Below are 114,837 nucleotides of genomic sequence, written 5' to 3' on the forward strand. Positions count from 1 at the left end.
ACTACTGCTACTGCTACTGGCACCGACTTATGGAATGTATAAAACTCCAAAATGTGTAGAGATCTGATAAAAAAATTTATGCAATCATTCTTCCAAAATCCAATATTCTGTCTTTTCCCTCCCTCTCGCTCGCTCTCTCCCTCTCTCTCTGTGAGGCCCCAGTTCGTTCTACGTTGATATATTCATTAATTGGGCGGTAACGTTTGGTTTTGGGAGTATTTCGAAAACCCTAAGTGGGGATTAAGATGTAAACCCTCAGTTCCGGTTAAGATTGAAAACCCGTTTTCCTACATTTTCTTTATTAGAAAATTCCCCAGATAATTTTTATTGAGTAACTAGAGTTTTTAGATGATTTTTCTAGTATTAGTTAGTTTTTGAGAAATTAAGAACGTATATCGGACGTGGGACCCACTAGTGCGAAAAGTTCGGAAAAATTCGGCCGATTAGGTTAAGTTTCGGATACTGGGTTTAATTTACCGGGTGTTAAGAAATTAGTAGAGGTTGCAATTTGGGATTGATATGAGAGAGAAAAGTTAGGTAGATATTTAATAAAAGGTGACAAGTGTCACCATAAGATTTAATCTTACCATAAGACCACTATTCACCTTTTTCTATTTTGACCAAATAAATCACCAAAAATAACCAAAAAATTCCTCATTCTTTTCTCCCTCTTGGCCGACTCTCTCTCCAAGCAAAAGAAGAAAAACCTCTCTCAATTCCTTGCTCTAATCTTGCCCAAATCAACAACTTAACCGTTTAATCTTGAACTTACTCCATAAAACCTCTCCTATTAGTGTTAGTAAGTTGTTTAGTGAAGCTTTTTGGAAGAGCTAAGGTGACCAACATCTTCCTCTCTCTTGTTTCTTGGTAAGTGAGGCTTGAACCACCCTACTACACCTAATGATGCTTATGTTATGCTTATTGGTGATTCAAGTGCTGAAATTTCTGGTTTTTATCTTGGTTTGGAGTGATTTGGTGAAGTTTTCTATTTTATGATGATTTTTCTGGTTTAATTGGATTATGATGGTGTGGTTGTTTATGATGATTGGAAATGGTATATAATGATTCTAGAGGGTGGAAAAAGTGGAAGATTTCAAGTAATTTCTGTTTTGGAAGAAATCTGGAAAAATTGGGGTTTCTTGGTTCTTCATTCTGTCCGAATATTTTGGTCATAGATATAAGCCGAATTGGCCTTGGCTTAAAACATGAAAGTTGTAGGAAATGACATTTTATAGGTGCCTGTAAAATTTGAGGTCAATCGGAGTAGCGTAGAGTGAGAAAAGTCGAAAATACCCTTGCTGTTCTGGTTTTGTCCGAATGTAAGAACTGCACTTGTAATTGGTGATTTTGGATAGGATTACTTCAGAATTGGTTGTTCTAGTCTTCTGATGAAATCTATCCCTGTTTCTAAGCTTTCGTATGCCTTTGAAATTTCTGAATTTGAACTTAAGTAGGCTGAGTTATGCTGTTTGCACCAGGTTGCGGTTTGTTCACCTGTTTTACGATTCTGGTTTAGTATCTTACAGTTTTGACCTAGTTACACTCGAAACTGGGTTAAGTGGCCTTCTTCAACGTTGTAGCCTTTTAAGTGCTGAATCTACCTGTAAAATTTCAGGTCAAACGGATTAATGTATTCCGAGTTATAGACAAAACCATCAGGCCTGTTTTAGACGTTCGTTTGTGTACGTTTTGAATTTCAGTTTCTGACCGTGGGTTTTTCCGTATTGATCCCATTCGATCTGGGTGTCGACTCCTTCATAAGAAATTTAGATCTTGGTCTCAGCTTCGAAACGGTATAAAGTACGTCGGAATCCGAGTTCCGTAGCTTCTGTTATGACCCAAACAATATAGATCGTCAGAACTGCCTTGTATCTGGACAGTTCTGACGGGTATTTTGGCACTCGATTTTCGTTCTATTCTGAGTGGATTCAGATCTTGGCCAAAACATCAAAGTTTTAGCCTTATATTTCAGCTTTCTAACGCCTCTGGAATTTCTTGATTTCGATTTCTGAGCCGTGAGTTACGGCCTTGCAAACAGGGCCTGTTTGGTAAACCGCAATGAAACAGCTGGCACTGTTTCGTGCATTTTTGACCTATACCTATTGAGATCTGGGTTGAGATACCTAAATTAAAGTTGTAGCTCTTCCTTTTAGCTTCGAAACGGTGTCTCACCCACCTTGATCCGACACTCCTAGCCTAACTTTTGACCAAAACGGTTTGAGATGGCAGATCTAGCCGTCCCGTTTGCCGTTTCCGCACTGGCGCGTGCCAATTTTGCCGTTTTGCTTGTTTTAAGTACGTTAGTGGCCGTTTGTGATATATTATGACACAATCTTCTATTTCAGACAATGGTGAGCTAGGCGGAGCCGGTGGGGCCCACTACTAGCGAACACGAGCGAAGCGATTTTGCTTTAGTACTACTTTTGTATTTTGGGTAAGTATTCAGGCCAGTTTGGTGTGTTTTCTTTGCTATGTGTTTGAGATATGTGAAAAGGGCACTTAGGCGAGGGTGTACTTTATCGCACTCGACCTAAACCCTAATTTGAATGTATAATTGTACTTGGCATATGTATATGAACCTTTTGGAACCAAAACCCTTGATCTTGTGGCTCGGGGCGACTTTCGAATAAAGTTTGTGAAGTTTGCAAAGTTTGTGATTTTGAATAATTTTGTGAAGTTTGTGAGTTTGGGGCGAACTCTTGACCTGGTTGGACTATTCGAGCCGGTTAGGGCTTGGTCGAAGGCAGTCCAACTTAGTCTGAGGTCACCAAGTTTGTAGGTTCATGTTATGAACCAATTTTGTGAATCCGGTTCACCGAGAAGGTGACCAAGTTTGTGACCCGAGCTTGTGACTCAAGCTCAAGTTTGTGATTTCGTTCGCCCGGGCAAGTTTGTGAGGTGACTGGCCAGTGAGGGTGATAAGGTGTCGGTGGGTGTACAAGTGAAGTTCTACGGACCATTGAGTGTGGTCGACGGAGTGTCGGCAGGAGATCACGCATGGCATATGAATTGGCTTTGGAGCCACCTGTATCCTTATTATGTGATGTTACTTTTCTGCTTTTGCTTTACTCTTACTGTGTAACTGTTGTTACGTGAAATTTATGCTTTCGCCCCTGTTTACTTACTAAGCATATAGCTTACCCCATTCCTTTTGTTTTCCTTAGCAGGGGCCGACGCGGGGACTTTTGGCTCGTATACTAGTATAGTTAGTTTGGCTTGTAATAGTTGAACAGTTAGGATGTTTGTTTTTGTTTTGGTGGTTTGACTCGATACTTTTGGAGAATGTAATTATAACCTTTTTGGGATTTGTATATAGTATGTAAGGTACTCTTTTGGATTTTCTGGTTTTTATCGCTTTAAGGTTTGAGTCCTGGCGCGAGTTAGGCAGGCGGCCCGCCGATACCCTTGGGTTCGCCCTTGGGAGAAGTGGGGTCGTCACACTCTCTCTCTTCTTCTTCTTGGGTCATCTTCCTGCCAGCCATTTCTGTTAATTCTTTCTTAATTCCCAGGGGCCTGACAAACTCGACGTTAATTGAATCGATCGGATTGGTTCAACTCTAGTTTAATAAATTTTTTAAAAAATAATTTATATAAATATATATTAGTAGAAGATGTAGAAAGAGCAGAAGTAGGGTTTGAGATAATAGTAGCAGATGACGGTGAAGAGTGATTTGCTATTTTCATCTTTTAAAAATTAATCACATGCTGTATACGTGACTAACTCTGGCAAAAATTCAAACTAAAAAATGATTAGAGACTAAAATTAATTATTTTTTATTTGTTATGGATTAAAATTGCTTATTTTCATTCCAGGGGACTAAATTTTCTCATCAATAATTATGTGAGAGACAATTGGTGCTATTTTCCAAACTTATGATGGAAGAACTTGCGAATTTTGTATTTAATAGAGTTGTACATGTTAAGGATTCTCTTGGACTTGATCTTCTAGTTCCTTTGTGGGTCTGTGACACCAATAGTTATTTACATTTTATTGATGTGAAATTTTAGTCTCTTAAAATCGGCTAATTCCTTTGTTTATTACTGAAAAAAAAAATCACAAAAATGTTGACCTAACAAGGAAGTGGTATAATAATATGCTTGTCGGGCAAGGTATATCAACCACTTGAATTTTTCTTTTTAAGTAGTTGGGCTGCCAGACTCAGTGTGCCCGGTAGCCAATTAGAAACCTTTCTAACATTCTACTGCCCCCAAACCCCCAAACATATAATTAGCTTGCTTCCGATACCATGTGGGAATTTTTCAATACGCAAAAATATTTTCTTTGTAACTTGCAAAAACTTCAATAAAGTTTTAAATATATACTTCAATAAAGTTTTTCAATAAAAAAATTGGCTAATTGGTAGTGAAAGCAAGCTAATTGTACATTTGGGGGCTTGGGGGCAGCCCAACAATAAAAAAAAAAAAAATCAAGCAAGTTCTTGGCCTGACAGCCCGGCAACCCAACAGTTTAAAAAAAAAATTTTTTTTTTTTTTTTGCTTGGCAGGTATAGTTTTATACCATTTTCCTGTCAGGTCAATATTCTTGCAATTTTTTTCAGCAATAAACAAAGAAATTACTCCTTAAAATCAAAATGAGCGATTTTGTTCTCCAGCAGTTTCTGTAGAATCCATCATCTTTCCTATTGGGTTTTGCAGATTTTTCGACTTCACTTGTCGCGTAATTATTTCAGCAAAATTTATGACTTGATTTTATCATTAATCAAGTTTCCAAATCATTTCAAAGGTGTTGCAAACTTCAAATCAAATAGAAATCACCATATCAACACAAATCAAAGAATCAAATTAGAAATCCAAAACTTCAAATTTCTTACTTTATTTTCTCCATAAGACTCAAACAAAGTTACAATTAAATTAATGAAAACTATTTTGGGGTTTTCTAATTAGTGAGTTTCTAGTTATTTTGTGATGTAATGGGTTGGGATAAATGTACATCTTCGTGTTATGAAACTTTCTCTGTGATGAATTGGATTTTTAGTTGCAAGTTTTGCCTTTTTTTTTTTTTTTTGAGTTTTAGGTTTTAGTTGAAAAATGGCATTCCCTTGTTTGTGGAATGTTGGGTTCAAATTTCTCATGGGTTATGATCGTCAGGATCCTAGAAATCATTAGACCTAATTTGGTTGCAACTTTATTTGAGTCTTCTGAAGAAAATAGAGTAGGACATTTGAAGTTTTACTCGTTTGATCAGTTGATTTCTGTTTACAAGGTGATTTTTATTTGATTTGAAGTTTGGAACATGTTTGAAATGATTCCAAAACTTGATTGATGACAAACTCATGTTGTAAATATTTTGAAAATAACTTGTCTACAAGTTAGGCTGAAAAATATGCAAAATCAATCGGGGGAAGATGATGAATTCGATTGATTCCAGCCAAATTTCGATAGGAAAGTTGATCAAGTACCAAAAGGGAGTCTTTTTTTTTATTTGTAAGGGATCAAAATCGCTCATTTTGATTTTAATTAGTAATATGTGAGAGAGGATGGGTGCAAATTTTTCTTGTATTTTTGAATTTGGAAGTTAAAAACCTTATTAAATTTGATTTTTTATTCCTCCAATTTGTGTTTTGCATTTGGAAGTTGTAAATATGTCGAAACGACAATTTGTTGAAATTGTTTGCTGGAGAAAAAATCAAGTAGAAATGAAAGAAATTAACTTTATTACCAATTTTGAGCTAGTTTACAGTTTTAAACAAATATTTGTCTGTTCCTGAATTGTGGAAGTCAAAGCACGAAAACTTCCGCCCTCACCTGGCTTTCGGTTGACCAATGTTTTTTAAAACCGGACCGGACCGGGCGGTTCGACCGGTTGAACCGCAAATCGGCCATGACACCGGTCCGGTTCAATGACATTGTTGACTTTGCTAGAAAACCGGTCAAAGATCGGTTGAACCGTGAAAACCGCCGAACCGGATTGAACCGACGATTTTCCCCTTTTTCAGATTTCCCCTTTTTTTTTTTTTTTAAGTTTTGCAAAATGCAACAATCAAGATTCGAACCCAAGACCTTTGTAATAAAAGACCAATGTATTAATCGTTGCACCATCACATCTTATTAGTTTTTTTTGATAACTTATTTATATAAAACAAACACTCATATTTCTTTTTTCCATTTTTCTTACAAAATCTCATCCCCTCATGGCTCTTTCTTTTTAATTTTCAACTCTCTCTCTCTCTCTCTCTATCCTCTTTTCTTTTGTCACTCCTTTTTTTAATCAAACCTCTTTATTTTTAATTTATTGATGTTTTCTTCCATCTTTTAATTTTGTTTTTGTCCATTAAATTGAAAAAAGTTAAAAAAGAATTTTTTTTAACTCAAATTATTTAATGCCACAACCACTCACTTTTATCTTATTTTTTGTGTCTTATCAAGTTTACATTTCTATTTTCGATTTTCTTGATTTCCTTTGAACTTCAAATTTTCTTTTTTAAATTGCAATCTCTAAATCCCAAAACGTAAATTAAAATTTAAATTCATAATATCAAAATTCTCAGAGACATGAATTTTGTATAATTTCAAAATATTGTGATATTTTGGGGTTGGATTTAGATATAATTGAAATTGAGATGAAATTTATTTGTTTTAACTTATAATTTAAAAAATTTATTTTTAAAAATCCAAATTATTAAAAAATAGTAAACTTTTCATCATATAAAATATTAAATTAGTCCATTACATGTCTTATTTTGTACATATATATATTTATATAAATTATTTTAAAAAAAATTCATTGAACCGAGGTTGAACCGGTCCGATCGGTTGAATCTCGACCCTTTCACTTCACCGGTTCAATTAACGATCCGATTTTTAAAACATTGCGGTTGACAGGTCAGCAAGCAAATGTTATTCAACCCATGGTCAGTTAGCTGACTGTATAACATACGATAAAGAAACCGTGCCTGTTTAACAAGCCAAAAGGGTGACGTGGCTTTTCAAGAACCACACAACCCATGGTGGGGTCACCGACCGTGCTCAAGAGTTTGCCCAAAAAAAAAAACTAAATTTTAACATAACTTATTTACTGTAGTCATCTTATTGTAATCGTCTTAGAAATTATTGTAACCAATGAGAAAGCACACCTAAATTAAGAAAAAATTAAGCTATTTTTATTAAAATCAAGAGAAATTATTAGATCTTTTTATGCAAAAAAAAAAAAATACCATCTCTTCTCAACCCAAAAAAAAGTTATTAAAAATTTCTAAACACGAAATGTTATCTTTAATAAAATCTTTACATTTTTCAGGATAAAATTTAAAAACCACAAGATGACACAAAATTTTAACACTAAATCGCTCCTCATGTTTTATAGGAGTATATAAAAAGATTGTCTTAGGAAAAAATTTGGTGTATAAACTACATCCACTTTACATTTACCAACTTATATTACTTTCTTACTTTACATCTTTAATTTTGAATGATTTACACTCTAAATTCTCATTCTCGACATTTTGCACTTTAAACTCTCAAGTTTGTCCCATTTAAATCTAATTAATAACAACATTAAACCAATTAACGAAAACAAAAATTACACAAATTAATGACAATATGCTAAAAATTACTATTAATTATACTTACAATTTGGTTATACTTTTAGGGGAGAAATTTGAATCCAATATCAGTATATTGTCGTGGTATATATATAATTAAAATTTATTTATAATATCATTATGATGTCAGTATATAATTAAAATATATTGTATTTTATAACATCAGTATAAATTGTCATACTCCCGAACTAATCGATCGAACCATTAACCCCTGACAATTGAGCTCTATCGTGTTGTCATCCTATCCGCGTTTCATAAGACTGGTTTCCCTGCCTATCCTAGTAGACTGCAAGGTAACGCAAGAATAAAACACGCATGCAATAACAAGACACATTTGTCTCGTTTTACCGTCTAAATTTCCTGTCAAACATATTTGGGAAAATGAGCAAATTATCAGGATGATCACTAAACTTTTGCAATCGTGAAATTTTGGCTAATGAATTATTAAAAATCTGATTTTGACCATTCAAATATCAAAAATTAAAATTCGAGACCACTCCATTAGGTTTAATCGTTAAGTATGTCAGATCTAACTTTCCGTGCGATTCCTATGACAAAACAGATGGGCAATTTAGGAAGTTGCACAGACAATTTATTTTGTCCATTTTTTAAGCCAACACTGTACCCACACCTTCCACCGGACCTGGTGCACTCATTGCGTATACTAGTATCCGCCTTCCATCTGATGTCGAACCCTTGCCGAAGGACTTGATCCGAGCCAATAAAATTAACGGATCCTCCATTACCCATTTGAAGTACCGGATATACCACAACCGCCCTCAATTTCCAGGACCAACTTCTCCAGGCAAGACAGAGGCATTATTGCTTCCATTGCTCCCACAGGAAAGAACGTTGGGTAAATTGACTAGACAGCCATAGAGAGACGTGATGTTTATATAACTCGCGGAGTAATCAAACAAGGTGTAATCTAGAGTCATGTTTACTAAATCAGTAGGACAATTGTCCTTCATCACATCTTCTCTAGTAACTCTCAAAGTCTGGGTGGTTGGATGGATATCCAAGACCCACTATGTCATGTTCTTGATCTCAAGTCTTGTAACATTACTGCTCTAATCGCATCTTAACTCTAGCCCCGGATAGCCACGGTATATATGTTGGATATTGGTATCCCCGGAAAGGACATCCTATTCCAGCGATGCTGCCGCAGCTGAATACATTCCCACAGGTCTCATAAAACTCTGCCAGATTACTTGAAACAGGATGAAGTTGAAGAAGTATAGAGGCGAGAAAACAGAGAACAGTGGGGAACGACTGTAAAGGGCTATGGGATTTCATTTATTTCGGAGGAGAAGATATCATGAGAGAACAGATTTATTTTGTAAAGGAAATCGCTAGCCACCGATGTAGTTGTTGGAGGGAGTAAATTTAAGAGTAGTTAGATCTTGATAATCGCACGAGTAGTTAGAACTGTCATATAATTAACGATTAAATCTAACAGAATGGTCTCGAATATTAACTTTTGATATTTTAATAGTCAAAACCAAACTTTTAATAATTTAGTGGCCAAAACTCGATGATTATAAAAGTTTAATAGCCATCCGAATAATTTGCTCTTGAGAAAATGGCAAATTTAGTCTCTAATTTGTAGCCAATTTGATTCTTAAACTTATATTTTGGTTCCAATCAAGGAACTCAGCAGCAGCGCTACCGCATAATTTCCTTTAGGCTCCTAATCAAGCAATCTAGAAGAGGTATTTTAGGAACTTCAATGCTGGAATTGTAACAAAAATTAACCAACAGATTAGTCTTGTGAAAAATACCCGAAACCCAAAACAAAAACAGAAAATTTTCCAAGGCTACCAAATGGTGCTGGTGGGGTTGCTTCCATGCTCCATGGCACTACTTGCAAATTCTAGCAAATTCCCTGCTTCATGGCACTGCTTGCTTCCATCATTCTTGATGAACACATACCACTTTCCTGTAAGCCGTGAAGCAGCAATATTGCCAGCTTGTTTGGATAGAACAGGACGGATAGTCAAATTAAGAAAATTGGTATTAAGATCCAACCAAAGCAAGCCATGGCAATCCTCTAAATCTGCAGGAATATTTCGAGATAACGAGTTGTTTTCGAGCTTTAAAATCGCAAGATTTGACCACTAAACTGGTTATTTGAGAGTGAAATCCAATTCAAATTCGTACAATTGCTGAGACTAGCAGGGATTGATCCATTCAAATCATTGAAATCAAGAATCAGATTTTCTAACCTCTGCAAGTACATCAGCTCTTGTGGGATTTCTCCATAAAGCTGATTTAACCAAGCAATCAAATCACGAAGCTGAGATAATGATTCCAATCTAGATGGGATTGTCCCAGTCAAGTAGTTAAAACTGAGATCAAGGGATTCCAACATGGAACAATTACTCAAGACTCTCTGGTATTGAACTAGTGAACAAATTATTCTGAAGATACAACACTTTCAAATTGTTCCTGGGATCCTGACAAATCCCAGATGAAATCACCCCAGAGAGATTGTTAGAACTCACGTCCAAAGTCTCCAAACTGACCATCTTGGACAAAGATTCACGTAAAGAACCAATGAAATTATTGAATGGCAAAGACAAATTCTTCAAGTTACTCATCTTCACAAGGGTATCAACAGGTAATTCACTAGAAAATTTATCGTTTGAAATATCAAATAGTTTCAAAACAGAGCATGCACCAAAGCTCTCAGGGACGTTACCTGACAAATTAATGTAGGACAACACTAACTCCACCAAGCTTGGACATAAATCAGACAGGTAAGGTGGTAAAACACCCTGAAAATCATTTCCTCCGAGGTACAAAAACCGCATAACCCCTCCAGCACCACTTGACAGCTTTGAAAAATTTTTTATTTTTGTTTTGGATATTTCTCACAAGACTTATCTATCGATGAATTTTTGTTACAATCTCAACATCAAAATTTTTAAAATACCCCTTCTAGGTTGCTCAATTAGGAGCTTGAATGTGGCGTTGCCGAGTCCCTTGATTGGAACCAAAATATAAGTTTAAAAATCAATTTGGCTACAAACAATATATAAGGACGAAATCGACAGAAAAAAAAAAGTTTAAGGACTAAATTTGCTCTTTTCCCAACATATTTATAACCTTTTTCCATTTCCTTTTTTATTTTTAAAATTCAACTGGAAAAAGGTAGAGTTTAAATAGCAAAAAAGAACTTTAAATTTAAGATTTCTAAATTCTAGAGTCTCATACAGAATGCTTTGAGCATTACTTTCGATGGTTGACGGTGTAGCAGGCGCGACGGCCTTTGCGAACGCCCAAATAGGTGCAACTGCGAGAAAAGTTTTCCCTGCCTATTTTAGTAGACTACAGGGTGACGCACAAATGAAGCACGGCATGAAAAATACAAGACACATTTGTCTCATTTTACCGTCAAATTCCTTGTCAAACATATCTATGACCTTTTCGATTTAATTTTTTTTAAAGCAGAAAAAGGATAGAATTTAAGAAATATGGAGGAGAAAGGATGATTTGAACTCAAAATTTCTAAATCACGGGACCTCAATTTTAGTAACTATACCCAGATTTCCTCGAGAACCTGTTCCATTCACCTCTGGAAGCTTGAATAACAGCAATCTAACTTTAACACAAAGCATAAACTTGACAATAAAGAGTAACCCACAATTCATCTGAAGGTTAGTGTACAAGTATGCATGAGAGAGAGAGAGAGAGAGAGAGAGAAATCCACAATCCATCTTGTGTATAAGAGAGCACGGGCACAAACATACAATTGAAACTATTAGAAGCTAAGCACAAAAAATACTACAGGATTTAACCGTTAGCGACAGGAGTTTTCACAGGCATTCGATGATAGAATGAGCCAACATAGGCGAAAAGAGCTAGCTCGGAACCGTTAAAACACACATCCAGCAATCAACTTAGCCTGTAAAACAAAAGAAAAGTTGAAACAAAGAAAGCAAACAAGCGTCAGTCCCTCACAGAAGTACAGAATTGAAGGCTAACCATTCAGTCTACCAAGAATTCGCCAAGCATCTCGGATAGTTACTTTCTGGGTATGGGCATCTCATGGAAGTGAAGAACTAAGATAGAATAGGCTGGGGTCGGTGGACCATTTGTGATGCAGGAGCACGTTTTACATTGAATTTCTTTTTGCTCAGGATGTCGTTAATTATGCTTTATTGCTTATTGTTGCATTAGTTTTAGAAACTATCTAGTATAGCTGGTGTACATGTGCCAGTCACGTGCCCCACCACGGGCATTGTGGCGTTTTGACCTTTTGGGCAATTATGTGTTTGCAAACCTATGAGCACCCATCTTACACCACCACAAGAGTTATTAAGATCAGTTATTACCAAAAAGTTGTGCCACCTCTATCAGGCTGTTGTACTGCATAGAAGCAAAATCTACTGCGGCCAGCTAAATTTCCTCCTAGTTTGGCAGTTATAGCAGCAAAGTTTTGTTTGGGTAGAGACTACATGAAAGTACTCTTATGGTGTACAACAATATATAATCAACAAAAAAGTGAAGTTTGATTACAAGAAATATAAGAATTTATATGGAGATTTCAAACGATTTACAAACCAAAGAATAATATCTCTTCATCATGCAGATTGGAAGATTAAGCAAAAAAAATTTTGACATATTAGTTTCAAGATTCCACCGATTCATTAGTAAAAGAACCAGTAAGCTAAAAGAATACTTCCAAGTTTCAGGTACCAAAAGTGAATGCGGCGAGATGTATATCTTCATAATTAAATTAAGGGATTAACAAGACGAATTTAAATGGCAATTACCCAGTGCTCTTTAAGAGGATTGTGCAGGGATTCATTAATCTGATGGAACTTGATTAACTCATCCCTGTATTGGCCCACCTTAACTACAACATAGTAAAAGTTGAGCTCCTCATTTCGATCTAATGCCTCCAAGTACAAAACATAGTAGAGCCCATCATCATTATTGAATTTGCTTGCTAACAACACCTCCTCAAGACGAATTACATCACCCTGTCACAACCACAGCACCAAATTTATAGAAGTAGGTTGGGACATTAGTGGTCACTCAAGCTTACAAATTTAGCCGAGTTAAAATGACACACCCCATAGAGAGAGAGAGAGAGAGAGAGAGACCTCGTTCTCATTGTGAGTCCACACAGCGAATGTAGCATACTGATAGACCTGTTCATAAGCCTTAATGTCATGAACAGGGACGACCACATCACTTGCAGCAGTAGGAAGATCTAAAGCACCTTTGGGACAGATATCAGCATTCAGCAAAGATTTCTCCAAGTTAAGAATTTGCATGGGTGAAGGAGATATAGTGTTCTGACGAAATACTGATTTTCTGCGCAAATGTAACAATTTACAAATATGATCAGCCATACACACTGAAAGTGTGATGGTGCACACGGTAAAATCACACGTTCAATGAAAGAAACCATGCACGTAATAGCCTGCATTAAGCTAAAAACATTCATGTCAACAATGGGCAACTACAAAAACAGAATTTCATGTTCACAATGGCAAGAACACAAAAAATATATAATATAATCACAACAATCTAATAATATTTACCGCTATCATGCTGTATCTTTATAACTGAGGCTCTTCCTTGGAACTGTTCTAACTACTTGTTGCATGTGTAACTCATGCAATTCTAGTGCTTCTAACAAACGTTCATATTTAGGCTTCTATGGAAAGACAGGAACAATAGACCATTTACTGGAGACAGAAGAATACAGAACGGATGCACAAATAATCATGGGACACGATATTTCAGGATAACTACTCGAGGATTACATATCCTTTGCTCCTCCTGCATCATGGAATTAACCACATTCTGATATTTTGGCTGCACCACCTTGCCTCTTTATTAAACATTCTTCACCAAAATATCATCCAGAAAAGGCAAATAACAAGCACATACCCAAAGAGAGAACATACAAAGGAGGGTTTATAACATATGAAAGGAGATGACGAAAAGTACCATGAACAATAATAAATGAGAAGCACGAGCAACACTTACATCTTGTTCTTCTGGGCTTCGTCCAAGTCCTCATCCTCTCGTTGTATCTTTCTCAACAGAAGTGTACTAAATCTTCTAGCTGCTTCCTGTAGTTGTAGCTCACCCACATACTGCTTGCTGTATCTAAGGGCACAAAAGGGATGACATACAATAAACTTCAGTACTTTGCCCAAAAAAAAAAAAACCTTTCCATTTCTTTAATCGCCAACAATACAAACAGATTCTACGGAAAAAGGAAGCAAGCAAACATAGTCTTAAGTAGCAACAGTCTAATAACAAGATTCAAGCCGGCAACCAAAAATACCACTTATGGCAAGCATTCCATCTGGCCATGCTGTCAGGGTTGCTATAGATGAAGGGAAATGGAATTCAACAAAAAAGGAGAAGAACTGATAAAGAAAAGACAGAAGTAGAAAAATTGGATCAAGTTAGAGTCCATTGCTAGATATGAGCAAGCTGAACTCCAAATAATGTTGTAACCCCCTTTTGTTTTGTAGTAAACACGTTCAAAATCAATGAAATGGATACACCAGCAAATCAGTCCCAGTCCAAGACTAACTCCTAGCTACTAAACAACTGATTTCTTAATAAAATACACAAACCCTTTTGTGATTGGGTGGTGCATGGTAGAAAAGCAAAGGGTTTGTATGGATTCTTTTTTTTGGGGAAAAACATGTATTCTAAACACAAGTCTACAGCAACACCTTTCATAACACCCTAGAGACACCTAACACACACCAAAGGATAACCCAAAAACATATACCGACACATACACATCATCATCCCTTTTCCCTTTACAGCCCTCCCCCTTTGCCACCAGCAGCGCCCAACCCGCTTCAAAATCCCAGCAACCCCTTCCCCCCACCCTTCCTCCTCCTCCCCCTTCCCTTCATGACCAGATTGGGGACCCAACAGTAAGTCAAAAATTTTTATAAACACCCCAAAAAAGTTCAAAACTTTAAAAACACCCAAAATATACCACATCAAAAAGGTCTTCAACAAATACAAAGTTTTCAAAAACACACCCCAAAAACTATTCAAAACTTTGAAAACACCCAAATTTTTTTTTTTGAAAAAACACATGTAGGGTAACCTTACCAAAAACACCCAACATTTTATAAAAATACCCAAAAAATACAACAAAAAAAGCCTAAAATACCTAAAAACACCAAAAAAATACACTTACAAACACATCACCGCCCTTTCATCCCTTCCGCCACCTACCCTCCCTCATCCCCCTTCATCCTGGCTTCCCTCCTTCCTTCCCCGCGAGCACCCCCCCCCCTCAGCGCGCCTAACATTTTTATATAAATATAAACTTACAAACACACTTACCAAAAACACCCAACATTTTTATAAAATACCCAAAAAATCCTAAAATACCTAAAACCACCAAAAAAAAAACATACACTTACAAACACATCACCACCCTTTCATCCCTTCCACCACCTACCCTCCCTCATCCCCCTTCCTGCTGGCTTTCCTCCTCCTTCCTTCCTTCAGCACCCCTCCCCTCCCAGCCCTATTCCCTCGCCAATGTGGACAGAACATATCAGGACCACATCTGTCCAGATTAGGTGTGAAAAGGGAAGAGTGATGGAGAAGGGGCCTTTTTTTGGGGTTTTGGAGAAGGGACATTTTTTTGTGTTTTGGCTTTTTTTTTTTTGGGAGGGTGGGTGGGCACCATCTTTAAAGACATTCCCAGAACACCACATCTAATGATTTTATGAAACACACCTATATTTCAAGTTTTACATCTCAGAAAAACCCATCCAAACAGACCTTTATTTTTTCCCTTTTTGTGTTTCTAACACGCTAATACACCCTGAGATGCAGCTTACCTAGATTAGTAAAACATGGATGAGTCCCATAGTCCAAACTGATTGAACACATTTGTCTGGCCAATTAAAAGTTAAAAGATGCACAACTTTGACACTACTTATGCTTGACCAAGTACCTAATTAAGCTAACTTAATGCTATGAGAAAACCACTAGTTCGTAGAATCAGCAAAGTGAAAAAATGTAGTATCCCACTACAAGAAGGTAAAAGCAAACCAAGTACATAACAAGAAAAAAGATCAAAATTTGCTTGGAAAGCAAAAAAAGAAACAACTATGGAATATTGGCACCATAAACCCATTTAAGCAAGGATTTCAACTAATCAAGTCTACATGTTATGCAAAGTCTACATGTTATGCAAATGCACAATTCACTAGAATTTAGACATTGGCCAAGGAATCCTCTTTTTTTTTTTCACAGGAAACACCATAGTAAATGTAACAGGGACTTAAATGTCCATATTATTTGTCTCGACAATGCAAGAAAAGGATTGAAAAAAAAATACTTAGAAACACATTTATCAAATTTATACAGGAAAAACACTTTCCTTGGACCATTTTCAATCACAAATACCAAAAGGACAGAAGCCACTATCCAATTCTCTAGTTGTAGCTCTCGACTACAGAACATGAAAGTAGAGAATACTTTCTCAAAGTAGTAAATGGATAAATCTTCTCATAGACCACACACTAGTCCATGAACTGCATCTTAAAATGATTTATAGGCAAGTAAATGAAGCTAATGGTTGTTTTCACCTCTTTATACCTTCTCCTTAGAAATCAATTACAGCTCTCAAAACTCGATTAGCCTTAATCTCGCTAACACTGATATCTTTTGGTTGCATCAAAAACACAAAGTTTGCCATTTGACATAGCTGCTCAACCCGCATGCAATAACCAAGAAATGGAAGACATCCATAAGATGGCAGTATTATTGTTATATGAATTAGCCTCAAAATGATTATGTAAAATTGATGCTGCAAACATTGACTTCAAAGGAAATTACCTTTTTCTTTTATCAAGTCTCCTAAAACTCTGTTTTTGGGTACCATTTGCTCAGTAATTAAGTTTCACTAGTATATTTCTTATGAACGTAACACAAATCGGTGCCCATAGCACCGCCTAACACTAACAAAAGTTAAAGCATTTCTGTTAACTTGACTTCTAAAACACAAGCAGCATTTATAATTTTCTCTAAACAACATCTTCCAAGATTTCAGCCTATTATGTGTCAATCACATGCTGAAACGCTAGTCACGTGTAAGATTTTTCTGCAAATGTTTCAGATTTCCATGTTGTTCCTTCTTTCCCAGGCAATATACCTTTTGCTTGCATTTCTACCATAATGGGAGCAACCCTCATACCAAGGGCGGATTTTAGGTGGGGACACTGGGGGCACGGGCCCCCACTGTCCCCCTTAAATTCCTATAATACTTTTATAATTTTAATATAATTTTAAGTGTGCCCCCAGAGTTTTCTTAAAAAAGATGTGAAAGAATTACGTGATTTTTTAAGTTAGTTCATAAACTAAAATTCTAAAAAGATACGTAGGGCACAAATTCCATTTGAAATAAGTTACAAAAAATCTTTTCATTTCAACTAGCAAGTACCAATCATATCATTCACTTTCTTTGGGCTCCACTCTCCAATTTTCCTTCCCTCCTCTGGGCCCCCATTTTTCCCCCCACAACCGAGAGCCACTACCTTCCACTACCAAGCAGCTAGCTACTCTTTCTCTTGATCAATTCATCCAATCATATCATTCATTTCCTTTATCCCCACTTCCCAATTTCCCTTCCCTCCACTGGTCCCCCATTTTCCCTCCACAACCGAGAGCCATTCTTACTTCCACAACCAAATTAGTTATCAAAATATAAAAACTTCCAGTGAGCAATTGTAAATAGTTTAGTTTATTTTTGAAATAAAATTATTATTACATTAATAATTTTGAATTTATCTTTTTATGTTTTTCATGGAATATATGCATCATTTGTACTTGTTGGTGAAATTTTTTTTTTTTGCCTAAAAAACTAGAAAAAGAGTAGGTAAAAAATTTTAGGTGGCGTTTGATTCGCACATCGGATTTGGATTCGGAATCGTCCTTGGTTTGGAATGCTGTCATTCATTCCAATATATTTGTTTGGTTCAAGTACCTGGAATGTGTATCATTACTATAGTTGATGTTTGGTTCGTCGACTCTTTCGGAATGAATATAATAAATATATTATAAATCACATTGTAAATGATAGTTATTAGCTCTTTGTAAATGAGATATAAGAAATTTTCACTAATTAAATATATTAGTATAAATGTATTAGTAAATTTAGTCTAATTAATTAATAATTTCTATTAGTAAACATGTATAATTATTAGTATAATTGATAATATTAATTATATTACATAAATTAATATACATTATATAATACATATAACTAATAATATTATTATTATAAGTTTGTAACTAATTAAATTAAATATTATATATATAATTAAATATAAATATACAAATTTTATAATAAAAATATAATTATCTAATATATACAAATATTAATTATACTAATATTTTATATAAATATAATATATATTACATATTAAATATAGTTATTATTATATATTATTATATTTAAAATAATAATTATATAACTTATTAATACTACATACATGCATATATTATAATTATATGCACATATAATATACATTTATAAATATACATATATATCATAAATATAATATTATATAATATTAATAAACTTATAATATATATTATATAAGTATAATTATATTTAACTAAATAATTATAATATATAATTATATAATATAATAATATCATTATTATAAGTTTGTAACTAATTAAATTAAATATTATATATAATTAATTATAATTATACAACTGTTATAATATAAATATATAATTATAAATATATAATATATAAATATTAATTGTACTAATATTTTATATAAATATAATGCATATTAATACTAGATATAGTAATTATTACATATTATTATATTTAAAATAATAAATATAAATATAATTATATAATTTATTAATATTATATACATGTATATATTATAATCATATGCACATATAAAATGCATTTATAAATATACATATATATTATAGATATATTATTATATAATATTAATAAATTTATAATATATATGATATAAATATAATTATATTTAACTAAATAATTATAATATATATTTATATAATATACTAATATTATAATAAAATATTATAATTATAATATATTATAATATATATATAATATATATTACATATATATAAATATTAATTATACTAAATATTATGTAATCGGTAAAGATTTTGGAATCACACTTGGGTTTTGGACAAAACCCACCATTTTACTAAGGAATGGAAGGATGTCAAGTTTTTAGAAATCATTCCAAAATTTCAATTCCCATTCCAGTGAACCAAACACCAACTATAGAGTTTATTCTATTCCTTCATTCCGATACCCTTTTACCAAACGCCCCTTAGTGTTATTTTTGCCCCCACTAAGAATTTTTTCTGGCTCCCCCCCTGCCTCACACTTGTGTTTGATCACTGGTCAGACATACCCTCACACACACACGCACACACATGCACACACGGAGTTGAATTAAAAAGCAGCAAGGGAGAAAAAGAAGGTAGAGATTCCAGCTGAGAAAAATGTGGAGCAGCAAACTCTACACGTAGAATGCAATAAATTAACTCAGCAGCCAAGAGTCAAAACCAGAAGCAGCAAACTCTAGGATTTTCCAGCATTTTGCATTTTAGAAAAGTGACGATTTTGCAAAAAGTTTAAGCAATATGAGTAGACGCGTGTCTGCACAAGGAAAAGGCAAATTAGATGGTATCAATCAACGCTTAAGTGCAGCCCAACTCTTACTCAAATCCAAGAAAACAAGTTCTGTCGCACAAATCCTCTTAAAGGCTACCTGAGTTGGCATTTTCAACCCGAACTACAAAATGAAAACTGAAACAAACTCACTCTCAATTGCAAAAAGTTCATCAAAACCTCTCCATTAGTTTCGTGATGAGTATTCCCAATTTAAAGATTAAAAGAAAATGTCTTTATTTGGAGACTACAACCAAAAGCACTCCAGTATCGATTTCACCCTAAAAGTCGAGATGCATGCATACCTTATTTCTTGAAAACGGTAAGAGAAGGATTCATTGACGAGCTGCCACTCGACCAAACGCTTGATATTTTTCAAGTGGCTATTCTCCACTTCAGCATAGTACACATTCAGGTCACCTAGCTCGTCAACTGCCTCTAAGGTTATGTAATAAAATATGCTCATGCCAACCCTTCTGGAGCTTGCTCTGACAACCCTTACAAACCGAACAGTATCGCCACCTCCCTGACATGTCGGCGCATACATGCATTACAAAACCATTAAAGCGTGATAGTGCTAGGTGATTTGAGGGGTCCCAGAAAAGAGAACACCAAAATAAAATCTCTCTTTTTTTTTTTCCTTCAGTGACTTTAAAAAGGGCTAAAAAAAAACCTGGTCCTCATTGTGCTTCTTCACCGCAAACTGGGCAAATGGTGAGACCCGGTCGTTACTGACAGGAATAACACAATGAAACTGAAGGCAGTGCACCGTCTCTTCTGGCGGAGGGGGCGGTAGAAAGTAGTGACGGCAGGACTGTTTTGAGGACGGAAACCGACGGAGATGATTCTGGTCAAGGATGAAGCCGCCGGTCATACCACTGCCTATCGCACCCAAAAATCCTAATTTACATTTCAGTACAAGTTGATACCCCAATCCCCAAGGTTTAGCTCTCCCCAGAGCTACTCGAAGCGCCATTGATTTCACCCCCAATCTTGTATTCGTAGATCAAGAGCAACACCAATCCCTAGCAGCCGCCGCTCCTATGACTCCTTAGTCATTACTATGGTAGAGTCTACTGTCTAAGCAAACTAATTGGGCTGTAGTTGTGCGATGTTTGGGTTGGTTGTATATGAATGTGGATTGAAATGCTTTCGAATTATCATTTGCTAAACGGACGCCCGTAAATACATACAAGCGCCGTACCCCACAAAAAAAAAAAAAAAAAACTGCTATAACACGATACATACGTTACTTGTGAAATCCAAATTGACTGTTTGGATAAGAATTTATTTTGCATGATTTATTTGAGATTTGAGATAATTACTGTAGCACTTTTTATGATGTGATGTATGTGAGATAAAAAGATGGTTGGAAAGATAAAAAGGTAGTTGAAATTTGTGAAGTAAATTTTTTTATTTGAAATCAAGCCAATCCAAACAAACGCCCCGAGCTTCGTCCCCAAGTTGGCCTCAAGAGTTACCATCGTGGCTTTTGAGGTTAATTTGAGATTAGATTTAACTACTAATTCTTAAAATTTCTGATAAAAAGAAAAAAAAACGTAGAGGAAGTATTTGGGATTTTTGAGTGTTAATTAATATCTAGCAGCAGCTTCCCTACTAATTTTCCCGCATGCCCACATCGATGTAAGGGGGTTTGGGGATTGGGTAGATAAATCCCCAAGTTGACCTCAGGAGTTACCACCGTAGCTTTTGAGGTTAATATGAGATTAGGTTTAACTACTAATTCTTAAAATTTCTGAAAAAAAAAAAAAGAAAGATGTTGCCGAGCTTCCATGAGCGCTATTTGCATGATCGCATCCATTATTTGGAAATTGGAAAAGAACTTTTGTTTGGATTACTTCACGGCTACAACAAAATCGTTTGAGGCATGTGCAGGGGCATCATGTAGGCGTGTAGTTTGCCCCTTTACTCCTCAGAGAGGATGTACAGGGACAAATTCGACAGGATGTACAGGGACAAAACAAGCAATAACACAATACTGAAAACCGGATCTAGACTCTTAGGCCCTGTTTGGAAGCTTGGTTTTTTACCAAGTTTGTATAAAACTAATTTTTTTAATAACTTTTGCTATAGAAACCCCAAAAAATTTATCAAGATTTTTAACCTACACATTTAAAATATCCAAAACACAAAAAAAAAAAATTCCCTTTCCCTTTTCTTTTTCTTCCTCCACCACCACCACCTCCATTGCCGGCTCCGTCACCAATTTCCGGTGCCGGTCTTTTTTTTTCCCCCTTTTATTCCCTCTCCCCCTCTTCCTCCCCTGCCATCATCCTTTCTTGTCTTTTTTTTTTCTCTCTACGTCCGGTGCAGAGGGGGGTGGCGTAGAGGGGGGCGGCGAGGAGGGCAGAAGGAGGTAGGGGCGGCGGGGGGAAGGGGCAAAGGGGGACGGCGCAGAGGGGGACGGCGGGGGAGAGAGGGAAGGCGGGGGAAGGGGAAGGGGCAGAGGGGGGCGGCGGGAGGTGGAGTTGCTGCTTGGGGGTGGCGGAGGTAACGGGGAAGAAGAAGAAGAAGAAGGAAAAAAAAAAGAGAGGAAAGAAAAGAAAAAGGAAAGAAAGAAAAAGAAAAAGAAAAAGAAAAATAAAGGGAAAGAGAAAAAAAAAGAAAAGGAAAAAAAAAAGTTTTTCACCTTACAAAAACTTCTACAAAATTTTTTCAAAAACTTCTACAGTGCACTACAGTAAAATTTTAGACAAACTCCCAAAAACTCAGGTTCCAAACAGGCCCTTAATGAATACTATATGTTTTTAATCTCAAAATTGTGATGCTTACATCTCTCTTAAATATGCGCCTGAAACGGAGGATTTTAAGCAGGGATAATTTCATAAACCTCCCCTGAGGTTTTACAAAATATCACCTAGTTCCCTTGAAATTTTTAAAATCTCACTTAGCACTCCTTGAATTGATATTTTGGTAATATTGGAAGTCCTTCTAACCAAAAGTAATATTAAAAAATTCATGTTTGAGGAGAGAGATTATTTTAGTGCCTTTAATACCCTTAGGCTATAAAAAATGAACATTTTACAAATCAAGGAAAAAAAGTACTAAATTGGAACCACCTTAAAAGTGAGGAGATGAAAATTAGTAAGATTTTATGTTACAGTCAATAGTCACTTCTACAGTAGGAAGAGATAGTAAAAGTAAATACTATTTTTTGAACCATTTCTACAAATAGAACCTTTCATAGTGTTTAAGGTAATTAGCATGTAAATCATACATTTGAGCAAAAAAAACTTAGTAATAGATGAAATTCAACTTCAATATCATACAAAAAATTTACTCAAAATAGACAGTTTTTTTATGGGTATGAAATATGAAAATTTTATTATAGAAAAAGTCAGAATTTGAAAAACTATTTAGAGTTTCAATAACTTTATTTCTCTTGCGCTCTACATGAATATGAATAAATAAATAAATAAATAAAATTATGAAACACCGAAAAAGGGAAAAAATAAAAAGAACCTGCAGCTATTCTTCTTCAAATGCATTGAATATTTCATTGATTAAATCCTATATTTCATTGACACTTGCAATTCAATTATACACACACACACACATACACACACACACATATATATATATGTATGTATGAATGTTTGTATAGACATTGTTAAAGAAAAATAGGAAATTTAGAGAAAGAAAAACAAGTTCATAAAATTTAAATATATGAGGGTATTATTGACAATTCATCACTTTTGATATTAGTATATGACCCTACTATCACTTCACGGGTACTAAATGAGATTTTGAAAAGTTTAGGGGAGGTAGGTGATATTTTATAAAACCTCAAGTGAGGTTTCTAAACTTATCCCTTTTAAGCATTCTCAAGTGATAGAGCCAGCACATTCAGTCCAAATAACAAATCCAATAAACCAGAATTCAAGAATCCGACAAGAATATGTCAAAGACAAAGTTCCAGAAGTTATCTTCTTCGTAGCAATGAAAAAAAGTGTAAAAGAAACATTTGCTGGGTGGGGTGAATCCAGCTAGGCTTAACTGACACTTTGGGAACATCATCAAATGATTTTGCATACACCTTATAGCCTTCTTTCCAGTCAAATTTAACAAATCAAATTAGATAATCAACACACCAAAAAAATTCAAAGAAGACTTGCAAATATAAAATTCACCTACACGATCGGAAGCAATGACCGGTCCCAACTCCCAACCTACACACGGTTGATGAATATATCCGCATCCTCGAAAACCCCAATTCTTTTTTGAATGAGAAATGACACCTCCCCATTAGAAAAGTATCAGTCAATAGCAACCACAGCCTGGGCACTTCTTATTAATTTTCCCTTGAATCACGCTCAAATGGTCTAAAGCCATGTCATTCTTAAATATACCCTGATAAGATGCACGTGATACTTATATCTTAATCTGCCATTGAAATAATAATCAAATTGATACTTTTTTTTTTTACTTACCCGTGTATAACAGTAAAAGGAATCGGAAACTAATATTACAATTATAATTGGCTGGCAAAGAATGAAGGAAGCTAAATCATTTGGTTCCATGTCCGTCAGGTGATATGCTTGGACAATGCTAGCCCTTCTCCCATCCTATAATTATATCAATATCAATTTTATATGAAGAGTCCTACAATTATATCAATATCAATTATATATGAAGATAAGATGCAAAAAAATCATATATCTAAAACCAGATATCAGGATAAGAGATGATGTCAAGTACATGAAGCAACATGGTAAAGTAATTTTTGCCAGGAAGTATACTATACACCAAGTTTCAATCGAATTTCTGTTCTATAAGATATTCAATGATCATGGGTTGTGATTTTTGTATGATTAGAATAAAAATGACCTTTCTCCAATTGAAACAAAAATAAATGATTGAAATGAATTTTTGCGTGTGGCTGTCCAATAACTATAGCTCTTTAGATTGAAGTTTTGTTCATTTTATCCTATTTTGTGAAAATTATTCTCCAAATAATAATAATAATATTATAATAAACATACTAGTTTTCCCATCCTATAGTCATCCCACAACACCAACCCTCCATCCATCATAGCCCATGGCATTGCCTCGAAATGATTCATAAATAATCGAGTTTTACTCCCATCTTTAGTGTATTTTTTAGGGTTAATTTCACATATCTCACCAAGACGCTCACCAAAGTGAATTTGGCGAGCAAATTCGACTGCAGTAGTAATAACATTGGGATCACATGTTCTTATTTAAAAAACACAGCAAACACTATATGAGATTTACATTGTATTTTTTAGGGTTAATTTCACATACCTCCCCTGAGGTTTTTAACCATTGCAGAAAACTTCCCTCAATTTCTAAAAATTATACCTACCTCCCCTATTTTCACTATTTAAGTAACATTTTAGACCCAAAAGGTTATACTTTTTTCCAAAATTCCTATAATGCCCTTTAGTTATAATTCACAACAAAAATGTAAAGGAAAAAAAATAGTTTACAGTTTCTATCCATTTATATTTATTTTTTACCACTATTACCTACTTATCAACATCTAAATCACCACTAAATAAACACTTATTTTTGTTCTAATGTTCCGCTTTTACCTAAAAAATTCTGATGCAAACCATTGTATAAACTATAAACGCTACATCATATATCCAAAAATTTACCTACAATATCATATTTTACTTAATATACTACAATATTCATCAATATTTTAAAATTTCAATTCCATGGTTGCTACCTTTTTAATACAAAATAATCTAAACAATCACTACTAATATCAGTATCCAATATATTATATTGGCACAGAGTTCAAAATCTATCAAATTTTCTCTATAGGAATAATATCAATAATTGTAAATAAAAAAAATAGAAACACAATGCAGTTATAAATATATATCAAAAATATTTTTTTTCATTATAACCATAACAGTATAACCTATATTTAGTTTCTATTCCATTTCTTTCCTTAATTTTTATTCTTTATCACTGTCACTATCTTCATCTCCCTCTAATTTGATGATGAAATTAACACTCAATTTGTCATTTGACAATTTCAATTTGTTAATATCTATCAAAAATTGGAAACAAAAATGGGTGCAAGGAAATTATTTACTAATAATGGAAAATCAAGAATTGGGAATAGATACCAAGATATATAAATATTGGTGGTTTAATGTGTATGGCGATTTTATTATTAGCGACAATACATATTTGGTTGATAATAATAAATAAATGACTTTAAAAGAAAAATATATATATGAGGAAAAGAATAAATAGTTAAATAGAAAAAACAGTGGTTTGAATTATTGGTTAATAATAGATGAGAGAGTTTTAATATTTGATAGAGTTTTTCAATGAGTTGACAATTAATAAAAGGCATTATTGTCTCTTTATCACAACAAGGGAGGTCTCTGTAATTATGTAAACTTCAAGGGAGTCGAGTGAAATTGTCGAAAACTTCAGGGAGGTTTCTTAAATTATCCCTATTTTTTATATGAAAACCATTGCATAATAACCCATAGATTGTAAAAATTGTAAAATTCTCATGACGTGTATTGTTTAGACAATTGGCAAATTACACCTACATCTAACCTATTATATATAATTTTTATTGATACAAGAATTAATGACTAACCTATACTCACTGATTTATAACTTACCACCAATCTGCCGTCTAATTGGAGATGACACACCGTGATCATGCCATGAAAAGTGTTGGTCATCAGTAGGAATAAAATTGCCACGAATAAACTGAGAATAAGAAAAAAAAAATTACGTAATGTAAGATAGACTAAATGCAATATTGGAGAGCAAATCTAGTGTAAGTATTTACTTGTATCTTTATTGACTTTGTTCAGAAATTCCAGTGATTTATTTCCTAAGCACAGAATCTTCAACAATGTACATTTTTGAGTGATTATAATTGCAAAAACAATCTAAAAATGTTGACGATGATAGTAACTTGTTACATTAGAGTTTAAGTTATGACATACAAAGTATTATGCTGTGACACAAATTTTGACTGCAATCCAGCCATTTAGATGTCTTACCCCACTCGTGCTGTAGCAGCGGGAGCCAGTCCAACCATGGGAGTTTATCCTTTCAGCAGGCTTTGAAACCAGCTGTGCAGTCATCTAAACGAATAAAAGTAAAAGTATTATTAATTCAACAAGTTCATCCATGATAAATTAAAAGTACGAAACAAAGACAAAAGGTACAACTACTAAAAATCTGAAATTTTTAAAAATTGAAAACAAATGCATCAAATCAGAGGAGTTAATCCTTCTCGCAGGCTCTGAAGCCAATCGTGCAGACATCTATACGAATAAAAGTCAAAGAAAGTAAACAACTTGATTCATCATTCAAGGTGAACTTTAATACAACAGAAATAGTTCAACAAGTTCATTCATGATCAAGGTGAACTTTAATACAACAGAAATAGTTCAACAAGTTCATTCATGACAAACTAAAAGCATCAAACAATGTTAAAAAATGTACTACTACTGAGAATCTAAAGTTGGAAAAAAAAAGCATTAACTAAAAGTTTAAGAATATCATTTAAGAATACACATGAAAATTTGCAAAATTTACACGAATCAATTTTACTTCCAATCTATAATTAAAGTGCCCTCTAGTACACTCTAGAATGTGGAAAACAAGTAGTACAATCAATCATACTCCTTATAAAAAGTTTCTTAGAGAAGCTTGCCATTCAACAATTGATTGCATTAACAGCGCTATACCTAGAGAGACACTGCAAATGAACAGGATATACGAATGAATGTAGAAGATATATCTAGTAAAAGAAACAATCAGTGAACAATGTAGAACGATAAAGCCATAAATTGGTATCTAATGTATCATACTCAAACTCCAAGAAGAAGCTGTGAGGATGATAAAACTTCATTAATGGTAAATATCACAAAATCAATTGATTTAGGTAGGATTTGTAATACTATTAACCATATACCTAAGCAGATCTATGCACCAAACCAGGTAATTTCTTGAGAATGTAAGCCATCTTACCTACATGCAATAAATTAACACGGTTAACTTTTGCAATCAACTAAAGTTACAGTAGTCTCTTTTCATTTCTGTTTACAAGGAAGTTACAGTCTTTTCTGCTGACAATCTTTACTTTTCAGCTGTTAGTCATCTTACGATTCACAGGGGATGGATCCATAAGGATTAACTTATCCCAATCACAAAAAGACGGATTTATTGATCCTCAAAATTAAGCTATTTTCTATTGGATAGACCAATATAGAGCTTTGAACAAGATATCAACACATTCTAGCCACATTGACAAATTGAACAGAGCGTCCCTGCAAGCATCCAATTATGCACTCCATTACTTGCTCCTAACTTTGCTTTTGACCACCATGAACACGTAAATGCATGCATATTCACCAACATATAGAGAGAGAGAGAGAGCAAGGACACAACAATTGGCAATGACAAGCATAATCGAAGAACTCGCAGACAGCAATAATGACCATCACAAAGAAAAGGACTCATTCAAGAATCAAGAACAAAGAAAAGACCGACACTTGCAATGATGCGTTTGGAGGAGCCTGAATTCAAATTGAAGTATAATTAATTAGTACTACTTAGGAAATGGACTGGATAGAAATAAATAAATTTGTACCGGAGGGTTGACCAAAACCTATCCGCTATAGTGTAGAGGTTTTAATCCACAATTATTTAAGGGGAAACAAGTTAAGCGTTAAAATTGCATAATCTGGGGGTCGATAAAATTCCGAGAAGTTTGTTTTGCAAGTTTATCAAATTCAATCCAATCTTTTCCAGCTCAATTGCATTTCTAGGGTTCTTTCTTTCTTATTTGTCATTTTCCTTTTCTTTTGGGGAATCTAAAAGCCCAAAAAAAAAGAAGAGGGCACGAAAATAAGTACTATAACCACTGGGCCAATGGTTCAGTGCCCACCAGGGAGGGACTTAAGTCACTCCTTGGGCTGTAGGTTGAGGGTTCAAACCTCACCTGCAGCGAAAAAAATCTAAGAATTGTGCCATAACACTCCCTTGGTCTAGTTGGATCTGTATATCCACTAACCCCCATCACAGCCTCTTTAGGCTCCCCCTTCCCCTAGATTAGGATAGAGTAGGTTATACAAATGTATCGAAAAAAAAAAAAGAAAAGAAAATAAGTACTATATTGGACCCGACCCGTATTCAAATCTGCACCTCCCTAAACTCCGCGAGCAGAGCTCTGTCCCAGTTTACAACACAAGTCCCCAAAACCTAATCGTATCCACGAACTCTTCACTCTTTTACCCTGAATATCCCTGACCCATCCCTGCAGAAACGAATCAGGGAGAGAGTCGGCGGCCAGGACCCTAGAAGGCGATGGATCGGAGACGCCGGGATTCTGATCACGATCGAGACCCCCACAAACATCACCGAAGTTCTAAAGATAAGTCCAGAGACGCAGCCGATGACGACCGCCGCCACCACAGTCATCGTCGTTCAAAGCACCGCGATGAAGATGATGACCGGAATAGATCCGAACGGAGATCGTCGCGAGAGTATTCTTTGGATAGAGATAAGTCAGTTGAGCCGAGGAATGAGGAGAGGTCTGATGATCGCCGTAAGCGGGAGAAGTCCTATGAGAGGGAGGATTCAGTGGAGAGGAAGCACACTAAGAGGAAAGAGAGAGGGGAGAGTGAGGAGTATGGGGAGAGAGATTATGATGGAGGAACCAAAAGAACTAGGGTTTTGGAGGAGAGGAAGGAGAAGAGAAGGCTTGAGGACGATATGAATGGAAGAGAGAAAGAAGAGAAGAAAGAGCGGCGGAGATTCGAGGATGCTGTAGAAGGGAAGGAAGGTAGGGAGGAAAGGAGAGAGAGGAGGAGGTTTGAGGATAAGGTGAAGAAAGAGCAAGAAGGGATGGAAGTTGAAAGGATAGAAGGGAGGTTTGAAGAGAGAGTTGGAAAGAAAGAGCCGAAAGATGAGCTCCCCGATAATGGCGATCTCGGTGCTGGTGATTCTGTTGCTAACGTAAGTTCCCTCCCTTCTTTACACCTTATCTTGCACTGATGCGTTTGCTTTGTTACTACTGCCTGAGTGGTGTTGTTTTATGATTGTAGTCCCTGGTTTTATTTGGAACATGTATGCTGAATTGAGTTTCGAGTTTTTTGGACTTTTGGTGTTGAATATGTGAATCGTGATCTTCTATCTTATGGTTTTCAATGAAGATATGTTTGTTGCTCATCTTAAAATAGCTAAAAGAATTATAAAATTATTTATTGTAATTGGATATCACTGGTGCATGGGTATGGGTGTTTAATCTTATAGGCCTTCTGTTCTAGAAATCCATAGCAAGTTTGAGTAGCAAACTTTTTGAAACTTGATGAAATCCATAATTATGTGCTTAATGTGAATGTAAAGGTGTGCTCGTGGAGATGGACTTGTTTTATTTTGGGTATCTGGTTGATAATGTCTGCCTTTTCACTACATCTTCACGCTGTACTCTACTAATTACAAGTTTGGAAAGCCTCTTTGTGAGTGACGCCATCCATCTGAATTTTAGGCTTGATTTAGGAAATGACTTAGTGTTAACTCCTTCAATCAGAAAAGAGAGAAAATGGAAGAGATTTCCCATTTATTGACTGTTAAATTAGCCCAAAATGTGGTGGAGGAAATGATTGAGTTGCTGCTAGTGAATTTACTCCTGTGAATTTTGTTAATCTGATTTATGTCCGTTTCCCAACTCTCGTAGCATCTAGTCTTTCCTCTGCAACATCAGCTGCTTTCTCTTTCTTATTAAGATCTAGTGTATCCAACCTAATAAAAGTGAGGAGCGAGAGATGATCGGGTCTCCATAGATTGCTAGTAAAACAAAACTGATCCTGGAACATTTTTCGTTGGCTCTCAACCTGGACTTCTCGAAAAATAGCTAGTGTCATTAGCTAAGATTTATTACTGTGCTCACTTAGCAGAAAAGCAAAAGATTGTGATGGTGGTGTAAGAAGGTCTTTGTAATGACTGTGAAGGATGGTAGACAAGCTGAGGGTATCTACTTTGTGGCAACTTTTATTATTTTTATTTTTATTTTTTTGTGGTTTCATGAATTCTCTGCTTGCTAGTCGTACTACTTCGGCTTGTTTCTTCTGTTTTTGTCATTTTTATGAACTGTATTGTGTATTCACATCTTTTTTGCATACGAACTATGTATGTAGGATATTATTTTCTGTTTGCTAGTCGTACTACTTCGGCTTGTTTCTTCTGTTTTTGTCATTTTTATGAACTGTATTGTGTATTCACATCTTTTTTGCATACGAACTATGTATGTAGGATATTATTTTCTTAAGCAATTATTCCCTTGCCTACTGGGTGAAAAATATATATTGCGTTGGCTGTTGTTTGTAATGTCGTGGTTCGTACTTTAATTTCTGAATTGACTTTTTTTTATCGTACAGGGTGGTGCAATGGAATCATTTGAGATGACATCGACCACTTTGCCTGAATCCCATTTGTATCATAATCATTCTCCTGCTACCAAGGTATCTTCAATTTCTACCACAAATGAAAATAAGGGAGTTAATATTAACAGATCTCATGAGGTTCCTGGGAAATCCAGTACAGATGGAACAGCTTCAGACGCTGGAAAGCTTGGGGGCTTGTCTCGTGATGCTTTAGATAAAGCAAAAAGAGCTCTTAAGATGCAGAAGGAGCTTGCAGAAAAGCTTAGGAAGATCCCTTTGGTGAGTAGCTATGAATCTTGCCATGTGTTTAGTTTACGGTTTTCATAGAATATATCGTATTTTATGTTTTTCTGCACTGTCAAAGCATTCAACGACAATACATGTTTGGTGCATTTTGGAGACTTGTTCATTGAATAGGAATTGGTTGAATTAATAGATTAGTAATGAAAGGATTATGTGAGTCCTGAATTACATGACATTGTCAATTTTAATTAGGATGGTTTAAAAAGTGGACCACAGAAGTGAGTGCTGTTCTCTTGATAATTCAGAGGTTTCTCTCTCTCACACACACAGAGGCACACAAATATAATTTAAAAGGTTTACAAACAGTTGCGAGAGAGGGCAGGAAAGGTGTCATTCTTGGCTATAAAAGAATTCATATAATCTACTGATGTTTATTGGGTATCGGCTTTAAACAATTTCAATTTCTTTATGTAGTTAAACAAGGCTACTGGGGCAACTAGAGAGAGTACTCCGCAGTTGGGACCAAATGAGGGTCACATAGCTCCTTCTAGTAGTTCAGGAATACTTCCAACTCCTGCTGCATCGGTAAGATCTTCTAGCATGGTAACATCTGGAGCAACGCCGAATGCTTCAACTTTACCTGCTGCTGCAGCTGCTTCAATTGGTTTGCCTCATCTTCCTGGACTCAATCATGAGAGATTTGAAGCTGTTAAAAAAGCCCAAGAGCTTGCTGCTAAAATGGGATTTCGACAGGATCCAGAATTTGCTCCTCTTATTAATATGTTCCCTGGACAGATGCCACCAGAGGTTTCAATCCAGCCAAAGCCTGCCAAAGCACCCGTGCTACGTTTGGATGCTTTGGGAAGGGAAATAGATGAACATGGGAATGTAGTTAATGTGCCTAAAGTAAATAGTTTGAGTACACTGAAGGTATGTTATGTGCTCCGATCTTGGGTGATGATCACTTGTCAGTTCTTTTATTTTTGATTTAACACCGAATCCTTAAAAGGTTTCTGCATTTAATCTATGCAATTTGGGTCTTTCCAGGTCAACATCAACAAGCAGAAAAAAGAAGCTTTCCAGATTCTGAAACCTGAGTTGGAAGTTGATCCTGAGAAAAATCCTCATTTTGATCCAAGTATGGGTATTAACAAAAATAAGATTTTGAGGCCCAAGAGAATGACTTTCCAGTTTGTGGAGGAAGGCAAATGGTCGAAAGATGCAGAGATAATTAAGTTAAAGGTAATCCTTCTTAGCTGCCTGGCTTGTTTCTGTTGTTAATTTCCTCCATGAGTTTGAATCGAGTTCTCATTCTTTTTGTGATTTGATGTTGTAGAGTCAATTTGGAGAAGCTCGAGCAAAAGAGTTGAAGGCAAAGCAAGCACAGTTGGCTAAGGCCAAGGCTGAGCCTGATATAAATCCTAATCTGATTGAAGTGTCAGAGAGGGTGATAATCAAGGAGAAGCAGAAAGAAACTATTCCAGAAACTGAGTGGTGGTGAGTTGAAAGTTCTGACTGCATGACTTCGATACCTTCTAAAATCTTGTTTTTGTTGGTACCGTTTTTCCTAATTGGAAAAATAGGATTTGCTGGTATTTTTATTGTGGAGTTTGGTTATTTTGTACTCTGTTTTTTGACTTTGGGGCTTTTTTCTGCCTCACCATTTTTGTATCCAGCATGTATTAGTTGGTTCGAATTTTGAGGTACTTAATACGCCTAGAGGAGCTGAACTATGTGGAAATTTTACATTTTCTTTTTTAAAGTCATAAGCTTCAATGATGGTGGTGATGCAGAATAACTGTTCTATAAATTTCTTCATCTCTGCGTACAATTACCTAGAAAAGGAAAATCAGTAGTTGGAACCTCTTAAAGACATTGAATTTTTTTTTTGGGGTGGGAATCCGCTGGGGGAATAATGCTACCTTCCTTTTGTTTTATTTGCATATCTGAAGGTGGTTGGAAATGGGCATTCCAACTGTATCAATTCTGTATAAATATCAGAGAAAGAATTAATATACTGGGAAAAATTGCAACTTCAGGTTGTTTGCTTCTTTTTGTTCTGGTTTTGTTATGTTGTTAGAGTTCTTATCTTTCATCTTTGCCTCATGCTGAAATTGCTTGCTTAAATTGCTAGGGATGTGCCTATTCTACAGTCTGGTAGTTATGGCCACACCAGTGATGGTAACTTACCAATGGAGAAACTCAAAATGGAGAAAATCACCATCTACGTTGAACACCCTCGTCCAATTGAGCCTCCTGCTGAACCAACACCGCCCCCACCTCAACCTTTAAAGCTAACAAAGAAGGAGCAGAAGAAACTTCGCACCCAGCGGCGTCTGGCAAGGGAGAAAGATAAACAGGAGATGATTAGGCAAGGCCTCCTAGAGCCTCCAAAACCGAAAGTTAAAATGAGCAATCTCATGAAAGTTCTAGGATCGGAAGCTACCCAAGATCCTACCAAACTTGAAATGGAAATCAGAAGTGCTGCAGCTGAGCGCGAACAAGCTCATATCGACAGAAACATTGCACGTAAACTCACTCCTGCTGAGCGTCGTGAAAAGAAAGAGAGGAAGCTTTTTGATGACCCAGATAAGGCAGAGATAATAGTCTCTGTTTACAAAGTTAATTATCTGTCACATCCACAAGCTCGTTTTAAGGTTGATGCTAATGCTCATGAGAACCGATTGACTGGATGTGCTGTAATTTCTGATGGTATCAGTGTTGTGGTCGTGGAAGGTTGCCCCAAATCAATCAAGAGATATGGGAAGCTTATGCTAAGGCGCATAGATTGGGCAGCAGCGGTGAAAAATGAAGGGGAAGATGAAGATGAAGACGATGGTGAAACACCTGCTAACAAGTGCATGTTGGTGTGGCAAGGTAGTGTTGTTAAACCAAGTTTTAATAGGTTTTCTATTCATGAATGCCGGACTGAGGCTGCAGCTCGCAAGATTTTTTCTGATGCTGGGGTTTCTCACTATTGGGATCTCGCGGTGAACTTCACAGAGGATCAAATTTAATCTGAGGGTCTCTTTTTGGCTAGTTGATGGTTCCATTCTTGGTTCTCTCTTATTGTCTGAGTTGAGCTGTTTACTAGGATTGTGTCCTTTAATTGCACAGGATTGAGCTTAACTAGCGGTGACATGCAGAGTTATTATGCCAAGTTTAATGATGTTTGGTGACTTATAGACGATTAAGCCTTGCTGGTAGTTGTATTTCTCTTGCAATATCTTGTTTGTTCTATTATGGAAGTATCATTGTTGAAAATACATGATTTGGATGCATTATTTTTGGGGGGAAGGTTACATTAATGTTGCTTTTGGTTGCCTATCTGCCCACGTCCATTGAATGTACAATTTAATATTTGTGCGTTTTGTCAGTCTGATCTCTTCTAGCATTCAATTTTGCTTGTCACTGTTTCCCCCCCATTATTCCTGTGAATCTTTGAAACTTGTAAATAGGCAGAATTTCTTCAGTATTCCAGTCGGAGTAGGTGCCATTATACAGCGGGGAAGCCTTAATCAATAGGAGTGTTGTGCATGTGCATGCTTTCGTCCAAGCGCACGTCTTTTGCTGATTTTGGGAAAGGGCGTAGCAGTTACGCAAAATCTTCTGTTAGTATTTTGTAGTATCTTGTCTACTCGTTATTACTTAATGACAACTGCAATGTTACTGCTGGGAGAGAGGATGAAAATGAGGGAGTTCTTGTGCTTGGGTTTATCACGGTTTCTTGCTGGCAAGGTAAAAGGAGGAGCATGATTCATGTGGAATGAATTCCCTTGACGAATGTTGGTATGTTTGTATTGTATGGGCCAGTGAAGGACCTACCGGTGATCTTTCTAGGCCAAGGAGAAGTACCTTTGTGGCCGAGTGGAAGTTTTTTGTTGTGGTAGAGCAAGTGGTCCTTGAATGGGATTCAATTCTTTTGGTCGGTGTTGTTTTAACTTACGGGCTGTCCAAAAGCCTAAAATTACTGTTGTGAAAAGCTCCTTGGATCAACGACTGATTCCATTAGTTATTCGGGGAAAGGGGAAAAAGAAAGGTTTTATTTAGTCATTATCTTACAAATTGAATGAGGTATTTCACGAATTTCATTGTCAAAGTCCTATCATACGTAAAAGCTTCACATGATGTGAATAGACATTGCATCACAAGAAACAGCAATGGTTTTTTTGGAGCAAATGTTTTGGGCAAATGCACGGTCGTCGTTTAAAAATATTCACTGCAATATGCAGTTACGTTTCGAGTTAGGATGAAGGGTGTGTGTTTTGAGGCCCCCTTTTCCCTTTCACTGAAATCTGAATTCATATGGCATCGAGATGGTAGGCTCCAAGAGTTCCAATTCTGCCTGCATGTGCAACAAAGAATTCACCGGATAAACGAAAGTAGCTTCTCTCGGTCTGTTACATTCGAGGGAATCAACATTCCTTTCCTCTTGTCAGAGTTTGAGAAGACAAATTACTCCTGAACGAATGAAAAGGCAAACAGATGTTTCTATTGCATGGTGGGATTAATCTTATGCGACAATCAACTTTTAAACAGTAACGAGTTTAGGGTGAACTTTTTTACATATCAATAATCTTTGTCCAGTTAAAGTTTGTATAGTCGCAATTTATGCCGACCTGAGTTTTGCCATTAAGTCAAAATTTATGATTGCCTGGTGAATTAACGCACGGGCACTCAATACTCAAATTTTAGATAATTACAGATTGGCAAAAGGATAACATTTTGAGCTCCAAAAACTCGTCGTCAAAGTGAGAAACTCCCATATGGGTTTTGTTGGAGAAAGAAAAAACAAAGAAGCACCCCCAAGAAAATGGGAGACTTCGACCCAAGGAGTCGAATTTGTGATCAGGTACAGCCATTCCCACTTCCCAGTCCTTGATTGCTTATTTGCTCAAGGCTCAAGCAAGCACAATTCATGACCTTCAATTCTTCTAGATTGACTTGGGTTTTAGATGCCGTTTGCTTTGCAGGTGAGTTAGCTAGCAATTTGGTAGGACCTGACCAGGCCAGACCGCCCTGCAGTCTATAATATCTGCATTAACCGCCGACCTTTTACGTACCAAAAAGTGCAGAAGGAAGAAAATTCAATAACTTTGTAGTGCTGGCCTTTAGTTCTTCATGCTTCCTTAGTCATAATTAATCGTTATTCTGATTTCTTAGACTGTATTAAATGCAGACAATTAAATTAGCACCGTATAGCACGATGAACTCACCCCCAAAGTATAAAAACAGACTGATCCTAGTACTGCTCCCCAAAATGCTGGCAGATTGTGAAATGCCGGGTTAAGTTGATTTTTGTGTATCACTTGCTAAGTAATTTACTGGTCCTATTTGCGTTAAGGGATCAAAGAAAGAGTTTAATTTTAGTGTAAGCTCCTCGTAAGATTACCTATGAACTCTAGCGCGAGACTTTAGTTCCTGAAACTATTTTCGGGTATCGGAATTTTCAAGCTCAACTTGAGAGAGGGAGAGTTGGACTAACATTATCTTTTCACTAATCAAAAGCTCTCTTTTACTTCATTTAAATCAGAGGCAACTTTCAGTTCATACTTAATGTCGTTGATATTGAGTCAGGATGTATTTGAATGAGGTAGAAATACATGTCGATGTCTATACAGAAAATCTTGGTGTGGGCTTTACCACTTTCTGCATTTGATTGAAGTAGATTTTCCTGTTACTGTTATTTTCTTTAAACTTCTGGTCAGTTCATCTAATGCAAAATTTCTCAGATAGAGACAGTGTCAAAGTTTGTGCCTAATTGTTTGGATGATGTCAAAGTTTGTGTCCTAAAAGAACTCTTAACAACTAAAGCATAGTTCAGGCAGCACAGGCATTTGTCACGTAGCAGTGTAGAATTGGTAAAACTTAATTATATCCATAAGAGGGGTATTAAATGTATTAATTTGCAAAACAAAAGCAAGTAGGAAACTGCTAAATTTGGGCAACTGCTATTTTGGCAATGAAAGGGTGGGATACTTTGCAGTTTCTATGGGTAACTTGTAAGATACTAAAAAGCAACTTTTTGATGGATAAAGATATACTGTAACAAAGAAGTTAAATCAGATAATCTATGGTTTAGGTATTTGGTTATTCACAAAAGCCATTGACTTGCAGTTTGTTGATTACTTGCCGTTTTTAAGTTAGGCTAATTAAGTTAATTGGATCGGCTGTCAGATTATCAAAAGATGCCAAAAAAAAATCTGCAACTTGTAAGTGTATGATAAAAAAAATACAGAGATTCTATTTTTTAAAAAAAAAAATTTTCCAACAAGGAAAGAGAGATAGGATTTAAAAGTGGGAGGGGGAAGGAGATTGAAGTTCAGGACTTCTAAATTCTGAGGTTTCAACCTATATAGAGATTCTAACTATAAAAGATATATTCAAATTCTCTTTATTTTTTTTGGTAAAACTTCCAAATTCTACTTCTCAAGAGGTTCTTTTTATACGATAAGGGGTCTCATAAGTTGAATTTTGCTTAATTCGAATCAATTTCTGTAACTTTTATAACTTTTAGGGTCCGTTTGTTTCGGGTGAAAATGTTTTCCAGGAAAATATTTTCCTAATTTTCTATGTTTGGTTGCACAAAAGTTACTGAAAACATTTTCCTATGTAAAATATTTTCACTCATCTTATGGAAAACAACTTCCCTTCCAGACTTACTGAAGTTGTTTTCCGAAATGCATGCATCCCGCCTGTAGTATGTTCCAAACTTACTGAAAACATCTTGTAGTATGTTTTTTTTTTTTTTAGTGTAAACAGGAGAACTCGAACCCAAGACCTCTTTCTTACACTCCCTCCCCCGTACCACCCAACCCTCCCCCTAGTATATTCAAAATAAAAAAAAACCTCATCCTGCTCATCCTATGCTAGTAATTAATTATGTATAATAGGGACATTCTTTTCTAGAGAAACTTTCAGTAGTGAAAGTGCAAGATATATGTCACAATAAGCATTGCATGTGATTGATATTTGACACTAAATGGCCAGCAATTTGTTTATTACTTAAGGAGATATTTTTTATTCATATATACCTTTCTCCAAGATTTTTTAAAGTTAAACAATGAGATAAATTTTCTTATTTTGCATGGGAAGAAGTATGTAGTTATAATGTGTAGAAAGTAAAGATAGAGATAAAAGTGAAAATATTTCAAAAGTTAAACAAACACCAGAAAATGAAGTAAGAAAATATTTTCAATAAGCTAACCAAACACCTGAAAATGATGAAAGGGAAATGATTTTCATGGAAAATTACTTCCATGGAAAATATTTTCCCAAGGAAAACATTTTACTTCCAACCAAACAGACCCTTAATGTAAATTCGTATAATTTGAGATTAAATTTAAATTTATCAACTCATACAACTAAACTTATAATTACACTAAAACTCTACGCACTAAATATAATAAAAATTACATGATTTGGTTTGAATTGGATGGAATTCAACTTATGAGGCCTTTAATCCCCTTTTTATATTTCACCAAATGCCAACAGGGACTCGTAATATCCAGAAATGCCCCTAGTACTCAAGAACATTTCAAACTTTACAACTAATATCTTATGAAGTAATATCAATCTTACAATTTTTTTTAATTGCTTTTCTTTTCTAAATTTTTACTAGTTCAGATAGCAGAAAAGCGTGCGCGCGCACACATATATATATATATATATATATGTTTTGTTTGCGTAAATCCATTCTGATAGCACTTCAAAGAAAGGAAGGAGTAAGAACAAGATTCATCAAAGCTAGACATGATCAGGTAACCTTCATTCTAGAATCGAGCTTATCTTTAAGCCTTCACTTTAAAATCGAGCTTAACTTTAACCAAGCTTGGAGATTTTACTGGCTATGGCTATTACTTTTAGTTTAGGTAGAACTTTGTTAAACTCGCTTTGCAAGACACATTTGTTATGATTCTTGGCTTCTATGATACGGGACAAAAATGAAACTTTTAATACAATATGTACAGGGAAAAAAAGAAAATCGTTGGTCCCCGTAACCTTGTCCAATGGAAAACAAAAGAATTACCATATCATTGTTATCTCAAGTACATGTACATTTTTTTTCCCCTCTCTCTCTATCTTTTGAATAAATTAACAACTGCAAGTAGAGTTAGATTTCATGTTGAACGGATTTTGTTCCATATGATATAATCCACAAATTTGGGAAGATAAATATGATATTTCTAGTCTTTCATAAACTGAAACAAGAAAAATAAAAGACGTGCGAAAGAACTCTGAGCAGATAACAAAAATCAATTAGTGTTTTTTTTTTTGTTTGGAAAACTATAAACATCACTTAAATCGTTTTGTTTGTGAAGAGTTGTTACATTACGTGCTGAGAAAAGAAATAAATGGGAATTGAACTCTTGGACTGGTCGGACCATTAATTAATGGCTATATAACTTCAACCATAAGACTTTGACCTTGGTTTTTGTCCAAATGCATGGTTTTGGTTTCACTTCTAAAATATTTGCGTCCTTTTGATGAAAATGAAATCAGTCGCCCTCCTTCGTTGATTATTCCGGTTTAATACGGTCCAGAGTTCGCCAACAATTTTGATTAACCGATGCAACTGTTTCCAAACTTAAAAATTTTCAAAACATTTTGCGTTAAACTTCAAATCCTCCATACTTATCATTGCCTATTGACGTTCAAGAAAGCTCTTTTGAAAAATTTAGTTTTGGCAACTTTATTTATTGTAATTTCTAATCCACCGGATATGAGGGGAATGATATATAGGCGCTATTAAAGCTTCTTCCACATATCTATTATGTGTTTTTTTTTTGGGGCCGTATTTAAGCTTGTTATTTTTTACCTAAAAAACAGTTCCGAGTGTGTCGGAAGAAACCCTCTGAAGTGAACCAGTACCTTTTCCGTTAAATGCTAATTATATATATATATGTATTACCTTCTAATTATTGTATTTTTTTTTAAAATTTTTTTTCTAATTGGGAAAGGGTAGAATTTATAAAAATAAAATAAATATTACTTAACGTGTTTGGACTCCTGAATCCTTGTCAAAAAAGGAAAGTAAAAAAAAAAAAAAAGGTTCTGGATTGTTACCTCGTCTAGAAGAAATTGCATAGCACACAATAATATTAATATTAATATTAATTTTGTGAACATATATATGTTCATTGCTTGTAACTTGGAGACCAAACTCCTCAGTAAATCTATACATTTCTATAGCAAACTCCAAACAGTAGATTACCATCCACACCTACCTTCTATGACACCAAAGGCAGCATGGATGGCATCATAAACAAAGAAAACAATCCCCAAATCCCACGTGGCATCACCCCACCAAATAGTAACCCTCCACGTACCCCACCCCCAAACTCCCTCCCTCCTGTAAAACCAGACGTGTAGATGAAAGATTAGGAGATTTAGGTCACCTCACCCATCCCACCCTCCCTCTCCCCACCCACAAACCCCTAACCCTATCCACAAGAAACAATTGAATTCTACCTCCATTCCTCCTTCAAGTAAAGTAAACTAGTAATTTATTCTTCCAAATTTTCCTCAAATCCCAACTATAAATCCACAGCACACCTGTTGACACAAATCAAGTCTACTCTACTCTCCAAACGTACGTATAAGTAAGCAACCCCATAAATGCATTTCCTACGTACCCCAACGCAGCCATACAACTCATTAAGAAAAGTTGGCTAAACCTTCAAAAAAGAAGGAAAAAAAAAAACACGCAGTCACACACTAGCCATTTTCTTAGGACAGTTTCTTAGCAGTACTGCTCATTTTCCTTTCTCACTTGCCAGTTTGCCTACTTATACTCCATAATGACGACCACCCATCAATCTTAGACAGCTCAAACATTTCTTCTATTCATCCCATATGTTTTCGCCTTCTCTATAATTGCTTCCCCATATTTATATTTATATATATATATATAGCTCGCTCTCTTTTACTCTCAGCGAATACATATATATATATACAGGGGAACTCTATATCTATTGCTAAATGTTAAGAGAAAAAATGTCGAAAATAGTTGCGGAAAACATATCGCCCGTAAGAGACTGCATGCCGACGTTTGATCGGAGGCAGACCGTGCAGATGACCGCTGCGGGCGCGTCTCCTTCGCCTACGCTTGGACAACTTCTGAAGCGCGTCGGCGATGCTCGCAAGGAAGCCACCGGTGACGAGACGCCCGTGCACCAGGTTCTCGACCTCAGCGACCCGGGCATGGAGCCCCGATCACTTCCCTTCGTGCTCTCCTTCACTAACCTGACCTACAGCGTCAAAATCAGCCGGAAAATGGGCCTGCCTGCTATATTCAGCCGCAGCCGCCACCATCTTCCTGCCACCACGACTGCAACCGAGCCTACTGACGGAGAGACCCTCTTCACGAAGACCAAAGTGCTCCTGAACGACATCTCCGGCGAGGCGCGTGACGGCGAAATCATGGCGGTGCTCGGCGCGTCTGGATCTGGAAAATCAACTCTCATCGATGCATTGGCCAATCGCATAGCCAAGGAGAGTTTGAAAGGAACCATCACTCTCAACGGCGAGCAGTTGGAGTCGAGGCTGCTCAAGGTCATTTCTGCTTACGTCATGCAGGACGATCTCCTCTACCCCATGCTCACCGTCGAGGAAACCTTGATGTTCGCGGCCGAGTTTCGCCTCCCACGAACGCTCTCGAAATCCAAGAAGCAAATGAGAGTTCAGGCCTTAATTGATCAACTAGGCCTCCGAAACGCCGCCAAGACGGTGATCGGAGACGAAGGCCACCGCGGCGTTTCTGGCGGGGAGCGGAGGAGAGTCTCCATCGGAATAGACATCATTCATGATCCTATAATCCTCTTCCTGGACGAGCCGACCTCGGGGCTGGACTCCACCAGTGCATTCATGGTGGTGAAAGTTTTGCAGAGGATTGCTCAGAGCGGAAGTATCGTCATCATGTCTATTCATCAGCCGAGCTATCGAATTCTCGGCCTGTTGGACAGGCTGATCTTTCTGTCCCGCGGGCACACTGTTTACAGCGGTCCTCCAACTAATCTGCCGCAATTTTTTTCTGATTTCGGCCATCCGATTCCTGAAAATGAGAATCGGACTGAATTTGCACTTGATCTGATTCGCGAGCTCGAGGGCTCCCCAGGAGGGACTAGAAGTTTGGTTGAATTCAACAGAACGTGGCAAAATATGAAGAGAGGTACTAATACTGCTGGTACGGGAAATGTGGAATCATCTCCAACGCATGGATTGTCATTGAAGGAAGCTATAAGTGCCAGTATTTCGAGGGGAAAATTGGTGTCAGGTGCTACAAACACTGATGCTAGTCCAACTTCCATGGTTCCTAGATATGCAAATCCATTTTGGATTGAAATGGCAGTTTTATCAAAAAGATCATTCACCAACTCGCGGCGGATGCCGGAGCTCTTTGGCATTAGGTGCGGAGCAGTTATGGTGACGGGGTTCATTTTGGCTACCATGTTTTGGCGATTGGACAACTCTCCCAAAGGGATTCAAGAAAGGCTAGGGTTTTTCGCCTTCGCCATGTCTACGACCTTCTATACTTGCGCCGATGCACTGCCAGTTTTCCTTCAGGAGAGGTACATTTTCATGAGGGAAACTGCTCACAACGCTTATAGAAGGATCTCCTATTGTCTCTCTCACGCATTGGTTTCCTTGCCTGCCCTTATTTTCCTCTCATTTGCATTTGCTGCAATTACCTTTTGGTCGGTGGGGCTGGACGGAGGGACTTCGGGGTTCTTTTTCTACTTCGCTATAATCTTGGCTTCCTTCTGGGCCGGCAATTCCTTCGTCACATTCCTGTCCGGAGTGGTCCCTCATGTGATGCTTGGCTACACCATTGTGGTGGCAATATTAGCATATTTCCTCCTCTTCAGCGGCTTCTTCATTAACCGGGACAGAATCCCCCCTTACTGGATATGGTTCCACTACATTTCCCTGGTGAAATATCCATACGAAGCCGTTTTGCAGAACGAATTCGACGATCCGGCGAAATGTTTCGTGAGGGGGATCCAGATATTCGACAGCACCCCGCTGGGAGCCGTGCCGGATTCGCTGAAGATAAAGCTGCTGGCGAGCATGAGCAACACCCTTGGCGTGAAAATCACGAGCTCCACGTGCGTGACCACCGGCGTGGACATATTGAAGCAGCAAGGAGTCACTGATCTCACCAAGTGGGCTTGCCTTTGGATCACCATTGCATGGGGATTCTTCTTTAGGATTCTGTTTTTCTTCTCTTTGTTACTGGGAAGCAAGAACAAGAGGCGGTAAGTTCCAAAATCCAAACGGCTACTAACGATCCAAGAAAATTGTAAAACTTGGTATGGCGGGAAATTTGCTATCTTGTATTTTTGGATATTTTTTTTTGTTTTTGAAAATTTTTTTTTGGGGCTTTTTGTGGAATGCACTCTAGTGGGTTTTCTTACTTTTGGTAGTTCTTTTTTTTTTTTTTTTAACTCTAATCCATGGAACTTGTTAGCTGTAAAACAGTTGGAAGATGTTATAATATACACATACTAGAATAATTTCCTCAATTTGGACTTTGGATGGATGTTGGTCAGCCTACGTTTTTGGCTCAACAATGCATGTGTTGGTGACCTACATCTTCAACGGTATACTATTAGCACATAGCTTTTGGTTACGTTAGGTCTCAAAATTTTGTTGACCTAATGACTCTTTCAATAGATATGATGAATGAATGAATGATGGTAGGCAGGTGGATAGGAAACACACGTTCTGCATGAATGAATTTGGCATAGATCTTTTTTGGCTTTTTGGGTACAAAAGAAATTGATGGTTGCATTCATGCTTCATACACAACTGGTGTTGAAGAACCTACTTTCAACTCTTGAGTTTGCTGATCTCATAAATTGTTGAAGTGGTAGCTGCACTTTAACTGATGAGTTAGCTGGGGCAATGGCAGGCAGAGTAAATTCTCTTTGTACTTGTAAATGACACCATAACAAAAAAAAAAAAAAAAAAAAAACAAAAAGTAATCCTAGTTTCCTGTTCGAATTAAAGGAATTACAATACACACTTCATATCGTTTTGTGATCTGCTTCGGGTTGTCTAATTTGGAATTAATCTTTCACATGCGATAATTAAGGAATAATATTTCGTTTGACAGAAGAAATCAGTGCTGTGGGAAAATGAAACCATAACAGGTTGCTTATAATTGACGTCTAAATTATGTTTCTGTTATACCATTCCCCGATTTTGAGCTATTATGTGAACTAAATTACGTAACAAGCATATTCACGTAGGCTCGAGTACGCACAACGCATTTTTTTTTTTTTTTACAAGGAAGGGGTGGCATTTAAGACGCCGAGAAGAATAGGGGATTGGAATTTATAACCATTATGTTTGAGATTTCAATTTTAATCATTAGATCAAGACTTCCTCGTTATATGAACAATGCATATGTAGCAAACGAAGTTGATTTTCCATTTCTTGATTTTTTCCAAGGTAATGTGACTTTGGATTTTAGATGATTGGCATGTTTAGATTTGATCTCTAGTTTCAATTTAGACTATTTTAGATCCGTTTCCAGATAATTGAGGACTAAATATGTCGATGCTAAAAATTTGACTAAATCTTTGGCAATCCTGGCATTTTGAGAAATTTTATCTCCATTAGTTTAGCCTTTTGGCTTTGGATTTTCTATTATACACTTCTTATCCCACACCTTTAGTTTGACCCATATCCCTGCACTTGAGGTGAGTGAAGATTTATTTATGTAAGGGGAAAAGTACTCACCGGGATTGTGAAACTTCAGAGGTCCCTTGGATCACTTTAGAAACTAAACAAAAATAAAAAATCTCTTCCTAGCCTCATCAGCCAGTCACCCGAAATATAAAAACATAAAAATTAACTAAGAATGAAAAATTATGGTTGTAGAATAATATGAACATACTGATCCTAGTTATTGGGGAAGACAGGAATAGAAAATTAGATTTTGTAGTCCAAAATAAATATATATAAGAGATTCATATGATCATGAGTATATAATAAAAGAAAAACAGGATATTAAACTCCATATTATATGGATAACTAGGATCATAAATCTTCGATCAGAATATGTATAATGTACTAATCCTACAAGCAGATGAGATTAAGGAGGGTTGAATGTCATTGTAATTTTCGGATTGTAGCTATGCCTTGTTTGAATTGTAGAAAATTTTTTATGTTTTTCATTAATACATTTTTTAATAACCTTTTATTTTACATATATCAAATCATTACATATTTTTTTTAAAAACTCTTAAGAATAGCAATCCAAACGAAAATGAATCAGAGGTCACCTATAATTGCTTCATGTATCACCTCTAACAGTTTGGCACAATTAGAACAAAACATTTAATGACACTTATACAGAAGGTTACCAAACGCTAACACAACATTAAAGGAGAATGATTGCGTCAATCCAAATATAGATGAAGAAAATTAGGCTTCTGATTAATGCTTATGTTGAAACAAAGTCAAGACGTTCACGTTAATTCGAACAAACATTTAATGACACATTTTCGATAATTTGGCCAAAGACTTTAGACACGAGTGTGTAAGTAGCTAACACTAGTCATTTGATCAAAGGTTATCGAAAATTCTAAGTTCAAAATTTCTGGAAAAATCTTCAAGCTTGAGAATAGAACTTGACCAAATAATTGACAAATGAATTAGTAGTAAAAGCCCTTTCAAGGTAGCCGACCTGGTGGTGTAGTCTCTAGTTAGAGCATCCATTAGAGTTCGAACCCTGTAACAAAAATGGGGAATAACCCAACAACCCAAATAAGGGTTGGGGCCTGAAGTGGGGCCAGGCCCTTTTAATTGACAAAAAAAAAAAAAAAAATTAGTAGTAAAACACTGGCACAGGAGTGCTTGCTAGGTCAAAAATTTAGATGGCATACCAAGACATTGCATTGCAGCTGGTATCTAACACTGCATAGTTGTGATCCATGCCGTGCTTGGAATCTGTATTGCACATTCACAACAAGATCTTGGAGGGATTTTTTCATGTTTAATCGTATTTCATTTCTGCAAGTAATTGTTTTGAATATTCAAGAATAACTCACAACAAGTTGACTTGTGGATTAATTACCGCCTGTCATATATGACCGGACATAGAATGTTGTAAAGGGTTTTGTTTGATTACTGGATACTGTGGACTTATAGAGAATCCATTTTAGTTTCTTTGGAAAGCACTGTAATGGATTAAAATCAAGGGGTGGATTATGTACTGTTCCAAAGGACATGTTTCAATTGGCAGCAATTTGAATTTTTCCTTGTAGCATTAGGAAGACCAAAAGTTAATTTTGGTTATTTTATTTACAATACCCTCCTAGTCTACAAGTAACTGACGGAACACTGGTAACTGCTGACTTTGTTTCTGTAATTCAAAGCTTGAATTGCTACATCAAACCTTTCTTTTAGCTCTGGAATTGATTGGGGTAGGAACCGGACCCTAATTTGGACTTTTTTGATGCAAGTTTCAACTAAGCAAAACCCAACTTTATAAGCAACCAATTTAAATTTCTTGTAAAATCTAAAGCAAGCGCATCACGTCCAAAGTTTGGGTGCAATTTCGTGTAGGAATTAGCAAAATTTCTGCCAACCAAAGCGCTTTCCCTCTTCTTGTACTACCTCTTCTCGTACTACAACTCTTTATAGAATTGTAACCCGCAAAGAAAAACCAAAAATAGTGGAGCTACACTAACCTCCAATGAGGTTTCTTATGATAATTATAGGTACCCCATTTAGATTTTAGACTCGCTAATGCATACAATGTCATTGTAAAAAAAAATCAATTTATAAAACTCACACGCTAGAAAAACATTCATAAATTAGGATTGGTTAAGCTTTAACTCAACTGCTGACCAATCTAGATAATCAATCACATTTTACTGCAAAAGGAAAATGATTGAAAACAACAGTTGTACTGTATAATTGTAGCTTCTTGAGTGATTAATAATGCCAGTTTTATAAAGCTTTCTGGTGGATTTCATGCTGAAGATTAGGTGGTAAATATTTGCTGACCTATTGTTTAATTTGCATGTCATGGAAGCGCTGAATGTTTCTATAGCTGTTTCGTGAACAAGGGAAAAAATGGCCCGGGATGGTGATTTGAGGTTTTGGGAAAAGGACACCTCCGACGGTCCACACCCAGATTTCATTTCAGGGTTTGTTCAAGGCTTCAAGCCTCCCAAGTCTCTTCTTTAACCTCAGTTGTGAAGATTTTTTGTCAAACCCAAAAAGGGGTTAGCCGTGTCGGCCAAATTCTACAGCAAAATAAAAATTTTAAACAATTAACAAAGTTTCTTTGCATTTTGGAATAGATCCAAGTATTCATCCTTATCAGTAAGAAAAATCTTTATTAAATATGAAAACTACGAATGGATCGTTGACAAATTCTTTAGGTATTCATTTTTCTCGATCCTTTTGTTCTTGGGAAAACGAAGGGACGATCAGCTTTGAACCTTGACGTCTTGCCTTAGTGATTAGAGCAGTGGGGATTTGACTATAGTGCCGGTAGCTGTCATCTGAGTAATGACGAGTAGTAAAAGAGGTCAAGAGGTAGTTCGACTAAGACTAAATTCTTGCAACCCGTGCTTTTTGGTTGCTTCCTTCAATTCGGAAAATGATTGATTACCCATTCCATATATTTCAATCCGTCTTAAGTCCCAACTCTCAACTGCAATTAATGTAGTCCCATTCAGCAAAAGGGAAACAAAAACAGACCCAGCAGCAGCTCTACTTTTCTAAGCCGAAAATTCACCTCAAGTTGCTGATTGTTATGCCGCACGAATCGATGATACTTACAATTTCTCACTTCATTTATTAGCTTGATTGTACTGCCAACTGAACATATGGTACAGTTTGCCAACTATCCCTAAATATCATTAGCTCATAGCTTTATTACAATTTATACGACGGAATAAGGGATTCATGCAGTATATTTAGATTCACAATCTAAATGGATTATCGATAAATTTGGTACTAGGTCTAGGTATATGTACCTGTATTTGATTCACAATCTAACTTGCTAGAAATTTGGTGGTGTTCGAGACCTACTCTTACTCTGCACTGGGGGCCGGGGGAGAATCCAAAGGGTCAAGGGAAAAATTCGGAAACTAAACTACCACTGGTCCAGACAGCTGCATACTCATCCGTTGGCGAAATTATTGGTTGTTACGATACTTTGGTTTCGAAACATGTTACTAACGGATATTCTCCTCCTCCGGAACAAACATACCATATTTTTGCAGTCCATCTCTACCCATTCTTGCCAATTCACGAACCGAAAATTTCTCCATGTTTTCTATGTCAGCGAATTAGATACTTTGTGATAATCTAATGTATCATCATTCCTCACGTATGATTATTAGTATATGAAGGAGCAATTTGCAAACCATTAACCTAGGAGATGCCTAGATGGCACTGATTCACAAGTCATAGCCATATTAATCATTGTGTTTTTGCAAAATACAAGGTCCAAATTCCAACCATATAGGAAGGAATAAACTGCACAAGGTCCAAATTCTAACCATATAGGAAGGAATAAACTCCAACATCATGGCACCATAAAACTGCTTACGATTATTTTTTTTTTTTTTTGGATTCTTATCTGGAGATAATCTTCCACAAATAGTAGTATATTGGTTTGTTTGAACAGTGAGTTATTTGTCAAAATTTATTTGTTTTTGCTGCAAGTTCTTAGCTCTGTAGCATATGAATAAAATGCGAGAGCTAGAGTGAGTTCCATGGCACCGTAATTCTGTGAGTCCACAGCTAATGTATTGAAGACGATTCGAGATGAAATTATATCAAATAGGATTATGTCTGCGTCATGATATACAAGTTTAGATTGTGATTTTCTGCCAAAATTTTTTTTACATTTCCGTGAACACATTTTCCAATCACTTTTTTATCTCACATATATCAAATCAATCATTTTTTTTACCTCACATACATCAAATCGCTATAATACATTTTCCTACAAAATGTCGTAAAAATAGCAGTTCAAACAGGTTTTTAAAGTAAGTCGAGAACAATGATGAGCATACATATCCAGTGTGGAGATGCAGAACACACTGCGCTGCTGCCAACACAATTGCTTGAGCTTGAACACTAAAACACGAGACCATGAGGCATGATTACTCATAATACACCGATGTGAAGATCAATGACAAGGTAACAACGACATAATCAGGTCAGGAACCAGAAATTGTATTCATCAATCCCACACTGAACAAGATCGATCATTTTAAGCGAGGAATAACGTGCAGTTCATACTAATGAGTAATTGTTCTTTAAGGGTTCTAACATCAACGGTACACAAGATAGGCACCTATATTATTCAAGCTGGGTAATGAAAATCTCTTTCTTTCTTTCTTTCTTTTTTAAATACCACAGCCAATTCATATAAAAATATACAAGCAGGCGACAGAGATTTGAAAAAGGAGGCCAAAAACTTTTACTTTTAAGTCTATTAAAGAAATTACAAAAGAGGCATATCAAATCATCTCAGTTCAGCATGAGATGGTTTTGCAGGCTGTTTCTCCTCCGTTTGTTGATTTATGTCTGTAGTTTGACCAGGTGCAGTTTTTTCGGCTTCAGCCTTCTCTAGTAAAGCCTGCTGTTGCATGGCACGCATCATATCCTTCATTTTTCTCTCTTCTCCTTCGAGCTGCATTTTCATGATAATATCTGCCTGTTTGTCGATTGGCTTGAAATAATCTTCAATGGCAGCCTCCTGCAATAATCAAAAGATAATCAAGTAAAAAGATGTCACAAAACAAGGGGGGCATATAAAAATGTGGAGGAGAATAAACCAAGGGAAAAGGGTGCTGCCAATAATGTCGTTATAACCATGCTATTATTGTCATGGTTAAACTAAGTACAAAAAGGGTGTTGAGAAAAGAACTCACTGTTTCTTCAAGCTTCTTATTCAATGCCTGCATATCTTCCACCATTCGCTTGACTTCAGACAAAATTATTTGCTCAGGAACCTGTTTCAAAGCTTCCTTCCTTTCTTGGGCCTGCTCCAAATGCGACAAGGGACATATTAATTAAAGACTAAAGGAGGATTCCACAAACAACCATCCCTGAAGCAAAGGAAATTCTGAAAGCACATATACTGTAAACATGGAAAACGTATTTTGGGCACTCCATAAGCAAATTTGGCAGAGCTGAAAATCATATATTCAAAAAGTAACTTCATAGCAAAGGTTCTCACCACATGCTATTGCTACCTCATTTGCGCTGCCTATCAAAGTTTCCACCAAAATGGAACCGCTGAAGTATCCATCACTGACTATAAAACCAGGTACTACATGCTTAAGATCAAATAAACACAACCTCATGATTACTTGGATAAGGCACTAACCACACAGTAAAGTGATACCCATGATGACATATACATTTATATATCTATGAAAAACAACAATTGCATTCATCTTCAAGCTAGTAAATTTCACTGCATATCAAAACACAATTCCCTGGGCATGGATGTTGCATTTCCATTCTACTTTTTGATAAGAAGCTTTTCAACTTCTGTATCTTCCAATGCTCAAGTAGCTTATCAGCCACCACAATGCCCATTTCACTAAGCTTTCAAATAACCAATCGCCACATTAAATCAAAGTTTCTTACCTTTTTTGCTCTAGGAGAGCAAGGCAAGACAAAGAATGTAAAATTCGTGGCAGTATTTTGAGGCCGTGGTGCTTAGAAACTGCTTGTTCCACAACATGATTTGTCATGTTTGCTCTAGCTTACAATATCTTAACAAGCAGAGGATCCAACCAGCTACACTGAATCAAATTTTAATGTTTGTGGAGCTACTTATTCTAAAATCTGTTATAATCTTCACCCTCTGTGGTTTTTGAGCAATGAACTCTACCAGCCTCGTTAACGGAAATTTTCCAGTACATGGGAGTCACAAATTTTACAGATTGCTGATGCAGCAGCCTGCTGAGCACCAGGACATCCACATTTAAGCACATGAGCAGTGATGGGTCCATATTTAAGCACATTAATCATGTTCCTAAAGTGCTCCAACAGCACATTCTTGTAGCAGTGGACCATCAAATAAGCTAACAACTTTCGAATTTCCCTTTTAGACAACAGATTCGTAAAGAAGGTGACTACCAAAATGTCTGCACATTTCTAACAATTATCTACCACATTTTTCTTAATTAACAGCACCCGAAAAAAAAAAGGAAGAATCAAATCAAAACTGTAACAAGCTGGAGGGAGAGGAAAGGTACCTTTTGGAGGCGTTGTTGAAGCTGCAACCGGTAAGATCGAATTCGTCGCTCCTCGTAGCCCGAAAGGACCCTAACATAGAACATCGCTTTCCTCCCGAACTCTATTAGCTTATTCATTTCAATTACCTGTAAACTTCTTTTCCCCGCAAACTAAAAAGTCCAACCAAATCCACGATTACGACTTCCTTGAAAAATGAAACTGAAAATTTAGCTTTCCTCTACTCAGAAGAATACGCCGCACTTTTCCATTACCTCGTCAAAGACAATAACACAATTTTTCAACACCACCGGGAGCCGCCAGCAGCCAAAATCACGGGTCAAATGGTGGAGAAGGCGAAGCAGAAGGTTATCGCGGCGGGGAAGCCAGGGGGCCTGGTGGAGAGTGGAGGTGCCGTTGGGTTGGAGTGGTGTGTGGGTATTGTCATTGGGCTGGTGGGCTTAATCCGTTCAGTGACGATGGTCACAAATGCTTGGGGTTTTGACATTTGGGTGGGCTCAACAATTGATTAATACTAGTAGTCTCTTTTAGATTAGTTTTACTTTTTCCATTTTTCCTGTTCTGCCATCTTTTTTTTTTTTTCCCGATTTTCAGTAGATCTAGTCTAGAAATAAATGTATAGAAATCACTCCAATGTAGAGGTGTCAAAATGGGTGATTTGGACGGATTTGGGTTGATTAATATGGGTAATGGGTATAAGTGAGTCAACCCATTTATATCCATTTAATTAGATGGGTATAAATGGGTAAGTTAAAAAATGAATTGGGTAATCAAATCATCCATTTATAACCCATTTATTCTAACTTTTTGTAAACTCATATAAATTCATTTTTGTAAACTAAGTTATCAATTTATACCACCCTTTGCACCCATCATTAGTTTTAAATATTTACTTATAATGTACAATAAGCCTAATTACCAATTTTTTTCCCATCCGTACCATATGTCGCAAATTTACATACTATTTGATAATTGAACAATAAGAATATAAAAATTTGAACTAAGTATTATAAAAGTTAGCATAAAACTTAATCCAAAAATTTTGAACCCCTAGCATATTTTTGTATGTAAATTTAAAATTTTATTTTAAAAAGGTAGGAAAAAAAACTAAAACTTGTCATAAATTAGTAATGCTGAAAAATGAGTAAGTTAACAAACTAAGAGAAAATAAAATAATAAGATAAAACTAACAAATAATAATAATAATGAAACAAAAATAGTTAACATCATGACAAAATGAAGAATCTGACCAAAAAAAATGGGTGGGGGAAGAGAGGAGATTTGAGGGAAGATAATTCTAAATGAGTTAATTGGGTTACTTAATAATATCCATATGCAAAAGTTTAAGATATTCATATCTATCTATTTATGGGCGGATATGGGCAAATCTAGTTAAATAGGTTTGTTTACCGTGTATACTCCAATGTACTTGACCAATTCACTACATTAATTGCTTCCTTATGGTTTAAACTTTTATGATGGTGTAAGAACTACTATCAATAGTAACACTACTTGTCAAAAGAATTAGAAATAAATGGTACCACTTTACTAAATTAGGCAAGGAAAGCATTTCATACTCTGCCTCTCAATTTCCATAGCAGATGCAGCAAAGCCGCCGTTTCAACAATGACCTATATATCTTGTTCACATACTTCCATCTCGGTATCATAGTAGTATGATGACAAGATCATGGTGATGGAAGGGTTCAGTAGGCATTACACACATCACAGAGAAAGCAAGTAAGAAAGTAATTAAGGTGTTCCCCTGCAACATCAGGACGCCATATAATATAATGATCATGACATTGTGTTACATTTTCATAGGAGTCAATTAATTACTTTCTTTTATTCTTATTGCCAAACAACAAAGTAAAGTAGTAATACAACATCCTAAAGAAGAATCCCCAAGCAATGGTGATCCAAAAGCATTCCCACTTTCCAAGATCAGCCATCCCTCTGCTTCAGTAGGTCTGGTCCAGTCGCCATGCACGTCGAGCTTGTAATACTCATGCCCAAGGCTTCACCCATGCCGCTCAACAGCTGCTGTTTCAATCCAACCGGAAATGTGCCAAGGGGAGTTTCATCAAAAACTTCAATTGCTCTAACAATACATCTTCTGGGATCATCGAATTCATTATGCATTATTGCCTCATAAGTATACTTCTTGAGGGATTAGTGGAACCAAATCCAGTAGGATGGGATTTGATCGCGAGTTGCGTATATCCCACAGAAGAGAGCAAAGGAACCCAGAGTCGAGACGATAACAATGTATACACGGCTTATATCAGGAAGCAATCCTGACAGAAAAAGAACGAATGAATTCGCCCCCCAAAATGAAGCCAAGATGACTAGGAAATAGATGGAGAACCCCGTGAATCCACCTTGGAGACCGGGTCCCCAAAATGTAGTGATGGAAAATGTAATTGAGAGGAATAAGAGCGACGGAATCCAGGTTAATGCGTCAGAGAACCAATAGGAGCATAGTCTGTAGACGTTGTAATTTGTTTCCCTTAGCATTATGTTCCTCTCCTGGAGTATAACCGCCAATCCATCGGCACAAATGTAATAGACTGTAGTTGTCACAAATGACAAAAATGCTACTCTTTCTTGATATCCTCTGGGCGAATTATCAAGTTGCCAAAACAATGATGCCACAATAAATCCTGTAATCAGGTTTGCTCCGAATCGACTAGCAAAAACCTCTGGCATTCGACAGGAATTGAGGAATGATCGTTTTGATAACACAGACTGCAGTCCAAAAGGAATTAGCATATTTTGGGATCTCAACACGAGGAGTAATACCATCTTTGTTGGTTGTCCTGGACTCCAATTTGCCTCGTGAAATGCACGACTTGATTGCTTCCTTCAATGTCAATCCATGCGTGACACCAGATGGTTCCACTTCTGGTACTATTCCTATGCTCAGGTTTTGTTTTTGCCATATCTGATTGAATTGGACCATGTTGCTAATCCCATCAGCAGAATATTCAAGATCGCAAATGAGATCCAAAATAGCTTCTGAAGGGTTCTTATCCGCAGGTATTGGATGCCCAAAATTCTCCATAAACAAAGGCAAATTGGATGGAGAGCCACCGTAGACTACTTGTCCACGAGACAAGAATAACAAACGGTCCAATAGGCCAAGAATTCGAAAACTTGGCTGGTGTATAGACATGATTAGAATGCTTCCACTCTAAGCAATGCGCTGTAAAACCTTCACCACCATGAAAGCACTAGTTGAGTCAAGCCCTGTGGTGGGCTCATCAAGAAATAAAAGAATAGGATTGTGTATGATCTCGATTCCAATGGAAACTCGGCGACGTTCTCCACCAGATACTCCCCGATGCCCTTCATCTCCAGTAACGGTTCGAACTGCTTTCCGAAGGTCTAATTGATCGATCAAGTTGTGAACTCTTTTTATCTTTTTGGATTTGGAGAGATATTGAGGGAGCCTCAACTCAGCTGCAAACATCAAGGTTTCTTCAACAGTGAGCATTGGCAGAAGGAGGTCATCTTGCATAACGTAGGCAGAGATGGCTTTGAGTAATTTCGGATCCATTTGTTCGCCATTGAGAGTGATCTTTCCTTTTAAGCTTCCTACCGATATCCGATTAGCCAATGCATCAATCACGGTTGATTTTCCTGACCCCGAGGGACCTAGAACTGCCAAGATTTCACCATTATGTGCCTCACCAGAGATATCATTTAGCAGAACTTTTGTCACTGGCTCCTCAGAAGGGTGGTTGCTCTTATTGCTGCAGGGGATGATGCTCGACCAGTTGAGTTTATGGCTTATTTTGACACTGTAGGAGAGGTTACTGAAAGAGAGAGTGAGAGGATAAGCCTGATTTTGGATGTTGGGGTTCCTAATTTCGACGGCAAGGTGAGCTGCAATTGCCTGGCCGTTGTCCTCCCCCTCTGGATCACCAAAGCTCGCCAAAAGGGGAGTTGGTGATGCACAGGCAGTGGAGGTGGTAGCAGGTTCCATCTGCGCCATTGGTCAAGGCTAGCTACTAGTTGAGACTTGAGACTGAAGGGATACTCTTCTTCTACCACCTGCTGCAAGGCCTTGGTGCTTCTTTATTCTCTCAAATCTTAAGTTGTAGAAGTCAAAGGCATGGCAAAGTGAATCAGTGATTGATTGTGTATCAACTGTCCATAGCATGTGAAGCTTCTTTTCTGAGAACAGATGATCAGAGGATTCAAGTAGTATGAGCTGGAGTCTAGGTTGTGGACGATTATTTGTCTTTTGAAGGCTCATGCACAGGGAAGGAGCCACATATCAGCGGTCATGGTAAAATGTCAATGCGTGAGAGGGAATTAATCTAGCCTTTTCTGCTCGGGAAAGAGAATATAATTATCGACATGAAAGAGCTTATATATATGTATGAAAAAATGAGATTTCCAGAATTGGGATTCCGAAGGGACAGAAAATTCCCCCATGCATTCCCATCTGTATCATGAACCTGCAATTTTAAAACCTTCCAAACTCATTAAAAGCTGGATTTTCTAAGATGGGAAAATGAACTCTCACATATTCATATGTGATATTTTACACCTTTTGAAAGTTAAAACAGGGACTAAGCACCTCAACTGCTAGTATTTCAACCTAGTTTCCAAAAAGAAAAAGAAGAAAACTGTCTAATGAATGTGTTCGTGCCTTAAAGTTTATGCGTGCTTAGGATATCGTTTATTCGTATGTCATAGACCAGTTAATAGTAAATGATTCTCTAACAAATCACCCCAGAAGAGTTTTCTGTTTTCACAATCTTTGAAGAGAAAAATGATTTAGCTGCCTGTACTTGGTAAACAAATTTTACACTTCCGGGTTCTCTCCAAAAACATGCTTTGATTCTTTTTTTTTTTTTTTTTTTTAAAAAAAACTTTGACTTCTTTGATTGAATCATGCCAGCGACAGGTAATGTTATTAGTTGCATGGTATTTAGCATAAAACTAGAGATTAATTGGTGAATGGTCAGTAGCAAATTACATATTTTAAGCAGGGTGCACAAAATGCAACATCGTGTTAGCAAAAAATGTACCATAATTTGGTGAGGGAAACGAACCGTGCAAGGTTAGTGACAAGCTTAATAGGGCAAACTTTCCTGAAATTCGTATCTTCCACAATCTTTTCAGACTTTGTGTGTGTGTGTGTGTGTGTGTGTGTGTGTATATATATATATATATATATGTTTCTTAACAGACATCATGCAACAAAACTAATAGTAGTAACAGTTTCTTCTATCCACCACGACAGCTAGGAACAAGTATAAAAATTTTAGGGCTGGATGTAAAACATTACTCCTAACAGTTTGGAAGGGCTGGCTGAAAAATTGCAAATGGTTTTGCCTACTTAAAAGTTGTTCTTGAATGACAATAATTGTTCTTCGAATTTAATAATGTGCTATTTTTTTTTTCTGTATGCTAGCAATATTTAATAGGAATACCTGATTGTAGCTACAAAATATCACCCTCACAAGTAGCATGGAAAGAAAGGTCCGTAGTTAAAATTGTAAATGCAGAGTAGAAAAATATGAGAAGGAAAATGAGAGTTCAGGATAAGTCAAAGCCATTAGTATCATTTTAGAAATAAAATGCGAATTTCCTCAATTGTGACAAATTTTCGAAGAGTTTCAAAGCTATTTTTTTGTTTTGTCCAAAGGAAAAAATGGGTTTTCTTTTCCTCCTCCTATTTAAGGCTAACTTTTTTCTTTTTTTTTGTCAAACATTTAAGGCTAACTTATGGTTGATATTAGAACACATAATGCTGCCTACTGCCACGGTTGCACATTCCACCATAGTTTTTTTTTAAAATTTTTCCCTTTTCCAAGGGATTTATTTTTCAAAAGGGAAAAAATAAAAAAGAAAAAGTTTTCAAGGCAAAAATGCAAAAGAGAAGACTGAAAGAAGGATACTCCCCTTATCCAAGAAACCAAAGAAAGGGAAGCACAAATGGCGACATTGCCATCCTCTACTTTCCAACTCTCTAACCCAAATCCCTTATTTCAATCATCATCATCATCCCCACGCACTTGCTCTTTACTCAAACTCCACGCGCCTCCCAGCCATTCCTTCACCATCATCACTCGGGCCACTTCCGATGACTCCTCCTCCGACGAAACTGACCAGACCCAAACAGAATCTTCGGGCTCCGACTCAGACGTCTTCGAGAACCGCCTCTCCCAAGTCCGGCTCCGCTACAAAAGCGGAACCGGAAAGAAAGCGGAGGTCCGGAAGACCCGGAAGGGCAAAAAGGGAGCCTCAAGCTCAAGCTCCGGTTCCGGGATGTACCTCCCGCCGGTGCCCCTGAAGGAGGCGGTCTCAGAAGGGCTGAATGTGGAATTCGGGTTCAGCCCGTACTCGGAGCGGGTTAACGGGCGAATTGCTCTTATTGGTCTAACCGCCTTGATTCTGGTGGAGCTGGCAACGGGTCAGGGGGTGATAAAGTACCATTCGCCGGCTATAATTCTAATTCAGGTTTATTTCATGGCGGCGGCTTCGGCATTGTACGTTAAGCACGAGAAAGAGAAAGTAAGTGTTTGGCCTCAGACCCAGTCATCAGCTTCTTCCTCCTCCTCTTCTGCTGACAAATGAACACTGACAAAGTTAATATTCAGAAGGGTTGGTAATTGTAAGCATGTAAAATTCTGAATCTTTTTGCGTTCTTGAATTTATATGTGTTGGCTATTTTCAACTACTTCTACTGGGACTTCCTTTCTTTCACCATGCTTATTAGCATTCTTTTTATCCTTTTTTTTTTCCCCTTTCCCCGAGAAAGGAAAAGAAAAAAGGAAAGCTAACCGGCCAAAAAAAAAAAAAAAAATCTCAAAACGTCAATAAAAATGAAAAAACAATCCGATGACTTTGTGGGCTCCTAGGCCGGATAATAATTTGTTTTCTCCGGCCCACTAAAGTGGCATGGACGCATAGAGATTTTGAAGATTCAATAATCTTTTTCTCTCTTTACATTTGTAGCCTCGAATGATTGTTGAATTTGGACGTAAATATGGAATTAATTTATTGAGGGTAAAACTAGATGGTAAATGAATAAAATTTTAAGTTTTTAGGAAAGGGCATTTGGACATCTCAAACGGAGGCTATAATCAAGGTTTTAGATGATTACTTTCATCGAGCTTTTCCAAAATCACTTAGACCATGGGACTTCGCAAACATTCAAAGGCTAAAACCCATGAAAAAACATTTTAAATGAGATGACAAGGATAACTACAAGAGTCAAATTCAAATTGACGAAGTAAATAGGAGTAATGAAGAAGCTAATCTATCATTAGTAACAACCTACTGTCTGGTTAATTATTTACCGTGCGCAAGTAATTTTAGCACTTACTAAACGTCTGAAACGCAATAGCGAGATGCAAAAATCAGAGTGCAAGAAATCTTAGCATTTGCTGAGCACCTGCAACAACGCAATAATAAGATGCAAACAATCAGTTCCTCTGTGACTCTTAATAACCATCAGGTAATGCAAGCATGCACACGATGTAAAGGAGGAAAACAGTAGTAACAATAAGAGCATGCGCGGTAGCAAAGCACATCATTTGCTTCAAAGCAAAGAAAATAGCTACAACATGTTAAGCCACCAAACAATTAATAGACGGAGTTTTAACAAATATTTATATAAGAATCCTTGAAAGTGGAAGCTCAAGAGGCCGGAAAAATCAAGTCCAGTGGTGAACCGCCAAAATTGATGATATTCAATAGCCATCATACAAACAAGTCAGGCTCCTCATGCCATCTTCCTGACTCTAGGTCCAAACCTACAGTGTAAACGTTACTATTGCTTATTTCATTTTCCCTTCCAATATACATTTGTATAGTTCTCTATCATCCCTGGAAAGAATGGTAATTTCTTTCGAGACACTGATATCTATTAATGAGTTGGAAGTACAAGTGCATCCCATCAGTACACTGGGAGAAGCACTTCAATGGGAACTCACATTTCCTTTCCCTTTCAATTCATAATATCTCACAACATACAGTTGATATAACAGAAGTCCACATCCCCGCTAATTGAACAGCTGCCCTGCGCAAATCTCCAAGCAAAATTTCTTGGAACTGATCTCTGTGATGGCTTAATCAGATTCCCCCCAGACAGGACCTTCAGACGACTCTTTCACTTAACCATACCAACTTATACAGGATTCCGTGCCCAAAAATCGTCAACTGCAAGATTAGCATCTCCATGGCTCACGGCATCCTCAGGTTCTGGCATGTAGAGGCTTGACATAGATACCTGAACATTCAAAGACCAATTAAATAGTATAGCTTCAAACAGAAATGAACCAGAAAGGAGAAAAGCTGTCCAATTTAAAAACATAACCAGGACTCTTTTGGCTCGATTATTTCCCCCCTTCCCAGCCCATAACAGGTATCAAGTCTTTCATGCACTAGGAGAGGGAAAAGACATACCTTTGTGTCAAGAAGCATCTCCCCAGCATTATCATTAGATAGGCATGCACCATGAGCCTTCAACCATTCTGCACATTCTTCAACTCCATCTCTTTCCTTCTCATCACTTGCTTCAGTTGTGGGCGAGACATTACCGAAGCCCAGAACCTGAGAAATGTATGCGACGGGAATAGTAGGACGATATGAACGAGACATACACTTTACTGCTGCATATCGCATCTTTTCAACATAAAGATCTGCAGTTCACCAAGTATAATGAACTCATCGTGTTAGGTAATAAGAATGGACAATAAGGAGAAGTGAAATAAGCATGATGACTTGAATTCTACCCACCCATGAGAAGAGTACTAAGGTTGGGAGCTGTTTTGTATAGCCTGAAAAACAGAACATAATTCCCTGAAGTCACTGCTGAACGAACTGCAAGAGCGTGTTTCACAGCATCATTTTTCCTAGCATCAGCTGATAATCTGTGCAATCAATGTTACGTCAAAAACATTCAAAACTCATCTTGCAAAATAAAAATAAAACTAGTGATAAACTTCTCTAGGCACACTAATTATGAACACTTCAGTACAATTGTATCCACTGCATGAACATGATCTAATCTGGAAGCATACAGTCTAACATGATTTACAGTTGATAAAAGCTCATGCACAATGCGGATTCAATCCAGTTTCTACTGTCAAAATGAATATTTGACATGACTATACAGAATAGCTCCAGCAGGATGCAAGTACATAGCGAAAACGATATTGTTTAGAAGTATGTCGTACTTTGAAATTATGAAAGATTTACAATTCCAAAGTCTAAAATAAGCAACATCACCGACAGCTAAATTGACCTAAGTTAACAGAAACCAATAAGCCTTTCAGGCAATGCTACTAGAGGGAGACACAGTAAAATAAGAGCCAGCAAGATTCAGCAGATAGCTCCTCTCTGAGTAAGAATGTAAAAAAGGGAGGGCTGAGCACTGTTGGAAGTAGGTGGTGTGTCTCTTGATAAAGATCCTATGGGTACAGTTAATCTGAGAACAGTAATCGGAAAAAAGACAACTAATCTGTGAACGACTAATTCCAGATTTAGCTAACAACCTTGACATCACAGACAGGAGATCTCTGTTATTGTTAGAGTGCAGGATTACACAGAGTAAATTGTATGCAGCAAACTCCAAATGGCATCCACTGATTCCTTCAGCATAAAGCGTTTTCAACTGGGATTGGCACTGCATAACCAGATCAAGAATGTCAATCCATGCAACAAATAGTCACTCCAACAAAATGAAGAAACATGAAGTTTAATCCATGCTACACGAAGAATGCTGCTTGGGCAGAAATAGAAATTAAACACAACTAAAAGTGCATCTTAAACTCCACCACCGTGTCGTCTATGCATTATAAGAGAGCTACAAATGCAGACAATAAAACCCCTTTTTTTTGGAACAAAAAAATAAAACTATCTTTCAAAAAACTTAATTTAAAAAAATTGGATTGACAGATAATAACAAGTACGCATAATAAATTAGTACATATAAGCCATAGTACCACACTTATTTTTCCACATTAGGTTTCTCATGTTGATCAAGCAAGGCATCTCCAATTCTTGTTATCCCTTATTTATCAGAAACATAGCTTGTAACCCATAAATGTGATTATGCTGTGCATGTAAATTAGCATCACAACAGACACATCACTAATTCGTAGCAGAATAGGTTACACAACAAATTGAATGCCTACTGGTCTTAGGTAATAGCCACCATACATTAAACAACATACCAAAATCTCCAGATGCATAAAAGAATAACAGAATTAGACTAGAATAAACTATTTATGAAGCATTCCAAACTAGAAGTTCTCAAGCTGGGTTAATTCCAAATTAAAAACAGACCTGATTAAACTCTGGCAGATCCCCAACTTCAATTGCTAAACGAGCATGAGTTTCATAAACCTGAAAGAGGGGGTGATGCCATGAATATTGTAAAGAAAGTAGTCATACTCAACATCTCTACTCACCCAAAATGACCGACTAACAAGATTCCCAGCCAAGTTTGACATTGATATGTTTGTAAGAAATCCTGAGACACATTCTTAACAAAAAATTATATACCTTTACAGTTAACTCATTGCGTATATGCTGTACAGTCAAGTCTTGCCGAATGGATTTTAACTGATCGCACTTATAAAGGTAATTCTTTTCAGAATTTTGCACCATAAGCAGGGCTTTTTCCAAGACCTCTTCTGGTCTTACCTGCAAGATTTTATTATTCAAGACAAGCAGCTCAAGTTAGTCTAAGCCAACAATTCAATCGTAAACGACCACAGGCACAGACAAAACATTTACCGTGACAGGATCAGGAGCCGAAGTAAGGCGCAGATAACGTTTCTCAATTTCCTGAGAGGTCCCTTTGACAGTAAGAGCATCCCAGTCAATATCTTCAACAGCCTTGGTGCCACTGTCCTCAAAGTTTCTGCTATGCACCAATGCACTAGCTCGTCTAGTATATAGATTGCCAGCACCAGCACTTTTCTGCCTAAAATGATTAATTTCTGCTCGGTTTCCATGTCCCTTTTCAAAACGTTTTGATCGACTTTCACGTCTCTTTCTTTCCTCTGGTGAATCAGCAAGTGCTACAGCAGCAGAATAATATGCTGTTAAAGTTTGTTCCTTATCACTCTCACTTGATTCATCACCATTATCAGCTGCACTTAGACCATCAACAAGACGTTGCTTCTTAGCTGGCCTGAAAGAATTTTTGTTGGAGCTTTTCTGTTCTGGTAAAGAAAATTTGGTATTACTCCAGTTATCCACCTTGTTCTCTGTTTTTCCAACTGTATAGTGCTGTGCATGAACTTAAAAGTGAGAATCATAGAACAACTAACTCATAACAATACACTATTTTCTAGACCTACCAAAACTCCAATTCATTGAACACAAATTCTACTTATTTTCCGGCTGAAATAAGAAAAGAGACGTTAAACCCACATTCAATCACCTTGACTTGGTTTTTTGCCACCTATGTGAGAGAACGAAGGCTTGACAAGCTAGAAAATCAAATTCAATGGTAAAACTACCAAGGAAATTCTTGGTTTTCCACTGAAATTAGATTAAACCAGATACCTGTTTGTTCCAAAAACCATATTTTACAGGTTCACGGGCAGCAGCAGCAGGAGGCTTGTCAGCCACTTTCTCTTCTGATATAGGTTCCCACCTACTTTTGGATCGTCTACTAGGACTTCTGCTTTTTGGTAATGAAGAAATGGGAGTTGAGAACAGTATATGTCTGCATTCAACGAGACAAAATGAAGTCAATCTTTACTCCACAACTACACTCTTTTCATTCTTGTAATGCTAAAGGATAAAAATTGCATTAAATTATTTAGCATCTTTTAGAATCTAACATAAAGAAAAAGAGGGGGGGGGGGGGTTCCATTGACCAGTGCCAAGAACAAAAATACCAAAGGAATAACTTCACAAAATACGACATTTAAGACAGTTTTCCTCATATACGACTTATAGCCAAAAGAAAAAAGTATTGGGACCAAGGAAATTGAAGTATTGGGAGCTTCCACACTCAAAACACCTGAATCAAGATTTACATGTGGTAATTCTTGTTGATGAGTACTTATATTAATAACAATGTCAGCATTTACAAAAGAAAAGTATGTTGCCTTACATATCTCAACAAATTGTGTTGGGCATGTGACACTATTAACAAGATCATAAAATGTTGAATGTTTTCTTCTTATTTATCATGGATGCTCAAGGTAGAAAGCAGAAGGGAGGAAGGGGGCAGAGAGAGGAAGAGGGAGATACTCTTGATTAGCAGCATCTGCATTCGGCAGGGGGAAAAGAGGCTCTGTATCCCAATCTCTTGTATGTAGAGTACCATCAGCGGTTGCCTTCATGATAATCTAACAAGTGCAGTAACATATAAGAGATAAGTAAACAGCACAAGAGAAAAGTAGAAACAAAGAACTGCATTGTAACAAACAAAATGCATAACAAAAAATAAAACTTAAACAATTGGCAGCTGTAGTAAACTGTGAATGACATAGAACTAAGATTTCCATGAAAAGGTGAAAGCAGAAGTCTTCCCACATCATAAGTAAACTCTATAACCAGAAACCAGCATATACAGGAGTGCACATACTAACGCCAACAGCAACCCAACAGTATGTGCAATATGAACAAGTCAACTTTGCAAATGAACTCTAAACTTATACACACGCACGAGAGAGAGAGAGAGAGAGAGAGAGAGCAATCTATGGCATTTACCAAAGAAAACAAAAGAAGGAAAAGGATAAATTGAAGTTGGTAGTTGATCTCCATCTATCACATCTGACAAAAAAATATTAAAACAGAAATACAATTCACACAAAAGCACATACTTTCTTCACCAGATGACTATAATTTAGAACCTATGAAGATTGGCACAGAAAGATCAAAAACCACTGCTCCCTAATCCATTCGAGATGACTCGAGGATTTTTTGCAGTTTGTCTACTACCAAATATGGACATCCCTAATGACACAGCAAAAGCAACATCAGTACACTTTGCTTACCTCTTTCATGACAGCTTGAGAAGCCACCATTTGTGCATCACCTTTGCAGCGAGCCAAAGCCCTTTCGACATAACCACACAGTGACTTTGGAAACATGCCAGGCTACAAATAACAAAAATAGAGATCAATTTAAAAATAAAAAATAAAACATGGAGATCAGTTAATGCCACCCACAGATACTGTAAATATGAACATGCATTCAAAATGCAGAAACTGAATGCACATTCATAGAAAGTACAAAATAAGTCAAATTTGAACTCGTATGATGCTAGACGTTCAAGAGCCCAACAAATGGGTTCAGTAAGTTCGATGGCAACCTCAATACTACAACCATAAGGTGAACCAAAACTCATCTAAAAACGTTAAATACAAAATTTGACTAACTAGATATAGGAGGAAGAGGACTAGTAAGATGTCCACCTAAGAAATATGATATCAAAATTAACAAGTGCGTAACTAGAAGTACGCATCAACATTGCAGAGCAGAAGAAACAAGCCAAGACTGCCTACTGACATCCTTGCGTAAAATATGTCCAGTGGTATTTGCTCAAACAAGGGACACCTTTTGCCTTTTGCAACTAAAAAGTAAATCAGCTACAATTGAAATGGAAATTCAAAGTCCAACACCACTCCATAACTTTAGAAGGAGGTCAAGCAACAGTTGAATTCCAAACAAGTAAAAAAGACAAACACATAAACCTATGTACAGATAAAGCTAGTTCATAGGATGATCTTTAGATAGTTACAATATTTCAAGTGCCTAAAATGCAGCAGTAAAATATAAATCTGATTGAACATGAAACCATATATCAAGTGTACAGTTTAGAAATGTATTTATGCAACAGGAAATGAGAAATTATAAATGACCACCAGAGGGAAGCAAATTGTACCTTTAGTATAGACTCAGCAGCATCTTCAGATGGCACTTTCTCATTTGGCTTTGTCAGTGAAACACTAATGTAGGCAGGCTTTGAAGCTGCAGTGCTTGCAGAAATATCCTTCTCTACTTTTGGAAAACCCAAGCCCAAATTTGAAGCAATTCTAGGATTTGTAGGAATCTGCAATTTGCTGCTTGCCCTGCGCGAATCAAGCTGTGGAGCAATTTGTGAAACAGTTTGTAAAGATGACTGATAACTTTGGGGAACCTGATGCGTAGCTGTATACACTAAGTTATGCCCTTGAGAATGTGCGTGATTTTGCTGATTCTGGAAGCTTTCATATGTGGAACTTGTCTCTAAAGGCATTTGAACATGTTGCACTGAATTCAAATTTTGATTTTGAAAAACTGCAGGTGCAGGCTTCCAATGCCCATCATGAACACCACCATTCAGTGTACCAGACTGGAAAGGGAAAAGCAGTGCATAAGCAATCACGTTACTAATCAACCAAAACATGATGCTGGCATTGCTTCATTATATCACCAGTCAACATATGACACATATGACACAAGTAAACTGGTACCAAAACCATGAAGGACACATGAACAAGTAAAAATTCACACATAAAGAAGAAACAGATATTCTCTGAACATTCCAAGCACTGTCACAGAGATATGTGATTGCAGCAAATTTAAACCAGGAATGGTGAATTCTATCCACACCCCAGAACCAAATTCTAAAGAATATTGTTAGTAGAAACTTAGACAGGAAAGAATACCCCTAGATTAATAGGCCAAACCCAGTTCCTGAAAATGCACACTTCAACGTCCGTGATTCATGAAAGTTGCACATGAAAGTAAATGCTTAACCTTGTACTAAATGTGAATTCTATCATTGAACGTAAAAATATCAACTATCAGTGAACACATTAAATAGGAGGGACAAAAAACCTGTGCCGCAGGTAATTCAGAAGATGTAGATTCCGGCCTCCAGGACGTAATATAAGGTGCAGAGGCTTGACTATTTGCTGCTGGATACCCACAAGGGACAGAACTCAGACTAGGTGCACCAGAAACAGAAACATTTTCTGTCCCTGGAGCACAGCTGACTTCTGTTTGTGTTTGATTGTAATAGTCAGCCCATTGCTTATAATGATGTGCATACTGTGAAGATGCAGCACTAGGAGTGGAACTATACAATGTAGTCGAGTCTGGGGTGTAGTTGGGATATTGAGAAGAGTATGTTGCATACTGTCCTTCTTGCCAATAATTGGTCTGGTTGCTATAAACACCACTCTGATAACCTCCGGCTGTCTGATAATCAGCAGGATTGTAGTAAGTGCTTGAATAACTTGCAGACCCAGCATAAGACCCAGTATTCTGAAATGAGGAAAGAGGCTGATAAGGAGCACCTGAGTTTTGGTATGCTCCTACAGGAGGTTGATATGGTTGACTTGTTTGCTGCTGATAATTATTATAGTAAGATGCATATCCTGTATTTCCATATCCATACGGATCTGTATTCTGGTAGGTTGAATAACTATTGTAATCGTGTTGTACATTTACTGCCCCAGAAGTTGAAGTGGATACAACAGGTGCCCCATTTAATCCATCTTGGACACTCCTTGAGGTTAATTCTGCTTGTTGGTCATGATGATAAGTGGAAGTAGAAACGGTTCCATTCTCCCTAGGATAATTATTTGCCCCATGGGTGGTCCATGATATTGGTGCAGAGCTAGTTGAGGCATAGTAAGAGGATGCGTGTGCTTGACTTGGATCAATGACTGGATACTTCTGGAAAACAAGGATAAATTTGTTTTTAGATACAAGAAACACATTTTAAAAAAATTCTTTTTCCCAGTTTTCTTTTGATAAAAGTGCATCAATTACAAATATAATCTGCATTTACAACATGACACATAACAGGTAGAGGAAGAAAGCAAGAAAACAAAACAAAAAGGATACAACACAAGAAACCCAGAAGCCACCAAGAAAATCATAGATATAAATATAGAGGTAATCCACATCAACTTCCCAAAGAAGATTATAATGTAATATGTTTCATATACTGCAGTAGTAACAACCATATGAATAGTAATAAAATATAGACACTTTCCCATTCAACAAAGGCTGAAGCCTGTGAATAATAGTCTCACTGAATTGAATATGTACTATGGTTTATTTTTTACAAATGTAAATCCTGAATGGAACTTAGAAAGATAATTCTACTGTGGAAGATCTAAAACTACAGTGTAACATTTAACTTTAGATTTTGAGAGCCTAAAGATCATAAATTATGCATAGCAGGAGTCAACAATCCATGAGTTCAAATCTGCATTGTTTTCTTAGAGATATACAGGGTGAGAAACACTTCCATCATGAAGTTAGAGAAATTTTAACGAGAGAATATATCATATTCGAAAGTTGTGTTAGAGAGAGATCATAACTGTGCAACTTTCACAATTTCATGCTCTAGTTTCAACTTAGAAACTGTTTAATGGCCCATTTTCTTATTGTAGATGGTTTCAAGTAAGGGCTCTGCCTTTCAGTCCAATTCTTCCAAATTCTCAAATATAAAACAATGGGCTTCACAAACATCTAGAACCCATTTATTTCTCTCAAATGTCACACTAAAAAGCTCTACAACAAACTAACATAAAATTTTTCTCTCCATATCATTATCTGGTTCGCACTTAACTCAACCAAAATTAGGCCTTAGTACAGGTGATCGTTATGACAATTAAAAGAACCGCTTCAATCAATTTAAACAACAATGAGAAACAGCAACTAACTAGTGAAGAACAAGGCAACACAAAGCACAAAGAAAATCCTCTGCATATACAGAATAAGACAAGAACTTTTAGCCCACGCCAATCCACTTCGAATCTCATGTTAACACAACAAACACATCTATCACAAACTCGTAATGATGGACACTATGCTTATGAGTATGTTTTAGGGTTTGCAATCCTTATGCAACTAGCTAAGAAGAAAAATTAGCAGCTTCCATTTAGTTTACTCAAAAAAAAAAAAAGAAACGCTCTAGAACAATGACCAGAGAAAGCAGAAATGAAAGAGAAAGGGTGCTTTCTCACTCAAACTTACTGCCAGCAATACAAGTGATGACATAGTACTGAGTAACGATGCCAGCAAGCCAGGTTTTCATACATATTAGAACATAAATCCTGGATTTTACAGAAAAATCCAACTGGATAATTTATGGAATCTTAGTTCCCCAACCCCAGCACAAACAAAAAACTTTGAGGGCGTATTCTTAAAACTCGCATCAACGTTCGCCATTTTTACTCAAATGAAACTGACGAGAATCACGTCCAATGCCACTCAATAAACCCCAAAACCATTCCATAAGCTTGCTAGAACCAGATAGTTCCAGCTATTTGCACTTAAACAGCACAAATTAGTACCTAATTTCTTGTTTCCTAACTCAAGCTAGGAAGGAGAAGTTCATATCTCAAACAAAAGCAGCTAAATCCTGCCTAATCCAATGTTCAACCTTCAGAAACAACCCATCCTAATGCTCATTAAGCAGCTCTTTTTACAATTTTACCTTCTACCTGATAACACCGAGCAACATCTTCAACATAAAATGGTTTATATTATTCAACCATAAAATACAAAAGATTTGGTTAGTTACCTCGACGGAATTGGTGCCCAGTGTTGTTAGAGTATCAGTAGTCCCTCCTTGATTCATCCTCGTCAAACTAACATGCTGCAAATTTTACCTAACAACGGTTACTAAACAATTTATTATCAACAAATTCAAACAAATCGCAAAATCCTACCCGATTCAACGAACTCAAGGGCTCAAACTTTCAGAGGAGACGGTAAAAATAGCTCCAAAACCTAAATTGCGTCAAACGCAGAATCAAGAAAAGGACCAAAATTATCGACAGAAAAGCAGAAAACAATCAGCTGGGACAGAATTTAAAAAAAAAAAGTGCAAATAGGTTGGAAAACCAATTTGACTAGGTTGTCAAAATAACCCAGATAGGAACGACGTCGCGTAGGTAGTGCTTTATATAGTCTAAAACGGACCCACAACCTTGGACCGACCCAGTATCAAACTGGGCTAAGTTGGCCTTTTACCTTCACGATGTTCAAAATCTAGAAGGAATCCATCCAGTGCACGTTAAACAGCTATTTAATGTTTTAACACCGACCATATGATACAGGCATAATGGGTTAATTACCTCGACGGATTTGAAGCCGAGTGTTCCTAGAGTATCACAAGAGTAGTCTAGAGCTGTGGACAAACTGAGTATATCATGTTTGAATCTTATTCCTTAAGCTACTTGAATCAGACTCGTGTTCATTCGAAAATTTTTGATTCAGAATCTCTGTTCATGTACGTATTCGGCTAGTTAATTAAAATTTTAATTTAAGTTCGATCGTTTAACATAGACGAGCCAATTTTATATAGCCTCGACAAGTTTGAATTCAGGCTTGATGCTAAACTTACTATTTAATTCCAAATTTTGTGAAATGACAATCAAACACATGTTCGCAAACGAGCTAAAATGGATAGCACAAATATCTCAAATAATATTTCGCTTACATCATATACACATTTCCCAACTCACCTTTTTATATTCCCAATTACCTTTTTATCTCACATACATCACATCACAAAAAGTGTTACAGTAATTATTCCAAATAATATTTCAAATAATACTCTATCCAAACAAACCAATTGAAACCTTACCTTGATTATTGCACTATCGCTAGTCGAAAAGGTTTAAGAGGTAATAACAAATTGCTAGGTGGTTGTGAGCACTAAGTAATATTATGTACATTCTTAACTCACTAATACCTATCGTTATAAGAGGATGAGTATACACTGAAATTATACTTTTAATGAAGTGTAAATCATTGCATAATGTTTAATGCTGTAAATTTTGAAAGTGTCTTCACTTATATGATTCTAGAAGTCATGCCGCTTCTAACAAAAGTTGGATTTGCTTTTGTTTATGATCATGACTCTAGGATGGAGCATATGGCTGCTAAAGTTGGATGTGCGTAATATATCTAACCTAATTTTTAAATTATAGTTTAATGCTATATGCAACTTTAATTTGATTAGATTTGGTGATGTACTTACACTAAAAGAAAAGTTTAAATCTAACTATTCTTTTCTTTAAGGATTGTTTTTATGTGCTAGTTTGTTTATTTCGTTTAGTTTGTTTATTTCGTTTACAAAATAAGTGGGAAATTGTTGAGATAGTTCGTAAAATAAAATAGAAATAAACCTTGTCATAACAAAGAAACTAGAAAGTTTTTGAACCTTTTTGTCATAATCTTAAGGGTCTATTGGAAGTTAGAAAGTTTTTGAAACATTTTTTTTCATTTTCTATCAATTGAAGGAACTTAAGTGATGCTTCTTGATATACACAAATGTCATAAACGTATGAGAAAGTGGGTGATCAATTTATGACCTTTGTGTTGTCTTTTTAATATAAAAATGACAAGTTTCTAACAAATCAACTAACTATAATCATTATATTTTCTTTGTAGGAGGAAGTTTGACATTTGCTATTTTTTCTTTTAACATTTCACCTCTCAACCTGAAAGATATTTTCTCAAAATATTTGGTTTGCAATCTTATTAAAATATCTATTAATATTGTTAGTCACCTCATTCTTTTCAGACTAAGATGGTGAAAAATTCATATAAAAATAGTTGTTAAAATATTCAGTTCAAAAAACTTACCAACCTAATTTTAGAAGGTATCGGATTTGTAGATAAAAACAATAAGAATAATAGCTCATCTATTGTTGAGATCAAGAAAAATAGAAACAAACGAAATTGATAAAATAGGCGAAATTCTTGAAAATTTTTTTTTAAAAAAAAAGAAGGGAAAAAATTACTCTCTCTTTTTTCATTTGTTATAAATGCTCCATCTTTTTACATGTACACAATAGAACTAGACAAATTTTTTTGCATCAGTTAAAACAAAACTAGAGAATTTCTAAAATCTAAATTCCATTGAATAGAGAAAACAATGAAACCAAAATTTAAGCATGCTACAAAAACACTTTTGCTCAAAATCGAAGCACATAACCTGCTGTTAGGTTTTGCCGGTACTAGATTTTTGTACAACATATCTGCCAAGCTACTAGAGGGAGTGGAAACTAATCTACTAGAACATATCTCCTCCATCATTGGTAAATCAATCCATGTTATTTTGCTACTATTTTTGTTTGCATCTATGGTTTTAAGAGTAATCGCAACAACAATTCTATCGTTTATTTTGATTTTTTTTACCAGTAAATTTTTTGTGATTTATGGTACATTAGATACCAATTTATGGCTTTCTTGTTTTACATTGTTCACTGATTGTTTCTTTGACTAGATATATCTTCTACATTCATATATCCTATTCATTTGCAGTGTCTTTCTAGGTATAACGCTGTTAATGCAATTAATTGTTGAATGGCAAGCTTTTCTAAGAAACTTTTTATAAGGAGTATGATTGTACTACTTGTTTTCCACATTCTAGATGTACTGGAGGGCACTTTAATTATACATTTGGAAGTAAAATTGATTCTTGTAAATTTTGCAGTACCTATTCAAATTTTCGTGTGTATCCTTAAATGATATTCTTAAAATTTTAGTTAATGCTTTTTTTTCCCAATTTTAGATTCTCAGTGGTAGTACATTTTTAACTTTGTTTGATGCTTTTAGTTTGTCATGAATGAACTTGTTGAACTATTTCTGTTGTATTAAACTTCACCTTGAATCAAGTTGTTTACTTTCTTTGACTTTTATTCATATAGATGTCTGCACGATTGGCTTCAGAACCTGCGAGAAGGATTAACTCATTTGATTTGATGCATTTGTTTTCAATTTTTAAAAATTTCAGATTTTCAGTAGTTGTGCTTTTTGTCTTTGTTTCGTACTTTTAATTTATCATGGATGAACTTGATGAACTATTAATACTTTTATTCATATAGATGACTGCACAGCTGGTTTCAAAGCCTACTGGAAGGATAAACTCCCATGGTTGGACTGGCTCCTGCTGCTACAGCACGAGTGGGGTAAGACATCTAAATAGCTGGATTGCAGTCAAAATTTGTGTCACAACATAATACTTTATATCTCATAACTTAAACTCTAATGTAACAAGTTACTATCATCGTCAACATTTTTAGATTGCTTTTGCAATTATAATCACTCAAAAATGTACATTGTTGAAGAATCTGTGCTTAGGAAATAAATCATTGGAATTTCTGAACAAAGTCAATAAAGATACAAGTAAATACTTACACTAGATTTGCTCTCCAATATTGCATTTAGTCTATCTTACATTATCTCATTTTTTTTCTTATGCTCAGTTTATTTGTGGCAAATTCATTGCTGCTGATGGCCAACACTTTTCATGGCATAATAACGGTGTGTCATCTCCAATTAGACGGCAGATTGGTGGTAAGTTATAAATTACTGAGTTTAGGTTAGTCATTAATTCTTGTATCAATAAAAATTATATATAATAGGTTAGATGTATGTGTAATTTGCCAATTATCTAAACAATACACGTCATGAAAATTTTACAATTTTTACAATCAATGGGTTATTATGCAATGGTCTTTATATAAAAAATACAATGTAAAGCTCATATAGTGTTTGCTGTGTTTTTTGATAGGAACATGTGGTCCCAATACTATTACTACTGCAGTCGAATTTGCTCATCAAATTCACTTTGGTGAGCGTCTTGTGCTGTCGACTCAGTACCTTGTAGACCTTGGGTCTAAATATGGATCAAGTATCTTAGAAGCTAAAGATGGGAGTAAAACTCAATCATTTATGAATAATTTTGAGGCAATGCCATGGCTATGATGGATGGAGGGTTGGTGTTGCGAGATGACTATAGGATGAGAAAACTGGTATGTTTATTATATTATTATTATTATTATTTGGAGAATAATTTTCACAAAATAGGATAAAATGAACAAAACTTCAATCTAAAGAGCTATAGCTATTGGACAGCCACAATGCAAAAATTCATTTCAATCATTTATTTTTGTTTCAATTGGAGAAATGTCATTTTTATTCTAATCGTACAAAAATCACAACCCATGATCATTGAATATCTTATAGAACAGAAATTTGATTGAAACTTGGTATATAGTATATTTCCTGGCAAAAATTACTTTACCATATTGCTTCGTGTACTTAACATCATCTCTTATCCTGATATCTGGTTTTAGATATATGATTTTTTTGCATCTTATCTTCATATTTTGTTTCAATACTTTCTTTTTTCCTTTGATACTCCATCCAAAGACTTATTACAATCTTTTGTTAAAGCTTATTACTCCTCATACTATATCACAAAAATTAAGTAAGAAATTTCACCTCTCAACCTGAAAGATATTTTCTCAAAATATTTGGTTTGCAATCTTATTAAAATATCTATTAATATTATTAGTCACCTCATCCTTGTCAGATTAAGACGATGAAAAATTCATATAAAAATAGTTGTTAAAAGATTCAGTTCAAAAAACTTACCAACCTAATCTCAGAAGATATCGGATTTGTAGATAAAAACAATAAGAATAGTAGCTCATCTATTGCTGAGATCAAGAAAAATAGAAACAAACGAAATTGATAAAAGAGACGAAATTTTTGAATTTTTTTTTAAAAAAAGAGAAGGGAAAAAATTACTCTCTCTTTTTTCATTTGTTATAAATGCTCCATCTTTTTACATCTACACAATAGAACTAGACAAATTTTTTTGCATCAGTTAAAACCAAACTAGAGAATTTCTAAAATATAAATTCCATTGAATAGAGAAAACAATGAAACCAAAATTTAAGCATGCTACAAAAACACTTTTGCTCAAAATCGAAACACATTACCTGCTGATAGGTTTTGTTGGTGCTGGATTTTTGTACAAGATATCTACCAAGCTACTAGAGGGAGTGGGAACTAATCTACTAGAACATATCTCCTCCATCATTGGTGAATAAATCCAAAACACGTAAAAAGTCTCTGAAGGTGAAAACGTCAAAATAAAATAAAATATACTTATTAGAACGACGTCGTAGGTTGGCTCCCGACCTCACCCTTTCCCATCTAGCCATTTTTTATCTCAATTCCATCGTTTTAATTCCACTTCAATTGCGTCCCTATATATAGTCTCTGTTTTCATCTCCACAACAGAATCAAAGAATTTTTTCATCACACAATGTAAAACTATACACAACACAAAACTAAGAGACAATTTCCACAATCAAAACAATGAATCCTACCTTTTAAACACGCTGCAAAGTCATTTTTTCTCAGACTCGATACCTAATGTGGAGGTCAGCTCTGCCGGTGCTGGTCTTCTGTACAACTTGTCAAGCCGCCAGCTGGAGGCGACATAATCTAATCTACTCGAAGGTATCAGAAACTCTGAGTCTCCTCTAGCACCGGCAAAACAATGCACTTCAGTTTCTATTAGTTTCTAGTAATTTGCACTTTTACTTTATTTTTGTTTGCTGAAGGGAAAATGCCTAATTTAGTCATTCGACATTTTTGTTTAAGTCAATTTCAGTCCTCAAATCTTTTATTTTGGATGTTTTTAGTCTCTTAATTTAAATTTAGTGGCCATTTATATCCTTTCACGGTGGCGCCGCCAATTAGTTTGTTTCCGGCACAAAAATGACCACTAAGTTAAGGACAAAAGAGGAATTACAAGTTAGGATTATTCTTAAAACAAAATAAAAATTTTTCTATTAAACAGGGACATCTTCTTCAATGAAGTTTTTTGTTATTGCGTTTACTTATTCAATGTCACAACCCAAATATTACCCCAAACCAAAATTTTCTTCAATCATAGTCTAAATCATACTTCATCTTCTTCTTCAATTATTAGATTGCGTCTTCTTCATACTTACGAAATTTATGTTAACTGCTTATTCAACAATCTTACACAATCAAGAGGTTCCTTCCGACACACTCTCTTTCTCTCTTCTCCCTTCAAATTGTTTGAAAGCATTTTTACTTGGACAGAATAAACTTGAAATTTGGATGTTTTGTTGTGATGTTAGTAATTTTATTTGTCAATTTGGCTGTAACAAATGTAATTGAGGCAAAATTACTTTGATTGGAAATAATTTGCATTCGATAACATTATAATTTGACAAAAAAAATGGCTATTGTATGTTTTTATGATGTTTTGGAAGCAGAGAGTACTGCAACTCTTCCCCTTGAGAAAGAGAATCTCCCCCAAAGGTTCTATCTATATATACTTATTTTGTTCTCTCATTCTATTAAAAATTGTGTATTCCCTTGGATATCTATTGATGGAGAGCTGCACCAGGCAGTGGCCCCCTTTCTTCATACCTCGGGAGGAATCAATGAAGGGGGGTTCAGTCAACCGCCAACCCCTACCCCTCTACCAGAGAATTTCGGTTTGGGGCTCCTTCCCGGTGCGCAAAGCGAGGAGGATCGCCCAGACCCGAATCACTATGCTTCGGGGTCCTCACAAGAGGCTCGCATAGCCCTTTCTTTCAAGCTAGTGATAGAGTCAATTCGTCCCTCTGCTTTACCTTAATTGTTATTTGAACAAGTAAAAGTTCTGTCTTGGTCCGAGTGGGGATAGTATTTCTCTTCTGCATGTCCATGGAGTTTTGAAAAATCCAAACATCTCAGAGATAGATAGAGAGGTAGAAATTTCTCGAACGAACCGCACTCCTTCGTATACGTTAGGAGTCCATTGATGAGAAGGGCCTGGGGAAAGCTTGAACCCCCGATCAATCAACCAAAGTACTGATCACAACAAAGAGTAGGGAGTTCGGTCAGAGACTAGAAAAGTACGAGTGCCTTTGACACCCCAGTCTTTTTCTGAAGTTCCTGATAGATTACTGTCAAATAGCTTCTTCTGCCGCTTCATTGGTTGATCGGCATACTAAGGTGTCAGCACTAGGGGTGTATTCGAGCCGAGTCGAGCTCGAGTACCGCTATACTCGAGCTCGACTAGGCTATAATATAATTATACTCGAGCTCGAGCTCGAGCTCGATCGAGTCAGAGAATCACAGCTCGAGCTCGAGCTCGATCGAGTCCTTAAAAAGCTCGAGCTCGACTCGATAAGGGTACTCACCCGTAATTTCTCAGAATTTATTTACCTATATTAGTAATTTTATATATAATTTATTTTATATTTTTTTATGTGATACTCGATAGAGCTCGTCGAGCTCTCGAGTATCAAATTTCTGAGCTCGAGCTCGACTCGATAGCTCTAACGAGCAGCTCGAGATCGAGCTCGAGCTCGATGAAGCGAGTTCGAGCTCGAGCTTCTGATCGAGTATATATCGAGCTCGAGTCGAGTAGCTTGACTCAGCTCCACCCCTAGTCAGCACTAAGAAAGCAAATCGGACAATAACAAGAGATCAGTACTAAGTTAGAAGCAAACTAAGCATCATTGGATCCTTCAGTTTTTTTAAAAACTAATTTTTTAAATACTATAAAAAATTTTTAAAAGTACTTTGAAAGGTACTCTAAAAAGCAATCTAAAATTTTTTAATATTTAAAAAATATCCCAAAATATATTTTAAAAACTTTAATACTCTTAAATATTTCAAAATATTTTCTAAAAATATCCCAAAATATACTCTAAAAACTCTGTTACAGTAAAATTTCAAAAACACCTCCAAAAACAGCTAATCCAAATGGTTTTGCAACTAGAATGTAAACATCCATGGCCAGCTCTGCCATTAGCTAGCGAATAATAGCATTTTTCTATTTTATTAATTTGAGGACGAAATTAGTTTAAGTAAAAATATTGAAAGTCTAAGCCATTTTTCCATTTTATTAATTTGCTTATATTTGGTTGTGATTTTAGGGGTTAGACAGACTACTTGGAGGTTCACCCTCCGAATGGGTGCAAGAGCATTTTGGTAAGCGAAGAAATTGTTTTTATTTTTTTAGTAGTGGTTTCTTTTAGTTTTTTTTTTTAGCTTTTCATCTTAATATTAATATGGGATTTATTAATTTAATTTATTGTAGAAACCTGATGGCAATTTCATCCTTATTTTCCCTCCTGATACCGATGTGCACTCTGCACCCCCTGAGGCACGCAAAATGCTTTACTACGAATTTATAGGCTTGTACTTAGCCTAATTCATTGTGTATCATCGCAGATTGTCGTTTGCCGGCCATCAGCCTATACATTCCTAATTTCCGAACCTTTTGTATCATAATGCTGTCTCGTGACTCAGATTTACTAGTCATGTTCGGAATAGCCGAAACTTTTGTAACTAATATTGCAGATATTTGAACCTAAAGGCCCAATAAAGAGTTGCCAAACGGATATGGCTTTGTTGAAAATCCACATAGTTCCTTTTCACTTCAAAGATAGTAGTATTTTCGAAACTACTAGAAATCAAATTACTGGTAGACAATTTCGTGACTCGCACATTGGCATCCATAATTTTGTACAATTCAATGGGGCTTATAGTTTCGGTTTCAATTTCATAATACAAACCAAACACCCGATAAGCGTGATATTTGTCTTAAACCTTAATTTACCTAGTAATGACATTAGTCAAATAAAGAGGCAGGAAAACTCATTTAACTAAATAACCGGTTGGAACGACGTCGGGTAAGTGGTGCTTCATGTCATCGAGAACAGACCCAATTGGCCTTAGACGCTAGTCCTAGTCATTTGAATCTTTCATAGTATTCAGTATGTTTTATAAACAGTTTTGCATACAGAAAAACAGACCCATGTGGGCTCAAATCAATAATGAGCTCAAAATTCACCGTTGATCATTTGAGACTTCTTGGATCTGTGACTGCCAAACCTACTGAGCCTGTTACCCCCAATGACTCAGGCACAGAGCTTTCGAGTTTAGAACAACTTGTGGTTACCAGAATCAGCCTGTGCACCGGCCTTCATCATCAGCATGAGAATCCTTTCTGCCCTCTATGTTCATGTTCTTCTCATCGCACGGTTTAGGTGCATACTTTTTCTATTTAGGTGCATTACTCTGCAGTCTCTAGGTACACATTTATGCCGACTTTTCAATGTAAGCTTTCCAGTTGGGTGAAAAATTCTTCTTATACCCTTAACTTCCTAAAACCAGTAAGGTGTATTTGCCTATCACCACAGAAGTAAGGTGTGTTTGCCTATCACCACAGAGGACATCAGCCAAAACATTAGTGCTATTCTTTGAGCATTTCATGTTGTACGACATCCTGGAAACCACTTTCAATAATCTTGGCAATGTACTAAATTCTTAACTAAACCCCGCTGATAAAAAATGGACAATCTTCAGAACTTTGGCAAAGATCATGAAGAAATTTGAAGATCTTTCAGGTTTCTTCTCCGTGTTCATTTCTAATTTTTAACATGGGCGGTGGAGGGCTAAGAGTCATCAACATGCAAGAAAAAGTAGTTGAGAAAAATTATGCTCTCTCATTGAGTCCCCATCTTATTACTCTCTATCTAACCTTCCGTCATGGAATTTGAGAATTCAAACACGTTACTAGTGCAACTTAGAGGCGTCAACACCTTTTGCTGGGAAATCCAGCTCGTTGCCATAGCAAACCTTAGCTGTCTCCCGTGGCAAATCCCAAGATATGAACACAACGTTGTGTTGCCTTGAGAGAAAAGTCCAAGTGAAATGGCAAGAACCCGGATCAAAAATTAAATGCGCACGGAAAGCATCACAAGACAAAAAGACCAAAGTCCTTGAGCCTTGTCTCGCCCCACCCAAGCACCAGAAATTTACCTACCTTCTGTAAGGCTGAGAGAACGCTTCGGCCTCAGTAAAACTAGTTACAAGGGCTGAAAATTTCAGCTGACACATTCCTTGACCTGAAACCATAGGCAATTCTACCATCCACCAATAACTTAGATGATATTTTGCATAAAAAGCTGAGGGAAATGGTTGTTCGACATATTTACGTATCCGGTTTTAATAGCAACCAGCTAGCATTTTGCCCGAAATCGTTCAAGCTTGTAGAGTACTCCACTCTGTAACAGTGAAATTCTATGTCGAAGGGCCTGCAAAGTAAAACCTAAATAGCAACTATACATCCATAGCAGTACCTAAATCCGGCATTTAGTGTTCTCCATCTGCTCTCTTCCCCTTGACAGAAAAAATGAGCCATAGACTTTGATGAACACAAATGCTTAAAATAGCTATAGAGACAGTATAAAAGATTCAATATCATCTTATACCATCCTGCATCACCATCAACATGATAAGCATTCAACGATTCCGTTTGTATCCATTTCATGTCAGGACATGAAATGTCAATCTCTGCAGAGAAACACACAGCTCTAGTTATAACCTTGACACATATATCATAGTTGACAAAAGTGCCTTCCGCTGGTCGCATTCATCAGCATGAACTTTAAACATCTCAATCTAGCAATTCAACTAATGTAATGCTGGTAAACAATCCAAGTCCCTGCCCAGTGATAAAGCATAGGAGTTCATGCAATCAAATTTTCATGTCAAGCATTCTTGCGAATCCCCAAAGTCCATTACGCACCATGGTTTTCATGCCTGCCCTAAGTAGCAGGAATTCAGCCATGAAGATGCCTGTTTCCAGTACATTGAAGAACTGTGTCAAAATCTCCTCCTTTTATATCCGGACCCTTCATTGAACCCATCATCATGCCATACCTGCCCACTGTCCCTGTAATTTCCTTCTTGATCCTCGATAGTTCGAATTCGTCTAGGAGCAGCAACAGGTCGACCCTTCATCCGCCCATCAAACTCCCTTTCTCTGATGCCCCTTCCAACAAAATCTGCATCACCTTCAGAACAAAATCTGAAAGGCCTGGGACCATCGTCCAGTTGGAACCGAAGATTATCACTGTCACTAATGTATGGAGGTCTAAAAGAACGAATCAATCCCCGGCTTTCACCACACTTTCTTCTCTCCTCACTACTTCCTTCACCATGAAATTCCTGAAATCTGCCAGAAGGTACTGGCCTCCCAAAATACTCATCACCACTTGTCCTAATTCGAGGTTCCAAAACATCAACTCTCCTAGTGCTTCTGCTGAAAACCCGATCAGATGGGCTCCTCCTACTGGAGTTTATAGGCCTTGGATGACCATGCTCCCTTGCAGAGTCTACATCCCTAACGTCATCAGAAGGCCGAGCCAAGAAGGAGGGAGATCCACGCCTTCTAGCAACCATATCTTCAGGAAAACAAGAACGATCCGGAGATCTCATCCTTTCCACCCTATACATAGCTGGTGATCTATGCTGAGCCAATTGTTGAAGTCCACCAAATCCAGCAGGAGATCTCCTTCTAGGGGAAGTCCATGGACCAGGGGAGCGTGTTCGTGATCCAACTGGAGATTTTGACCGAACTTGAGGAAATCCCCTCCTCTGGAATGTAGAGAAGTTCCTGTTCCCTCGGACAAATTGAGTATTCCCACCTTCATACATTGAGTTCGGACGAGTATATGCAGGTTCTATAATACCATCTGGTAAATCCCTCGCATATTTTCCATCTTGACGAAGTCCAACCAAGTCAACCCCATTATCATCATTAAGTCTACCAGGGCTAATATTTCTTGGAATTCTGTGAACCATTTGGATTTCCCTGCTGCCAGGACCATCTCTACCTCCAGGAGACAACCTCCTTGAGGATGGACGTCGAAATGAAGGCAAATCGTCATTCAAAGATTTCCTTCCTCTACCGATACTCAAAGAAGCACCATCGGGTGGAATAACAAAGTCATTACATTCAAGCTCAGTATCAGCAATGGCAGCAGCATGTTTGTTCCTGGTAAACCGATAGTCATCATTGTAACTTCCAAAAGCGAAGTCACGGTTAGAACCCCACTCGCCTCGTGAAGTATCTAAGCGACCAGAAAACTTCCCTCTTCCCCTTGTATAATTCGATCTGGAGTTTCTAAAAGACTGATCTTGAATCCTTTCTCTAAGGAATCTATGGGGATTATCAGCGTCAATTTCATCTCTGCAAAATACAAGACAGATAAATCACAAAATAATTCCAGAACCATAAAAAAGTATAAAAAGAATGATTAATTAGCAATGGCAGAGAATAATCACCTCTTTCCTCGTGGAATAAATTTCTCCCCATCAAGATCTGAGTACCTTCCTCTTCCATTTCTTGATGACAGTAATCTATCCGGAATTGACCTTGTTTTAGAAGGAGATATTGCAGAAGCACGAGGTAAATTGATAATGCGGCTCTTGTTACCTCCACTCGTTGAATTTTTAGCAGCACTATTACCATTTAAAGAATCTTCTACCTTTGAAAGAGATGAATCAGGCTTCTCATCCGTGTTAACTGCTTTAGCAATTTGACCTTTGGGCTCACCTGCTGCTGGTACTGTCCTAATGCCTGAACTAGTTGTTCCATCACAGGACATATCTTTTTCAATACTCTCTTGGGAAGATTTCTTACCTGTTGGCTCAAGTAATTTCCTTTGGGAGGAACTACATGGCTCCTCTTCTGCATCAGTTGTAGCCATTCCATCCAATGGAAGTTTATCTGAATGACCATCTTTAGCCATAAGCTGTTCACAATTCTTGTTAGAAACTGTGCCAACACTCTCCTTGATGCAATCAACAGCTGTATTGTCATGAATTTTCAAGTCGTTTTCTTTATGCACAAGACAGGATTGGTCGGTGTAAGTATCACCACCTGGAAATCCAGAAGGACAATGTTTATTATCACAATCACCATGCTTAGCACTATCTGCACTTCCATCTGCAGTAAGCTCCTCTATTTTTGAATTCTCCAAGGGGTCCCGAACTTCACCATCTTCATAATCATCATCATCTCTCCCAACTCTACCATGCAAAAACTTGCTTACCACAACTTGCTTACCATCTGATTCACATTCAGAACCATAAGATTCATCTTCCATTGTTTCAGCTGATATATTTATCTTCTCCTCATCACTCACGGATCCCTCACCATGTGCACGTAAATCATGCACATGTTCCTTTGTCCTTTTCAGCTCAGGATGATCAACATTCATGTCCTCTGCCTCATTATTATCCATCTTATGAGCAGCCATATTTTCTTCTCTAACCCTGTGATGCGCAGTCTTAGGATTCATATCTGCAGGAGCTTGAAGAAAGCCATCACTACCCATATGAGGTTCTTTGGTATGAGTGGAACGTTCAGATTGATTTGATACATCTGCACTTGTAGATAAATCAGAAGAAGTAGGTATTCTTGAAGGAGAAGGCTTTTGGGGCGTCAAAGGTGTTGGTAAAACAGAAGAAGAAGAAAAACTCTCCTGAGAGTGGACAAACATTGGAATTGATTGTTGCTGTCTCAAATCCGATGTCCTGCAGAGTTCCTGACTAACTTCATTAGTAGGTTCAGATTTAATAGACCTTTGTCCAGTTGTGTCCTGGGGGCTGCTAGCTAGCAATTTAACAGCTTCAGCATTGTGCTTCTCAATAGGTTCCCTTTTCACAGCATTGAAATCCGACAATTCAGCAGATCTCTTGATGGTTCCCACAGAACTATTTTTGGAATTCTCATCACTAGGTTCTAATTTGACTAAGCTGACACCAGGAGATTTCTTGTCTTCAGTTGAGAGCAATCCACTATGCCGATTTGTGGAAATATCCATCCTAGGAGCTACTTCAGCTGATAAACGAGTGCGCTCTCGGACAAAATCCACATTCCCAAAAGAGGAACTAAGAGTCAGACGGAGTGAGTCCTCAGAAGGTTTAATCAACTGTACAGAAGAATTTGGAAAACTGGAACGTGGCTCCCTTGTTGCATTAACCTGTTTCTCCTTCACGCTGCTAACGTTGACAACGGAATTAGAGCTTAATAGTCTTCGATCATTCAAGCTGATTGTCTTACCTGAGCCACCAATAGTACCTTGGAAAGTAGTATCACCAATAGATCCCTCCCAAGCATCCATAGTGGTATTCAAATCCCAATTTGATCGATTAGCACATTCCGATTTGCTATCATCCTTTGAGCTAGTATCTCCACTCTTCTCTTCTGTAACATGTTTTTCTTTGCTTAGAGACAAGGACAACAGAGAAGGATCTACATTCAAACCAAAAAATTCCTTTGGTCCCAATGCCAATTTACCATTATTCCCCAAACCCGTAGCAAGTTTGAGCTTAACATCATCCTCCACCAGTTTGCTGTGTATCTCTTTCTTTACACTCACCAAAGCAGCACCCAGAGGGGTTCCTGGAACTCCTGAGCTTGCTAGTTTTCCAGTCAAAAGAAGATCCGTGTTGCTCTCGACCCTGTTTGCAGAACCCAAATTAAACATAGGGCTTAACTCCGGAAGTTTGACTCCAGAAACGTCTGTGTCCAAATGATCCAAGTTGGCGTTTGGTGCAGAAACACATTCTTTCTTAACCTCAAGGAGATTAATCTTACTAGCATCCGATTTTTCGGGAGATCTGATAGCGACATTTATACTAGAAGGTCCTGGATTTGAGGAAGATATTTGATTGTTTTTCAAACCAGGCCTAGATGTAATACTGTCCTGTAAACCTGAACCAAATTCTTGTTTGCTCCCCAATTCTGAGCCAGAATCTTCTTTGCTCGCCTGCTCTAAACCAGATTCTTCTCCATACTTCACATCTGCACTAGATGCTTCTTTCTTCTTCAATTCTAAAGAAGATTCTTGATTCTCTGTAGAATCTGTTACAAAATTTTCTTTGTTCGTTGTGTCTGGGGTAGATTCTTCATGTTTCTTCAAATCATTTACCTCGGGTACTACTTCTTCACGAGGAGGAGAGGACGGCGGGGACAACAAGAACCTCCTTTTCTTCAGAGGGATACCTGCAGAAATATCAGTAGCAGACTTCCGGGAAAGGACCCGAGGCTGCAAACGGTGAACAATCATCAATAATAACAAAGAATAACAGCAAGTGCTAATAACAACATAGGAAACAGATGATTAACCTCTTCTTTTCCAGAAACAGGCATCAGTTCAAAGCTGGCACAAGTCAGGAAATCTCTTTTTAGCTGAAACCTCTAAAACCAAGTGCCTAAGCACATCAGAGATACTTCAAAAGCCGTACGGTCTCAACCGATTCTGCTCCTGTAAATTCCAGTTAGCTAGTTGGGATGGCCTTAACGGATGATACACGTAGCCAGATACTTTGCAATCAGAGATATCAACTCTGCAATCACAGATGGGATTTTGCTGGTTTAAAAACCAAAGAAAAAGCTAGAGGTCAACAATTTAAAACGGTAAACCATAATCGAAAGCATAGCTCCTGACAGAATCATCAAAGCAATCGAAATCAATTATCATTTTGTAACACAGAAACAATAAAAAAAAATCACAAATTGACAAAATAGGAGCTTTACTAAAATAGTTTAGAAAATTATATGGCAATTTCCCAATAAATCCTTTTCCCTTCCTTGAGAAACCAAAGAACAGAAATTTTTAGATGATAAATTTCGTCCGAGTGAAAGTTAATTGAGCTGATTAAAAAGAAAATCCCAATAATCCCAGAAACTATGATTCTACCCCAAGACACCTCCAGAAAATCACCAGACTTGCTCTCCTAGCATACAACCTGCCCCAGAAAGATCAAATTTTGATGGCACCGACAGGCACACCCGGACAAAGACAACCAAGGTGATGAACGATGGAACAACAGACAAAATCTGGGCATTGATTGCATTTTTCCCCCAAAAAAAAAAAACACACACACACACACAGGTAAAACGAACCTCCGAGCTATTAACTATCATTAGATCCGTATACAGCACAAAAATCTAATCAAATTTAGAAACCAAAAACTTATTGATATCGCATACATTCATATTTCAATCGAGAAATCGGGAAAAAATCTACCGAGAAACCACACAGGAGAAGACAACAACCTTTAGACAGCTAATAATGTCATATCTTTCTTTTTCTTTCTCTGGTGTGGAAAAAAGGAAAGCAAGCAAGAAAGAGAGGAAAAAAGAAAAGAAGACAAAAGACTTTGGGGAAGAGAATCGGGAAAGAGAGAGATGAAACAGGAGAAAGTGGTGCAGTGGTGGCCTCGCCTGGTGGGAAAGCAGTAATGACTAATAATAATAATAATGCTGTGGTGGTTTCCAGGTAATTTCTTATCTTCTATCGTTTGATTGGAACTTTGATTGATTAGGTTTCGTAGAAATATCCTCCCCCCCCCCCCATCCCGGGGGGCCCCCCACTATTAATTGAATTATTTGGTCCTGGTCCAATTGAATTGAATGCGATAATGCTTTATTCATTTTTCAGGTTTTCACCTCCTCCAAGTAAAATAAATAAAAAAATAGCACGTACTAGTAGTGGTGGTATTTTTCTTCTTAATTTGTAAATTATCGTCAATTTTTGACTTTTGTGTGGGAGTGGTTAGAAATCAGATTCAGCGATGCTTATCTTGTGCGTGCAGGCTGGCTGTTCTGAGTGGGTGGCGGCAAGTTTTGTTTATTCCATCTGAATTTTTTTTAAAAAAAATTTATTCATCGCGGGGTTAGCGGAAATGTCACGCAAGCTTGATTAAATCCGTGAATCAGATGTTGACACGTGGAATGTGGACTCCTTGCGACGTGCGCCTCTAGCAGGTGCGGAAGGGCCCCACCGGCTGTGTGATCCTTTCTTAAGCCTTTGGGTTTGGGACCTTTGGGCCAAGACGAATGCGTCAATGCTGGACTCTGTGTCTCCTGATTTTTTTTTTATTGGATGCCAAATCCTGTGCGTTTACGGCAGTTTGAATTAGATCAGTCAATGCGCCTTTGCTGTCTCCTTTTTATTATTATTATCATAATTAAAGATGGGGACGGTGGGTTTTCAACAAAAGCGAATGAGTCAAGGGTTAATCGACAGAGACTATTAGAAGTGCACTGATAGCATGTAAACGTTTTGGTTTCAGTAGCAGTTTGGTTTTAGTCGCCAGGTTAGCATGTTGCATCGGGTTGGGCAACTATGTATTGGGCCCTCAAAGTAAATGCATTGCAGTAAAATATATTCATGTCACCAAGATTTGGGCTTAACCCAACCATTGCTGGTGTCAATTTGAATCATGAATAAACATTGGGCCAACCCAGCCATCACTAGCGTAAAATTGAATCATGAGTAAACATCAGCCTAAAGAAGGCCTAGAAATTTAGCCGGTGTGCAAGTTGGGACTGATATAATAATCTAAAGGGTCACTAACTAATAAATTGCAGAGTCCAGACGGAAGGAAATTGTTGGACAGACGCTACTAATCAAGCATTCCTTGGAGTAGAGCAAAATCCCAAGCTCATCCAAATCGCGACTCCGTATTTATATTTCCATTCATATTTAAGGGCAAGAATAGTCACCTCATTTGAACAGCCCTTTTTCACCGAAAAATTGAATCATTTTTTATAATCATTTTTTTTATTATGATTTGTTTTTACATATATCAAATTATTACAGTAATTTTTTTTTAAAAATTCAAAAAAATGCAATCCTGTTTTTACATATATCAAATTGTTACAGTAATTTTTTTTAAAAAATTCAAGAAAATACAATCCAAACAAAAACATATATCAAATTGTTACAGTAATTTTTTTTAAAAAATTCAAGAAAATACAATCCAAACACAAGCAGTAATTAATCATCACAGTTGCCTAAACTCCATTCTTGCTTCAAAAATCAATTCTATCCTCCTGTAGTATACTAGTAACGCTAGTACAATTTTCTGTCATTCATTAATTGCATTCCTACCTTCTAACTCCCGCTTCTTACCTCTGGGTCTAGTTTATGAAACGAATCAGTGCAGGCTGCAGTTTTCTTATTAAGATTTAGGATCAAGTGTCCACGTTCACCAAACTCCCTAGACCAATGAATTGTCTTCTACGATTATCGCTATATGCTTAAAAGAGCTCCAGTCAAATGCAGCAAAACTCTCGGATTTAAAACTGTTTAGCTACTGGAAATACTTACTGTTACATATCTCAGCTGCTTTCATCCAGTAAATTCAATCACGTGATAAATGCACGAATAACAGACCAATCGAAGGCCATTGCACAGAATCTCGAACAGACGCGATTTTCGTTTCCAACAGCAAACAACGACGCATCCATTAACCATGGCATAACCGAAAGAGAGAATGTACCAGACCATGACGTATTCCCCGAAAAGAAAATTACTACTACTTGTAATTACAAAGGGCACCAAATCAGAAACCCTAATTACTTCACAGAACTATCCTAACCGCCGAACCCATAGAGAGTACGGCCTTGCCTTTTGAGAGCATACACAACATCCATGGCGGTGACAGTCTTCCGGCGAGCGTGCTCGGTGTAGGTGACGGCATCTCTGATCACGTTCTCCAGGAAGATCTTGAGGACGCCGCGTGTCTCCTCGTAGATCAGGCCGCTAATACGCTTCACGCCTCCTCTGCGAGCCAGACGGCGAATCGCCGGCTTCGTGATTCCCTGAATGTTGTCGCGAAGCACCTTACGATGACGTTTTGCTCCTCCCTTTCCCAAGCCCTTGCCTCCCTTGCCACGTCCCGACATCTTCAACCACAGCTGTTTGTTTCATATCAGCATTACAGCGCATGATTAGAATCCAGTAAAATTTTTAAGATATGAAGAATCACGAAAAATTGCTATGAAATTTCACGCTGGGTACAGAGAAAGAGAGAGAGAGAAACCATCATCAAATCAGATAAAAAAAGGAACGAAAGAGAAAAATATAAAGTACCTGAAAGAGAAAAGCGGCGAACTAGATGAAGATAAATGAAATTGAGACACTGCACTTGAGAGGATGGGGAGGTGTGGCCGGTGGCTGGAGTCATTTATAGCGAGGAACACATTTGGGAATGATCCGCGTCGAGTGTTGAATTTAAGTGATGGAGAACGTTGATTACCAATTGAACGGTGAGGATTGCGAGTTTATAGCTTGAAAGAGGATCGCTGACATGGCAGTATGCGATTCTATTCGCTGGTGCACCCAACCTCTCAGTAGTGTAATTGGATTTTCACTGATTATAGTTTTTGAACTTTGCAGAAATGGACCCTGGATTTGCAATTTATCGCTTTTCTAGCCCTCTATGCTCAAAAAACAATATATTACTAATATATTGTGATTCCTCGCACACTTAAAATAGTCTGATTACTTTCTGACCATAATTTTGTTGGGAAGCCACGTGATTTCAAGGTTTAGCCCATAACTATCCTTGGTTCCAAAAAGATAAAGACATAAATTATTGTCATTTGCAAGTGTTTTTGTAGAACTTGTGTGATTTTTGCAATTCAATCTTTATTTTCAGAAATACTAAAACAATAGAGTAATTATATGCATAATAAGTTTGTTTATGCACTGATCACAATTCTTATCAAAGAGTGAAAACTTTAATCTTGATATCACCCAAAAAAAAAAAAAAGGAAAAGCATCATAACAAATATGATAATTCAACACTGAGATTTGATAGTTATGGTTTAGGCTTCTAACTTTTCAAGTGCTGTATAAGCAACTCATAATTATGCTTGTTGAATCCATGATTTGGCCAATTACATTATGGGGCAACTTCAACACCATTGAATTAATTCGTTGAATTAATAGTCACTCTCTCAGATCAACGTTTGTTTCCTCTATTACAAGAATTTATGAATTGTTGAATTTAAGATCGTAATTTAGCCCTAAGAGCATGAACATTCATTCAATAGATGCCACGCATACACTCTCTAACAGACGAATTGAAGATGGGATGATGACTGTGTGAGATTTTACCTTTCAATTAAAAAAAAGGAAAAAAGTTTAGGAGGAGTAAAAGTTATTTATTTTGTAATAAGAAAGGCGTAGAATTTAAGGAATGAGAAAAAGAGAGAAGGATTTGAATTTAAAAAAAAAAAAGGAGTTCTAGCCAAAAAAAAATGATATTTAAATCAAATTGCGGCGAATCTCCTTTTATTTTTGTAAAAATAAAAATAAAAATCATTCTGGCATAAAAATATATGAAATTTAAATCAATTTTTTATGAAATCTTATCGACCATTTGCGACGACTCTTAAAGTGGAATCCAAACTAACACCAGACTCTTAAAGTGGAATCCAAAGCTAACACCAGTTTTGTGATGTTTTCTTGTTTTCACATTATTCTAGAGATTCGGTGATGAATTCTAGCCACTAAATCAAAATGTAGTTAATTTACGTGTGGATAATCTGCTACAACTGTGGGTTTACAATTGTTTACCACATTAGACGATTGACAATATGTATTTCTAGAATTTTTATTGGATTAAACATTACTCGTTGAGTCGTGCCAAGAATTCCACCTCCCCGCCAAAGGCGAAAAGCAAACAAGCTACTGTCCGTTTAATAGACACATCAGACTCGGAGTCGGGGTACAAGAAAGCTTTTTGCGTGGCCGGAAAATGCAGACGCTAGTACTAGTTGGCTCAGCAAATTTCACATATACCTGGTGCCCTCTAGCTCGACGTCATTTCTTCACTCTTTCCGTTCGCCACCGCCCCAAACTCAAATTCTCCACTTCTTCGGATAAGGTTCGCCTCCGATATTCATACTATCTCCGTCTTATTATCTTTTTCTGATTTGATTCGTTTACTCTCTCTCTTTTCTTGCTTGAGCTCCCGTAATACGTACTTAAAAGAAAGTGTTGTCTTAAGCTTCTACATTACTAAAACTACGTAAATGATGTATAAATTTCTGGGCTTGTTGGCTTGCGTAAGAATTATCTTGAATAAGAAGCAATGCAGTAGTATCTGATATTGAGTCCAATGGCTTAGGCATGTAGGAGCTACATTGACGAGGAATGTGATGAGGATTTTTTGCCGTGGTTGGAGCAAAAAGCATGTACAAAAATATCGTCCATGCTTTCCATTGGAAAATCTGCACATGGAAGGTACATTGCAAGTTAGCTTCTGCCCCCAATGCTTGTGAATTCATCCTAGTATATCTATTTTCTGAACAGATCAATTACTTTTTATAACTGTTTCAATTTGCTGCTGTAACTCGTTTCAGACTTGCGTTAACCAACTCACACTAAGAATTTGCCTTTAGTTTTAGTTGTTCCCTTTGGAAAATTATGATCTGATATACATAAATATGCTGCATCTTTGAATGCAGGGCTCTATATGCTTCCAAGCCCATACAAGCTGGGGACTGCATATTGAGAGTTCCTTACAGCGTGGTATTTAGGTCTTCTGAAAAAGATTGAATGGGAAAGCGTTTACTTTCATAGAAAAGTTTTGACTTAAATTTTGAGAGTGCTTAATGCGTTGAGATGTTGAATTCACGTTGAGATGTTGAATTCACGTTGAAAATTGTGAAGTGGACTGACAAACTTCAAAAAATCATAATTTGTTTATTTTATCTGCTAACCACTTTTTTTTTTTTTTAATTTTCCCGAGTGTACACTAAATTGATCTTAATCATTCTGTTCTATGGTGCAACTCAGATACTGAATTTTTTGCTTATTAGTTTTTTCTCCTGGTAAGTTAAGAGTATGACTTTAAGGTGGTTTGTTAAGTTTCTTAACTGATTCTGCAGCAACTAGCACCAGATAATCTTCCTCCGGAAATTTGTTCTTTGTTTGGAGATGAAGTTAGCAGTGTCTCAAAAGTTGCTCTACTCCTGCTGCATGAGCAGAAAATGGGTCAGGTTGTTCAGCAATATTTTGAGTTTTCAATTTTATCAGCAAATCCATTTTTATACTTACCACATGTTGTGCCAGAAAATCTGATTTCTTTTCTACTTCCATCTTCAGAAATCTGAATGGGCTCCATATATCCGTCGGCTTCCTCAACCTTTTGAAATGCATAACACTGTAAATGCTCTTTCTTTTCCTAGATGATGTAGTTTGTTTTTAATGAAACAAATACCGCTAGCAGTTTTAAAATACAGAGAAAATATGATAGCTTCAACCTTCTTGCCTTTCAAATATGTGCTTTGCTTTCTTTCACTGGTCATTGGTGTTTTTGTGGGGCCCACAGCATTTTTAGTCGTAAACTACTTCTTCAATTCTGGATTCTTACCATCAAACACATAGCTAAAGTTTCTCTCATAGAAAGAGTTAAGTTGTACTACTGGTGATTGGTGAATTCTTCTGTTTTAGTGGTAGATCAAATATAATGGCTTCCCTCTTGTTAAGGGCATAGTCGTACTAATTTAGCAAATATAACCTTATAGTACTGGATGGTGTTGTTAAGATCCATATCTCTTGTCGTACTAGTTGTCCTGGAAATTTTTTTACCAAATGTATTTGGTGAATTCAATTCAACAAAATTTTGCCATTATATGACCCAGCGCATTTGACATCTCAAGAATCCAGGTATTTACGAGCATTTAAGATGGCAATGTTGGGGTCTCTCTCTCTCTCTCATATGCACAGGCAAACTATCTTTCATGTGGTATTAGTGAATATACATGTCTTTCTCTTTTATGTCTTGTAAGTTATCTGCAGTTTTATTCTGATGTTCAAGAGGTATGATGTTTCGGTGACAATTGAAATTGCTGCAGATATTCTGGAGTGATGATGAACTGGAGATGATTAGACAAAGTGTTATATACCAGGAGACCATCAAACAAAGGAATCACATTGAAAAGCAGTTTATGGCAATTAAACCAGTCAGTATTTTTGTTGCTATTTGTTGATTGCTTTCCTATTAACAAGCCACTGTGCATCTACTGTGGGTTATTTTCTGCCATTGATACCTCTGAAACTTGTCTCCATTAAAGTTTTTGCAGCTCAATGGGCATTCTAATGGTTGTATTTGTTTGAGATGAATGGTTGTGAACCTTTTTTTGGACTATTTTGTGTCCTAGTCCCATCATGTCCTGCTGTCAATCATTTTTAGTTAATCCAAGCACCTCTGTATTGATAAGGAGAAAAAGTACCATAGCGTTATATGGATACTTCTCTTTGTTTCTGACATCCTTCTAAAACATCCTTTTAATTTTTCAAGTTTCAAAAAGTATGATGAAAGATGATGTTGTCTCATTAGTATGCCTTGATATTTAGATAATTTGACTTTAGCAGTAGTACTTAACCAATTTGTTTTCTTTGTCTCTAATTTCAGGCCACTGATCAATTCCCTCAATGTTTTGAAGATGTCTCTCTGAAGGACTTTGCTTATGCTCATGCTTTAGGTACAATTCTGTTGTTGTTATCTATGTGTCTATGTACTGATTATCGAATTTTACTTTTAGTTATGGAGTTTGTTCCTGTCTCTATGACAGTTCCACTATCCTATAAAGAAAAGCTAACTTCTTCTTTGTTCCAAATACACCTATCCTGTTATAATCACATTTAATTTCTGTTGATTTGGTCACCATTTCTTTAAACTTATCTGCAAAAGATGTTTCTGGTTTGCTGTTTGATTCTGGTTTCTGACCTTAAAATTTTGAATTATATCTAAAGTCATCATCTTCTTGTAAGTCAGGCAGTCTATAACTCATATTTCCTATATATGTTGCTAAGACAAAAGGCTCCAAAAATATTTTTATAAAACAAATATAGTTTTAGATCTATTCAGTTTAAATTATCACTCTGAATTTTGAGTAAAGTTTGACAAATGTAAAACACAAGTGATTTCTGTCGTTCGGTTTTTCTTTTCTGTCTATAAAAGCTAGACATTGGTGAAGTTCTCAATATATCTGGACGTATGAATTAATTTTGTTTTAGAAAAATATGAACATTTTCTTTCTTGTTTACTGACTAGTCTAGCAGCCATTTTTTCACCAGTTTCATCCATATCATGTTGCTTCCCTCTTTTCCCACAGCAGTAAATGCACAGTTGAGACACCATAAGGATTAAAATAACAACATTGTGTAAACCTTGAACTTTGAGTTGGTGATTTTATGTTTCTTCATTTCCTTAAGTTTTATGGACTCGAACATTTGGCGATGACCTCTTTCTTGACATTCCAGTTACATCTCGAGCATGGGAAAGCTCGAGGGGTGTCTCGATGGTATGCTGTCAAAAGATTGTAATACACTTGTTTACTGTTTCTGTGATGAAAATTGGTTATATGCCAAGTAACAGTGATCAATTGCTTTTATTCTTGTGTTGTTTAGATTCCATTTGCAGATTTTCTAAATCATGATGGTACTTCAGAGGCATGTCTTATGAGTCATGAAGGAAAACAGCTCTCAGAGGTCTCTCTCTCTCTCTCTCTGCATTTTGATCATGATTTTTCAAACATTTTTACTGGTAGAACTACCATCTTTTTAACCCATTTGCCAATTGCACAGCATGAAATTCTTGTTACTGACTTAACAGTGTAAACTTAAGGTACTTGTTACAATAAAATCTCATAATTCAAGCTAATTGATATCTTGCTTGACAAGATACCTGTCTTTGAGTCTTTACACAGGTCTATTTGGACATTTGATTCAATTCTGGTGTGTCATTTTAGAACTGTACTATTTATCCTGTTCATTCTTCTTCACTGCAAACCTGATTCTAGGTATTTCTTTTGAACAAATCTTTCATAACTGATTACGTGACTCCAGAAAAGCTCAAAAATGTGATTTAGCTATTTTATGTTAAAGTAGGCTTTTATTTTTGTGCAGGTCATTGCTGAGCGTGATTACAGCCCTGGTGATCAGGTATGGTGATGTATTCATATGTCAACTCATTGAATATGTTTTTCCATCTATTTGATTCTGTTATAGGTGCCTGCTGAATCATATTTATCAGCTGGCAACTGCTTTAGTTTCTTAATGTTCAGTTGCTTGGAGGTAATGGTTTCGCATTTCTGACCAGGTGCTAATAAGTTATGGAAAATTTTCCAACAGTAGTCTAGTTTTGGACTTTGGCTTCACAGTTCCTTACAACATTTACGACCAGGTTAGCCTCCTCAAATTTGATCTTGCAAGAAATGAAGCAGAGGCACTTCCAGGCATTATCGTTACGCATTTGTGTGCGATTTTCTCTTAACTTTTGCTGCTTGAAGTGTGCGTTCCCAATAGAATACTATGATACTTGAGTTTGTGAATTTTAAACTCTGCCTAGATTATCCACCTGCTGTCTATGCGACTTCTAGTGTAAAGTAAGTTGCTAACCTTAATACCTAGTATTCAAGAACTAGAGAGAAACAGGGAGGAACAGAGTGAGGGCGAGGGTTGCGGTTGCCTGTCATTTTTCTTGAATATCAACATTTTTGGAGGTTGAATTTGTACTTCTCTCATACACTGGCTTTAATCCATGCATCCACAGGTTGGATGTACCTAAGAAGTGGTAAAAACCATCTTGACAATACAATGAGAAAGGCGTGATATGTCCGCATTTGGTTCTATTGTCATATAGATAATTATATTGTCTGACCATGATAACTTCTATGAAGGTGTAAAACATGTTTACACTGAAACACAAGTTCGGTTTCCATTTAAATTCTACTACTGCTGCCATCTGCAGTCCATTTTTGTCCACTTGACTACAGGAGCTGGTGCTTTTACAGTAATCCTGTGTTTTGAATTACTAATAGTTAAAGTTTCATCTTGTGACCAACCAAAAGTTAGATCTTGTGAGAGATTTCACTATGTTTGAGGCATTTGATTGGCACAAATAACCCTTTCTAATCACAGACTGCAAAAGGTATACACATCTGTTCTCTCCATGCAGATCAACATCTACTTATTTTTGAATGAGCTAGCAGTCATATGTGGCATATGTCATGAGACCTAGTTGCATTTGTCATTTATGTTTAATAGTGGTTAAGAATTTGTAAAGTTCTAAGTATGAGAAGCTTTTTCCGTTGTCTTTTTTACCGGTTAACTGCTTTAATGATCTAGTGATCTGGCTGGCCTGGCTAAGTATGATTGACATTTATTTTTTTTCAGGCTCAAGTTGAGCTCAATATACCTCAGCACTATCATCTTTTTCAGATGAAGTTGGAACTTCTGCAGAGATTCAAGGCACCAGCCATTAAAGATGTCAATGAATTTAGCTCTTCTGAGAAATTATTTACAATCAAGTTGGTATTGATTCACTAACATGCTTTTCAAGAATTGATGCGATTGAGTATTAAATTTAGACATTTAAATTGTGCATCCCTTCCACCAGGCCATGTGTTGGGAGCACTAAAGATATGAACAGAATAAAAGAATAGCACTCTAAAACATAAGTTGTCTAAAAAATATCAAGGAGTTCTTCTCTGACATTTCATCTTCATCAAACTTCAGATTTTCAAACGTATGTGCTTGCTTTTTTTCTAAATATGAGCTCATTGTATCTAAATGTTTGCTGCAACAATCTCTTCCTGAGAAGTTTCTCCATTGCCAGCATCAGCACATGACTTTGCTTGTTCTCATTTAAGCCTGGTTGTCATGAAGGGAAGTGAAGTTTGCTTCTAAGAAAGGGAGGGGAATTCCACAATCTTTTCGTGCATTTGCTCGTGTACTATGTTCAAATGCTCAAGGTCTTGAATCCGTCTTTTTGCTTTTGCTATCTGAATATTGCAAGATGCTATTTTTCTTAGATCTGACTGATTTGCATCTATTTCTCTTTTCCTTTTTCCATTTGATCTCAGAATTGAGTGATTTGGAGTCAGGAGCTGCACAAAGCGATGGTAGGCTGGCTCGAAGTCCTTTGAAAAACAAAAGCAGGGAGATTGAAGCACATGAGTTGATACTCTCAAAAATAACTGAACAAATCAATGAATATGATGCATGTATCAAGGTGATAATAACTTCTGACCCATGAGTTTCCCTTTATGATCCTATCATGATTCTGTTTTAGGATACTTTTTGAAAACTGAAATCGAGGAAAAGGACTTGTACAACATGGCTGGCCAAAAATTCTGAGGTCATTTTTGAGGCATGTACTTCTGTCGTTTCACTTTTGCTTTCATGGTATGTTCCTACTATTTGATTATTAAATAAACAGGCGACTAACAGAGAAGAGCTTTTTCTTCAAAGTACTAAACGTTTCAACCTTTAATTTGTGCAGTGTAATCTGTGTGTTGGTTTGGTAAGTCCATGTTATAATTTTTTACTGGTGGCTATGTACAGTCTCTGGGACCATCCACCTCTCAAAACTTGGTTAGAAAACATGCTTTAAGGAGACAAATGGCTCATGATCTTCTTACTGGTGAGCTTCGTGTTCTGAAGTCTGCTTCTGCATGGCTGAAGAAGTATTGTGCAACCTTATTAGAAGGATAGAGTGTAGGGTTCTCTTCTACATATGGTGATCCAGTTTGAAGGTGGCCTCATCTTGGAACTTAAGAGGGAGGTTCCTATTTGTTTTCCAATTCTCCAACCGCAAGCTAAGCTTGCTGATGGTCAGATGAATGGAAGTCGGTTTATCACGTGCCTCCTCGTCGACAATCTAACAGAAAGCAGGAAGTTTTAGAGATGCATTACTCGAACAACAACAGTATGATTGTAGAGAAAGCAAGGGGTAAAAGTGCTGGAAACTCCTGTCGTGAAGTTCGTTGCTCATTGTTGAGGGAACGGAAGTTAGTCGTGGAGTTGGGTAATGAACAAGTAGTAGGTTGTTACAGGGTTAATTACTTTTTATCTTCCCTGATCTGTGGGCAAACTATGAATCAAGATTTAGCCAAATTGTATTCAGCTCCCTTGTCAGTAAACACCGGATACAGGCCATGGATGGGTGAAGTGAAATGAAATGAAAAGCAAGAACTTTTATTTGAAAGAGTTGAACAAAAGCACAAAAAAAAATGGTAATATTATGATACGAAAAAGGAATAACAAATTGAAAAGTTTGCCAGATGGGTTTGTTTGGATTGTGAATTATTAGAGATATTTTTACTGTAGCACTTTTTGTGATGTGATGTATGTGAGATAAAAAGATAATTGGGAAGATAAAAAGGTGCGTTGGAAATTGTAATGATGATGTAAGCAAATATATTTTGACAAATAAATCACAATCCAAACAAGTGAGTTACTTTTGGATGGAGGGCAGTTCGTAGCTCTTTTTCAGTTTGGAAGACCAAATAAAAACTTTTGCAGTTTGGAGGGTCAAGTTAGGACATTTGCAAACTTTGGAGGGTGAAATTGGCATTAAATTCATTAGTTCTCATCAGAAAGGGGAAATTTTTTGTTTAAAAAGGAAAACCCACAAAAAAACTATAAACCCAGACAGGACAAGGGTCCCATGGGCCCAGTGCCTTACCGAGTTCCCAACCATAACAGAATGGGCTTCTGTTCGAGCCCAGTGTTTTCCAATTAAAGAAAGCCCATACAGGCAGACAGCAGCGCCTTATAATCCAAGGAAATCGTCAAGACAGCCTCCATTCACCCAGTCCAAACTACCGCCACAGTCCGCAGAGGATAAAATAAAAGGGGGATCTGGTTCGTTCTAGGGTTCTTCTTTCCGTTTCATCTCTTTCTGCAGGTACGCCCAAGCTCCCCGTCCCCTCCCACTTACCATCTTCCCCAGCTTGTAATTCTTATTCCGAGCTATCAGCTTAGCCATTCTTCCGTAAATTGTTACTGTTTTGATAATCCTTTTTCATGTACTACGAATTTGCTGATATATCTGTATATGTCTGCTTGCTTGCTTTTTTGCATATATGCTGTCTTCTGTTGGATTGAGTCTTTTCGTACATGCCTACTTTATCTGTTAAGTAGGTAATTTGAATGCGGAAGAGTGTAAGGTTTGTGACACTATTGGAATAAGGGTTTGTTATATACTGGTCCTAGGTTATAATCCAAGTGATAATAAATCGAACATTTTTATGACGTATTAGTAATTGTTAGCTCTACATCTATGAAGAATGTAATTTTCTGGGGTTTCTCGTATGTGGCGTGCGTGCTTTTATTTAGGTTTCTCTAAAATTAAGTCTTTGATAATTACTTATTTCTTTTGGTGATTACATGTGCAAAATGGTTAGGTTTTCGGTATTAGAAAGCAAATGCCGATTTTCACTCACAATTCTAGAAATTAATGGCAAATTCGAACCATTTAAGTATTGATTGCTGTTTGCAAATTCATGAATGATTTGAATCTTAAAAATTTGATATTTTCTTTTCCTAATGAATTAATAAGAAAATAGAAATTGATAAACCAATATTGAGTTAAAACCACCATCTCCATTTCAATTGTAACAACAATTATGAGTACCTGTAAAACCCCGAGGAGAAACTGTTACATAGATGTCTATTATCTTGTTCATATCTGTTTTATCTTGGCTATAAAGGAATTCTAAGAAAAATTTCGTAGCTCCATTTTATTTTGAATTGAATAGAAAATAGGTATCTTCTTTTGTTTGAATAAAAGAGAAGAGGGATATTAATAATCTGCTGATATGTTTAGTATCATGTATTCATGTTCTTTAGGTTTTGCACAAATACTTTTAAAAAGTTGGGGCTCTAAAAGATTATTGCAATTATTAGGGAAAATGCCTCGCTACGATGATCGCCATGGTGTTACAAGGCTCTATGTTGGCCGCCTTTCTTCAAGGACCCGTTCACGTGACCTGGAGGATCTATTTAGCAGATATGGAAGGTAATTAATCTACTTCAGTAGAATTTGACTCATTTCATTTGCTTTTTTTTATTTACTTTTTTCGTAATCTAGATAAAGTTTATGGAATTTTGGTGTAATGTTACTCCATCTACTTCTGTTTAAGCTTTTTGTTTTCCCCCCTTATTGGGTCAATACTTCCCACCATTGTTCTTTTTCTGTATTGGTCATCGGTCTTTGTTCTGGGGTTTATCCACATCCAGGCGTCTTGGGCAGAATCAGAATCCTTGTGAAACCCTTATTGCCTTTGAGATTCAAATTAACACTTCTATACAAAATCTATTTGAGAGAAATTGTCCCACGTTTCATTTTAACTTGAATAATGTTTCTGAAGGTTTATGGGCTTTTGCCCAGCCTGGAGGTCTATGGTGAGAGGTTGCCCTTGGTGGAATTGGTCGCTTGTCTTGCAGAATGTATAGGAGACTTTGGCGATTCTATCTTAATGTTATTACAATTTTTTTTGATGGAAATGGCAACAATCTCAAACTGGTGTTATAGTTCATCTTTGAGGGGCGAAGTATCAGTCCTTTGGTTCTAACGTGTTGATGGCCTTACTGTTTGTGGCACCCATTTACGCAGAGTACGTGATGTGGACATGAAGCGTGATTATGCCTTTGTGGTACGCTTTTCTAGTATCTTTTTTAAAGCATCTTTTGCTATTTAAGTGTAAGAGGGAGTCCTGTAACCTTTATTTTCATGGGCTCCTCTTCCCTTTTTATCTGCTATTGGTTGCAGGAATTTAGTGATCCTAGAGATGCTGATGATGCAAGATATAGCATGAATGGCCGGGAAGTAGATGGAAGTCGTATTATTGTGGAATTTGCAAAGGGGGTAAGGTTTTCACTGCACGCTATTCATGATCCTTCTCTCACTTCCTGTTTCAGTTGTTTATTGTGGATCACTTGTACTTTTCCTTTGATTGTTTGCATGTTTTATGTTGCCCTGGCCGCATCTTTTCTTTTGATTTATTTATGTTTAACTGAGCTGTTGTTATTTTTGTCAGGAAAACTTTCACGTTACAAATCATAGTTTTGCTTATTTATTCCTGCCTCTGAAGCATATTCAGATGTGTCATGTTTGATTTTTTTTTTTTAAGCGGGTTCTAAAGTGGCTAAAGGGGCTCTGCTTTTTTACTTTAGGTACCACGTGGTCCTGGTGGCTCCCGTGATCGTGATTATCTTGGCAAAGGTCCAGCTCCAGGAACTGGGCGCTGCTTTAATTGTGGAATCGATGGCCATTGGGCTCGAGATTGCAAAGCTGGGGACTGGAAGAACAAGTGCTATCGATGTGGTGAACGAGGCCATATAGAAAGGAACTGTCAAAACAGCCCCCAAAAGCTAAAGTGCATACTGGGATTCCTTCTTTTTTTTCCCCCATCTTTTTATGATTAGTCAGTGTTTCCATGTTCTTAACTGAGTTTTGGTTGCGCAGACGCGGGCGCAGTTATTCTCGATCACCATCTCCTCCTCGTCGTGGCAGGAGTCCAAGCCGTAGTTACAGCAGGAGCAGAAGCTACAGGTTAAACATCTTGACTCATTACTAGCTTCTCGATTTATTTTCTTTGCTTAGATTTGCTATTTTGTAGGCCTAAGTTTCCTGAATTTGGAATCCATTTCCATTGGTAAAATGTTGCTTTGCATGAGTTTTAACTTGCATGAAAGGAAGGGGGAAAGTAAAATTTATCAATAAGTGATGGGCACCTTCATTTTCCTTGCATTTATCTTCAAAACCTGTCTTCATGTTAAAGTGCTTTATTGTAGGAATTTGCTGTTTTTGCACCAGGTCATATTGGATCAAAATGCATTTGGAATGTGACCCTTTTTTTGGTATATACCGTGTGTTTGCAGCCGATCGAGGTCTCCACCAAGGAGGGATCGTAGCAACGAGCGTGAGGAGAAAAGATCTAGGAGCCCTAAGCGTCACAGGGTATCATCTCCACCACCATCCAAAGGGAGGAAGCACAGCCCAACACCTGATGAGAGAAGCCCACGAGAGAGGGGCACTCCTTCACCAAGGGATGGTAGGCCAGCCAATGGCTCAGAGAATAGTAGAAGCCCTAAAGATGATGCTCCAAGGGATGATGGTATCAAAGATAGGAGTCCTCTTGAAGAAAATGGCCATAGCCGAAGTCCTAGCCCCATCCGTAGGGACAATGGAAGCCCCGCTGATAATGATGAAACCAATGGTTCACCAAGGGGCAGTGAGTGAGATATGAAGTATCTCAACTCTCCTTCATTTCTGTGTAATCTGTTTTGGGAGGTCTATATGTATTAATTTGGTGCTGGAACTCATTATCCCTGTTTCTATGAGATTTTATACAATCTATTACATTTGAAGAACGATTTAATCCACTTTGTTCTGTGTGTTGATACGCCAGCCAATTAGCCAAATAAGTTGGCAGTTTGATAATACACTGAATTTCTACTCCTCTCGTGGAACCAGGGAACTGCTGCTCATATTTATTTGGTCCAATAGAAACATTAAGCAGTACTTTGACTTTGGCCCTCGTCCGTTACTGCTCCTCCTCGAGTTTATTGATTTGCATTAGGGGTTAACCTCCAGTTTAGTGATTTACATTGGGTATAAACCAGTTTTCTGTTGCCCGCGAAGGTCATGGGACTAGCTGTTTAACGATTCTCCTGCACTATAATGTGATAACTTGCCTTGTCCTTTTGAAAGACGGAAGCAAGAAATCAGTTTTACCTGGTCAAAGAAACCCACGGACTCTGGAAGAAATTTTGCAGCGTCTATATCATTAAAGCGTACGGTTTTTTGAATTGCTGATATCAACTGTCGGCAGCGGCAAACAATATAGCAAATCACTCAATGCTGTTCACCTCCAGTAAACAATTGAATGTAGCAGAGATTTCCGCTGGTGTTTCTTCGCTGTTGCTAAAGAAGCTGAGAAATGGGTATGCAAGATCCCCTCTGCACATGCTGCTTTCGTCTTCAGGACATGTCCAAGATTAGAAGCACAAAGGAATCCCCGCCACCAACTGCATTTTCACCGCTCCTCCCTCTCCCTCGTCACCACTCTCATCATACTGATGCATGTTTCTATATGATTCCGCCAACCGAATTTCCACCTTTAATTGTACCTCTTTAATTTGCAGTTAGCTGTTAAGAGTGAATAACATCACACATAACGTCAATAACGGACACCTGATTCAATGGCTTGAGCTTCGTGGAAGAGCTCAAGGTGACGCCAGATGGACATAAATCAAGCAAATCCAAGCATCTTCAAAATCCAGAGGGTTAGAGCCGAGGTAACTCACAGTAACAAGTCGCTATTTTATGTTTTTGCAAAGGTTCAGAATGGAGTTTAGTTTGTGTTCCGCTATTTGGATGGAAGTGTGTTACAGATGAGAGCTCTATTAGCCAATGCTACACCATCGGCATCAAGTGAAAAGCTTTACTCAACTACCTCAAGATTTAAATAAAGATCTTAACTAATAATTACAAACCTAAGGGGGGTGTACTTGGCATATGTACATTTGTATGTATCAAATTGTAGGTCGGGGCATCAAAACAAGCACCCAGACCAGTACCTGACATGACCAGATGCCAGACAATCAGCATTCAATAGAGAAACTACAGGCTGAAGAACAGGTCGCCAATCACTTGTATGGACCCGATCAGTTTTAGAATGGGTCTCATGAAATATATGCTTTGATCACCTCAGTGTAGTTGCAGACTAGGCCTGTCCTTGGGCATGTAATCCTTCCATCATTCTTCTTGGCCATTTCCTCGAGAGCCTGCCATCGCAAAAAGAACAGGGGTAAAGATTTTAAGAACTCAAAAGAAATATAACATATAGAGTATGGTGCAAACCTTAGTGCTGTACACATATCCATTCGGCAAGACTAGTGGCGGATTCTCAGTATCCATCAGTTCCTTGGTAATGTAGCAAACAAGTTTTGAATGATGCTGCTTTGAATATGGAAGTGGAAGAGCTAATTTACGGAAGCTCTCTTGTGAGAGAGGATCCTCCTTTGTGCAATCATCTTCATAACAGAATCTAAATCAGGTCAAGGAAAAAGTGGGGATTCCGAAAAATCACTCCACACATGAAACACCATATTACAAGTTAAATCAATTAATATGGTGTCAAAGGAAAAAAGGAAAAGGAGACTAAACTAAGTTAATTATCTTTCTGACCCTCCAAGCAAGATTGACAAGACAAAACCATTAGATCTGACAGTCTCAAGCATTTAAAAATTTTATATATCAGGAGAAGAATGGGAGATAACTATAGAAACCAGACGAGGATACGGAGTTTTCAAAGCAGACAAGCCTGCTTGCAAATATATGTTCAGCAAAGGCTCTAGTGTCATGCCATATAACCTGCAGAACTCCTGCTTGAATTGGTCGACTAGGTAGTCCCATTGCTTTGCTTCAAATAAAACCTGGAAATTGCAATAAATAACAAATGAAATGAAACAAACAATTACCCTCATGTGGAACGAAGGCAAGCAAAAACCACTTCGTACAAAGACCCTATTCAATTACATGCAAATGGAGCAACTTTTGCAATCAGAGGTCAAGAGTGTTTTTATGCCCTCTGCAGTCCTTTCCCCTCTCCGAGTTCTTCCTCAAAAAGAGGGGAAAAGAAAAACAACAAAAAGGAAAATTCAGGAAAATTGAGGACAAGAGAAGATATTCACCTTGTAAGTTGGACATTCAGTATTACTTTTAAAAGCAAGTGTGGCCATGACCCGCTGCAATTCTTTCATATGGGTGGCTCCCCATGGCGCTAGATACTTGCGCGCATACGTAATTGCTCGCATATTGTTTTCAGCTCTTACCAACTCTATAAATTCTTGTAACCTCAACTGAAACTCAAATTTGCTCTGCCATGAAGAGAATAAAAAGCTTAGTGCATGAAAATTACTCCAGTAATCAAGTAACAATTCAATCAGAATTCAACATTATACACAGCTACACAAAGAGAGGTAAACAGTGTAAATATCTTGTGAATGAAAACCTTTTCTTTAATAACATAAAAATAGCCATTCTGCATGAATACTTCCTCTTTAATTGAAACCTTATAACCGTGACTTGACAAGCCTACAATCTTAAGCTTCATTAACAGTTGATTGCAATCGCAATTTTCCAGCATTATCTAACTTCATCATCATAGACCTGCTAACCATACTTCAATGTAAATTCTCTCTCTCTCTCTCTCTCTCTCTCTCTCTCTCTTGACAGAGCATCACATTTTTCAGAGTAGTCCACTTTTTTATTCTTTTTTAAGGAGTGTTCTGCAAATTTTATCCTCCAACTACCAAATTCATAAAGCATTGAGAAAGTAGCATTACCTAACCATCATCATCAGTTTTACTATCAGTGACAACACTAGACGCCAGAAAATTAGCCTTCTCCACGTTAAAACTGGAAAAACAAAATAAGGTTTCACTTTCATGGTATAGAAAGGCAATAGGTTTCTGACAGATTCTTTCACTTAAGGTTCAGAGTTTGCTTGTGTGACTGATCTGTTTGCTTTTGATGTGGAAGGTTGACCTTTATGGCATCTTCTGAAAGTTTGTCTGATTATCATTTAGTCCAGAATATTAGAGACTGAAGTGTGAGGAAATATATGCAGCTCTACATAGATGGATGTTTTTAACATAATTCTGTGCGGGGAGGGGAAATTTTACTTTCAAGATTGACTTTTAAAAATATATCCTAGCAAATATATCTCAAGTTGCACAGGAAACTTGGCATACTGAATGATGCAGTATGAAGGTGTATATAGCTTTCTTGACAGCACAAGTATTATGGCCTGTATGGTATACTATAAAAGTCCATGTCACCTTAAGTCTGGAAGTAAAAGATTCTTGTACTTAGTGCTGGATCAATTTTTATGCTCAAGACAATTGAAACATTATGAGCTAGCAAGCAATCTGCTTATATTCAAGCATACACTTGAAGTGATGCTACGAATAACCACTTGTGACCAGAGACCCATCTTCCACCTCAAAAGCAAACAGATCACTCACACAACCAAAAACTGAACCTTAAGCGAAAGAATCTGCCAGAAACCTATTGCCTTCTATACCAATAAGTAACACTTCTGAGAATACTCAAGCATACATTTAAGGTGATGCTCTGGAAAACCTGTTGTGACCAGGGGTCTATCCTCCCCATCAAAAGCAAACTAATTACTCATACAATAGTCTACAATGTGTGATGAAATAATGTTAAAAGATGCCAGTGCATCATCATACTTCTAAGCTAGATGAAATTGTCTTTATACACAAATTTGTCATATTCCACCATTAGTAAAGAATAATCAAGCAGAATTGCACAAGATAGATGCTTTAATTTTATTTTTCTCACTACCTTTGTACAAGTCAATAAAGAATGCATAGCAGGAAAATAAAAATAATAATAACACAAAGTCTACAGACTACCACATAGAAGAAGCACCGCATTCAGTACTTTTTAGTCATTGAAGTTTATATACGTGAAATCTGAGAACTCACTAGATTACGACATGCTGTTTAGGAGACGAAACAGAAAGCATTCAGACAGGTTCTTAAAGAGCCTTGCTAACAAAGAGACTCCATTCTGATAAATGAGATTACAGCATATAACCAACTTACGACAGCCAATTATAATATATCACGTACTTTTGCAAGTTAAAAAGTAGTTATTTTAAGCTTTAACCATGCTGCATAATATTCCAGAAACAACATTCAGCACTGTACCAGGAAAGAATTACTACCAAGAGAATTACAATTATAGAATTGTGAACTTTGTTACTTGCTATTCTATTAGCTTTCCATGAACCATCATGGAAGTTTCATGCAAACATTAGAGAGTTTGAAAGATTGAACATCAAATAGTAGAAAAGCCGATGGATATTACTGAATCAAGGAAACCCAATCCACAACTTAATGCAACTAACCGCTTAACTTCAATTTTCAACAGTTTGTACAAGGAATCATCTGATACCTTTGACTTCTTCAGTCTGGACTTGTTATCAGCACACCAGGCAAGAGCAGGAGCCACCTCTTTGCTTTGAAGAGCTTCAATGACTTTTTTTGCTTCGAAAAAGACATAAATATCAACAAAATCCTAACAGAAGGAGCGTGGTTAGTCATCATTTTCCAATGTATTTACAACACTTTCTACAGCAAATTGCAATGGGGAACACAATAGCTTTACATTATAATAAACTGATCCCTCCCAAAAGAGGTGCATTAATGCCAAAGGGGAAAGAATGAGAACTAACTAAGATCAATTGGAAGATAAGTGATATGGAAATCAGAATAAATGAGACACTTTTATTGAGAATTTCTAACTTAATGGAGAATAAGTCAAAAGCCTTAGAAGTCAAAGCACAACACACAGATGCTTGCACCAAATGCATCTCATAAGCAGCCATGAAACAACAAACTGAGTCAACCACAAGATATATTGGTATTTGCATTAGGTGGTTCACAATTAGCTACTTTGTGCCATAAAATAGCTGCACCCAAGAAGCTGAAGATCAAATATTCAGATCAAAGAACAAACTAAAGCAAACAATTTTCCAGCAAATGCAACAACACATGCTGCAAAACAGGGCAAGCAGAAATCACCTGAATACTGCTGCTTCCTGCAAGCTTAATAGCAGTGTCATAATATGACATGCGCAACATGTAGTCAACCAGTATCCGCTTCAGACGGATATTGTTCCATTCCGATAAATTTTCTGCATCAGCAGACTCCAAATGGTCCAGTCGTGCTCGGCATCTCTGCGCTTGCAAGTGCTCTGTTCTACTTCCTTCTTCCAACTAATTAATGAAGCCACATGTAATTAAATCACGAGAAATTCAAAATTCAACAATTCTGACACATCAGACTCTGTAATAATTCGTCAACGGTGATTTATTTTTTCATCCTATATGTTTAATGCAGTTGACACTGACAAAAAGAGAAATTATTTACTAAGCTCCACATAATTGCATTCGGAAAAAGAAGCTAAGTCAACAACAAAGAAAGAAACAAATACAAATCTCACATTTTCCAGATTAAACGCAGCAAAGATTTTTCCTGACCTTTTACTACTTTCTACAATTGAGAATACAAAACTATTGAAGGATAGAAATAATCAGCTTCAGATTTTACATATTTCAAATTGAACTTAGAAAAAAAATATCCTTTGTGTTCCAACATAATTTTTGGTTAATTTCTCCAACTTAATGTAAATTAGTTCTCTTATATCATTGTAATTGCAGTTTCCAAGGTAATTAAAATACCACTAATTGGACTACCTTCCGCTTGAGTCCTTGTAATCGAGAAACGAGTGAATTAAGTTGCTGAACAGCATCATCACGGGAGAGTTCAGCGGAGTCGGCGGCTTCAGCGACGCCGGATATGACGGCGGAGACTTCTTTCTCAACGATGCGGTGGTTAGCACGGATCGTCTTCTTGTAGTGCTCGAATGGGACACGAAGGAACTGGTGCTCGAGTTTTAGAGACTCCGCCAGTTGAGTTAGCTTAGATGATGGAAGCGCCGAGGCCGAAACGGCTCCGGCAGTAATGGCGGCGGTGGGTGTGGCGGGGGCCGAGGTGGTGGAACCGGTGGTTGAGGATGCAGAGCTGCCGTTGGGAAGCGCGTCCGTTTCCATCTCCATTTTTCCTGCAAAGAGGATCTTTTTGGATGATTATTTGGATCAGAATTTAGAAGCTGATTGCTGTAGAGGGGAAGCGACCGAGCAGATTGGGCAAAACGGGAAGAAAGGTCGTTTTCTAATTTGTGCTGTGGCAAGTAGAAACGCTGTCGTGCGACTCTGTACACTTGTGCTTCACCTGTGATTTTGGGCTTGCAAAGTGGAGATTGCTACCTTCAAGTCTGACAATTATTCCCCATGGACATTTGGCCCATTTGGTGTGAACGCAATGGACAAAATATGTGGGGCTACATCATGGTATCCCTTTGCTTTAGTTGTCTGACATATCCTATTCGGCACTTGAGTTTTTGAATTTTTTTTTTTTTTTTTTGGTAAAAATCACCCATCTACAATAATATCTATTTAGGGTTGCAAACAAGTCGAGTGAATTGAACTTTAGACTAATTGAACCGAATCTCGACTTAATTTTATCAAACTCGAATTCGAGTTCGAGTTTGACGAACTGCCAATTTAAAGCTCGAGCTCGAAAAAATAAAAAATAATTATTTTTATTTTTTAAAAAAAATAAATAATATAATATTTTTTCTTAATAAATAATAAAATATTAGGGATATATATGTAATTTTACTATTAAAATAAAAAATAAATATATCTATATACTCGAGCTCGCGAGCTAACGATCTTAATATTTTGAACTCGATATTTTGACCAACTCGAGTTCGACTCAAACTGCTCGCAAGCGGTTCGGTGAGTTTGCAAACCTATTTATACTATATATAAAACTTAAGGAAGGGATTTGGGATTAATATTGGGGTTAACATTTATCGTCACATTATAAATTTACTTTTTTGCTCTTATAAAAACTAGTTTTTATTTTAACTACCTATAACTATCCATTACTATTTTTACTTTTAACTATTTAAGTATATGTTTTCAACATAACTACTAATATAAAATTATTTTATGAAAATTATTTAAAAGATTAGAGTTTGTTTCAGTAATAAAAATTTTATTTAAAATATATGACCATAAATATTATGTAATTTTGAGCACTAGTTCTAATAAAGTATTTGGACTCGTATAAATTAGGTATTTTGAAACATTTTTTTTAGAATTTTACAGTAGATGTATTTGTATGTTATGTTTTGGATTAACCTTCTATACACTAACAACGTATATGCTATTACGGTTGGATACATGATATGTATATAGAATTGAGATTTCAAATTTAAATTCAAATTATGTGTCATGTATTAAATGATGATAGTGTATACACTATCAATATTTATAATATTAACACTTATATTGTTTAGTGTTTTTAAAATTTTAATTTTTTTGGGCCTTCTTAAAAATTTTAAAGAGTATTTTTCTCCCGTCAACCTCCCACTAGGCCCTTTTCAAACCACCTCTTCCCCACCGCCACCTTCTCCTCGCAAATAAAGGGGAAAAGGAAGGGAAGGGAATGGAGTAGAGGAGAAGGGAAGGAAAAAGAGGAAAAAGGAGGAGGAGCTAAGGGAAAAAAAAAAAAGAAGAGAGAAAGAGGTGACAGACGATAAATGGTGGTGGGGGAGGTGGCTGCCATTTGGTGGAAGGAAGAGGATGGGGGAGGTTGGGAAATGGTGGTGGAGGGAAAGAATGTCAAAATGTGTTGAAGGAAGGTTGGCTATTTTTTCAAGTTATTTTTTTTGTTTTTTATTTATAACGTTTGGTTTGTGTATGAGATGTATTTGGAGCATTTTTTGGATCTATTACTTGTATTTGAAAAATTAGTAGTCTTTTGTGAGAAACTCCCCTCCCTACCAAGATTTAAGTTTTAAAAAAATCACACCAAAAAAAATACCCTCCCCTCCCATTCATCTCTAATAGCTAGTTTGAGAGGATGGAAATGAAAAGAAAAGAAGAGAAATGGTAAGTTAGAAAAGAAAAGAAAGGATCAAAGTTTCTATCTAAGTTGTTTGAGAGTTTTAAAAAAGAAAAGAGAGTGAGTAATTTTCTTTCGTTTGGGAGTTGAATGCAAAGGAAAGGAAAAGATACTTAAACAAATTATTTTACAAATATGCCCTTTCTATAAACAAATGTGAGAGGGATTCATCGGGTATTAAAATGTTTTGTATAGAATTTTAAGGGTAATTTGGTCATATTAAAAATTTTACTTAAAAATCTGTCCGTTCCTTCCCTTTCCGCCCAACATTGGGCGGAAAGTTTTCCAAAAGATGGAGGGCGGTGGAATCTTTCCTATTTTTTTCTTTTCCTTCTCATTTTAACTCCAAAACAATGGAAAAACTTTCTTATCCCTTCAAAGCCTTTCTTTCCTTTTCATTTCCATCCTCCCAAACTAGCTATAAGGGTGTGATAGTAGCGGAGGTTGGTGTGACGAGAGTAAATGACACATGCAAGATAGTAAGAGTAGATTGCCCATGGAGGGCGCAAAAGAAGGGGGTGCATTTGATCACTTTGGTTTGAAAGTCTGATTAGAAAGGACTAAATATCTAATTAGAATGGATTAAATAGCATACGAGTGAGGGATTTAACTAATTCAAATATCCGATCGAATTTAGGTTTTAAAACCACGGTTTCACAAACCTTGGTTATTTTCATTTTAAAGTCAAGCCCCCGAATTAATCTAATCTGGCATTGTTAATAAAAGATTGCGTTGTCGATGAAACTTGGTATAAGGTAGTAATAGAGGCGAACAAAAATCCCTTGGAAGTTTGTCAAGGGAGATTCAACTCTTCCATAAGTTTAGAATATTTAACTTGCTTCAGCTTCAAAACGTGCCCAAAGCTTGAAACTCCTTAAATCTCGATGTATATGTATATATATATATATATATATATATATAAATAAAGCATCAGTCATGAGTTTGTTGTTAAAAAAATCTGTAATCTCATCTTCTACACCGCATACGGTAACACACTCATAACTAGAGCAAAACTTTTAAAAGTCATCAATGACTTCATCTTTTTGTTTTTAAAAAAAATGCACTCTCATTATTTTTAGAGTAAATTTTATATATATTGACAATATACATTGTCACCGTTGGATTCATGATATATGTGCAAAAGTTAAATTTTAAATTCAAATTTTACATATTTGTCATTCATTCAACGTTAACATTGTATACATTGTCAGTATAAGAAAAATTAATCCTTATTTTTAATATACACATACTTCTCACTAATTTAATCATGGTCACCTTAAACCTATGTGGATATGTTTAAACAAACTTTTGTTTTTCTTCCTCTTACTCTTCCTATTCATTTATCCCTTTTAACCTTAATTTCTATTGATCTTTTCTATTCTTTTTTTTCAATTAGTTTTGTCTACCTAGTAGTTCATGTCAATGTGCATATATCTCAAAGTCATCCATTGCCTTGACCGATGGAACTTAATCTATAAAGATTTTTTTAGTAGTTGCACACCTATATTACACTTAAATTTTCATGTGAATGTACATATTAGTAATATTTACTATGTTCCTCTATTTAGACACTATTTAAATTAATTATATTAAAAAAAATAAATACTCTTAACAAGTTGCCATTGGGTCCCACTTAGCCAATCCCATTTTAAAATCACAGTGGTTTTGAAACAATAATATTAAACTTGAAAAAAAAAAGTTTATCAAGACATACATTGTGCAAAGGAAAATAGTGAAATATTAGACTACTGCATGTAACAAGTTTTTATATGGAGTGTTTGGATACAAAACTTATCCCAAATAATATTTCGCTTGTATCATAAACACATTTTCCAACTCACCTTTTTATATTCCCAACCACCTTTTTATCTCACATACATCATATCACAAAAAGTGCTACAGTAATTATTTCAAATAATACCCTATCCAAACAATTATTATTATTATTATTATTCCTATATTTTTCTAAAATCAAGTGATCTTGGGTTTCCAAACATGAATGTGTCCAAAAGGCTCTGCTGTCGTTGTTGGAGTTATTGTCGTCCAATAAAAGTGAATTTAAGAAAAATCAGAATACAGCAGTTCTGTATTTCTCGAAATTCTTTTTGTTCTGGTTCATTGTTGCGGCCTGCAACACCAGATGCAGCCGTGCAATCATGGATCATGAGTGGGCTCTGGGCTGGGCGTGCTGGAGATCAAAATTTCACCAAATACATCAAATAAATCATCAATTAAGATGGCGGTGGCACGAAGAGACGTTTCACGCCGAGAAATAACCAATTATTATTATTAGAGGTATCTTCGAGTCTCAGCCTCATTATGGAAAAGGAAAAGTCCTCAGAATTATTCAATTCCAGTGAGTGAATGCATGCATCATTATGCCACATAAAGACGAACAACCAGAGGTGCTTACGATTGTTTGTCAGTAGACGGTGTCAAGTTTTAATATATTTAGCTTCTTCAACATCAAGGGTTACTATTTTCCTCAGTATTTAATTAACGTAGATAGATTTATGCTTCCCGGAACAGATGCTTGGCTTGGGAAATATATTCATGGAGAAAAGTTTCATGCATTAATGTGGCAAACTAAGAGCCGAGGAGGTAATCAGACATAAAAAAAAAAAAATTAGTGAGGCTCTTCATTTTTTAATTTTTATTTTCATGGGCAACGTGTAGAATCGTTATTAATTTAGGATGCTTGGTAAAACTGAATTCTGAAAATTCAAATTTGAATTCGCTCTGAATCTGATACATTTGAGTGTATATCACATTATAAGTAAATAGCTTATCGCTTATACGTGGAACAAGTTTTATCTAAAAAAATTTATAATTAATTCAGATGGTCTTTTTTTTTTTTTATCAAATATATCTAAATATACATGTTAAACTAAAGTGTTGAATTGGATCATCAAACAGAGTTTTAGTCTACGTACATGATTTGTGGCTCTATTCATACATTCTAGTGGTCTTGCAACTGGTTTAAAAAAATAACAAGTAAAAAAAAAAAAAAATCCAAGCCTCGTTTATACCACATGATTTTTTGTTCATCTTGTTAAGAGTAAAAGCGTGAGATATTGATATCGCGATTCTTGGTCTAATATCTACTCTCTTAAGATGAAGCTTTCATTGTCAAATCTTCCCCAATAACTACGACCCCTTGGTCGTTGAACACACGTTTATTTGCGATTTTACATATTCATTAACAGTGAACTCCGGTTTCCATTTTATCAAAAGGCAAACTAGGAATCAATTAGCTACATATATATATATATATAAAGACAATTTTAATAGAATGTCTTTTTGGCGGAATGTATGATAATCTTTTTGAGGAGGAAAAGAAAGTTGTCGAATCCAGGGGCACTGATACTTATAAATTAAACTCAAGGATAAAGCTCCTTTATCACAACAAACACGCTCCTCTCATTCCCAGCCTTCCTTTTTTTTGTAATTTTTAGATTCATTACTTGAGCGAGTAGGGTACACAACCTCTCTTAATTTTTTCTTTCCAGTCAATATTCCTTTCCTTTTAAAATTAAAATAAGATAATTCTGGTTTAATACTTCTAAATCAACAATTTCAAAACACACAAAAAAAAAATAGCACGATAATCCTAGCTGGCTCCAACGAAATCATGAATTTCATCCCTCACCAAAAAAACAAACGGTTTGTCTAACGGATACTCGTTAAGATATATTTCATATTTTGTTTTTAAATATAAGATTAATTTAAAAAGTAAATAAATATAAGGAATAGTAGACAAGATTAAATAAAAAATATATATAAATGCAAGAGAGAATAATAATTGTTAGTATGTGTATATATATATGATATGTTAGGTAAATATTAAATGTATTACCAAGTGCTCTAAAGGCACCCATTAATAAAGAACCCAAAAACAAATTATGTATACAATAAAGAGTAAATCTTATATATATACTGACAATGCATATACTATTACCGTTGAATTCATGACACATATACATAAATTAAATTTTAAATTCAAATTTTATATGATTGTTATTCGTCTAATGCTGACAGTGTATATACTATTAATGTAAGAAAGATTAATCTACAAAATCATACAGTTGTTGCTTAAAAAGAAACTCCGGAGAAAAAGTGCAACCCACTTTGGGAGGGAGCGGCAGTCCAAGAGCGCATATACACTAGTAAGCAAATGAAACTTCTTTCCTTCGAAAAAGAAAAAAGGACAGATTGAACACTACTATGTAGTATCTTTTCATGCATGACATTATCCAGAAGGACTGCTTACTTTTCATATAAAGGCCGGGTCGGGTTTGTTTTGAACCAATTTTTTAGTTGAAAATGAAAAAGTAATTACTGAAAATATATGCTCGAACAGGAACATCTTTTTTTTCAAGTGTTAAATTGGAATACAAAACTGTTTTCTTGAGACAATACCAAAACTGGTTTCACTAATGCTTTGAGAATTGCTTTTCAATTTCAGCATTGATCTTAAGCGTTGAGAATACTAGAGTCCTTCAAGCTTCATATGCTTGCATTTTCATGACCATAAAATTGCAAATTAAGTGACCCTCCATGATGCATCATGCATCCTAAGACACCAGAGAATCCTTTTTTGTTTTTTTCAGATTGATTTATTTTTTTTAGGTGTAGGGTGGGTGGATTTGGCCTTTTTTGGTTGTGAAAGTAGCAGGCGAGAATCAGTACAAAGAGTAGAAATTTTACAGTTACACGTATACAACGCAAAAAATTATAAAAGAAACCCAATCGGAATAGATTTACTCACCAGCCTATTATGGAATAGATTTTGAAGCATGCTTGCATCTTTTTTCCTTTTTTAATTGTTTGTATTTTGGACATAGTTTTGTCAGAGTTGTCAGAATTGAAGGAAAGATTGTCAGGGTATATTTGCTCGGACAAAAGTCCAGAAGGTATTACACTACTGCAGGCTAAACCCCAAAAAATTTCAAGGCACTAAATCCTGAAAGCAAGGAAGAAACTTCGAAAGGACGAATTTGTACGATAAATCTTAGAAGCCTGCTTTAGCAAATTACTTGGGCATTTACCAGGAATTAATAGCAGCAAATGAAACCAAACATCCAAAAAGCATTCCTCTCAAACAAAAGCCAACAAAAACAACAAAGCAGCCAAAAAAATAATACTAATCATAACTCGTGGGAAAAGTGAAGAGTTCTATAAATTTGACCAGAATTTTTCTTCTTGGCTGGACATGAAGAAGCTTGCAACCACTATTAGACATTTTGATCTCATACCCTCAAGGTTATGTCAATGACAAATATTGACTGTTAAATGTCACATCAGATTTCTCCCAAAAAAAAAAAAAGATCCAAGATGATGGTTTTGAAATAAGACGTTCATATTAGTACTTGATTTACTTAAACAAGTCGTATTCTTCACACTGTATTTGGAACCCCGTTTGGATTGCATGTTCTTGAATCTTTTGTAGAAAAATTACTATAGTGATTTGATCTATGTAATGAAAAAAGATAATAGGAAAACGTGATCATGGAAAGCGACGCAATTTTCCAGCGGCAAAATGGCTGTCCAAACGGGGCACCAAATCTTCAATTAGTACTTGATTTACTGAATTCAATTATTGCCACAATTTCTAAGTGGGTTTGGATAGTAGATTATTTGAGATAGTTTTTTGAAAAGAATACTGTAGCACATATTTTGATGTGATGTATGCCAGATTAAAAAAAATCATTAGAAAATGCATTAATAATACAAAGAAATAAATTTTAGTATATAATTCACTGTCCAATACATTTCTGTATTTCCTATTTCACCATTGAAAATTATTGCACGAACGTTGAAACATCTATTAGGGAGTACAGAATTACTTAGAACTTTTTTATCACAGCAAA

At 36.5% G+C, this 114,837-nt stretch overlaps 11 protein-coding genes and 1 pseudogene across 28 annotated transcripts; 5 read left to right on the forward strand and 7 right to left on the reverse strand.

Annotated features, from left to right (window-relative positions):
- Positions 1-11,163: 11,163 nt before the first annotated feature.
- LOC113730561 (uncharacterized) lies at positions 11,164-20,432 on the reverse strand. Its single transcript, XM_027255305.2, has 6 exons — positions 19,925-20,432; positions 19,557-19,777; positions 13,569-13,691; positions 12,674-12,887; positions 12,341-12,550; positions 11,164-11,469 (listed from the first exon to the last, which is right to left on the reverse strand). The coding sequence occupies exons 1-6, from the start codon at positions 20,225-20,227 to the stop codon at positions 11,440-11,442; spliced, it is 1,101 nt and encodes a 366-aa protein (XP_027111106.1). The 5' UTR covers positions 20,228-20,432; the 3' UTR covers positions 11,164-11,439.
- Positions 20,433-28,415: 7,983 nt separating this feature from the next.
- Positions 28,416-34,290, forward strand: LOC113730563 (protein RDM16). Of its 3 annotated transcripts, none has more exons than XM_027255306.2 (6): positions 28,416-29,244; positions 30,666-30,950; positions 31,389-31,844; positions 31,962-32,156; positions 32,251-32,411; positions 33,049-34,290. In XM_027255306.2, the coding sequence occupies exons 1-6, from the start codon at positions 28,594-28,596 to the stop codon at positions 33,929-33,931; spliced, it is 2,631 nt and encodes an 876-aa protein (XP_027111107.1). In that variant the 5' UTR covers positions 28,416-28,593; the 3' UTR covers positions 33,932-34,290. The 3 variants fall into 3 exon arrangements, with proteins under 3 accessions (XP_027111107.1, XP_071934659.1, XP_027111109.1); XM_072078558.1 differs by lacking the exon at positions 28,416-29,244 and having other exon boundaries at positions 30,666-30,749; positions 30,827-30,950; XM_027255308.2 differs by lacking the exon at positions 28,416-29,244 and having other exon boundaries at positions 30,666-30,749; positions 30,832-30,950.
- A 6,205-nt stretch (positions 34,291-40,495) lies between these two features.
- On the forward strand, positions 40,496-43,438 carry LOC113730564 (ABC transporter G family member 6-like). Its single transcript, XM_027255310.2, has one exon. It carries the CDS (start codon positions 40,896-40,898, stop codon positions 43,173-43,175), a length of 2,280 nt encoding a protein of 759 aa, XP_027111111.1. The 5' UTR covers positions 40,496-40,895; the 3' UTR covers positions 43,176-43,438.
- A 5,670-nt stretch (positions 43,439-49,108) lies between these two features.
- LOC113730565 (uncharacterized) lies at positions 49,109-51,573 on the reverse strand. The gene is made up of 4 exons (XM_027255311.2): positions 51,416-51,573; positions 51,164-51,313; positions 49,826-49,936; positions 49,109-49,650 (listed from the first exon to the last, which is right to left on the reverse strand). Exons 2-4 carry the CDS (start codon positions 51,278-51,280, stop codon positions 49,417-49,419), a joined length of 462 nt encoding a protein of 153 aa, XP_027111112.1. The 5' UTR covers positions 51,281-51,313; positions 51,416-51,573; the 3' UTR covers positions 49,109-49,416.
- A 1,336-nt stretch (positions 51,574-52,909) lies between these two features.
- On the reverse strand, positions 52,910-57,037 carry LOC113730567 (ABC transporter G family member 6-like; annotated as a pseudogene).
- Positions 57,030-57,857, forward strand: LOC113730568 (uncharacterized). The gene has a single exon (XM_027255314.2). It carries the CDS (start codon positions 57,113-57,115, stop codon positions 57,752-57,754), a length of 642 nt encoding a protein of 213 aa, XP_027111115.1. The 5' UTR covers positions 57,030-57,112; the 3' UTR covers positions 57,755-57,857.
- Positions 57,858-58,775: 918 nt separating this feature from the next.
- On the reverse strand, positions 58,776-69,039 carry LOC113730566 (SAC3 family protein A-like). 2 transcript variants are annotated; one of them, XM_027255313.2, is made up of 14 exons: positions 68,827-69,039; positions 68,679-68,753; positions 65,975-66,814; positions 65,037-65,486; positions 64,147-64,248; positions 63,398-63,495; positions 62,702-62,864; positions 61,925-62,422; positions 61,691-61,831; positions 61,472-61,531; positions 60,679-60,809; positions 59,921-60,054; positions 59,588-59,823; positions 58,776-59,411 (listed from the first exon to the last, which is right to left on the reverse strand). In XM_027255313.2, the coding sequence occupies exons 2-14, from the start codon at positions 68,733-68,735 to the stop codon at positions 59,310-59,312; spliced, it is 3,012 nt and encodes a 1,003-aa protein (XP_027111114.1). In that variant the 5' UTR covers positions 68,736-68,753; positions 68,827-69,039; the 3' UTR covers positions 58,776-59,309. The 2 variants fall into 2 exon arrangements, with proteins under 2 accessions (XP_027111114.1, XP_027111113.1); XM_027255312.2 differs by having other exon boundaries at positions 65,975-66,817; positions 68,827-69,038.
- Positions 69,040-78,870: 9,831 nt separating this feature from the next.
- On the reverse strand, positions 78,871-85,195 carry LOC113730571 (uncharacterized). Of its 5 annotated transcripts, none has more exons than XM_027255318.2 (4): positions 84,855-85,195; positions 83,922-84,142; positions 81,071-83,841; positions 78,871-80,975 (listed from the first exon to the last, which is right to left on the reverse strand). In XM_027255318.2, the coding sequence occupies exons 2-4, from the start codon at positions 83,943-83,945 to the stop codon at positions 79,607-79,609; spliced, it is 4,164 nt and encodes a 1,387-aa protein (XP_027111119.1). In that variant the 5' UTR covers positions 83,946-84,142; positions 84,855-85,195; the 3' UTR covers positions 78,871-79,606. The 5 variants fall into 5 exon arrangements, with proteins under 5 accessions (XP_027111119.1, XP_027111120.1, XP_071934661.1 ...); XM_027255319.2 differs by having other exon boundaries at positions 83,922-84,165; positions 84,855-85,148; XM_072078560.1 differs by having other exon boundaries at positions 84,826-85,148.
- A 1,823-nt stretch (positions 85,196-87,018) lies between these two features.
- On the reverse strand, positions 87,019-87,819 carry LOC113730576 (histone H4). Its single transcript, XM_027255337.2, has 2 exons — positions 87,679-87,819; positions 87,019-87,503 (listed from the first exon to the last, which is right to left on the reverse strand). Exon 2 carries the CDS (start codon positions 87,489-87,491, stop codon positions 87,180-87,182), a length of 312 nt encoding a protein of 103 aa, XP_027111138.1. The 5' UTR covers positions 87,492-87,503; positions 87,679-87,819; the 3' UTR covers positions 87,019-87,179.
- A 1,163-nt stretch (positions 87,820-88,982) lies between these two features.
- LOC113730573 (ribulose-1,5 bisphosphate carboxylase/oxygenase large subunit N-methyltransferase, chloroplastic-like) lies at positions 88,983-96,592 on the forward strand. Of its 7 annotated transcripts, none has more exons than XM_027255323.2 (15): positions 88,983-89,479; positions 89,723-89,838; positions 90,063-90,126; positions 90,486-90,596; positions 90,703-90,762; positions 91,455-91,562; positions 92,015-92,084; positions 92,818-92,906; positions 93,013-93,093; positions 93,511-93,546; positions 93,704-93,787; positions 94,780-94,913; positions 95,272-95,357; positions 95,469-95,617; positions 95,950-96,592. In XM_027255323.2, exons 1-15 carry the CDS (start codon positions 89,351-89,353, stop codon positions 96,097-96,099), a joined length of 1,467 nt encoding a protein of 488 aa, XP_027111124.1. In that variant the 5' UTR covers positions 88,983-89,350; the 3' UTR covers positions 96,100-96,592. The 7 variants fall into 7 exon arrangements, with proteins under 7 accessions (XP_027111124.1, XP_027111125.1, XP_071934663.1 ...); XM_027255324.2 differs by having other exon boundaries at positions 92,866-92,906; XM_072078562.1 differs by lacking the exon at positions 90,703-90,762.
- Positions 96,593-97,176: 584 nt separating this feature from the next.
- Positions 97,177-100,776, forward strand: LOC113730575 (serine/arginine-rich splicing factor RS2Z33). 5 transcript variants are annotated; one of them, XM_027255332.2, is made up of 7 exons: positions 97,177-97,294; positions 98,296-98,407; positions 99,005-99,044; positions 99,161-99,256; positions 99,565-99,767; positions 99,857-99,943; positions 100,273-100,776. In XM_027255332.2, the coding sequence occupies exons 2-7, from the start codon at positions 98,301-98,303 to the stop codon at positions 100,631-100,633; spliced, it is 894 nt and encodes a 297-aa protein (XP_027111133.1). In that variant the 5' UTR covers positions 97,177-97,294; positions 98,296-98,300; the 3' UTR covers positions 100,634-100,776. The 5 variants fall into 5 exon arrangements, with proteins under 5 accessions (XP_027111133.1, XP_027111134.1, XP_027111135.1 ...); XM_027255333.2 differs by having other exon boundaries at positions 97,206-97,342; XM_027255334.2 differs by having other exon boundaries at positions 97,207-97,294; positions 98,239-98,407.
- Positions 100,777-101,692: 916 nt separating this feature from the next.
- LOC113730574 (protein MAEA homolog) lies at positions 101,693-107,207 on the reverse strand. The gene is made up of 7 exons (XM_072078566.1): positions 106,687-107,207; positions 106,012-106,206; positions 105,383-105,505; positions 103,090-103,275; positions 102,698-102,831; positions 102,257-102,443; positions 101,693-102,180 (listed from the first exon to the last, which is right to left on the reverse strand). Exons 1-7 carry the CDS (start codon positions 107,047-107,049, stop codon positions 102,079-102,081), a joined length of 1,290 nt encoding a protein of 429 aa, XP_071934667.1. The 5' UTR covers positions 107,050-107,207; the 3' UTR covers positions 101,693-102,078.
- Between the last annotated feature and the right edge of the window lie 7,630 nt (positions 107,208-114,837).

This window comes from Coffea arabica, chromosome 2e (genome assembly GCF_036785885.1).
Source record: "Coffea arabica cultivar ET-39 chromosome 2e, Coffea Arabica ET-39 HiFi, whole genome shotgun sequence".
Lineage (NCBI taxonomy): Eukaryota > Viridiplantae > Streptophyta > Magnoliopsida > Gentianales > Rubiaceae > Coffea > Coffea arabica.

Coding starts and splice junctions, on each gene's coding strand:
- LOC113730561 (XM_027255305.2), bottom strand. CDS start 20,227: ATGGCGCTTCGAGTAGCTCTGGGGAGAGCTAAACCTTGGGGATTGGGG. Junction 13,692..19,556: donor TACCGTTTTCAAGAAATAAG/GTATGCATGCAT, acceptor TTGTGCCCTTAG/ATACAGCAAGCAGTATGTGG. Junction 12,888..13,568: donor GAAGCCCAGAAGAACAAGAT/GTAAGTGTTGCT, acceptor ACATTTGCGCAG/AAAATCAGTATTTCGTCAGA.
- LOC113730563 (XM_027255306.2), top strand. CDS start 28,594: ATGGATCGGAGACGCCGGGATTCTGATCACGATCGAGACCCCCACAAA. Junction 29,245..30,665: donor CTGGTGATTCTGTTGCTAAC/GTAAGTTCCCTC, acceptor TTTATCGTACAG/GGTGGTGCAATGGAATCATT. Junction 31,845..31,961: donor ATAGTTTGAGTACACTGAAG/GTATGTTATGTG, acceptor GGGTCTTTCCAG/GTCAACATCAACAAGCAGAA.
- LOC113730564 (XM_027255310.2), top strand. CDS start 40,896: ATGTTAAGAGAAAAAATGTCGAAAATAGTTGCGGAAAACATATCGCCC.
- LOC113730565 (XM_027255311.2), bottom strand. CDS start 51,280: ATGAATAAGCTAATAGAGTTCGGGAGGAAAGCGATGTTCTATGTTAGG. Junction 49,937..51,163: donor TTCAACAACGCCTCCAAAAG/GTACCTTTCCTC, acceptor CATTTGGAGCAG/GCCCAAGAAAGGAAGGAAGC. Junction 49,651..49,825: donor ATAAGAAGCTTGAAGAAACA/GTGAGTTCTTTT, acceptor TGATTATTGCAG/GAGGCTGCCATTGAAGATTA.
- LOC113730568 (XM_027255314.2), top strand. CDS start 57,113: ATGGCGACATTGCCATCCTCTACTTTCCAACTCTCTAACCCAAATCCC.
- LOC113730566 (XM_027255312.2), bottom strand. CDS start 68,735: ATGAATCAAGGAGGGACTACTGATACTCTAACAACACTGGGCACCAAT. Junction 64,249..65,036: donor CTGCTGAGTCTATACTAAAG/GTACAATTTGCT, acceptor TGTTATTTGTAG/CCTGGCATGTTTCCAAAGTC. Junction 62,423..62,701: donor ATGGTTTTTGGAACAAACAG/GTATCTGGTTTA, acceptor GTTCATGCACAG/CACTATACAGTTGGAAAAAC.
- LOC113730571 (XM_027255318.2), bottom strand. CDS start 83,945: ATGCCTGTTTCTGGAAAAGAAGAG. Junction 83,842..83,921: donor CTGTTTCTGGAAAAGAAGAG/GTTAATCATCTG, acceptor CACCGTTTGCAG/CCTCGGGTCCTTTCCCGGAA. Junction 80,976..81,070: donor TTTATTCCACGAGGAAAGAG/GTGATTATTCTC, acceptor TGTATTTTGCAG/AGATGAAATTGACGCTGATA.
- LOC113730576 (XM_027255337.2), bottom strand. CDS start 87,491: ATGTCGGGACGTGGCAAGGGAGGCAAGGGCTTGGGAAAGGGAGGAGCA.
- LOC113730573 (XM_027255323.2), top strand. CDS start 89,351: ATGCAGACGCTAGTACTAGTTGGCTCAGCAAATTTCACATATACCTGG. Junction 91,563..92,014: donor AGTTTATGGCAATTAAACCA/GTCAGTATTTTT, acceptor CTCTAATTTCAG/GCCACTGATCAATTCCCTCA. Junction 93,547..93,703: donor ATTACAGCCCTGGTGATCAG/GTATGGTGATGT, acceptor ATTTCTGACCAG/GTGCTAATAAGTTATGGAAA.
- LOC113730575 (XM_027255332.2), top strand. CDS start 98,301: ATGCCTCGCTACGATGATCGCCATGGTGTTACAAGGCTCTATGTTGGC. Junction 98,408..99,004: donor CTATTTAGCAGATATGGAAG/GTAATTAATCTA, acceptor CCATTTACGCAG/AGTACGTGATGTGGACATGA. Junction 99,944..100,272: donor AGCAGGAGCAGAAGCTACAG/GTTAAACATCTT, acceptor GTGTGTTTGCAG/CCGATCGAGGTCTCCACCAA.
- LOC113730574 (XM_072078566.1), bottom strand. CDS start 107,049: ATGGAGATGGAAACGGACGCGCTTCCCAACGGCAGCTCTGCATCCTCA. Junction 106,207..106,686: donor TACAAGGACTCAAGCGGAAG/GTAGTCCAATTA, acceptor TTCATTAATTAG/TTGGAAGAAGGAAGTAGAAC. Junction 103,276..105,382: donor CCAGACTGAAGAAGTCAAAG/GTATCAGATGAT, acceptor TCTTCATGGCAG/AGCAAATTTGAGTTTCAGTT.